The following is a 136100-nucleotide window of genomic DNA, read 5'->3' as shown; positions in this document are numbered from 1 at the left end:
CACTTGGGTATTGATTCAACATGGAAGAAGACACTCTTGTAATTTGTGCTGCCGTGTGATACCTGCGCTGCTGTCGGGTCTGGGTTCACGATATCCTCCGGGGCTGTGAACAGCACAGGGAATATCATCAGCTGGTGCGGGAGCTGCGGCTGGATGGGGAGAGGTTCCAACACTACTACAGGCTGAACATAGCTCAGTTTGACAGCTTGCTGCTTGTTAGTAAGAATGAACATTGTTGGGAATAGAATGATTTTATGTGTTTTACTATAAGTTGTGTTTCACTATATAAGTTTTAGATGTGTAAACAATGAGAATACTGAGATGATTTCAGCTGATCTGAATGTGTTTGCTTTGCAGAAGTGGAGAAGTACAGGAGAGGAAGACACATGAAGTCTGAGGAGCACATACCGCAATGCTTAGATAATTAGTTTCATATATGGTAAAAAGAATAGAAAGTGATGTACAGATAGTAAGGTACAGCACGTGTAGGGAGTTGTGTTGTTCTCTTTTCTTTCAAAACAGGAACCACGCCCCCACCGCCAGCGGGAAGGAGTCAGATTAACACGAGGCAGGGGCGTGGTGTGGTGAAGGACAAAGTGGAACTGCCAATGAGAAGAGGACAACACCTTGCATGCACAATGACACTCTGTTACGCTCAAATGTACTGGGTCAGGGAAAGGACAGGAGGTCAGACTTCGTGAACTGACACATCTTTGTTGTTCGTCAGGGACGTGAAGTTGAGACCCAGAGCTCTGTAATTTTATTCCTTTACTGCTTAATAAACTACATTAACTGAGACCGAATATCTTCTCCTATTGCTTCATTAAAGAACACGCAGGACTGAGCTCACACATAGCACACTGGAGAGTAGGATGAGCCCCTAGTCCATCAACGTGTGGTAGGAACTAAACGTTTCTGAGGATGTTCTCTGGGTTCCACACAAGCGATGGGCATCTACATTCCGATTGGTTGCCGGTCATTTGCAGCTCAAACGTGTCATAGCTAATTTGCATAAAGTTAACCAGTCTTCAACTTCGATTTGCAGCTCAATTCGCCAAACACCGCCGTTCATCACTTTTGCAGCTCAAAACGCCTCTGGTCGCCATGTCCATTGAAAATGACTTAGACCTGACGCCTTTGCAGCTCTGGCAGCTTTTGGTGTGGATGCCTTCGGTATGTTGTTAATGTGATTTGATGGGCAATTTATCAGTTGAGGTCTCCTCCTCTGCAAAGCAAACTGACCCGGTGGCTACAGGTAATAGCGCAGTTTTGAAACCACTGTTTTTCCAAGATGAAGGACTGATTGTTGAGCTGCTGTTAACAGTTAACGTCAGCTCAGTTTGTTTCTGATCTTTGAGACCATTATTCATAGTTTTTGTAGACAGCTGGATAATCCGCACATTTCCTTCTCTCCAAAACAAACAGATCCCGTTATTTAACTGTTTCAACACTAAATTAAGCAGAGTGACGGACCCAAAGCCTTCAATCTGGCTAAAAGACAGCTAAAATGCTAAAAAAAAAAAAAAAAAGAAAAATTACAGTGGTAAAGTTCGGATTAGTTTCTTTAAGTTATGTGTGTCTTTTCTATCTCTTGCAGGCTGCCAAAGTCCCTCAAGGACCACAATGGAAACAAGCCTTCAGGCTTTACTGTGTTTTTATCCTTTTGGTTTTACCAATAAAAATTTCAATCAGTCAATTAAAAGCCAGGAGAAGTGGACTGGCCATCAGATATTGTTCGTGGATATTTGAAAATAAAGTTTCTCAAATTGACTTTTGTCTCTTCATTGTGCTCACTTAAACCCGAAATAGGGTAACAGTTAGCTATTTTTGAATGTTAGCATTGATTTCTCACATTGGATGATGAAATATTTGTAGTTTGAAAGGTCCAACCTAAATGAATAAAGGTCGTAGTTAATGAAGCATATGAATATTAATATAGAAGGAATGCCCACTGAGCGCAGCTTCTTTTATTGATAGTTTGAATGTCGTCTGGTGGTCATTTTCGATTAAAGGCCGGTGTCTCTGCGACATATTGGCAATGAGCAAACGCACTCCTTGCTACGTTTTAACGATCTAAACTTGATACATCGGGCCGACATCGGCCAGATGTATGTGTGCTATCTGGGTAGTGAATAAACAGACAAATCCTAAACATTTCAGTTCATGAATACATTACCCCTCATTCGGTCAAACTCCAAATAACTTTTAAATTCAATTTTTAATTGAAAATTAAAAACACATTTAAATTCACATAAAGAACAAAACCACTGCTGCTCTAATAATAATAATAATCTAACAAAATAGCGCTGCACGCTAATAATGTAAGCAAATGAAATGGAAGAAACAAAGAAACAAAGGAAATGTTTCAGAATGGACAACTCAAACCCAAGGTACCTGCATTAAAAGCAATTAAGACTGCTTCACATACCTCATTTCATTTACCAAGGGTGTTAACCAAGATTTCAGATAGTTTTTCCTCGTCCCGACCCTGGATTCTTCTCCTACAACAACATTAATGAAAGTAATAATATTATCGTTATAGTTCTGGCTACTGTGGTACAATATGTTTAAAGTATATATTAGTATCTGGCAGTATACAGTACAGGCCAAAAGTTTGGACACACCTTCTCATTCAATGCGTTTTCTTTATTTTCATGACTATTTACATTGTAGATTCTCACTGAAGGCATCAAAACTATGAATGAACACATGTGGAGTTATGTACTTAACAAAAAAAGGTGAAATAACTGAAAACATGTTTTATATTCTAGTTTCTTCAAAATAGCCACCCTTTGCTCTGATTACTGCTTTGCACACTCTTGGCATTCTCTCCATGAGCTTCAAGAGGTAGTCACCTGAAATGGTTTCCACTTCACAGGTGTGCCTTATCAGGGTTAATTAGTGGAATTTCTTGCTTTATCAATGGGGTTGGGACCATCAGTTGTGTTGTGCAGAAGTCAGGTTAATACACAGCCGACAGCCCTATTGGACAACTGTTAAAATTCATATTATGGCAAGAACCAATCAGCTAACTAAAGAAAAACGAGTGGCCATCATTACTTTAAGAAATGAAGGTCAGTCAGTCCGGAAAATTGCAAAAACTTTAAATGTGTCCCCAAGTGGAGTCGCAAAAACCATCAAGCGCTACAACGAAACTGGCACACATGAGGACCGACCCAGGAAAGGAAGACCAAGAGTCACCTCTGCTTCTGAGGATAAGTTCATCCGAGTCACCAGCCTCAGAAATTGCAAGTTAACAGCAGCTCAGATCAGAGACCAGATGAATGCCACACAGAGTTCTAGCAGCAGACCCATCTCTAGAACAACTGTTAAGAGGAGACTGCGCCAATCAGGCCTTCATGGTCAAATAGCTGCTAGGAAACCACTGCTAAGGAGAGGCAACAAGCAGAAGAGATTTGTTTGGGCCAAGAAACACAAGGAATGGACATTAGACCAGTGGAAATCTGTGCTTTGGTCTGATGAGTCCAAATTTGAGATCTTTGGTTCCAACCGCCGTGTCTTTGTGAGACGCAGAAAAGGTGAACGGATGGATTCCACATGCCTGGTTCCCACTGTGAAGCATGGAGGAGGAGGTGTGATGGTGTGGGGGTGTTTTGCTGGTGACACTGTTGGGGATTTATTCAAAATTGAAGGCACACTGAACCAGCATGGCTACCACAGCATCCTGCAGCGACATGCCATCCCATCCGGTTTGCGTTTAGTTGGACGATCATTTATTTTTCAACAGGACAATGACCCCAAACACATCTCCAGGCTGTGTAAGGGCTATTTGACCAAGAAGGAGAGTGATGGAGTGCTGAGGCAGATGACCTGGCCTCCACAGTCACCGGACCTGAACCCAATCGAGATGGTTTGGGGTGAGCTGGACCGCAGAGTGAAGGCAAAGGGGCCAACAAGTGCTAAACACCTCTGGGAACTCCTTCAAGACTGTTGGAAAACCATTTCAGGTGACTACCTCTTGAAGCTCATGGAGAGAATGCCAAGAGTGTGCAAAGCAGTAATCAGAGCAAAGGGTGGCTATTTTGAAGAAACTAGAATATAAAACATGTTTTCAGTTATTTCACCTTTTTTTGTTAAGTACATAACTCCACATGTGTTCATTCATAGTTTTGATGCCTTCAGTGAGAATCTACAATGTAAATAGTCATGAAAATAAAGAAAACGCATTGAATGAGAAGGTGTGTCCAAACTTTTGGCCTGTACTGTACATGTGTGATAATCATATGTGTATAATAACAGTAGAAGTATGACTAATGACTAATGATGGCAGCAGCAGCAGCAGGAGGCATCTGGCAGGACCACGGCAGCAGCACAACCACACACGTCACGCTATCCAGGCGCCGCTGCGATATGATTTAACCTGAGAGACAGTGGAGCACAAAGGCTCCGGAGAAGAAGCCCAGTTAGTGACATCCAGAATGGCCGAGTTAGCAAGATGCAGTAATAGGATACGAGAGGGAGAGAGAGAGAGAGAGAGAGAGAGAGAGAGAGAAGGAGAGAGAGAGAGAGAGAGAGAGAGAGAAGGAGAGAAGGTGCCTGGTGTATTATAGGGGGGTCCTCCGGCAGACTAGGCCTAAGTCAGCCTAACTAGGGGCTGGTACAGGGCAAGCCTGAGCCGGCCCTAACTATAAGCTTTATCAAAGAGGAAAGTCTTAAGGCTAGTCTTAAATGTGGAAACGGTGTCTGCCTCCCAGACCGTAACAGGAAGATGATTCCACAGGAGAGGAGCCTGATAGCTGAAGGCTCTGGTTCCTGATCTACTTTTGGAGACTTTAGGGACCACGAGTAACCCTGCGTTCTCAGAGCGCAGTGTTCTGGTGGGATAATAAGGCACTATGAGCTCTCTAAGATATGACAGAGCTTGACCATTTAGAGCTTTATAAGTTAACATTAGGATTTTAAATTCAATTCTGGATTTTACAGGGAGCCAGTGCAGAGAAGCTAAAACAGGAGAAATATGATCTCGTTTCTTAGTTCCTGTTAGTACACGTGCTGCTGCATTCTGAATTAGCTGGAGAGTTTTTAAGGACTTACTAGAGCTACCTGATAATAGAGAGTTACAGTAATCCAGCCTAGAGGTAACAAAAGCGTGGACCAATTTTTCTGCATCTTTTCAGGTCAGGATAGGCCTAGTTTTCGCAATATTACGCAGATGAAAAAATGCAGTCCGTGAGGTTTGTTTTAAATGAGAATTAAAAGACAAATCTTGATCAAATATTACTCCGAGGTTTCTTACGGTAGTGCTAGAGGCCAGAGCAATGCCATCTAGAGAAATTATGTCATCAGATAAAGAGTCTCTGAGTTGTTTGGGGCCAAGAACAATAATTTCAGTTTTGTCTGAATTTAACATCAGGAAATTGGTGCTCATCCAGGTTTTTATGTCTTTAAGGCAGTTTTGGAGTTTAGTTAATTGATTACTTTCTTCTGGCTTCATCGATAAATACAACTGTGTATCATCCGCATAACAATGGAAATTTATAGAGTGATTTCTAATGATGTTGCCTAAAGGAAGCATATATAGAATAAATAGGATTGGTCTGAGCACAGAACCTTGCGGAACTCCAAAACAAACTTTAGTACGTAAGGATGATTCATTATGAACGTGAACAAACTGAAAACAATCAGATAAATAAGATTTAAACCAGCTTAGTGCAGAACCTTTTAGGCCAATTAAATGTTCCAGTCTCTGTAGCAGAATTTGATGGTCAATAGTGTCAAACGCCGCACTAAGATCTAATAAAACAAGTACAGAGACGAGTCCTTTGTCTGAAGCAATCAGAAGGTCATTTGTAATTTTAATTAGTGCTGTCTCAGTGCTATGATGCACTCTAAATCCTGACTGTAATTCCTCAAATAAATTATTATTATGGAGAAAATCACACAGCTGGTCTGCAACTACTTTCTCAAGGATCTTTGACATAAAGGGAAGATTAGATATTGGTCTATAGTTGGCTAACACCTCTGGATCCAAGGTGGGCTTTTTTAGTAGAGGTTTAATTACAGCTGCCTTAAAAGACTGTGGTACATAGCCTGTTAATAAGGATATATTGATCATATCTAATATATGAGTGTAACTTAAGGTAAGACCTCCTTAAGTAGCCTAGTTGGGATGGGGTCTAAGAGACACGTTGATAATTTAGATGAAGAAATCACTGTGGTCAGTTCTTGAAGAGAAATTGGGGAGAAGCAATCTAAATATATATTAGGTCTTACAGCTGTGTTTGAGGTTAGATAGGTAGGCCTACTATCTGAGGACAGGAGGTCATGAGTTTTGCCTCTAATAGTTAGAATTTTGTCATTAAAAAAGCTCATAAAATCATTACTGCTAAGGGCTAAAGGAATACAAGGCTCAATAGAGCTTTGACTCTCAGTCAGCCTGGCTACAGTGCTGAAAAGAAACCTGGGGTTATTTTTGTTTTCTTCTATTAAAGCTGAGTAATAGTTTGCTCTGGCATTGCGGAGGCCCCTCTTATAAGTTTTGAGACTGTCTGCCCAGATTAAACGAGATTCTTCCAGTTTGGTTAATCGCCAATTTCTTTCAAACTTTCACGATATTTGTTTTAACTTACGGGTTTGAGAATTATACCAAGGAGCGAACTTTCTTTGCTTTGTAAACTTCTTTTTAAGAGGAGCTACAGAGTCGAGTGTTGTTCGCAGTGATCCTACAGCGCTATCAACAAAATGATCAATTCGGGAGAGGTTAAAGTCGGTACGGGAAACCTCTGTTGCTGAAGGACTTGGTATTGAATTTAACGACGGAGTAATCATTTCCTTCAATTTTGCGACAGCACTATCTGATAAACATCTAGTATAGTAACTGTTGCTGAGTGGCGTGTAATCGAGTAAAAAGAAATCAAAAGTAATCAAATAATGATCCGATAGCGAGGGATTCTGTGGAAAGACTGTTAGGTTATCAATTTAAATTCCATACGTCAGAACTAGATCGAGGGTATGGTTAAAACTCAGCAAGGGGATTGTCTGCCACCTTGAGGGAAATGCTGGTAACTACGCAGGATGAGATGTCCAATTCAAAACGTAAACATTTAGGCTAACTATCAAATAACAACTACAAATATGGAACTGATAAACAACAAATGTAAATCAAATAGAAATAGGAGGCAACTTTGGACTTACAGACTGTATGAATTAGCGGTCAGTTACAGTAGCCTAAATACGCGTCGCGATGAGGCAGACCTTCTGTGTGTTTGTATACTGACACCTTTTCCCTCAGTGGAAATGAAGCTTGTGTATTTCACAGATAAGAAACAATAAATTGTGAAGACAGTAAAGCTCCCACTAAAATACCATTTTAAGTCTTGTGTGTAATACATCCCTCAGGGATTTATACTTAGGGATTTATCCTGGGTTCATATGAGCAGAGGAACTCTCCACTTGTGGCTAGGCTAATTTATACAATGTAAAATGCCATAGCCATAGGTGAGTCTTGTGAGTTGTGATGGAACCAAATTGTGTACCATTACCTTTGTTAAATGTCGCTGTTGTCCCTGGTTTTATATGAGAGGAGGAAAAGATCGCTAGATGCTAGGTTAATTTAAGCAATATAAAATGCCAAAGGCTTGCGCTAAGTGTTTGTCTGTGAATGCTGCGAGTTATAGTTAAGCTGATTTGTGTACTTGTGTTTGAAATTGTCTCTATTAAGCCATATTTAATGTGTGTTTTGGGTGTGTTTTGACTCAAATAAATCTAACAGCACTTTACAGAAACCTCCACCGCTGACTAGTGTTTTGGAGGTGTAACTGCAGAGTGACACAGACACACTGCACAGCGTAGGCTACGTGCGTAGGGTCTACACACAACCATAAAACTTGCTTTGGACATAACGTTAGTGTCGGTGGATAAGAGACTGTTGACGGGGCATACTGAATATCGCTGTCTACATGTTGATGCTTGCTGAACACCATGTATTGATAAATTACCTTACTCGCTAAGGTTTAATGGCAATTACAGTAATGAGTGTAGCTGCCAGCGGCACGGTGCTATGGTGGTTAGCACTGTCGCCTCACAGCAAAAGGGTTCCTGGTTCGATCCCGGGTGTGGGAGCCCTTCTGTGCAGAGTTTGCATGTTCTCCCCGTGTCAGCGTGGGTTCTCTCTGGGCACTCTGGCTTCCTCCCACAGTCCAGAGACATGCAGATTGGGAATTAGGTTAATTGATAACTCTAAATTGTCCGTAGGTGTGAATGTGAGCGTGAATGGTTGTCTGTCTCTGTGTCAGCCCTGCGATAGTCTGGTGACCTGTCCAGGGTGTACCCTGCCTCTTGCCCAATGTCAGCTGGGATAGGCTCCAGCCCCCCCGCGACCCTCAAGAGGATGAAGCGGTTAGAAGATGGATGGATGGAGTGTAGCTGCCCTCAACTCGAGTAATTTTTGAGTTATCTTCACTTTGTTTTCACCGCGGCTGCTCAGCTGTTTACAGATTACAGTGTCATGTAGGTGTGTGCGTGGATGTGTGTGTATGTTGAGGGGTTCAGCCCTGGCACAGAGCGCAGATTAAAGGCTGCAGGAAGATCATAGATTACATCAAAATGTGTAAAAGTACCGATTAAAGAACATACCGTTAGAGCTTATCAATACTATGCTCTTTCATAATTTATCCCGGGGCTAGTTTAGCATCAGTACGCATCCATAGTCAACATCTAAAACGCATAAGTGTTGTCTCCTCCCTGTAAAATCAGCAGACCACACGTACATATTCAAACACATGTAGAGACAGACACACACACAATGTCCATCATTCATCACACAAATACCTCCTCAGCTGTAACTAACATGTTTAGTAACGATATTGTGAACAGCCTCCATGTAACAGAGCTAATAAAAACGTTGTACATTTTCCATGCAACGTATGATAAAAGCCGATTCACAGTCAAACTCCAATTACAGTCACACATTTTGACAAATAAATGCAGGTCTGATTGCTGCCTGTTGGATTACTGATGAAGCTAGCGGCAGTTAGCTGCTCAGATCGGGCATCACCAATAGACATGTTTAAACTTTTGTCAATATGGACATGCTGCACAATGTTAGCTCTGTTATACTCTCCACAATTCAATCGCTGAATTCATCTTACTGAGACTAGCAGTGTAACTTACTGTGCGCCGCATAGCAAAAGTGTTTCAGAACAATAGCTTTGGTTAGCCAGTTAGCCTAAGGTGACCAGATTTCTGAAATGAAATCCGGGGACATTTCCAGCTCGGAGGTAAAAAAAATTAAACGTTATCATGCTGAAATAAAGAAACTGGGACAATTGCAATTTCATTCATTTTGACAAATATTCTGACAATATTCTGACAAAAGTGCAATAGAATGTGGCTCACATCATTGTTGTTAGCGTTAAATAGTGTAACAATAAATCCATAAATCACTAAATAAAACTTCTGTCTGAAGAGCCATCAGCCACGGTAATCAGTCATTGTAGCCATGGAGGTCTGGTTAGAGTAAGAGCAGAAAAGACCATGGGCAAAACTGAAAGAACACAGACTTAAGTGACTTCTTAGTAGGCTAAAGTGAAATACTGTAAACATAAGAAATGAGACACAATTTGGTAATATAGGAAACTTAAATACCTATTCTTTTCTTTTCATTCGCTCTTCAACTTGCCTGAAGAGCCAGTTAATGGTCCTGGTAGTATAGAGTAAGAGTAGAAGAGAACATGAGCAAAACTGAAAGAACAGTGGTAATCACTGAAATGTACCATTAACGAATTTAACCATGCAACAGCATCAGAAAGGCTAAACAACACAATGCTATTGCAATTGCAGCAGACTCCTCTGCACAGCGCCCCTGGCCTTCAAGCATCTTGATTGTGTCACTGAATATGGTAAGGTTTCCATGGGTAAAGGAAAGCCACAGTTCCGTCAGTGGATCTTCCAACATCCTTCGAAGGCCTGCAGGGCATTTCTCTTCAGAAAGAAAAAAAGATTTCAGTGACGCATACATTTTCAGCACTCTTTCCAGAGCAGGGAGCATGGACAGCCAGCGAACACTGCTGCGTCCTATGATGTTATGGTACTCCTGGCCAACGAACTTACAAAAGCTTTTCAGTCTTTCTACTTTAACAGTGAAAATATGAAAATATCCAAATATCTTTGTGAGCAGGTACTCTACATCAATGGGAATGGTATCCAAAGCTGTTCGGGTTGCATTATGGATGATGTGGGCAGGACAGCCCAAGCCAACCCACTGTAGAGAATCTTTTACTTTGGTGTGGACATTGACCCTCCCTGCCCTATTCAGCCCTCCAAAGTTTGTATTTGTGTTGTCTGCAGAGAATGCCACTACTTTGTTTTCCAGGTTGTTTTTTTTTCTATTACAGCTAGGATCTCAGGTGCAAGTTCCTCTGCTGTTTCTCCTTTGAACTCAACAAAATCAAGCAGTTTTGTTTCTATGGACATGCTGCCATCATATATTTTGCAATAGCTGACTAATATTGGCAGCAGCTTCAGATGCCCATGATTGGATGAATCAGTGGACAGGGACACAAATTCAACCTGGTCTAGGTCCTGTGTTAACATAGTGGTTGCCCATGGTGCAAAAAACGTTCTTCACTATGGCGTCACCTTTGGTCCTAGGACATGAAAACTTTGGCTCATAAAGCTTCCTTGTCAGTTGTGCTGTGCAGTCCATAGAGCGGTAACTATGATTATGTTTCATAGTGTGGTATGCTAAGATTCCCTCCTGCACAGCTAAGTCATACTCTTTTTTCGAAGGCTCTACCTTTTTGAAGAATGTTGTGACAGAGGGCACACCTGCACTGGCAGTCAGAAAGGCTTTGTGTTTCTTAGTTTGCTGATGCTCCACCACAGCAAATCTCCCACCACTGCCAATAGAAAACAATGACTTGCAAACAGAGACAGAAACATAATCTCATTGTAGCCTAATCTTTAGCTACTGTACAATACAACACGTTAGGGGGTGTCATGGTACATGGTTTGATGCCATAATATGTGCGTTTAGCAAGAAACCCATAGGCTAGGAGTGCTAAAACAACACAGTAAGAAAACATGTTACGTTGGAAATTGGCTAATCAAAACTAGCTAATACCGTTAGGATAATGGGTCCTCCTCAAAAGGCAATTCACAATGAAACTGAGGGCTGCCACACATTTTGACAAATAAATGCAGCTCTTAATTCCACCCCAGGTCTAACTGTTGCCTGTCGGCTAATCACTTGAGCTAGCGGCAGTAGCTGCTTAGCTCGGGCATTACACAAAGAAATGTTTCAAAAAGATGAGGGGAAAAGCACTCCAAGTTTATCAAATTTTATTTTGCCACACAGACGTTTCGGGTCTGGCCCTTCTTCAGTGTGCTCTGGCAAACAATAAGGTAAGGTAAGGTAAGGTAACTTTATTTGTACCCGAAGGTAGATTTGGTTCACAGTTTAAGTGATGATTTGGCTTCATCCACACAAAACAGATAAACAGGTCAGACACAGTAACATAGTAACAATAAAAAGGACAGTGCGTCAATTCAAAGTGCAGGATTAAAAAGGGCAACAATACAACAGCACGCACAGGTGCGCTTAATTATAAATCAACCCGACTGACGCAGCTTGTAAATCACAGTAGTGGGAGTCACAGCAGTGGGAGTCACATGACCATACAAAAAAAAAAGTATGGTCATGTGACTTAGTCACCAATTGACTCCCACTGCTGTGACTCCCACTACTGTGATTTACATCCTGCGTCAGTCGGGTTGATTTATAATAAGCACACCTGTGAGTGCTGTTGTATTTTGTTTGCCAGAGCACACTGAAGAAGTCAGACCTGAAACGTCTGTGTGTCAAAATAAAATTTGATAAACTTGGAGTGCTGTTCCTCTCATCTTTTTGAATTTTACACTTCATTTGGAATTCAGCACCCAGTTTTTTGTTTCTGTGAGTTGAGTGCATTGTCTCCTATTTTTTGGCATAGAAATGTTTCAACTTTTGTCAATATGGACATGCTGCACATCTTAGCTCTGTTAGATCCTCCACAATTCAGTCATTAAATTCATCTTACTGACACCACCCAGCTAGCACTTTAATTTGCTGTACGCCGAGTAGCAAAAGCATTTTAAAACAATAGCTTTGGTTAGCCAGTTAGCCGAGGCCTACAGCTAAGCACTGGGTGTACAGCCTAACATTAGCTCCTAGCTAGCGGGACAAAGTTCAAGTCAAGTTTGACCCGGCTAGCGGGACAAACTTGAGGGGATGGGGGTAGACTCCTGGGTCTCGGACTACCTGATGGGCCGACCACAGTTCGTCAGGCTGGAGAACTGTGTGTCTGAGACAGTCCTGACCAGCACTGGGGCTCCTCAGGGGACAGTACTGGCACCTTTCCTATTTACCCTGTACACGTCAGACTTCCAGCACCACTCTGACTCCTGCCATGTCCAGAAGTACTCGGATGACACTGTTGTCATGGCGTGTATGCGGGGTGAAGGGGAAGGCGAATATAGGGAGCTGGTGCGGACCTTCTCTCACTGGAGTGGCATGAACCACCTCGTGATGAACACCTCCAAGACCAAGGAGATGGTCATAGACCTCCGTAGGTCAAAGCCCACTCCGCTCCTGCCAGTCAGCATTGAGGGAGTGGACATTGAGGTGGTTGAGTCATAGAGGTACCTGGGCGTCCACCTTGACAACAGGCTGGACTGGTCGACCAACTCTGATGCCCTCTTCAAGAAAGGTCAGAGTAGGCTTCACTTCCCTCGCAGGCTGCGGTCTGTTTTATAAATCAGTGGTGGAAAGCTCTCTGCTATACGCTGCAGTCTGCTGGGGAGGAAGCCTGACGGACAGAAACAGGAAACGGCTAGATAAGCTCATCTGGAAAGCAGGCTCAGTGCTGGGCAGGAGCCTGGACTCGGTGGAGACCATCACAGAGAGATGCCTGAGGAGCAAGATGCAGGGCATACTAGACTGTGATAATCATCCACTGCACTGCATCTTGGCTGGACAGAAAAGCAGCCGCAGCCATCGTCTCCTGTCACTGCGGTGCAGGACTGAGAGGTTCAGGAGATCCTTCATCCCAACAGCCATCAGACTCTTCAACGCCTCAGTTGGGGGAGGGAGCACATAGCTCATTTCCCCACTACAACTGCACACCCTCCTGCACTTTTGCACTTTGTACCTTCTGATAGTGTATACTGTTTACATGTAGACAATTTCTATTTTATTTTATTTTATTTTTATTCTATTTGTACTTTTATATTTATATTTGTATTTATATTATTTCTTCTTGTATTCTTTTATGTGTCTTATATGTGCCTTGTACTCCTTTATGTGCCTTAGCCACTGGACACAACAATTTCCCTACGGGGATTAATAAAGTACCTGTCTATCTATCTATCTATCTATCTATCTATCTATCTACAGCGATCTACTCCACACTTCAACTCTTGGTAGCAGCTTCCTAGTTTGTTTTTACACAACAAATTCACAACTCAAAAAGCATACTTACAGGTCATGATCCCGAATCTCCAGATTTATCCAACAAAGGGAACTGCCCCATCATTCAGCAGTAACGAAAGTTCCAAATGTAACTACGGTTCTAGGAATCCCGAAGGACCGCCAGAGGCGGTGCTTTAAGCACTGAATATTCCCCTTCGGGCATGCTCGGTTCGAGTATGTATACCAACAATGTCGCCTGTGACCCCTGGATGACCCGAAAGCAGTACTCAAGTTGTAAAAAAAAAAAATCAGGGAGGATGGTGGATTTTATCACATGGGGACATAATTTGTGCTGATGACAGCACAGAGGGTCTGCCATGGCACCACTGCTCTTACATAGTTAGAGTCAAATGCACAGGACAAGTGCAAAATCATTTCTTCTTCTTCAACTTGGGTCAACCGATGATACTAATAATAATCAAAGTCAATTTTGCTTTTAGAATATTGAATTATAGTGTATTTTTCAAAAAAGCAGTTAGTGGTATATGATCAAAACTGGTATCTAAGGGTTAATTTTTAATTGTGGTTAATTAAATCATATAAATTAAACAAGAACCCCTTCATGAAAAAAATGAAAAAGAAATTGGGAAAAATGTTGATCTTTATTGATACAAATACAAATATTGTAGGTTAAAATTCCCAACTTCAGGGCATGGAGTGCAAATTGAAACTTAAAATATAAAAATATATTTAAAATACAAATAATACAAAATACATAGGACCAGTTCTGTGGCTGCCTACCCCATTCTCCCCTATCTCATAAAAGTTTCCAGAGATTTTCATAGTCATGCTTTTTGTTCTCAATATTTCTTGCCCTTTCTTGCTGGCCATAGTTATCCTCTATGTGAAGAAAACAAGCTCATTATGGTTTTGTTAGAATGACTGAGCAGAAATCTTATGCAAGCACATGACATTACTCTTCCAGGCGATTTTTAAGAAAACTACATATTTTCTTGAAAAGTCCCAACATTCAAGTGTGGATTTAAAAAAAAACACTGAAGATAAAATAGTTTTGGGGCTGAAAATAATTTCTCACCTTCCTTTTAATATCACTGTTTAACCCTATGGGCCCTACGCCTTTTGGGGTATTTTTCCTGCCTTTACTTTTAAGCTCATATCACAGTCATTGTAGAGGCTACATAAACAGGCTATATCTTGTTTTTTTCAGGACAATGTGGGCTATCCAGATTGGCAATCATTCCATGTCCTTCTATGTGCCTGTATTTTATATTAATTTTTATATCAATGAAAAAAACAAATCCGTGTTACTAAATTCTTACATTTTTACATGTATCTCACCATAGCAAGTTGGAAGTTGACATATTCTGCCATATATGAAGAGGGGAGACTATCTGGAATCTGGCAATTAAGAACCATGATGGTGGGACATTCTGTCACTTCACAGTTGTCCAAAACATGTGGTTTGTGCCAGGTGGACATGATTGCCAGTATTTTTTCATTATTGCAAGATATTCCATTGACTCATTCACAAGTCAAAAATGTGTTTTATCTGAAAGAAACATGTAATATTTACATCTAAGATAATAGAAAAATAGTAATAATATTATTCCTCACTATATGAAGTGACTGATAACAAGATCTGTATAATGGATTGTAAAAAAAATTGTCAGGTTTTTATTTTGTAGACAATTGATCTGGATTTATAGCATGGTGGGATCAGCACAATGATGTGTGTGGTATCATTGGAAAGCTCTGGTCCTGTGCTTTCATGTGATATGCGTGGCATTTCTGTGCTACCCTGCATTCGTGAGTAATCCATCAAAGAGTAATGTGTGTGCAAAGCTGTATGAAAGCTCTGTTGTACATCATTTTAGTGTAAATTTATCTTTTTTTTTTTCGCTGTGAAAACATTGGACTATCGACAAGTGCTTGGTCTTGTCGGAAAGCTGCGGTTCCGCTGTTTCACGTGATATGAGTGGCTTCTGGGTACAGAGAAAATCCATAGAGAAGAACAATTTGTATGAATTTGGACGCACTATGCGTTGTTCGGGCGCCCTCTATAGGGCACAGGCATAACATCCAGCTCACTGAGATACGATATAAAGATATCTTTGCATGCCTGCCCTCGCCCACAGTATTTTACTCGATATGCGTAAAACCAAAGGTAAAACTCAGTGTTGAAATAGCAGTAATACCACATTCATTCAAAAAATGACACAAGGGATGGAAAGGGGGGATGACAGTTTTAGAAGGGGGATGATTTTGACCGTTTTTATTTCACCCCCTCTCAACTCGAGTACTGCCCAAAAGAGACTATATCTTCCGGTGACATCAGAGGATAATTTCCTACAGAATCTTCTTGCGAGAACACGAGGATTCTGAGTGACAGAGTGCTCTGGTGGTCATTCGGGATTCATAGAACCGTAGTTACATTCGTAACTTTCGTTCTATTTCATCCCTGCTGACTGCCAGAGGCGGTGCTTTAAGCACTGAATGACTCATACCAGTCATGAGGAATCCAGATTACATACCTCAATGAGTAGAATTGGAGGACTCTGGTAACAGGACCACACCCAGTGGATGGGGAGTGGCAACATTCACCCTGTAGAACCTGGAGAAAGTGTCTGGCGATGCCCATGAGGCAGCAGCACAAATGTCCTCCAGGGATACTCCTCTCAGGGCCGCCCAAGATGTGGAGACACTCCTGGTAGAGTGGCACCTCACACCAGATGGCAGGGGATGGTTACTCGCCCCATATGCATTGCGGATGACATCCACTATCCAGTGTGACAGACATTGTTTGGAGAGAGTACAACCCTTGCTAGGGCCACCATAGCAGAGGAAGAGCTGTTCCTACCGTCGAATGCTTGTGGTAGCTGCAATATATGCTCTCAGGGCCCGCACTGGACACAACAGTTCCAACTTGTCACCCCTCTCTCCTGACGGAGGGTCAAACTGTGCAAGCCTTATGGGCTGGTTGAGGTGTGAGCGTGACAGCACCTTAGGAAGGAACGCTGGGTTTGGCCACAGAGTGACCCCTGATCCATCTGAGTTCCACCTCAGACATGAGTCACTGACAGACAGACTGTGCAGCTCACTGACACACTTCGCTGAGGGAATGGCCAGGAAGAATGCAGCCTTATATGACACCCACTTCAGCTCTGCCTGTGCCAGTGGTTCAAAGGGAGGCCTGCATAGTGCATCCAGCACCAGGGGAAGATCCCATGCTGGGGGTCTCGTGGCTCTTGGAGGAAGCACCCTCCGAGTCCCCTTCAAGAAGAGGGACACCAGACTGTGGCTCCCCACTATGCCATTGTCGACCCTAGCATGTCGACATGATATGGCCGCCACATACACTTTCAGAGTAGAAGGAGAGCGGCCATTGTCTAGGAGGGACTGCAAGAATTTAAGGGTTGTAGGCACAGAGCAATGCATTGGGTCTTCACTCCGACCCATACACCAGTTGGAAAATAGCTTCCATCTGTTGTCGTACTGCAAATGAGTGGATGGCGCTCTGGCATGCATTATGGTATGCCTGACGGGGTCCACACAGCTGCTCAGCAGCGGTTCGGGCCAGAAGGGGGCCACCAGCAGAATCCTGTGACTCTCCTGAAGTCCTGGCCGAATCAGAGAAAGCGGTAGGAAGGCATATAGGTTCTGCTCTCTCGGTTGATATGTTGCCTGTAGGCTGATCAAGTGGGGGGCTGCCCAGGTCAGGAGATCCTGAGACACCTGCAGCAGCCGTGCAGACTTGGCCCCACCCTGATGGTTGATATGATATACGGTTGAGGTGTTGTCTGACCGTATGAGGACCTGCTTGCCTCTCAGGTACGGCAGGAAGTGCTTGAGAGCTAGGTGCACCGCTCACAACTCCAGCACATTGATGTGTTCAGCCTGCTCTGCCACACTGCACCCCATCCTGAGGGGCAGGCATCTGTAGCGACAGTCTCCCTGCGAGATGGAATGGAGCCCATAGGGACACACCTTGTCATGTAGGCCCTGTCCCTCCGCAGGGCCAGGGCGAGGAGACACTGCTGCGACACCCTGAGCTTCCTGCGCCTGTGCCGCCTGGCATCCAAGTGGAAGCTGTTCAACTACCTCTGCAGGGGGCGCAGCAATAGCAAGCCCAGCGGAACAAAAGCTAGTTAGTTTGCCCAAAAGCCGAAGAAACGTGACCAAGGGCAACTGGCGTCCCCTTCGGAATAGGGGAAGAAGGTGCAGGATGTCGGCCACACGGTGGGAGGATGGACAAGCTGTCATAGTTACAGTGTTAAATTCTACACCAATGAAAATTGTGGTCTGAGATGGTTCCAGACAACTCTTCTCCATATTTACCTTGAGGCCTAGGTGGGCCACGTGGGACAGGAGACGCTCTGTATCTTGGGACACCTGAGTCCGGGATGGGGCACAGATCAGCCAGTCGTCAAGGTACGGAAGAACCTTCATGCCCTGAGACTGCAGAGGTGCAAGGGCCGCTGCAACAAAACTTTTGAACACCCTTGGGGAGAGGGAGAGCCCAAATGGTAGCACCCTGGACTGCCAGTGGTGGCCTCGATAGGCAAAACGCAGAAACTGCCATGGGCAATGGGAACATAAAAATTAGCGTCCTTCAGGTCTATGGACGTAAACCATTCTCCCTGGGCAACAGTTCACAGAACATCTGCTGTGGTCAACATGTGGAATGGCATGACCTTCATAAACTTGTTCAGTCCTCTCAGATCTAAGACTGGACGAAATCTGCCGGTCTTTTTTGACACGAGGAAGTATGTTGAGTAGAACCCCCTGGGGTGTAACAGGGGGTCTACAGCCTCGATGGCACCCTTGGCCAGGAGGGCGGATAACTCCTGGTCCAATGCTAGGGCTTTTGCCATGGGGGGCTGGCGTCAGAATTGAAGCTTGTACCCGTGGGTTAAGGTGGCAACCACCCACGGGTCTGAAGCATGAGCAGCCCAGTAATTGAGCTGCTGATGGGAGAAATACCCGACAGCCGGCCCCGAGGCCTCAGTTCCTGGCTCCTGGGGGTCCTGGAAGGGGGGCGGACAGGATCCAGGGCTCGAGGTTGCCTGGAGGGCAGGCGGGCAGAGTCCCGAAAGTCACGGGCTGGCCTCTGCACAGGATGCTGAGACTCACAACGGCCACTGGAGTGAGCTGGTGGTGGTAAGCGAGCTCGGGAGACAGCCACGGAGCCCCTGGGGGGAGGCATACGTCGAAGACCTGCAAGCTCCTGCCTGGTCTGCCCAGCCTGGATGATTTGCTCCAGCGCTTCCTGCGCCGCTGGACCAAATATCTCTCCTGGCTCCACAGGGAGACTACGGAGAGTTCTCCTAGACACTTCCGTCAAATTCGATTGTGAATGCCAGACTTGGCGACGAGTTTGAATTACGATGGACATCATCCGTCCGATTTCCCTGGACAGAAGGCCCAATGCCTCTAGTGAAGCCTCACAAAAAGTCATGGCATCCACATTCACATTGCTCCCCTGCAGAGAAGCTGAGAGGGCAAGCATGAGGTGTGATAGGGAGTTGCCTATGGGACCGGCCCGTGCTCCAGCATCATAAGCCCTTGTGAGAAGCGTCGTCTGTGATCCGACACTGGGGTCGAGGGCACCTAGCATCCTGTCGCAGAGCCTCATCAGGGGAAACAATGAGGGATGCGATGGTAGGCTCGATAGCCAGCATGCGATCCAGGCCCACTCTTGCTGCGTCGTGCATAGCTGCCAGGGTTCGACCATCAGCAGAGAGATGGGAGCAAGCTCTAGTGTCCCTCCAACAAGCTTGTAATTCCTTCAGGTAGTCCTCAGAGTAGGATGATATGATATCATGATATCACGCATGGAGCTGTCTTCCTTCTCAGCCAGTGAAATCTGTGCTAAGGAGTGGGAGCCCAGCTCTGAGGCCTGGGAGACCCCATCCCCTGTATCTTCCCCATAATCATGGAAGTGAGTAGCCGAAGCTGCCAGGGAGAGCGCATCATCCTCTGGAACCAGTTCTGGCATTGGAGGAGTGAGCACCTCATCCTCCTTGGAAGAGCAAGCAGGCTTGCGAGCCCTGAGCATGGATCTCATCTGAGCCAACTCAGCAGACAGCTGATCCACCTTTGATGAAAGTCTGCCATGGCCAGACTTTGTCTTTTTTCTGGAGGGCGCAGCTGCAGTGGCCTCAGCCTGATGCTTAGAGTGTCGATGTTGGGATAGAGACAATTGGCCTGATGGGGGGAGGTCACCCTCACCCTTTGGGTGTTCCAGCTCTGCCAGTCTGGCAGCCCTCACTGCCTGGGGCATGTAGCTGCAGTTCATACAAGGATTTTCAGAGAGTGCCTCTGTAGTGTAATGTTTACTGAAGTGTTTATACTGTACCTTTAAGTTGAACTTTAAAGACGTGTTGAAGCAATGTACTCTGTGCACTGAGAAGTCACACACTGGTTTATTATTTTATGCATTCTTATGACACACACACTCACTGAGCATTTAAGTGTTGTGGTGGAGAAGTACCTAGGCATCATTTCTAAAAATAGCATGAGGATGGGCTCAGAAACACTGGTGGAAAGTTAGGGAAATTACAGCTTGTCCTGATATGACCCTGGTAAGAGGAGGCGGTCTTAGATTGTCCAGGAAAACATTACGAGTACAAGTAAAGAGGCGGGGTTTAGGATGAAAGGAGAAAAAGTGAAGACTCAGCAGAAATATGACACCGTTATGATGGTAGGATGAAAGGAAAAAAGTGGAAACTCAGCAGAAATGTGACATCGTTACGATCAGAGCCAAGTGGGAAGGATTAAGAAAGAGACGACTCAGCAGAAAATCTTCACAATAAAAAATGAGTGCGTAAACAAAGAAATTTCAGTCTTGCTCCGGAGCTTGACTCATTGAGTTGTGATGTGTTTGTTGCCTGTGAGCATATTAAACTCAGTTGCATCTGATTCTACGTGTCTCCAGTGGTTTTTTTACCTCTGAGTATTTGAGTTTTTGATATCTAATGGAAAACAAAGAAAGTCCGTTCGAGAAGATGGAAACGAGGTCACGAGCTTTCTGGCCCAGCTCTCGATCCTTTGACTTTTGTTTCGACACCTCCTTCCGGTGCTCCAGTCTAAGGTGCATAGGGCAGAGATCATGGCCATCATCTGGCTGCAGAAGAGCCCCACAGAAAGTGCAGTGATGGGTGAACACTGCCATACCGGCTAATGTGCACCTGTCCAAGCTGCAGATAACCTGAGCGCGAATGCTGCGGTTAGTTGGAGTACTGAAACCGTTAGCTGGAGGGACCGCGTACGCTGCCTATACCAGCAGAGGCGAAATCCCAAGAGAGTGTAGAGAAAAAACACTACAGATAACCTGTGCACGAACACTGCAGTTAGCTGGTAATCTGGAGTACAGAGACCGTATGCTGGAGGGAGGAAGCGCGTACGCTGCCTATACCAGCAGAGGCTTAATACACAATGCAACCACAGAAAATCGGCTGCTGTAAATCGTTATACATATACATACAGATATGAATATAGCTATATTGATATATTCACCGTATGCTGGGAACAAGGACCACTAACTCTACCTTTCACCAGCAAAGCCTTGTCAAAAGGCAAAAGCAATACTTGCAAAAAACAATTCAGTTAACCGGAGCACAGACACTAGTGTTAACTAGTTAAGCAATGCTTCCCTCCAACAGCGTCATCTTATCCACTATAAAGAAAAACAGATAACTAATCAGAGCCCCGACGCTGTAGGTAACAAAATGAGACCATATGCTGGGGGAGGCAGCGCGCACGCAGCCTTCACCAACAATGGTTGATTATAACAAACTCAAAACAAACTTTAGTGCGGATGCTACCACTAAATAAACAACAGGCTATACACGCTGGCAACTGGGGAGCGCTAACACAACCCTCCAACAGAAAAAACCCCAGAAACAGAGAACGTTAACTCAATCAGAGTAAATCAAGTGCCAGGAAGATGTTGCGCGAATGCAACTTTCACGAGCAGGTCTTTATCAAAGTAGGTAATATAACAGTTTGCAAACAACTTAGGAGTTACATACCTTTTCCGGAGAGGGAAGTGAAACACTCCCTTACCGTCAAAAGGACGCACGGCATCCACACTGAATCAAACATAGTTAAACTCCTCTCAAGAGGGAAAGAATGCCGTTGCAGCTCCTGGAGGGCAAATGTCCACTGCTCCGACCGAAAATGGCCACAATACTACTAGCGACGGGATATAAGTTTGAAATGCAGTTGTAATGCTTCCAAAAGTAACCTGCACATGAGAAGATGAAAAGGAAATTATCCTCTGATGTCAGCGAAAGATATAATCTCTTTCGGGTCATCCACGGGTCACAGGTGACATTGTTGGTATACATACTCGAACTGTGCATGCACGAAGGGGAATATTCAGTGTTTAAAGCACTGCCTCTGGTGGTCAGCAAGGAATGAAATAGAACTGCAGTGAAAATCCAGCAGTAAGTTGTTGCCAGTTTGTGAAGCGGTCCTCAGGAAAAAAGAGGGAACACAATAAAATGTCTGGGTTGTATTGTGGAGGAATTGTATTAAAAATAAATTCCAACCACTTCTTCTTTGTTCCTTAGTCCTTTGGCAGTCCAAAAAAGGGTAATTTCTGGTCACAATGAAGAAAGCAGTGTCTCATGGTGTCTCCTCAAAAGCAACGGTTCAAACTCTGCAACCTCTCTGCTTTGCCTCTACTGGGACTGCACTGCACTAAGCATGTGTGTTTGGGGGTGTGGCTCAGTGGCCTGCAGGCAGGCACTGTGTATTTGAAATTGTTACAAATGATATTCGCGGAAATGATGGCGGGAAATTCAAATGAGCTGTTTCAGGCAGGTCAGGTGATGTGCATCTATGGGCAGACAGAACTCCCTTTAGCCTGGACTTTTTTTTTTTTTTTACTTAGCAGACCTTAGAGGCAGAAAATGCTATATAACACACTAAAGACGAGGGAAAACCCCAAAAAGCATAAAAGGTCCACTTTAAGAGGATACCCCTATAGAGTGTGCCAGTAAACCCGGAACTCCGTTAGCGCTTTTAGCACTTCCGGTTCTCTCGTCTAAAAGTCAATACGTTTTTTGAATGGGATTTTGGCTGTCAAATGGCATGCTGGGTAAAGCTCGCTTTAGCTAACTCCAGATCTCCCTGCTCCCTGCTTTCACTGGTACTTTCTCACTTTCTCTTTTTTTTTCCAGTAACTAGTTTTTGTGTGCTGGTTAAATCAGTTTTTTTAATTAAATTGGCTGCAGACTCAATTATCTATCATCTGATATGCTGAATTTTACTACAAATTAACCAATAGCTGTGTGAGAGGACCCCCCCGGACCAGCCTCAGGGATGCGGTGGGGGGCTGTGAGAAACTGTATTAAAAGCATTTTGAAGGTCCCCCAAAAAATAAGATCCACATCTTTTAATTCTATTTATGTTTCCTAAAAAAATCTATGGCACATATGAAAGATGAAAGGACTACTTGTATGCTTTCTATGAAGGTAATTTTAGCTATGGTTATTTCTCAATTAAAGTCCAAGAATGCTTGAAAAAAAAGGATTCAAGAACAGATGAGGTGAGAGAGGCTGTAGAGGTTGCATTGTTGCAAACTCAAACATTTCAAGGATCAGAGATGTAACTTTTGGAATGTATTTATTCCTAGAAATAGCCGTGTCCCTTATAGCTAGCTGTTAGCAAATGATATGTAGAATTGCTTGAGGATGCAATTATGCCATGGCAGGTGTATTGCTCTGGACCCAAGGAAGTGCAATGTCCAACGTTGACCTAATCCAGCAGCTAATTTCCTGTTCTGTGAATAAGCATCTGGGACCTCAGTGTGTGTTTTACTATGCATTATGCCTATGAATGTCAGTGATCAGGGACTTGCACATACAGTCTGTGCAGGTTGTTTTACCCATTCTGCAATGGTTCATACCAGATTTGATGCTGATATTGTTGATACCTACAGCATAGGCTCTGCGTGGGTGCGTGCCCTAGGCCGAAGCCTACACTGTAGCCTGACGTGCACCTCCTGAGAAATGTAACCAAACATTGCAGCGACACAGACCTCCTGATTGTTTTTGTAAGCTGAAAACCATTTCCCTCAGTAGAAATGAAGCTTTTATTTCACAGAAAGAAACTAATTGTGAAAACAATAAAGTCCCCACACAATGGCATTTTAAGAACTGTTTGTGATTTATCTCTACACTCTGCTAGCTGCAAGGTTAATTTGTACAGTGAAAAGGGCCATAGGCTTATGCTAATAATGTTAGCATGTTGCATTTGTGTTTGTTTTGTCAGTGAACCTTGTGAGTTGTAATGGAGCCGAAATTTGTGATGTTACTTTTGATAAATGTTGCTGTTCCAGGCTTCATGTGAGTAGAAGAAAACATTTAATTTATACGATGTAAAATGTCATAGGCTTGTGCTAATAACATTAGCAAGTTTTATATGTGGGGAAATGTGATCAGCAAATGACAAGTGTTTTGTCTGTGAATGTTCTGAGTTTTAATGGAGCCGATCTGTGTACTTGTGTTTGAAACTGCCTTTATTTAGCCCTGTTTTCTGTGTGTTTTAAGTCTGTCTTGAATCAATCAAACTTTAGTGCACTTCACAGAACACCCACCGCAGGCAAGTATAAATGCGGACAATGGTGTAGGTTCTGCATAACGCTGACACATAAGGCACTTTAAGTCTGGCTTAGCAAAATTACTTCCTAATCCTCTGCCTCAGTGAATTATCAAGATGCATGTAATGACAAAAATAAAATGAAATAAAATTAAGTTCTTTTTCAAGGTTCACACTGAATTGTGATACAATTCTATTTCCCCCTTGTAACAATTTCACCTTGTTCATCCGAATACAAAGTGTTCAAAAGACCTGCTGCGAGAAATGAGGGTTTTAAATCAGACAAGGAGTCAGGAAGTGCGTCTGAAGGTGATACAATTCCGTGAATGATCTCCCAGGAGTTTTCAGAGGTATACACAGGAAAGAATTGCTTCCACTAGAGGATAATTTCAGAGTAGGAGAGGATACAGGCAGTGACTGTGAAAGTGATCTATCCTCTTTACCTCCCGATAAAAGCCACTGATAATAGATGTGAGAGACAGGGGTACATGAAACTCAAAACTACCCCAAGGACTTTGAAATGCACTGCCACATACTCAAGAATAGCACTCAATTCTGTGATCTTTATTTCCAAATGGCAATCACTACATTTAATGTAATGGTTGCACAAGATATACTGTAAGCAATGTCCATGTACAGAGCATTAGGTGCTTGTGCGTCAAACACAGGCAGTAATAAAACAAAATGCCATAAGCATCATCCTCTGAAGCATGTGATGGTATACAATCAACACCATATACATTGTAATATAGTTCTGCAATATAGCATGCCTTTTTTGTTCCATGTCTGGGTTTTCTTTTTAAACTTTGACATTTTGTGTATTTTTAGAAGCATTTCTTTAAAACGTGTAGTCCTTGCTTGTTTTTGCTGCATTCACACTAGCTATAGCTTCACTTAGTAATGTGAACGGTAGAATCAGACACATTGTGTGCATACACAGATAGTGAGTATGTTAACATGAGACTTGGAAGTGTATATGAAAAAGACACTGTGAGCATCATATCACGGTAATACAATCTGTGGCACAGTTCACATTTTTTATGTATGTGGTGTCATTTCCCTCAATGGTACATGTGAAGTATGAAAATGTATAGTACTCTGTATGAATGACAGCAGCCACTACCATGGCCGAAAGCTGCAATTGACACAGTCGTGCCGTAAGATGCAGTACCGCTAATGGCCACTATAGCTGGCGGCAAAAAGAGTCTCCAACTGCATAGAATTCCATTCAAAAAGTTCTCTGCAAGAATACAGTTGTTTTTTTTTTTTTTTACATGAATTTTGGTTGCCTGGGTCCAGAGCTTGGAGTTTGAATTTACTGATTTGTCTGGCATCGTGACATCAAACAGTGGTTTCTCTGTTCAAATAAAAGCACCACGGGCAGGACCAACGCCATTGTCAAGCTGTGCGCCGGAATCAAGGAGTAATAACAAAGACAGAGAGTGCTGTAGACAAGACAGACGCTACTATTGAGGCTCTTCTTCAATCAACATGTCTTCTCAATGTTGACAACATCGAAGTTTGTTTTACCTCACTCTGCCCAAGCAAAACAAGTACAGTGGCATGGTTATGCATCAGCGAGGACTTAGAATGATGTTACATTCAGGCAGATGCATTGGTCTCAAGTAATTGGTTATGGAATTGAATCCCGTGCTCCCAGGAAATTGATTAGAGTGGATGTGATGTTAGACTGAAGATAGAAACAGGGTGTAATCAGTTGACATTTCTGTCCAATATCAGGCAAGAAGTTTGGTTCTCTAGAACTAATTTTCTGTCCACTTTGCGTCACTGGTTTGAATTTGAGGATCCATCAAAGAGGTATTAAGGCTTCTAGAGAAGTATGTTTTGGAGCAGCTGTAGTGATTACTGCTTGCTTCTCCTACTCCACTCCATTGCGGCTCTTTACTTTTTTTTTTTTTTGTTTGTTTAATTTTTTAGGTTGGAGACAAAAGACAAATCCAAATACGAGCTTCAGGAACTTACTGGTGTTTTCGACAGTCTGTGGATATGCTTGAGTCAAATATGCCCAAAAGTACACAACACTCTCTCACAGTCAGAGCAGTGCACTTTATACTCTCTGACCCATCCATCATTCATTGGTGTTCCATGTCTAGTATGGAACAGTCCTTCCTCTTGCTTTATGGCTTTATCTTCCAATCTGTTATCATGATATTTCATGGAGCGCAGGTGCATTGTCCCCTCCCAAAGTGTGAATGCAGTACTTGTTAGACAATGTCAACAACAAACATGAGGACAACAAGCCCTGAGATAGTATTCAAAAAGGTCATGGTCTAGGGTGATGATTAGCAGCATTAATTCTACATTGCATTCCAATGAATTATGCAAATACTTGAAGATAATTTATTTATTTATTTATTTTTTTTTGTTAATTGTCTGCTTTTATCAAGCCCCCAATCCCACACCAGTGTGAGTCTGCCCTGGCTCAAAATGAAGGAATACTTTGCACATCTATTTTCAAACAGGTGCATAGGAGAGGGACGAGAAGAATGAAACTTGTAGAAAAGATTCCCCGCACTTTCTAACTTGCAAAAAAATATATTTTAATGCTGCTCAAACGTTTTGGTTACTACACCATCATGCAAACAGTTTTGTGACAAAGAGAAGCCATCTTAAGTAGGAGTGGCTGTGAGTTTGCAATCAGTCACATACCCTCAACAATCCTAAACATACCTAAACATACCCCCTGTTTTTAATTTTGCCTCTTTGGTCCTCTAGTTAACTTACTGATGTTTGGTATTGTCTTCTCACTGCATGTGGGTATTGTGACTGATTGCAAACTCACAGCCACTCCTACTTAAGATGGTTACTCTTTGTTACAAAACTGTTTGCCTGATAAAGGTCTAGTCACCTCAATGTAGCCGCTGCATTAAAATAATTATTTTTGCAACTAAGACAGTGTGCGGTAGTCTTTTCTACAAATCTGTCCTGGCTGATAGTTTGGAAGGTTGAATACATCTTTGATGTGACTGCAACGCTTTCCTTTCCACGTTCAAGGATAATTTCAACTTGGGTCTAGTTGTAATTAATTTAGAAAATTACACAGTTTTGACCATCATTTTCATTAGCGATGATAACATTGTAATCACTAATTTAACAGCTGGAAAAGTATGGCAAGGCAAGAAACAAGAAACCCAAGACCTGTCTTGATCTCAACTAGGGCAATGTCTTCAGTCATACATTAGAGAGGAGGTATTCTGTTACACCAGCATTAGCAGGTCAGCTTTGCTACTTTAATAAATATCCTGGCATCATCTGGAAGGGACATTAGGTTAGCTTCCTACTGCTTCCAAAGTCCGTTCTAGCTCAAGCTTTGGAAAACAATCCAAGTCTTTATTTTCAGTATTACTACATTAACAAGTGGTGTGCCAGTCCACAGAGGATTGCCAGTAGCTCTACAATAAAACACAAAATACACACAGGACACTAAGGTAGCACCAAAAAAAAAAAAAAAAAAAAAAAAACATGTCCACAGATAAGTTTTCTTAAATGCTGTCCAGAAGTGGCTCTGCATTTTGACCAACAGCACAGTGATAACCTGGTTTGTTAACACTGGCAGAGCTTTATAAGTATGTTATGGGCCACATATAGTACAAAATGGATGTGAAGATGGACAAGCATGCAATTCTTTTGGTATAGTTGCTTAAATTAAAACAGACAATGTCTTTCTTGTTAATACCCCTTTTCCAACAAAACTAGTGTGTGCATGCAATTTAAAACAGGTAAACCCGCTAAAAATCGGTGATAGAATCCTCTCGCATTGCCAGTAGACCATAGCCGTGTACACACCATATGAGTTTGCCTGTGTGTTTTTTGTGTGTGTGTGTGTGTGTGTCACATTTAATGTTATGGACAGAGCAGAAAATAGTTTAATAAGCAGCAGGAAGTAGCATGGAGGCCTATGAAAACTTTATTTTGATTTATTCTTTTTATACATCTCTTACTTATTCAGTCTCTCTTTCAAACTTCGTGCAGACTAATATAGCATTGATGTCTGAGCGCTGCTTGGAAGGAGACAGACAATGTGTTGTAGTGGTTCATCATTGCATCTCGCCGATTTAGGGACTAAGATTAGTGTGTTCCCCTGGGTGTTCGGTTTCCATCAATGCCAATCAGATGGAGCTGATAAATACTAGGGATGGGCAGCACAAGCAAAAACACTATTCGAAAATCGTGGCAACTATTCGACAATTTTTCGAATAATCACTCAGATTTTATGACCGTGTGGACTCCGCTCCGCGCACCAGTGACTGCTCGGCATGTATTTTTCACATCGCGGGGATTTTTCACGGACATTTTTACAGGAAACTACAACGCGGAAATGCGCTCGACTATGAAAGCCCGAATGACTGCGGACATTCCTCGCGGAGTAGTAGTCTCTGCATGTTTCTCCTGTTTGTAGAAGAGCATCAAACTAGCTGGTAGCCCATCTCACACCGCTGTAGCAATTCTATACTGCCCTCGTGCGGTTAGGAGCTGAATTACATGTCAAATAAAGGGGGGAAATAAGACGGTGAATAGTAATAGTCGCATTAAAAAATTGATTTTTCAAAAATAAAACGACTATTTGAAATTCGAAAATCGTGACCCATCCCTAATAAATACCCATGACTACTGCAGAGTCATTTGATCTGGGTGTGAATATCGACCGTTACCTTTCCCATTATATTAAAAAATCAGATGTTAGTGGGTTAGTGGTAAGATGTGTGTGCAATGTGCAGAACAGACCCAAAACATTTGAGTGCTTCTGAGCCATGTGCAGTTATATTCATTGTTTCTAGTTGACATGTAGGCTAACATAAAGCAGAAGGCACACTACACATCTGATACTGTTGGGAGTTGGTAACACTGAGTATTGAGTGAGAAAGTACTGAGGAAACAATGTGCTTTTCCGTCATGAAGATTCTGATGTTATTTGACTATAGTGAGGAATGATGGCCAGAACTGCCAAACTAAGACCCATGTTGTTATCCTTTTAGCAACTGCTTTTTTTTTTTTTTGTTTATATGATCATATTTCAGCATAGCAAAATTTTAGAAACCCTACAAGGTCTTGCAATGTGTGTCCATTACATCCACTGGGCACAGTGATTATGTAGACATTACAGTGTATAGCACAAAGGGACATGTGTTGTCCCTACTTAAGCACACACAGGAATAAGGGAGACCTAAGGCACTAATGGTGATATTTAAAATCTGCTTTCGTATCAGGACACGCTGTCTATGGGCCCATTTGAATATGCAGCTCTTTTTCTTCAAGTGTTTTCTCATTCTCTTTCTCTTTGGTCTGCTCCAGAATTAACCCATTATGCGGCTTGCAAGCATCCACAAACAGTGGAAACTCAGACAAGCTAGTGTTGCACTCCTTGTCTTCATTCTCATCCTCTGCTTCATCCTTGCTTTTCCCTTCATCTACTATGGGTGTGCTGCAGTCAAAAGTGGACATGCTGCAGCCGTAAGCCTCACTGTGAGGCCGGCGAGCCTCGTCTGGGATGTTCTTCTTTAAGTCCCGATTCCTGTTGCGCTTGGCCAGCTTGGTGACAGAGCCCAGGCGGTTGAAAATGTTGTCCTCAGAGGTGGTCTGGTGGTTGGAGCTTCGGTCACACTGTTCAGTGCCTCGCAGCCGAAGGTTGTTCAGCTTGGAGTCGATGCTCTCCTGGGAAGAGGTCTTATAGCTGTTGGTGTCCAGGCTGTTGAAGATGGCACGTCGCTCCGGGGAAAGCATGTCCAGGGATACAGCACGCTGGTCCAAGCCTAGCTGTCGTCTCTCCATGCTCCGGATGGTGGCGGCTCGCTGCAGCTTGTCGTGGACCTCGACACTCATACGCCGACGTGTCTCCCGGAATTCTGCTCGCACATTAGCTTTCCATTCTGCAGCATGAGCCTTGATCTCTCCAACCTTGGCCAAAGACAGATATTAATAATAAGTACATCAATTATCAGAGTAGCTGCAGCACAATGATAATGTCCTCTCAAGATACCTAGGAGCACTAAGTGATCCATGACATTTTACCAACCCCAACAGCCTTTATATAATTGAAGAGTTCATTTGCAAAAACAGATAAACGCCATTTTGGAAAAAAATGAGCTGAGGCTTGTAATTTACTCTTTGCATTGCGTTGTTTTCAAAGCCCAGATCCATTTTGGTGCAATACCTGATATCTCCTGTTGGAAACTGGGTCAAAGTTCATGTTTTGTGGCAGAAACCGCTATACGCCACAGCTGTTTCTTACTGAAAGCCAACACATCCATTGAGCAAATCAGCGCAGCGCATTTAGTTCACGTGACAGAAGGATGGCTGCGGCGGCATCTACAACAGCAAAGACCATCTGAATGGGAGTTTTGGGAGTAAAATCCACTGACTTCCGTCAATATAACCATGGATAACTTTGATGAAACGGAAGAGGCTGTTGTCTTATTCCCCTCCTGATGAAAAAAGAGGAGAAAACCCGAAGAGCACGCCCGTAACATGGCGAAAAAGGCGCGGCATACTGGAGGAGCACCAAGTGCTGCTTGTACTCATAACATTGCTAATGTATGTCAGGCGGCGACGTTGTCTTCTGAGGAGATAGCCAACATAAACCGAGTCCTGTATTCTACTACAGATAAGGTAAAACAAGATGCAATGCTTTTGTCTTATATGGACATTATTGCAGTGAAATGTAGGAGAAGTGGAAGTGGAAAATCCTGCACAACAGAAGACAAGGGAGATGACTGTGAAGTACTCCGTCCGAACCGAGACACAGGAGAAAATCACGGTCTGCAAAGCCTCATTTATGAGCCTGTTTTGTGAGTATTTCATTTCACTTAATGCCTATGGTTATTTGTATGATAGTTTCCAGATTTGCTTTTGTACTGTCTGCATTTTTTGCTGGCTCACAGCTAGCTTAAAGTCTATTTTAAAGTATGAAAACCCACTTCTTCTACTCAAGAAAAAAAATGACGAAAACTTAACTGTGATTAAAAAGAAACCTCCCATTGTAAATCATAATTATGACAAGAGTCTAAATGATGATATGGTATATCAAAATCATGATAAAGAGCACCAAAATAATGAGACAGAGTCAAAATATTAGTAACACTTAGTAAGACAGTAAGTCGGAAATATTAGAAAGTAAGCCAAAATTTTGAGATAAAAGTTTACATTTTTTTCTCCTACTTAAAGTAGGACATACTGCCTCATGCTTTCCACTCTTTAATTTCATAGTTATGACTTACTGTCTCACAATTTAGACTTTTTTCTTTCATAATTATGATTTTCCCCTTGATTTTTTTTTCTAAAATTGTGATTAAACTTTCATTTTTTTTTTCTTTGACTGGAAGAAATGTTCTTTCATAAATAACATACTGCCCAGTATTAGGCCAACATTTTTCATTTTTCTTTTGTGCCAAAATTCAGATGACGTTCTGACTACTGGTAAATCAAATACTGGACTTGGGTCATTTTATTTTACTTTATTTCATTTTATTTATTTTTTTAATATAGGAATGTGCTAGTTTTCATCAATACAATGTCACGGTTAGCTATTTTTGCAATGTTTATCTAGTTGCCTCATCTTGATCTGACCAGTTTTGCAGGATGAGGCAATAGTTGATAGAATTTATTTTGTGTTTGCAGGCATCAAGAAAGATCACCTCTGCAACATAGCCAAGTACTGGATGCAGAATGGGGTGCCAATGCCAGAATGTCGTGGTGGTGCTCGGGAATCTGAGAAACGAGCAGCCAAGAGGGAGGCCGTGAGAGACCACATAAAAACATTCACCTGCAGAGCCAGCCATTATGCTCGCCGTGGTGCACCTGGCAGAAAGTACCTTCCTGCAGATTTGAATGTGAAAAAGATGCATGAACTGTTCCGCTGTCAGAATGAGGAGCAGATCTCCTATGCTTTATATTATAGCATATTCATGTATGACTTTAACCTAGGTTTTGGACATCCATCAAAAGATGTGTGCAGCACCTGCGTTAAGTTCCGACTGAGACTGAAAGACCCAGAAATCTCAGATGATGAAAAGCGCAGGGAATCTGCCCTATTTATGTTGCATAGGCACAAAGGACGCAGATTCTATGATCTTCTTAATGCTGTGGGTGAATCTTTCACAATCTCATTTGACATGATGCAGAATATGGTGCTGCCAAAGTCACCCATTGGGCAGACTTACTATTCAAGACAGCTGTACCAGTATGTTTTTGGTGTTGTTTGCTATTGTGGTCATGGTCTGAATCAGAGGAAAGAGGACATTCATCTCTACACATGGTTAGAGAATGAGACCAAGAAAGACAGCAACATGGTGGCGTCAGCTTTGCAACATTATTTAGGTAGTGTTGCTTGCAGTGAACTCCATGAGTATAAAGACCTAAGACTTTTCTCAGATTCTTGCTATGGGCAAAATAAAAATGTTAGTGTGCTGGCAATGCTTTTTGCCCTGAGAAAGCGCAAATTCAAAGAGTTAAGAATGGAGTATACCTTTCCCATTAGTGGCCATAGTTTCATGCCCCCTGACCGCGTCTTTGGTCGTTTGGAGCAAGAGATTAAAAAAACAGGACACTATACTGCTACCATCTGAGTATGTGGAGGTTATGCAGAAACACGGAAATGTCCATGTTTATGGAAAAGACTGGCAATGCTATGACTTTAAAGCTGCAGCAGCTAAACACTGTACCTCTTTTCGCTCATTTAAAATCAGTGATGCCAAGGTATTGGAAATCAGTGGTGACAAGATGGGCTTTAAGCAGCTGTACAGTGGGGACTTCTGTTACCATACTCTTTTGAAACGCGGTCAGAGGTGGGACACCTTCAAACCAGCACTTGCTCCAGTGGTAAACTGTGTAAAGAAGGCAAAAAAGGATGATGTTCTAAAACTGCTAGGAGAGCTTGGGGTTAGTGAAACAGTCCGGGCATTTTATGAGGATGCCTTGGCTAACGCAGGACGTGATGTTGGCAGATAGGACTTAGAGGAAAGCAGTGATGAGGAGGAATAAGGTGATCTGATGAACTAAAAAAAACTCTTGTGCTTGAATGCCTTTTCACCACTATTAGTGGAATACTAAATGGAGTAATACTGACTTATGCTGAACTTACTGAAAATTGCATTGAATACTGAGCAGTACTGAATACTGTGCAATACTGGATTATACTGAAACCAAGTAGTAACAGTGTGTAACACTAAACAAAGAGTAGCACTGAAAACAATGGAGCATTGACTATTGAATGTTGAATACACTGCAAAGAGCTATGCAGTTTAAACCCTGTAGCTTCTTTCTGTGATCTGTAATACAATGGATACTGTATAATACTGAATAGCAGCACTGACAGATGAATGTGAAATACTGCGAAATGGCTATGTTTTGACACCTTAGTGCAGTCCATTTTTACCTGTTTTTCAGGGTTTTTTTCTGTTTACAGTTTAACAGTTTACAAGTTTGCAACATATTGAAGTTTAAAATACCTCAACTGTTTGTTTTATGACAAGCACTGAAAACCATGTAACTCTGAATACTGTGAATATTATTAGCACTGATTATTGAATGTGAAATATTGCAAAAATAGCCACGTTTTGACGGCTTATTGCAGTTTTTGGGTTTTATTTCTGATATCACTTTACTTGAAGTTAGTCTGGACTTTACATGCAGTTTTTTTTAGCACTTTACTTGCTTGTTTGATAATGAATGAATTGACTGTTGCCATTAGAAGAAGCACAGAGTCATTATATGGCCTAATTCAATGGAGTGACATGAATTGTGGAGTTAACTGATTTTGCTAAAAATGAACGTTGGAGTTATCTGCTTTTGCCAAAAAAATGAAATGAAAAAAAGTCTATTTTCAATAAAGCTTCATTTTTTGAGATACCTCTATTTTGTTATGTCATATCTCCTTGGTCAAAGACAGTGAACTTTGGTTTGACTGATATCACCAAAAAAACTAATTTTTTGAAAATTTATAAACATGGAGTTATCTGCTTTTGCAAATGAACTCTTCAATTTATTAACAGTAACAAAACTTAATTTCATCCCAGTCCGGTCTGTGTTGCCCTCCCCTCTCATGAATCTTAGAGGATGAGGAAAGAAATACGTTTCTGCAATACACAATTCTACATTTTTTCAGTTTCCTCTAATCCTGCTTCGATGACTACTAAACAAATTGCTATCAGAATTAAATCAGTGCTGAAAGACAATGAAAAATACACACGACTTTAGGGTTGGAGGTCCACAGGGGATAATACACACACCTTCAGGGTGGGAGGTCCACATGGGATCACACACACAACCTCAGGTTGGGAGGTCCACATGGGATAATACACACAACCTCAGGGTGGGAAGTCAACATGGGACAATGTATAACACCATGTACCCAAATTTAAAGGCAGTATGAGTTGGATTTGTCAGTTGTGGTTTGTAAACACAAAATTCAAAGTTAGCCCTTTTTCCCTGGCTCATTGGCTTCTGTTGAATGAGTGCTTCTGGCAGCTGGTCACTATGTTTTTAGTCCTGCCCTCACCCCTTTTGCACTGGTACTGGTTGATGCCCAAAACATCCTGGGTCTCTGTCAGGGTTTCTGTAGCCTTGTCAGACGTTAGCTCAACATTCTGTTTTGCTCTCTGTATCAGTCTGGACTTACTGCCACACTTTCCAGTTGGGGGCAATCAGGGATCTGCACCGTAGTTGACAATGTAAGCAGCCAACCAGGGACAGCGTTGTAGTTAATGACGTACAAAGCAGGCCAAAGCCTGCAGAACAGTAATGGTGAACTCCCAAAGCAACAAGCACCAACTCTAACGTTAGCAAAGTAAACACAGCAGTAAGTGATGTTATTGCAGAAATAGTCAATAACAACAATTAAACTAGAAAAGGAGTATGAGACAAGAGTTTCTGAGAGCAAAGACGTTTTTGCTGTTCTTCTGACTGGATGTGGCAAAAGCTTGATTTATCAACTTGCTGGCTACGAAAATACCGTATTGTTGTCCAAAGAATCAATATCATATCGTATTGTGATTTAACTGGTGATTTACACCCCTGCTACTTATCAGACTTGCCTGTAGAGACAATATTTCTTATAAGATCCATTACTGGGGGCCACTGGTGAAATAAGTTTGGTGCGTGGTCAAGGCAAAACTTTTCATCACCATCCTAGGATATCAAAACTCATGCAATGGGGGCACCAGAAACAAGTGGAGCAATGTCAACTGTACAAACTCATCTGCCTTGTGTACTTTCACCACACTCATCCTCAGAAGCCTCATCAGAAGCTTGTAAAAAGGCTGTCACTGATAACATTTATATGCAAAGATGTGTGGCCATGATATAATATTACAAGTAGCACCACAGTTTGGATACCTCAGGTGTGAGGTGTGTCAGTTGTGTTAAAATTTGTAAAAAACGGTCTTCAATCTTGACTTTTTTGGGGAAAAAAAAAAAAGATAGCCCTAATCTCAATTCAATTTCAATCAATCAATTTTATTTATAAAGCCCAATATCACAAATCACAATTTGCCTTACAGGGCTTTACAGCATATGACATCCCTCTGTCCTTAGGACCCTCGCAGCGGATAAGGAAATACTCATTATTTCCCAAACACATAACTTTTCTGCACCATGTTGCATATCTGTGTTATAATAATGAACAACCAAAAACAAAATCATCTATTTCACCACCCACTCCATTTACCATGTCATCTGTATCTGTGTACAATGTCTGAATAATACCATCTGATCAGAGACATTGCATTGCATTTTAAATTTTAAAGATTTCAGAATAAAATAGTTCTTAACAGCTGAATGATTTCCTATGTGACAGTATGTTTGAAAAATTCCAGTCTGGTTTCAGGATGCAGCACAGCACAGAAACAGCCCTCGTCAAAGTTTAAATTGACCTTTCCAATGAACATTTGTGAGAGAAAGCTTCAGTGCTGGTCCTGTTAGATCTGAGCACTGGGTTGGTCTCTCTGGGATAGTTCTTAAATGGTTCAGGTCCTGTTTAACTGGCTGGCATTTCAGAGCGGCCATGGATAACCACTCTGATAAAATGAACCTTACATGTGGTGTCCTGCACTGCTCTATTTTAGGCCCACTTCTCTTCAGTCTGTACTTACCACCACTCAGCAATATTAGCAATCACAACATCCATTTCCATTATTACGCAAACGATACCCAGCTTTATATCTCTGTAAATTCAAAAGACTATAGTTCTATCAATAACCAGAACCTTTTACAGTTAAACCAAGAAAAAAACAAGATTCTTGTTATTGGAGCAAAAGCAGAGAAAGAAAAACTACCTACATTTATTTGCACTGAACACCAAGGAACATGTAAAAACCTTGGTGTAGTCAGTGATCCTGACTGAACTTTGAACATGTAATGCTCTTCTGTTTTGTGTGTTTAAGAAAGCCACTGGTAACGTACGGAATGCAGCAGCACAGGTTCTGATGAAAACCAAGCAGAGAGCCCATATTTTTAACTGTAGTCTGTTAATTAGCCCTAAACCTAAACTGGACTATAATTCATTTGAAAGCCTCGTTCTTAGTCTTTTACATCCGACCTGGAAAACCTCGCAGCCACTTTTATTTGTTATAGTGTACCATGCTCCTGGCCCGTATTCTGAATTTGTATCTGAATTCTCAGAGTTTTTATCCAGTTTAGTTCTTAAATCAGATAAAGTTATTATTGTAGACGATTTTAACATTCATGTCAACACTGATAATGACTCCCTGGCTACCGCGTTTATCTCATTATTAGACTCCATTGGCTTCAGTCAGGGTGTACATGAACCCACTCATTGTTTTAACCATACCCTCGATCTAGTTCTGACGTATGGAATTGAAATTGATAACCTAACAGTCTTTCCACAGAATCCCTCGCTATCGGATCATTATCTGATTACTTTTGATTTCTTTTTACTCGATTACACGCCACTCAGCAACAGTTACTATACTAGATGTTTATCAGATAGTGCTGTTGCAAAATTTAAGGAAATGATTACTCCGTCGTTAAATTCAATACCAAGTCCTTCAGTAACAGAGGTTTCCCGTACCGACTTTAACCTCTCCTGAATTGATCATTTTGTCGATAGCACCATAGGCTCGCTGCGAACAACACTCGACTCTGTAGCTCCTCTTAAAAAGAAGTTAACAAAGCAAAGAAAGTTCACTCCTTGGTATAACTCTCAAACCCCTAAGTTAAAACAAATATCGCGAAAATTTGAAAGGAACTGGCGATTAACCAAACTGGAAGAATCTCGTTTAATCTGGGCAGACAGTCTCAAAACTTATAAGAGGGGCCTCCGCAATGCCAGAGCAAACTATTAATCAGCATTAATAGAAGAAAACAAGAATAACCCCAGGTTTCTTTTCAGCACTGTAGCCAGGCTGACTGAGAGTCAAAGCTCTATTGAGTCTTGTATTCCTTTAGCCCTTAGCAGTAATGATTTTATGAGCTTTTTTAATGACAAAATTCTAACTATTAGAGGCAAAATTCATGACCTCCTGCCCTCAGATACTACCTATCTAACCTCAAACACAGCTGTAAGACCTAATATATATTTAAATTGCTTCTCCCCAATTTCTCTTCAAGAATTGGCCGCAGTGATTTCTTCATCTAAATCATTAACATGTCTCTTAGACCCCATCCCAACTAGGCTACTTAAGGAGGTCTTACCTTTATTTAACACTCATATATTAGATATGATCAATATATCCTTATTAACAGGCTATGTACCACAGTCGTTTAAGGCAGCTGTAATTAAACCTCTCCTAAAAAAGCCCACCCTGGATCCAGAGGTGTTAGCCAACTATAGACCAATATCTAATCTTCCCTTTCTGTCAAAGATCCTTGAGAAAGTAGTTGCAGACCAGCTGTGTGATTTTCTCCATGATAATAATTTATTTGAGGAATTTCAGTCAGGATTTAGAGTGCGTCATAGCACTGAGACAACACTAATTAAAATTACAAATGACCTTCTGATTGCTTCAGACAAAGGACTCGTCTCTGTACTTGTTTTATTAGATCTTAGTGCGGTGTTTGACACTAATGACCATCAAATTCTACTGCAGAGACTGGATCACTTGATTGGCCTAAAAGGTTCTGCACTAAGCTGGTTTAAATCTTATTTATCTGATCGTTTTCAGTTTGTTGACGTTCATAATGAATCATCCTTACGTACTACAGTTTGTTTTGGAGTTCCGCAAGGTTCTGTGCTCGGACCAATCCTATTTACTCTATATATGCTTCCTTTAGGCAACATCATTAGAAATCACTCTATAAATTTCCATTGTTATGCGGATGATACACAGTTGTATTTATCGATGAAGCCAGAAGAAAGTAATCAATTATCTAAACTCCATAACTGCCTTAAAGACATAAAAACCTGGATGAGCACCAATTTCCTGATGTTAAATTCAGACAAAACTGAAGTTATTGTTCTTGGCCCCATACAACTCAGAGACTCTTTATCTGATGACATAGTTTCTCTAGATGGCATTGCTCTGGCCTCTAGCACTACCGTAAGAAACCTCGGAGTAACATTTGATCAAGATTTGTCTTTTAATTCTCATTTAAAACAAACCTCATGGACTGCATTTTTTCATCTGCGTAATATTGCGAAAATTAGGCCTATCCTGACCCGAAAAGATGCAGAAAAATTGGTCCACGCTTTTGTTACCTCAAGGCTGGATTACTGTAACTCTCTATTATCAGGTAGCTCTAGTAAGTCCTTAAAAACTCTCCAGCTAATTCAGAATGCAGCAGCATGTGTACTAACAGGAACTAAGAAACGAGATCATATTTCTCCTGTTTAAGCTTCTCTGCACTGGCTCCCTGTAAAATCCAGAATTGAATTTAAAATCCTAATGTTAACTTATAAAGCTCTAAATGGTCAGGCTCCATCATATCTTAGAGAGCTCATAGTGCCTTATTATCCCACCAGAACACTGCATTCTGAGAAAGCAGGGTTACTCATGGTCCCTAAAGTCTCCAAAAGTAGATCAGGAGCCAGAGCCTTCAGCTATCAGGCTCCTCTCCCGTGGAATCATCTTCCTGTTACGGTCCGGGAGGCAGACACTGTCTCCACATTTAAGACTAGACTTAAGACTTAAGACTTTCCTCTTTGATAAAGCTTATAGTTTGGGCTGGCTCAGGCTTGCCCTGTACCAGCCCCTAGTTAGGCTGACTTAGGCCTAGTCTGCCAGAGGACCCCCTATAATACACCGGGCACCTTCTCTCCTTCTCTCTCTCTCTCTCTCTCTCTCTCTCTCTCTTGTATCCTATTACTGCATCTTGCTAACTCGGCCATTCTGGATGTCACTAACTGGGCTTCTTCTCCGGAGCCTTTGTGCTCCACTGTCTCTCAGATTAACTCATATCGCAGCGGAGCCTGGATAGCGTGACGTGTGTGGTTGTGCTGCTGCCGTGGTCCTGCCAGATGCCTCCTGCTGCTGCTGCCATCATTAGTCATCATTAGCCGTTTTTTTGGGGGAATTTTTCCTTATCCGCTGTGAGGGTCCTAAGGACAGAGGGATGTCGTATGCTGTAAAGCCCTGTGAGGCAAATTGTGATTTGTAATATTGGGCTTTATAAATAAAATTGATTCATTGATTGATTGATATTACTGCAATCTTAAAATCATTACACTGTTACCTGTACCACAAAGTTAACTTTATTTTTTTTTTGTTAGTTTTTAAATCACTGAATGGCCTTATCCCATCTTATCTGTCTGACATGGTCAAGATATATGTACCTGCTGGACCCCTAAGATCCTCTGACTCTAGCCTCTTGATTGCTCTGCATATCAGATCTAGAAAACAGGCAGCCTTTGTTAATTATGCCCCTAAACTCTGGAACAGTCTACCTGAGGGTCTTAATGGCCCTATGTATGTTGAAACTTTAAAACAAAATGTTAAGACACACCTTTATACCATTACTTTCTCCCTAAATGTGTTTTTAACTGATGGTTGTTTTATCTTGTCTTAGCCTGCTATTTTAACTGGATTTTACTCAATCTTCTAGTTTTATTTTTTAGCATGCATTTTTATCATATTTTTTACCATAAAGTTTTCTAAAGTTATCATTATCAATATCATTATTACTTACACTTGGCATCAAGCATATTCCACCAACCAAAAATTTGCTCAGAACTGTGATTGGATTGGGAAAGGACACAGTGTCAGAAATTGTGACATTGACAGGCTAAATGATCAATCACTTCATAAACAAAATAATACATTATGTGTAGTAAACATGATTTTTTGTTGTTGCAGTCATATTTGGTAAGTGATGAACCTGAAGATGACAAAGTTTGTCCTACCCTGGTCAAGAATGTAACATGAATATCAGCATCTTCATCATATGAGCGTTAATCATTTCATATGAGAGCATACCTCTTCTTTTGTCTTTTTGGACAGCACTCTCAGCCAGTCACCAATCATATTCAGCACTGCAGCAAAGTAGGCCAGACCACCCAGGATCCAGAACCACACCAGTGGTCTGTACCACTTCCGGTACTGAATCCTTCTGTCTCCCCCTGATAAGAAAACAAGACATGAATGGCTAAAGAAATGTACATCACTTTTCCACTTGAACACGGAATGAAGCCTAATGAGAAATTCACAGATGGGTTGATTTTGTTTTGTTCTGTAGTCAAAGTCAGCGATCTTTAAAGGTGAGGACACTGTCAACCAACACAAGCACTACAAGTCCATTAGTGAATTATGCTTCACACACGCATGGTTGCAAGCAGGCACACACGCACACACACACACACACGCACACCAAACTAGAATTACAGTCTTGCAGTTTTACACCTGCATGATCCAGTTGTTGTTGTTGTGTTGTGATTAAATGGATGCTTCTCACACATCTTCCCCCAACAGCACAGAAGATCTATACAATAAATTTCTGAGATATGACACTGATTATTGGCCCGAAGAGTGGTTTATGCATAATGTTATGATGTCACAGTGAAGTTGACCTTTTGGATATAAAATGTCATCACTCCATAATTTGATTCTATTAGACTGTTGAGTTTTGTAATAATTACCATATGGATTCTTGAGTTATGGGTGAGGTCACACTGACCTTGACCTTTCAGCTTTGATCATAAAATTCTAATCGGTTTATTCTTCAGTCCAAGTTGACATTTGTGTCAAATTTGAAGAAATTTTGTCACAGTGTTCTTGACATAAAGCATTGACCTTGACCTGTGACCACCAAAATCTAATCACTTCATCAATGAGTCCGAGTGAACATTTGTGCCAAATTTGAAGAAATGTACTTGAGGTATTCTTGACATATCATATTCACAAGAATGAGATTGGCAGTCACATAACCTTGACTTTTGATCTATAACCACCAAAATCTAATCAGTTAATTGTGTGTGTTTAAGTGAGTATTTGTGCCAAATTTGAAGAAATTCCCTAAAGCTGTTATTGAGATGTTGCATTCATGATGAGTTTAATGAGTTGGATCCAAAGTCACAGGGACCTTGACCTCTGACCACCAAAATCTAGTCAGTTCATCACTGAGTTCAAGTGAATGTTTGTACCAAATTTTTTAATAAATCCCCTTAAGGCGTTCTTGAAATATTGTGTTCAGAACAATGAGACAGAGAAAGTCACAGTGACCTTGACCTTTGACTTATGACCACCAAAAACTAATCCGTTCATTGTTGAGTTCAAGACCAAGGCAAATTTGAAGAAATTCCCTTGAGGCAAATTTGAAGAAATTCCATTGAGGCATTCTTCAGATATTGTGTTCACAAGGATGGGATGGATGGACAGATGGACAGGTGGACGAACAGACAGAAAGACAGCATAAGGCCTCCAGCCAGGGTTATCACCAGCGGGGAGGAATAAAAATAAACTGCAACTCCAGTCACTACAAATGTCATCTAAGTCTGATTCAACTTTTGACAAGTGTCCTGATGTATTAGTATTTTATAACATGTAGAAAACTAATCAGATCATTCACAACATTTCCTTTAATGACTACTTTGACTATGAATGATAAACTCTCACCTGCGACATAGTCCCCTATTCCAACAGTTGTCAGAGTGATGACAACAAAATATGTTGCATCCAGAGCTGTCCAGCCCTCGATGTGTTTGAAGATCACAGCTGGGATGGTGACAAACAAGATGCAGCCAACCAGGATAAAGAGGAGGGTGGAGGCCACACGGATTTTAGTCTGACTGATCTGGTTGTGTTTATTCTGTGAGAAAAAGTCACACACACACACACACACACACACACACAAATAATGAATTGATATTCTGGTACATTCCCATTGGAAACCATAATACCTGTCTTATTTTCAGCACAGTTTGGATAGTATTTGGACACCTTGGTGGCACTCCACAGGGTCTGTGAGAGGATTATGATGAATCAGTCACAGTGGCTTTATTATCGCGTCAGCACTACTATGCTCAGGAGGAGAATTGACCTGGAAGTTCATTCGTTCAACAGGGGGCAGTCACTCCTGCAGTTTGTTTCCTTTTATTTGTACCATGGTGAAAGTTTACTATATTTTTGCAGGCCATATTTGTGAAGGCCAGTTACCAGTGAACCAAGGTTTTCTCTTTGGACTATTAAGTACACAACTATGTACACAACTGCTATGTTTAAGTGGTTACTAATGTGACATATTGCCACAAGGTTGCAGCCATCTTTGTTTGGGGGAAAGGGGGTATGTATTCTCTGGTCTGTACACATTTGCAATGTAAAGAGCAGAACTTGAGTGAACTTTGGTTTTTCATGCTTCCTGATTAATTTCACAACCTAAAGATATTTTTTGACTGAAGAATAATGAGGCTACCATGGTGTTCCGCTATTTTGAAGCCATTTCTGTTGATTCTAAGACCAAAATATAGGAGAGAACTTGCCCTTACAGACTGGATGCCTTAGATTTTCTGGTTTCATTTTGTGCGTAGTCGAAGAGGTTTTGCTATTGGTTTACCCCTCTGAGGCACACTGCCTTGAGAACAGATCTTGAGTTTTCTGTCACCCTCCGGTGTCACAGTTTTCTCTGCTCTACTCAACTTCTACAAAGACTGACAACAAGCTTTGCCTCACCTGTGCCATGTCCAGGTCTCTTTTGGATGCCCACAAGTTGCACTGACTCTGCCTGGGTTGGCATCACCTGGAGGAGACCAGCTCCTGCACTGCCTGTCTCTCGTTCCCCAGGGAGCAGTGTAAACAGTGGCTGCATTTCATCAAGCCTTACCGCCCTACCCCAGCTCAGACCTAGTAGGCTGGAAAGCTCCATCAAAGTCCTGGCCAGAGTAAGATGAAAAGAATGACCGGCAGGTCTCTTCAAGGAGAAGAAACTGCATGGAGCCCTACCCTACCCACTACCCATGATATGCTCTGCCTTTTTGCTCAGACAAGGGTTTCAACGTGGTCCTGCAGCATGTGGTGTGTCCCACAATGGCACCCTTTTTGTCAGCAGGAGTGGGCAACACCACTAACCGCCAAAACTCTGGCAGCAGTGTATGTCGCCTACTCTACTGTTGAGGGCTAGGAATGAGACAAGGATGAACCGCTGCTTGAGGAGGCAGTCTGGGCTGTGTCATAAACAGTCTTTCCATTTGTTTTAAAACCAGTTGCTGTGGTCTGAGAGAGTAAAGCTAACTGCTTGCCTGTATGACTGTGGCCTCATTTGCAGCAGAGCAGCCTCTGCTGCCCCAGGAAAAGATACAGTGCCGATTGCATGAGCCATACCAAACCTACTGGCAGCCTCTTTCCCACTGGGACTAGGGCCATAAATATTATATGGCCTTTAAGAGCTTCACTTCTAGAACTACACCTTCTGATACAAAGGCTGCTTCAAATGTTAGCACTACTGACCAGGCATGCTATGGGTAACACTTTATGTGAATAGTCCAAGGTGTTACCTAGCTGTTAGTTCTGCTCAGGCAGAGACAAGGTTCCCTTTACCAAGCAGGAGCTTTATTCACAGCACCGCTGACTAAATTGTTTGCATTGTTAGCCATATGATGTGTTTAGCAGGGTTCGCCATGTTAGCAATAGAAAAAAAAATAGAACAGGCTGCAGTGAGAGTCTCTCTCCATGGGATATTTAAAAATAGCGGGTTTGTGCATTTAGCTCTCCTCAGGCAAGCGCAGGGGTTTAGTGTTGCCATAGCCCACAGGAATGACTCTGCAAAGCTTTTTTTCCTCTCCAAGTGAGGATCAGAATATATAGAGTTCACATAATCCGGTTAGAATTAATACATATATTTTTAAACACTTGAAAATCTACTCATTACTCATAATGTATACTCATAATTATTATTATTATTATTATTTTTTATGAGTGATGCGCCAGTTAGAGTGGCAGCAAGTCTAAGTAGCTCCTGTTTTTTAAGTCATTTTTGAGTGTGTCTTTTCTTTTATAATGATTGTTAATTTTTCAAATGTGATGAGTAAAGTTGTGTACACGAGGGATGATCTTCTGGCTCTGAGAGAAATGACTTATGGAGTTAAACACCCGATACCAGCCGAGCTGAGGAAGCCGTTCTGAGGCTGCAGAGCAGGAGCAAAGCTAAAGGCTAGGAGGTGGAAATACAAGCCTTTCCTGCCATTGGTAATAATCGGGAATGTAAACTCACTATCCAACAAGTGTGATAAACTGCTGGCATTGGTGAGGAGCCAACTCTACAGGGAGTGTAGTCTGATCTGCTTCACGCAGACGTGGCTGAATGACAACGTGCCTGACAGCTGTGTGAATCTAATGGGCTTCTCTACTGTGTGTGCAGACAGGGACACGACACACCTGTCCCACCAGGGAGAATAGGACACTGGATTCGTTTTATGGAAATGGCAAGGACGCCTACTGTGCCTCTGCCCTACCATCTCACGGCAGATCAGATCAGATCATAATCCGGTCTTTCTCCAGCCCACATACAAACCCTGTGTATTAGGCTCAGTGAGGTTCAACATGAGCTGAAGGAGAGACTGTGACAGGCAAAGGTGGACTACAAAAGAAAGTTGGAAAGTAAGCTGCAGCAGAACAACATCAGAGAGGTGTGGAAGGGAATGAAGTACATCACAGGCTATTCAAAGAAGAATAGCCAGGTTATGGATGGTGACGTGGACAAAACCAACAACTTCAACCTGTTCTTTAAAGGTGCTGACACATCAAAGAACACACTACAAAGACTACATCCGATGGCCAACTAGCATGTATGTTCTGCGCCTGCGTAGGAGGAAATAACTCAAAAAGGGAAACCAGAAGTCCGAGGAATATATGAGATAAACAAAGTAGCAGAGTGAGAGAGTGGTACATCCTGTCAGCCGAGGGGTTTCCTATCTGTGCAGCCGAGCACCGCAGCACCTCCACGGACTATTACATCCAGACGGTCCCGGTGTTTCCTCCGCAGGCTCCACTTCACTCACCTGCCCGACAAACCCGCTGCTTCTTCCCACTTTAAACTGAATAACAAACCGGGGCTCTGTGCTCCGGTTGGATCCAAATGGAGAGCCGCCGCTAGCTGGGAGGCTAGCGGAGGCTAACTGGCTGTGCTTGCCTCCGGTCATGCTGCGGCTAATGCTCCGCTAGCCTCCCAGCTAGCCCCGGTTTGTTATTCAGGTTAAAGTGGGAAGAAGCAACGGGTCTGTCAGGCAGCTGAGTGAAGTGGAGCCTGAGGAGGAAGCACCGGTTAGCCCCGGTTCAACCTGATCTCACAGAGATACGTGAAATGACCACGACCTCTTAACACTGCATTCCGTGGTGGCAGCATGTAATGGGTTGAAATTACTTGTCGGTACCATGGAAACAATGCCAATGTAAAGTCAATTAGGATCCTTTGTCGTGGTGGACACACGGATTCCCTGATTCAACAATGTCCTGTATACACACAAAAGCACTAAAGTATAACTGTTATAATTTCCCACCAATAATAATAATAATGATAATAATAATAATAATAATAACATGATAGTTCAGCTGTACTAGATATTTGATATATTCAGTAGATCTATCTTTTTACGACCCTATTTTACAACTCTATTTTACAAGCCGCAAAAGCCTAACGTCCCAAAAACGCCGTTTCTAGAGTATTAGCTAAAATATCTGAAATTAGCCAACATCCTTGCTTTTTCTTAACATATTTCATCTAGGTGCAGTGTATTTACTAGTTCGGCTTTACTAGATATTAGATATATTCAGTAGATATATCTTTTTACAACCCTATTTAGAACCCTACTTTGTAAATCAGAAGAAGTACAACTATGTTGTTGATATGTATCAAGCTGCATGGCGCAGTCCTAGGGAATTATAGTTTTCGGTTTTTGTTTTTGTTTTTTTTGCAATTTTCTTTTTATTTTCAGAAGTATTGCATACAATCAAGACATTGCCAATGTTTACAAATAATCCAAGAAAATAAAAACAGTGCAGTCTTGGCAATACAGATACAATTTTAAACCATCATAACCTCAATACTCCTCTTTTCTGTCTTTTCCCCCCTTCTTTTTAATGTTCTCATATGTTTATGAAAAGATATGTAGTATAAACCTAATTTTAAAATGTACGTGTATAAAAAGTTTATATAAAAATAATCCGAGTCCGAATAAATAAATAAATAAATAAACCGCAAAAAACAATAACAAGAAAGTGCAGATGAAATGCTCCTCATACATAGCTACATCCATGTGAGGCTGCTGACGTATTGCAGTAAGCGAGTTGTGTCATTTCCGGTGTTTCTGTGACAGCGTCTCTGTACTGCTCTGGTGAATTCTACTAGCCTGCTTTCTGCTTTCTCACTTCAGTTGCTTTAACATCTACTTCAAGTCTTAACCCACACTAGTTCTGTTTAAGCACTTATAGCTCTCCTCCTTTCTATGACTTTCTTGCTAATCTCTTAGCTGTTGTTTGCACGTTACTAGCCTTGGTAGCTACATTAGCTTTACAGTTAGCGATGGCTTCTCCCTCTGCTTTTTCTTGCTCGGTGTGCCAGATGTTCAGTTATGCCTCTGCCTCCTTTTAATTGTAATAAGTGTAGCTTATTTGCTGCGTTGGAGGCAAGGCTTAGTGAATTAGCAGCACGGCTCCGCACCATGGAAAACCATTCAGTAGCTGCGGTAGTTAGACAGCCCCCTGTAGCCGGTGCGGAGCCACATAGCATAGCCTTAGCCTCTGCTAGCGGTCCTCCGGTAACGCCTGTTCAGCCGGGAGGTTGGGTAACTGTTCGCCAGAGGCACAGCTCCAAGCCGAAGCCCACGGCTCACCACCAACCGCTTTTCCCCACTCAGCGACACACCCGCTGAGGATAAAACTCTGGTTATTGACTCCGTAGTTTTCTCTGGACCCCTCCCAAAGCTGACCACTGATGACATGTTTAACCGCATGTCATCATTTAATCGCTGGCTGTCCAGGTGGTGTCCAGCAAACGATGTGGGTTTCGTTAATAATTGGCAAACTTTCTGGGGAAAACCTAGTCTTATTAGGAGAGACGGCATTCATCCCACTTTGGATGGAGCTGCTCTCATTTCTAGGAACCTGGCAAATTTTATTAGTAATTTAAATCCCTGACAACCCAGAGTTGAGATCAGACTCAGAGTCGCAGTCCTATACGCCTCTCTGAGCTTCTAGTTCAGTTACCCAGCCATAGTTTTCATAGTTTTATACAAACGGTGTCTGTCCCCTGACCACCTAAATTATTTAAATCTAAAATTAAACAAAAAGGAGTTGTGCATAACAACCTCATAAAAATTAAAACCTCTTCTGTGACAGAAAGACAAAACAGGAGAATTAAATGCGGACTGTTAAATATCAGGTCTCTATCGTCTAAAGCAGTGTTAGTAAAACGAATTAATATCAGATAATCATATTGATTTACTCAGTCTCACTGAAAGATGGCTGTGTCAAGATGAATATGTTAGTCTAAATGAGTCCACTCCTCCCAGTCATAATAATACCCACATTCCTCGAGGCAGCGGCCGAGGAGGGGGAGTTGCAGCCATTTTTAACTCTAGCCTGTTAATCAGCCCTAAACCTAAACTAGACTATAATTCATTTGAAAGCCTCATTCTTAGTCTTTTACATTGGACCTGGAAAACCTCGCAGCCACTTTTATTTGTTATAGTGTACCGTGCTCCTGGCCTGTATTCTGAATTTGTATCTGAATTCTCAGAGTTTTTATCCAGTCTAGTTCTTAAATCAGATAAAGTTATTATTGTAGGCGATTTTAACATTCATGTCGACGTCGATCTAGTTCTGACGTATGGAATTGAAATTGATAACCTAACAGTCTTTCCACAGAATCCCTCGCTATCGGATCATTATTTGATTACTTTTGATTTCTTTTTACTCGATTACACGCCACTCAGCAACAGTTACTATACTAGATGTTTATCAGATAGTGCTGTCGCAAAATTTAAGGAAATGATTACTCCGTCGTTAAATTCAATACCAAGTCCTTCAGTAACAGAGGTTTCCCGTACCAACTTTAACCTCTCCCAAATTGATCATTTTGTCGATAGCTCGCTGCGAACACCACTTGACTCTGTAGCTCCTCTTAAAAAGAAGTTAACAAAGCAAAGAAAGTTCGCTCCTTGGTATAACTCTCAAACCCGTAAGTTAAAACAAATATTGCAAAAATTTGAAAGGAACTGGCGATTAACCAAACTGGAAGAATCTCGTTTAATCTGGGCAGACAGTCTCAAAACTTATAAGAGGGGCCTCCGCAATGCCAGAGCAAACTATTACTCAGCATTAATAGAAGAAAACAAGAATAACCCCAGGTTTCTTTTCAGCACTGTAGCCAGGCTGACTGAGAGTCAAAGCTCTATTGAGCCTTGTATTCCTTTAGCCCTTAGCAGTAATGATTTTATGAGCTTTTTTAATGACAAAATTCTAACTATTAGAGGCAAAATTCATGACCTCCTGCCCTCAGATACTACCTATCTAACCTCAAACACAGCTGTAAGACCTAATATATATTTAAATTGCTTCTCCCCAATTTCTCTTCAAGAATTGGCCGCAGTGATTTCTTCATCTAAATCATTAACGTGTCTCTTAGACCCCATCCCAACTAGGCTACTTAAGGAGGTCTTACCTTTAGTTAACACTCATATATTAGATATGATCAATATATCCTTATTAACAGGCTATGTACCACAGTCGTTTAAGGCAGCTGTAATTAAACATCTACTAAAAAAGCCCACCCTGGATCCAGAGGTGTTAGCCAACTATAGACCAATATCTAATCTTCCCTTTCTGTCAAAGATCCTTGAGAAAGTAGTCGCAGACCAGCTGTGTGATTTTCTCCATGATAATAATTTATTTGAGGAATTTCAGTCAGGATTTAGAGTGTATCATAGCACTAAGACAGCACTAGTTAAAATTACAAATGACCTTCTGATTGCTTCAGACAAAGGACTTGTCTCTGTACTTGTTTTATTAGATCTTAGTGCGGTGTTTGACACTATTGACCATCAAATTCTACTGCAGAGACTGGATCACTTAATTGACCTAAAAGGTTCTGCACTAAGCTGGTTTAAATCTTATTTATCTGCTCGTTTTCAGTTTGTTGACGTTTATAATGAATCATCCTTACGTACTAAAGTTTGTTTTGGAGTTCTGCAAGGTTCTGTGCTCAGACCAATCCTATTTACTCTATATATGCTTCCTTTAGGCAACATCATTAGAAATCACTCTATAAATTTCCATTGTTATGCGGATGATACACAGTTGTATTTATCGATGAAGCCAGAAGAAGGTAATCAGTTAACTACAGTGTTGCCAAGTCCACTTATTATAAGCGACTTTGGGCTTGTTTTTCTGTGAAGTCGCTTACAAATATTGGTAGTTGCGGGTCGCAGTTTTTTTGGGCTTGTTTCTAAAGTGTAGTTGCTTATTTGGGCTTGTTCCCAGCTCCATAATAAGTTGTCATGCAGATATTTTCGACATGTTATTTAAACGTAGTGTAAGAAAGTCTACTGTTATCTGTTCTCATTGTTATAAGTGTTTTCAAGCCCCCTCTGTAATTGTGAGTTTTTCTGACTTGCTGTAGTTTGATCCTGGCGCACTTGCCGTAGTTGATGATGTTATACCTCCTTAAGGCTAGACCCATGCGCATTTTCCATGGATGAGCAGCTGTGGATGCCTATTGTGTGCATTCATGCACAAACGTGAGTCTCAAACTCTTTTGCTAATGGTAGACCACTCAGTATTGTTGGTATTATCAGCCCTGTAATCGTTCTTTGAGTGCTTTCTGTTGTTTCTGGGTTTAATGCATCATTTTCTTGGTACATGGTTCAGAGCATGTGGACAGGGTGACATATTTCTTGCTAATATAGCCTATTTGCCTTTATATTTTGATCTTATGAGTGTCATACATGATGAATGTGCCTATGGGGTTTGGTAACTTGTTGATTCTTTGATAACTGTGTACATAAGGACATGTCCTCATTATTTTAGCGGCATTTCGCCATGTGGCCGTTTCTAGTACTGCAGTGACGCCATTTTGCCAATAGAGGGCACTGTTGACCACAGAATCATTCATTATGGCCAGTAATTGAGGTGCAATGTATGTCCAGTTAATTTAGTGTGTAAACCAGGGTGTTTAGATGCAAATTGAACAGTCCATTTTTGGTTAATTATTTAAGAGGAATAATAATATGTTTTTGATTTATATAAAATAACATGTCATTGAAGATTGATACTATATTTTATTTCTTCTGTTTCCTTTAGTACCACACACACACACCCTCACCTGTATCCACAATACCTTGTGCTCATCCCTGACCTGTAATTGCCCACTGTGATCATTAAAGTTTTTGGATTGAACGCTCCCTCCCCTACTCTCTGATCGGAGTCCCTGTCCTTAAAGCAACTATCACGCCAGCATCCCAGAGATCTCTTTCACACGTAGGATAGTTTGTCTTGCCTGTTCCCTCTGTCCCTCCCCTTTCCCCATACACACAGGAGACAGCAGAGTTTTTTCCCCACCTGCATCCTGCTTCTAATTGGCTCTGACCCTGATGGCAACAAGTACTAGCCAATCAGAGGCAGAGCAGGGTAATGTGTTTTTTTTCTGGTTAGGAAAACGTCAGTCCTGTAACTAAAAGAAAAGAGTTAGATGAGTGCATAAAAAGCAATAATAAATAAAGACTTTGTGAATTCAGGATGATATTTATTTGTGTGCAAATTTTAATTACCAGAGGTTTACTGTGTATATAATGTACTTGGTACATCTGTCTATATTTGATATCCCATCTGTTTTCTAATGTTAAATAATGTTAAAAGGTGGTTTAACTCCCTCTTGTGGTCATTGTCCTGAAGCTCAGGGGGGAGAAAAATAAACTGTACCATGGGTACAGTTTTGCAAAACTGTGCACAGTTTGCTTATCTGTCCACATGGATGTAAACTGACAATCTGTACTCACAGTTTAAAATCCGTCCCCATGGACTGTAAAACCGTGCACACAGTTTATTTAATTTTCTCTCCCAGGAACCTAGGGGGGCTCTGTAGAAAAAGTCGCTTGTTTTGGGCTTGTTTTTACAGGTCTGGTTGCTTATTTGTCTCGCGAGATCTGGCAACACTGATTAACTAAACTCCATAACTGCCTTAAAGACATAAAAACCTGGATGAGCACCAATTTCCTGATGTTAAATTCAGACAAAACTGAAGTTATTGTTCTTGGCCCCAAACAACTCAGAGACTCTTTATCTGATGACATAGTTTCTCTAGATGGCATTGCTCTGGCCTCTAGCACTACCGTAAGAAATCTCGGAGTAACATTTGATCAAGATTTGTCTTTTAATTCTCATTTAAAACAAACCTCACGGACTGCATTTTTTCATCTGTGTAATATTGCGAAAATTAGGCCTATTCTGACCCGAAAAGATGCAGAAAAATTGGTCCACACTTTTGTTACCTCAAGGCTGGATTACTGTAACTCTCTATTATCAGATAGCTCTAGTAAGTCCTTAAAAACTCTCCAGCTAATTCAGAATGCAGCAGCACATGTACTAACAGGAACTAAGAAACGAGATCATATTTCTCCAGTTTTAGCTTCTCTGCACTGGCTCCCTGTAAAATCCAGAATTGAATTTAAAATCCTAATGTTAACTTATAAAGCTCTAAATGGTCAGGCTCCATCATATCTTAGAGAGCTCATAGTGCCTTATTATCCCACCAGAACACTGCGCTCTGAGAACGCAGGGTTACTCGTGGTCCCTAAAGTCTCCAAAAGTAGATCAGGAGCCAGAGCCTTCAGCTATCAGGCTCCTCTCCCGTGGAATCATCTTCCTGTTATGGTCCGGGAGGCAGACACCGTCTCCACATTTAAGACTAGACTTAAGACTTTCCTCTTTGATAAAGCTTATAGTTAGGGCTGGCTCAGGCTTGCCCTGTACCAGCCCCTAGTTAGGCTGACTTAGGCCTAGTCTGCCGGAGGACCCCCTATAATACACCAGGCACCTTCTCTCCTTCTCTCCTTCTCTCTCTCTCTCTCTCTCGTATCCTATTACTGCATCTTGCTAACTCGGCCATTCTGGATGTCACTAACTGGGCTTCTTCTCCGGAGCCTTTGTGCTTCACTGTCTCTCAGATTAACTCATATGGCAGCGGTGCCTGGATAGCGTGACGTGTGTGGTTGTGCTGCTGCCGTGGTCCTGCCATCGTTAGTCATTAGTCATACTTCTACTGTTATTATACACATATGATTATTGTCACACATGTATACTGCCAGATATTAATATATTTTTTCAACATATTGTACCACAGTAGCCAGAACTATAATATTATTACTTTCATTAAAGTTGTTGTAAGCTACTGTCATTACCGTCTGTCCTGCATCTCTCTCTCTCTCTCTCTCTCTCTCCTTCTGTCTCATTGTGTCATACGGAGTACTGTTAATTTATTATGCTGATCTTTTCTGTACGACATCTATTGCATGTCTGTCTGTCCTGGAAGAGGGATCCCTCCTCAGTTGCTCTTCCTGAGGTTTCTACCGTTTTTTCCCCCCGTTAAAGGGTTTTTTTGGGGGAGTTTTTCCTTATCCGCTGTGAGGGTCCAAAGGACAGAGGGATGTTGTATGCTGTAAAGCCCTGTGAGGCAAATTGTGATTTGTGATATTGGGCTTTATAAATAAAATTGATTGATTGATTGATTGATTGATGAAATTAGGCTATTATGTATCTTTACATACCCATACTATGCACTCATTTATATTTGTCCACACTTGCTTTCACGTACTTACATACCTGCATACATATTTGTATTGATAATTAAGGATGGGGGGAGGAGATGAATATGTTTACTTTAATTGAACAGTAGAACAGGGATGTATAATAGAAAAACATATGTAGGGTAGAAAATATCAGCACTTTCGTGGGAGGTTAAACTAGCAGTCACATGCTATTTTAGTGTGGTCAGGTAAAGGGATACCACAGGATTTTTCTTGTTCATTAATAAGGGTATCAGCTCATTAATATATTAATATATAATATAATATATTAATATAATTAATGTAAATAGATATTTATCGACGTTTCCAGTAATAAAGTCTGATTTACCTAAGATAAATGTTTAGAAATGGTTGGGTATCATCATATGAAATATTTCTTCCATTGTTTTATGTACCTCTGACCAGAAATGATGTAACCCTGGGCATTGCCAAAATATATGCCAGTGGGTTACATCCCGGTCCCCACATCCTCTTCAGCATATGGGGTCTTCCCCTGTGTAATGAGTTTTCATTTCTGGAGTAGTAAAAAATCTTGTTAAACATTTCCATGCAAATTCCCTCCATGTATGTGAATTGGTGCATTTCCACTGTAGTTCACAGTAGTTATACCATTCTTCTTTTGTTATTTCTAAGTCTCCTTCTTTTTCCCAGTTATTTTTTATATAGTCCATGGAGTACTAGTTTTTTTGTTAGGAAGCCTTTGTACAATCTTGAGATAGCACCTTTAGCTGATTCACACCTTAGGATTTCTTTTAGTATTGCATCTTCCAGATCTATTGGATGTTTTTTATTGCATTTATCAAAATGATTACGTAATTGCAAGTATCTATAAAAGTCCTGTTGTACTAAAGAAAATTCTCTTCTTAGAGTTTGGAAGTCTTTTAATAGTCCCTTATTTGTAAGTGAATAGAACGTTGTAGTCCCTTTGCTTGTCCAGGTTTTAAGTCTAATTGATTGGGTTTGAAGTCTGGGTTGTATGCATAACATCTGATTATCCATAACTTATCCAGTAATTTATATTCTGTTTTGATTGTGTTCCATGTTTTAATGTGTTTCCATGGATTTTTCAATTTGTTTATTATTTGTTCTACTTCCTTAACACCCCCCCCCCCCCCCCCCCCCCCCCCCCCGAAGGTACAGGAAGGGCTGGTCCCGTGGCTGCACCCGGGCGCTGGCTGCGGAACTTGGGTCATCCTCCTCCTCCTCCTCCTGACAAGATGATCTTCAGTTTTACATTCTAAAACCTTTTTTTTACATATACATTTGTACTTGTAGGGCTATAAGTTTACGTTTTTAGTTCACAGAAGCTGGTTATTGTTGTGTTTATGTCTAAATAAAGTTTATCAAACATTTTCACATCTTTGATTTTGTGATTTACATGCCAAAATGATCACAATTCAATTGGGAAAGACAAGTTCATTTTACAGGCTATGCATCATCAGCCCGTGGAGGTCTGCTCGCAATTCAGTATATTGGGACATTGCGAGCTTGGACTTCCCGGATTATGATGATCATTATTACTGCGATTAGATCATTCTGATTAATGACTGACCATTAAGACGTGTTTCTGATTAATATTTTAATGTGCACAATAATAGCCTTTCACATTGTAATCATATTTTTATTTATCTTTTGCATATGTGTGACTGCTCCGTGTGTGCCTGAGCAGAGTGCATGCGCATTGTGCACCCGCCTAGAGACGCATATTACTAACTTGTTTAACAGCAAAATACTTGCTTTTTTGAATTTTTTTCTAACTCATCCGTTTAAATGTTATTAAGGTTTGAAATTGCGTATAATTAAGGGTGTGGTCACATTGAGTGACAAGTCGCACCATCACGGGTGGCTAACTAGCATGCTAACTAGCCGCTGGCTTCGCTGCGCAGAGCTCGGCGGAGCTGAGCTCAGACTCGGCCGTCTGCTCGGCTTCATCTCAGCCAATTCGTGCCCATGTTCAAGGAATTGAACCTGTCCTCTCAGCCATGTTTGTACCTTTTGGATATTTTTTCAGGCAAACATTGGAGTAATATGGCTTGCTGTTGGACTAATTATACCAACAGACTGTCCAAGAAGTCTGTGCTCCAGGTTTTTCAGTAAGTGAAATTCGGAAATTCTAGTATTATTTTATTTATGTTTATATGTTAGCACTAATTAGCGGGTATCGGTGTCTGCGGTCACTATGGTCACCACCTAGTTTGTCAGCAGCGTGTATCGGTGTCTGCGGTCACCACCTAGCTTGTCAGCAGCGTGTATCGGTGTCTGCGGTCACCACTAGCTTGTCAGCTTATTATTATATTATTAAGTTAAGCCTTTATTTAATACATGTAACATCACGTTGATACCGGAGGCCTTATTTTCAAGTGCGACCTGTATCACAGCAGCAACATCCACATCAAGTTACAGAGCCACAGACAATACAATACGATACAATTCAAATAAACACAAGAAGTTTGTGCTCTAATAATAATAAAAAAAAAAAAAAGGGATCAGCGCTCAGTGAATAATCCTCCTAAGCCCTACGATAAGCTATTATGGCAAGGCTTAACTATACAGACCCGTGAGCAGTGATAACTAGCATGTCTTTGGGGTCATCGGGTGGGAACCTCCTTTCACCGGTGTTTCGCCTAGTTAGTCCCACAACACCTCCAGGAGGCTAGACAGTGATCTCTGGCGTCCCAGAGACACTCCCCTAATGCCAGGTCTCACTGCTCCCCACACTAACCGAACAACCTCCTTTACCTTACCTATACTACCACAGAGGAGGTAGACCCAGGGAAGGAAGCCTTGTTAGGTTATCACACTCCCCCGCCGGGTTAGGCTGTACAGTCTACCTCCCCAGGACGAGCCCTCACAACAATGACACCTCCAGGAGGCTGGACAGTGATCTCAGCCCAAACAGCACTGCCAACTTCAACCAAGCCCAGGCTCCGTTTATGCGAGCTCCAGGCAGAAGCAATGCTGATACTACCTTTACTAGCACATTCACCATACTCTATTTCACACGCTACATAGCATAACTACAATGTAAGCTAAAGTTAAAGGAGATAAATGAACTCACAGGATCAGCAAACACACTCACTTTGCAGCATGGTCTCAAACAAAATGGATTCAAATAGGCCACTCCCACACTTAAATAACCTTCCTCTTCCTGGATTTCCTTCTTACTTACACATGGCTTTCTCAGCCCAAACAGCACTGCCATCTTCAACCAAACCCAGGCTCCATACATGCGAGCTCCAGGCAGAAGCAATGCTGATACTAGCTTTCCTGTCACATTCACCATACTCTATTTCACACACTACATAGCATAACTACAATATAAGCTAAAGTTAAAGGAGCTAACTGGACTTACAGGATCAGCAAGCACACTCACCTTGCCGCATGGCCTCAAACAAAATGGATTCCAATAGGCCACTCCCACACTTAAATACTTCCTCTTCCTGGATTTCTCCTGACAGGAAGTGGATCTCTCCACCTGATCTCAAGGAGTTATGTGCCCTGCTTAGTAGTTCCCCCTGCTGGCCCCCAGCTGACATTATTTCTTCTGTAATAGATAAACTGGCTGCATTTAATTGCTTCATCTGACATTTCCCTCACTGTCTTCCTCAAATTCTGTCCCCGCACTCCGAGTTCCCCCAGGAGTGAGACAGTTGATCTTGCTATGAATCCCCTACACCCCACTTCCACTGGACAAATCCTAGTCTTCCATCCTCGCTGCTCAGCTTCGGCTCCTAAGTCTGCATATCTAAGCTTTTTTCTTTCATAGGCTTCTTCCACTGAGTCTTCCCAAGGAACTGTCAGCTCAATGAAATAAACTATCTGTTGACTCACTGACCACAACACTAAGTCAGGCCTCTGCCTGGTACAGACTATTTCCTGAGGAACAACAAGCTTTCCCCCTAAATCTACTTGCATTTCCCAATCACAAGCACCTTCTAGGCGGCCACACCCTTGCCTCCTCACTAACTTATCCCTTCTGTATTTCTCTCCCTCACGGACAAACTGAATTACTAAGCCCCTATCCTTAACACCTTCTGAATTCACCTGTCTTCGTTTCCCTTCGATGCCTGCAGCTAAACATTTCAACACCTGATTATGTCGCCATGTATATCGGCCTTGTGACAAGCCAACTTTACAGCCTGACAAAATATGCTTTAAAGTTGCGGTACGTGAACACAATGGGCATGATGGGTCCTCATTTACCCACAGTTTTAGGTTCTGGGGGGTTGGTAACACATCGTATGTAGCCCCTACCAGGAATCTAATACGATTCTCCTCCATACTCCACAGGTCCCTCCAACTAAGCTTCCTCTTCTCTACACTTTCCCAATTCAACCACTGTCCCTGTTTAGCCTGGGCCACTACCTTTGCACCCCTTACTATCTCTTCCTGTCTGCGTATCTGTTCTACAACCAGCTTTCTTTTATCTTTGAGGCCTGCTGTATTCCATACCGGTTTACCTGAGCCAAGCCCCAGGCCTCCCCGGCCAAACTGAACATTACCTACAATCTCTGCATGTCTAAGAGCTGCCTCTGCCTCCTGAACTGCCGATCTTGGGTTCCACTTCCTCCCCTTGGTTGGATTTGGAACCACACTCCTAACTACCACGTCCTTACTCCCAGATAACAAGAGCTCTGTCCTGACCTTGGTACATTTAAATTCCTCTGTTAAACTAGATACTGGCAGCTGAAGTATCCCTTTTCCATACAATGCAACACTACTTAGGCACCTAGGAGCGCCCAACCACTTCCTAATGTAGGAGCTAACCGACCTTTCCATTCTCTCCACAACAGATATTGGAATTTCATAAACTGACAATGGCCACATTAACCTAGGATATAGCCCAAATTGCAAACACCACAACTTCAACTTTCCTGGAAGTTCTGATTTATCTATTCTATCCAATCCTTCAGCCACATCTTTTCTAAATTTCACCACCTGTTCCTTATCATTCAACTCTACATTGTAGCACCTACCTAAGCTCTTTACTGACTTTTCCCTAATTGTTGGGATGTCCTCATCATCTATGACAAACTTCCTATCACTTAACTTCCCTCTACATATCGAGATGCTTCTAGATTTACTAGGCTTGATTTTCATGCTGGCCCACTTGAGGTTCTTATTTACCTTCTCTAGTAGCCTCTTTGTACATGGCATTGTTGTGGTCACCAGTGTCATGTCATCCATGTAAGCCCTAACTGGTGGAAGATGCAACCCATTCTGCCGTCTCTCCCCACCTACCACCCACTTAGAAGCCCTGATGATTACTTCCATTGCCATAGTAAATACAACACAAGCTTAGCTCATTAACTAGCTAACCAGCCAGCTAACGGTTAGCCTTCGAGCAAGATGCCAGTCCGGGGATGCATCGAAGTCAGAGCCTGACAGAGAAGTGTTAGGATATAGGCATTTAGGGAGAGAATATTTTGAACAAAAGGCTGAGGCTGTGTGAGGTTTGAAAATAAAGGTCCACCACGTTAGTTAGCTAACGTGATGCAATGTTAACGTTGTCATGTGAGCAGTGTAACATTAATGTAACATTAAGGCTATACTTGTGTATGTAAATTAAAAAGTGGCGAACTGTGTAAAATTACAATAAGGTGTGTAACGTAATTAAAAAAAACTAATGTGACATTTGACTGTCACATATAAAATATTAAGAAGATTAGTGTATGATATAGACCTGTAGTTACACAACAATAGATAATGCACAGACAGAATATGAGGACTGTGATGGCCACCACCTTTTTGTTTTGCTAAAATAAATTGATTATGATCTGTTGAACATTGAAGTAATTTAAGTTGTATTGTTTGCATGTAAAAGTGTCTGTGAAGTAGGTAGCTAACACATATATTACTTTTAATATCTATTTGTCTGTGTAAAGTTTTCCTCTAGGTGACCCAGACAGACTGGATCAGTGGACACTCAACACAAGGAGACAGAACTGGACTCCGAACAAGACTTCCCGTCTGTGCAGTGAACACTTTGAGAGTCATCACTTCAGCACTGACTCCAGGATAAAGACACCTTTTTTCATACAGTACCTCACAAAGAGTCAAGAAACTTAGTAGTTTAAAATGATGTATTATTGTCCATAATACATTTAAATGCATTACATAAATTACTAATTGTCATACATTACTAAGTACTCGATTAGGGCACAGCTTGCTCTGTACTATTACTGATAAGGTGAAATTACTGACACACCAGTGCAGTTTAGCGTTCCCCTGATGCAAAAGGCCAAATGAAGATTTTACCAATCAAGGAACATGACATGTATTTACCAGCTTTAACATTTTAGTGCCTTTTATGCAAAGACCCTTTATCAAAGTGAGAATTACTACCTTTTTCCCCCCACACACAGTCTGTGAAGAACCAATGGAATAAAATATTCTCATAATGAGACAGCCGAACATAGCATGATTCCACAGTGGCAGTGAGCTTTGAGAACAGTTCAGTTTCCTTTTGATAGCAACAATTATTTTAATGTGGATGAACTGCATATTGTACATTCACACTCCAGTTGTTTTGAGAGTACAGTTAAATTTAAAATCACATTCAAATATAAAGTTGAATATCTACAGAACTTAAACACAAAACTATTTTATGAATGACAGGCACTTACTCAGCAATAAGATCATTTTGGTGTTGAGTGGGCTTTTGACCAAGACAGGCTGTAGTCAATGTTTTCTACCTGTGTTTTTAACCTGTCATCTTTCTCTCTTGTAGGACACTTGAGGAAAGTTACAACGCCTCGACCAATGTGATAATTACTCCACAATAAAGAGGTTGTTTTGATTTTGCAAATTGTGACACTGGTCCTAATCCATAGGATTTTTAATTACTGTTATAAATCTTTTAATTTATTTCATGTGTACTTTTTGTAACCTTTTAATAGTGATGATTTCATGAATGCAAGCTTTGACTTAATTTTGTTAAACTGTTTGTGTAATGGTTAGAATTTTTGTGATATAAAGTGGATCAGACAAAATTTACTTTAGAGTAAAAGCAAATTTTTTGAAAGCTGTCATTCATCAGTTTCCTGTGATGATTGGAAATATAGTGGTGATTTAAACCATTAACAAAATATAATCGTTATTAATGGCATCTTAATGTTTTCATTTATGTCTTAACATTTACCCAAGTTTGCATTTATCTTAGCAGAATGTAAAAAAAAATGAAAAGCTGATGTTATGTGCTGGTTTTGTTTGAGCATTTCTTTAAGACAAATGAAGAAAACTTCACTGAGAAACTCTTGTTCTTTTGTGAAAAACAAGGAAATATCTGCACACTGAATAGTTTTAAGTCCCGTAGGAGGTATTATTTATTTGTGACGTTGTGACATATGAGAAGGTTCTGTAGGTATTGCTCGGTATTGAGGCTTATATAGTGAGGCTAAAAAAAACCAACACATAATTGGCTGATTATCTTTCTGTTTGCCTCACTATAAAAACATCAGTGGCAACATAGCGAACAAGTGATACCTCCTTGGGGGCTTCAAAACTATTGTGTCCAGCTAATTCTTTGTTTTTCACTTTGAGCCCTTTCATCCAGTCACATTCTTTTGTGTTAAAACTAGACTTCTAACAGAGCAGCAAACAAAGGTTACTCTCCAAAACCTTCTCAGGCTCTGCTGCTGGGTGTAAGGTGCTTAGTTGTCTTAAAGTACAAAGTTAAAATAATCAGGCCCACACAGAAATGGACTGCTTACTTTTTTGTCAGTGACAATGTTGAACATTAATGCTTAATGTTTTATCTGTAATGTATGCTTTGTTTGTCCTTTCAATTGTCAGTCAGATTTGATTGTGAAATACAACATTCAGTCAGTAATAAAGACAAAAGGAGTGCAAATATAAATAGAATTTATTGAAATTTTAAACAAGTTATAGATGAATATAAAAAACTCAACATTGGCCATGACAGCCTGGGCTATGTTCAGGCCTAACAAAATGTGTCCTAAAGGCCAAATTCAAAAGCAGTGACACTGCCAACAGTAAGCAGTTCACTGCGTTTGGAGGTGGTCTTTAAGACAATTAACTAATTTACTTAAAAACATATAATTTCTCCTAGGTGTGAGATGAATGTGTCTGATGTGAGGGTGCTCAATTATGGCACCATTTATACTATGAACAAATGTAGCCATAACACTGTAAACACATTTCCTGGCCTTACCAATCTTTGCTGGATTGCCACCAGCCTCCCACCTTCACCTTTGGGCCAATGAAGAAAATATTATCTTAATGCCAGGATGCTCGAGGTGAAGCTGGTGCAGGTCCTCCTTCATCATGCTGACCAGCTTGACACTGCTGACCTTCCCCATGTCACTGCCGCCACAGTGGACGATGAGGACATCTGGTGCTGCTCTTCCTCGCAGGGAGTGGGAAAAGAAGGAGAGAGGGCCTCCCCACTGCAGTCCACCCCAGCCAAACCAGCAGACACGGATGCCCGGCATGCTGAGGGTGCTTCCCAAGGTCTCTGCAGCTCTCTGGACACTACGCAGGACATAGCTGTCACCAATGATCCACACTGTGCATATGAAAGTAAAATGAGTGTAATAAATAATTAGCGTTATATATTTAAAAAAAGTTGAAGCATTTTTTTTTAAGATAACAGCTGAATCATTGTTTCAATGTTTGTTGTATAACGTTAGTTTCAGCTAAACTCAACTTACCTCAAGTTTCGTGAGGGGGCTGGCACCAAGCGGGAGCAGACAACACCACAGGGCTAGCCAAAGTAGCGTAGCTTCTTAGCCTCGTAGCGTGTTAGCCTAGCTTGTTAGCCTTAGCTAACTTAGCAGCGCCGAGCGAGGTGGGCGTGTTTAGGCAACCAGGCTTCCTTCGTCCCGCCTCTTTGCCCATTTTTGATTGTCCGGGGTGGGCGGAGTCAGGCACTGCCAAGATGGCGACGTCCAGAGCGGAGTATTTTGAGCTTCAAATCCACTCTTCAGAAACGGATGGGTGACGTCACGGTGACTACGTCCATTATTTTATACAGTCTATGGTTCATTTGCAAGTTAGATGACGAGGGCGCAGAGCGTGAAACAGAAACAGGATTCTAGGGAGGATATTCATTTTAATGGTTTCTATTCTTTGTGTTAAACTCATAAATGGGTTGGAATTCCATCTTAATATATCTGCTTTTAATTTATTTAGGAGTGGGTTGTAGTTAATTTTTTTTAGTTGTGGTTATTTCTTTTGGCAGCAGTTTTCCAAGATGTTTTATTACCTCTTGGTCCCAGCTCATGTGGAATCTGTTTTGGAGCTCTATTGGTGGGCTGTAATTTAGTTTTAAAATTTGTGTTTTTTGGATATTTAGTTTATATCCCGCATATTTACTAAATTGTTCTAGTAATTTAAATAATTCAAGGAGAGATTTAGAAGGTTCAGTTAGGTACACCAAAATGTCGTCTGCGTACAGGGCCACCTTGTGTTCATCGTTATGTTAACACTTTTGATGCTGTCTTTCTGTCTGATCCATCGGGCTAGCAGCTCTATTAAGAGTGCAAAAAGAAGCGGTGACATTCCACAGCCTTGTCTTGTGCCACATTCTAATTTGATGGTCTCTGATAAGTGTCCATTTATTTTAACTCAGGCAGTTGGGTTATTATATAGAGAGCTAATTGCATTAATAAAACTATCATGAAAGCCAAATTTCTCAAGGACCCTGTACAAGAACCCTCAGCTCACCAAGTCGAAGGCTTTCTCTGCATCCAAACTGACCAATAAGGCCTGTAATTTTTGTTCTTGAACATGGCTTAGTACATGTAGTGATCATCTTATATAGTCATGTGTTTGTCTCTGTGGTACAAATCCGGTTTGGTCTGTATGGATGAGCTGGGGAAGAACTTCTTCAACTCTTCTTGCAAGAATTGATGTATATAATTTATAATCAATATTGAGAATTGAAATTGGTCTAAACGAGCCACATTCTTTTCCCTCTTTGGGTATGACTGATATAGTGGCTTCCTTCCATGTTGGAGGAATCTTTCCTTCTTTTAAAGCTTTATTGAATATATGAAGGAGGTATGGTTTTAGTTCGGTCCTGAAGGTCTTGTACCATTCAGATGAGAATCCGTCTGGCCCTGGTGACTTGTTGGTTTTTAGCCTGGAAATGGCTTTATTTAATTCTTCCTCTGTTATTTCTGCCATCAATTTATTATTTTGTTCCTCATTTAAGATAGGTAAGTTAAGAGAATTTTAAAAAATTCCAATATTTTGTTCCTCCTCTAATTGTGGTTGAGAATATAGTTCTTTATAATATTTTTGGAAGGCTGTCTGTATTTCCTCTTTTATATACTAGGTTCTTTGTAATTGGGTCCCTGATTTTGTGTATAGTGTTGTCTGCTTTTTGTTTTTGTAGTTTTCTCGCTAACAGTTTTGCAAATTTTGAGCCCGTCTCATAGTATTTTGTTTTGTATAGATCATGTTTATCTCCTTCCTAATTTCCTTTAATTGTACGCAATATTCGGGGTTGTGTCCTTTTCATGTTTTGTCTCAAGCTCTCCCAGTTCTTTAGTTAGTTTTGCTAGTCTCTCTTGTCTTTCTTTCTTTTTGTTTGCACAATATGAGATTATATTCCCCCTTAAAACAGCTTTTAATGTATCCCATACCATTTCTGAGGTAACGTTTATTTTCTTGTAAAAACTGTTCTATTTCTTTCTTTATTTGTGTTTTAAATTGCATATCATTAAGAATACTTATGACTAATACAAGTCAATATTACCATGCTCACACTGATGTACTCTAGGACAATCTCTCTTATAAATAAAAAAATAATTGATTCTCAAGTACACATCATGTGGATAAAAATAATGTGTGTAATCTCGTTCTGATGGATGAACATCTCGCCATAGATCAATCACCCCAAGTTCCGACATGAGAATCTTAATTTTTTTATGAATTGCGGTTTGTGTGAACGTTTTCAAGGAGTCTAGCCTTGGATTAATTTGTATGTTCCAATCCCCTCTGCATATAAGAATGTCTGTTGCTTCAGACATCAAGTCAAATATTTTTCTGTAGAATGCTATATTACTGCCAGGTGGAATATAAACATTCAGTATCGATACTTCAGTACCCTCTATTTTCCGAGACCAGCAAGTATCTTCCTTCTTTATCTTTTATCTCTGAGGTCTTCTCAAAGGGAAATCTTTGAGATATTAGGGTGGCTACGCCTCTTCTATGACAAGATTTGTATGATGAATGGAATATTTCTGAAAGTCCCAGCCTCCCCAATTTTTTATGTTCTATTGAGATGAGGTGCGTTTCCTGTTGTAAAGCAATGTGTGTTTTTTCTTTTTTCAGTTTACTCAGGATTTTGCTTCTTTTTGCTGGGTTAAGGATTCCATTTATATTGTATGAAATAATCTTAAGATTTTGGTTGTCTGTCATTTCTTTTTCATGTTATTTGTGCCTTCTTTCTCCCTGTGTTGTGCTGTATTTTTTAAAACCTTATACATCCCAAAAACACTCATGAACTTAGTAACAAAACTATATACAAATGTAAAAAGAACTTAAATCTAATTGAGTCCTCTTTACCTTCTTTAGTTTCTGTTGCTTCCGATGATGAGGCTCGGTCAGATTGAGCCTTTCTGGTGCTTGTGATGTTAAAGCACTCATAGAGGGAAATTCCTCTCTTCATAGAGAGAGGAGCCCTGGAAGATGGGCGCATATCTTTATTTGACATGCCCTCTGCATTTTCGTGTCCCGACTACATTGTGTAGATAACTGTAGGAGTCCTCAGATTGTTCATTGTTTTTTTTTGTTTTGTTTTTTTCCCCTTAACTCTGGACAGACCAGTCCCTCGCAGTCCTTGTAACTCAACTTATGTAATAATAACCATATCTTCTAAGTATCTTAGTTCCAGGTTAGCTCTTTCAGAGTCCAAAATTAAAATAATTAGAATGATTTTTTCCTTAACTCAAAACAGACTGGTCCCTTGCAGTTCTTGTAATTTAAAGGAGCTATATATAAGAAATCTAAAGCAAATAGTCGTAAAATCCTCCTAATATGTCACAGAGACTAAGGAATAATGTTCATATAACACCCACCACTGTCTACTAGTCACGCAGTCAGTAGAGTCTCAGCATCAGTTAAAGTTACGACTGAGCTACAGCAGCACGGCAAGCAGCATTAGCAGTGTCCCGGTACATAGCATTAGCAGTCTCCTCAGCTGTATCCCGGCAGCAGCATTAGCAGCAGGGAAGCCGGACTTGCTCGAACGGTCCGCTGGAAAACCGAAGATCAAGGACGTGGCGACGCAGCCCTGCCATGGCAGCCGCCCGTGGGCAAACAAATCAGTCTCCAGCGTGCCACTGTCCAGCAACCTCGAATCTGTAGGGGAGGGGGGGCGGACACAACTCGCGGCAGTATTTTGAATTTGAGTGCAGTAACCGTTTTGGCCACATTCTTATATACAGCGCCTTTAAGTTATGTAATAATCACATCTTTTAGATGTCTTAGTTCCAGGTTAGCTCTTTGAGAGTCTTAAATCAAAGTAAATAAAATTATTTTTTTCTTAACTCAAAACAGACTGGTCCCTTATGTTATGTATGTGATAATTAATGGCCAAGTGTTATTCACTATAACGCCAGTAGGCAGTGCTGTAAGCCTGACATTCAAGTCTGTACTCGTTGACGTGCTTCTACAGAGTAAAGCTAAGTTAAGCTGAAGCCAATGTGTCCGTGTGTCGCTCTGAGTTGTGTCAAAATTGTTTGCACATAGACATATAATTTATTTATATTGGGCTTTATAAATAAAATTGATTGATTGAATTGAATTGATTGACATATAAGTAAGCTACATAACAAACTGGCGACGAGTTGTGGAGTCCAGAATCTTATTCTCATTGCTGAGCGTTGAAAGTTGCCACGTGAGTGAAGTTTGGCCAAAGAAATCCACGCTACGAAAATGTTAGCAAGCTAGGCTAAGTGTAGCTAGTGTAGCACTCTTCTCCAGCTACTCGTGGACCAAAGACAACATTATGGCTGGAATAATCGGACATATGGCTCCCTTTGATGACTCCGGGGACCAGTGGACAACGTATATTGAACGTTTTGAACATTATATCCTACCTAATGAGATCAGAGATGAAAAGAAAGTGCCGGTGCTGCTTAGTGTGATGGGGTCGAAAACATATGGATTACTGTGGAGTCTGATAGCTCCTACAAAGCCTGGAGATGTGGATTACAAACGTATTGTGGATGAACTGCAGGGACATTTCGCCCCGAAACCACTTGTGATTGCGGAGAGATACCGTTTCCACAAACGCAACCAGGAGGACGGCGAGTCTGTGGTGCATGTGTAAAATCAAGATGAAAAGCAACCAAGAGAAAGAGTGGAAACAGAGAGAGGGACGACCGGAGCAGAAAGGCAACTTCACCAAGCGCGGTGGGAGACAGAGAAAAAGGAGAGTGCACCGCGTGGAGGCAAGTGATATTGACAGTGACAAAACTGACACAGATAATGAACTGGGACTGAATACATTGTCTCAAAAAGGGAAATATGCACGCATCTCTGTATTTCCTGTAGTTGATGGTCAAAAGATGGAGATGGAGCTGGATACTGGAGCTGCTGTTTCTTTGATCTCATGGGGACAGTATGAAAGCTCTTTGAGTCACATGCCCTTGCAGCCTACTGATGTTGTGCTGAAGACATACACGGGACAGCCTCTCGCACCAGAAGGAATTATTAAAGTGCAAGTAAGTCTCAATAAGCAGAGTGCTAAGTTACCTCTGTATGTGGTGAAGGTGGATGCTCCGCCCCTTTTTGGAAGAGAATGGCTGAGACCCATTAGACTGAACTTGAAGTCTTTAAAGACCCTGTATGCAGAACAGCCAGGTGGAGGAGACAGCCTTGGTAGTGTATTAAAGAGACATTCCGCTGTTTTCTCTGATGATCTTGGCACATTGAAAGGATTTAAAGCTAAAGTGACTCTCAAACCTGACTGTACACCCAAGTTTTGCCCGCCACATAATGTGCCCTATGCTCTTCGACCTAAAGTGGAGGCCGAACTGACACACCTCAGTGAGCTTGGCATGATCTCACCAGTGGACCATTGTGACTGGGTCACACCCGTGGTCCCTGTCAGCAAAAAAGGCGCCACAGTGAGACTTTGTGGTGATTTCAAGGTTACAATCAACCCAGCACTCTGTGTGGACAGATACCCTCTTCCACGCATTGAGGACCTTTTTGCCTCCCTAGCCGGAGGCCAACGTTTCAGTAAGCTGGACTTGTCAAATACTTATCTGCAGATGGAAGCACCTACTGACTATCTCTACACAGAAAGGACTTTTCTGCTACAACCGTTTACCTTTTGGAATAGCATCTGCACCCCACTGTTCCAAAAGGTCATGGGCCAAGTACTCGTCAGGCTCCCCTTCACTCACCGTTACTTGGATGATATCCTCATGAGTGGACCAGATGAGAAAACTCACCTAAAAACTCTGGATGCTGTTCTGGGAAGGCTGGAGGAGAATGGCCTACATGTCAAACAGGGGAAATATCTCTTCTTCCAGGAGTCAGTGAAGTACCTAGGGCACATCATAGATGCTGCTGGGCTCCACAAGTCACCAGAGAAGGAATGCGCTATTGTGGATGCTCCTGCACCCACTAACATCAGCCAACTACGTTCTTTCCTCGGGATGATTAACTATTATGGACGGTTTCTTCCCAACTTAGCCACCATCCTGAACCCACTGAATGCACTGCTGCATAAGGGACAGAAATGACAGTGGACTGCAGTGTGTGAGTCAGCTTTCCAAAAAGATAAGGAGCTCCTGGTATCACAAAAAGTCCTGACCCATTACGATGCTGAGCTGCCCCTCCGTCTTGCCTGTGACGCTTCACCCTAAGGGGTTGGTGCTGTACTCTCGCACGTTATGCCTGACGGCGAGGAAAAACCCATTGCCTATGCTTCGAGAACACTCAGCAAGGCAGAACAGAACTACACCCAGATTGAGAGGGAGGCGCTGGCGATAGTCTTTGGAGTACGCAAGTTCCACCAGTACCTTTATAATAACAAGTTTTCACTGCTCACTGACCATCGCTCGCTCACCTCCATCCTGAGTCCATGGAAAAGTACTCCACCTTTGGCTGCAGCCCGGATGCAGCGTTGGGCACTCCTCCTGTCAGCACATGACTACACCATTGAGTATAGGAAGGCAGCGCTGCACGCTAATGCAGATGGACTTTCTCGACTGCCAATTCCCCACACTCATGAAGAGAAGGAGGACACTGTGGATGTATTCTACACGTCCCAGCTAGACACTCTACCGATCAGTAGTACTGAGATCAGACGCCACACCATGGCGGACCCCACACTGTCTCATGTCCTGGAGATGGTCACTACTGGTCAGTTTCTAGCTACAAAAGACTCTGGTGATGAGCTTTCACCCTTCCTGATGCGTCGACATGAGGTCACTGTGCAGCACGGATGCCTCATGTGGGGCATAAGAGTGATTCTCCCACTCCGAGTTCTGAGAGAGCTGCACACAGCACAATAGTGAGGATGAAAAGCCTGGCTCGGAGCTACGTCTGGTGGCCCGGCTGCGACTCCCAGATAGAGCTCCAAGTGAAATCCTGCCCTTCCTGTCAGTGGGTCCAAAAAGAGCCAGGTCTCACACCTCTACACCCCTGGATGTGGCCCTGTAGTCCGTGGGAACGGATTCATGTGGACTTTGCAGGGCCATTTGAAGGACACATGTACTTTGTGGCTGTGGATGCACACTCCAAATGGCCTGAGGTACATATCATGGACAATACAACAGCAAGCAAGACCATTCAAGTACTGAGGGGCCTTTTCAGCCGTCACGGCATCCCACACATTCTCGTGAGTGACAATGGCCCCCAGTTCTGTTCTGAGGAGTTTGCTGCATTTTTGAATCCCAACAGTGGTAAGCACATCCACTCTGCACCATACCATGCTGCTACCAACAGGCTGGCTGAACGCTTCGAGCAGACTTTCAAACATGCTTTGAAATCTTCCAGAGGCACTGCACCTGTGTAGCATCGACTGGACACATTCCTCTTAACACATCGCAACACCCCTCACGCCACAACCAAGGAATCACCAGCTACGTATGTTGTTCCTGAAGCGCAAGCTGCGCGCTCGGCTGGATCTCCTAAAACCCAGTGTGGCTGGAGCAGTGCACCAGTCACAGGATGCTCAACAGCAACACTGCCAAGAACACTCCAAGGCCAGAGACTTTGTTATTGGACAGCCTGTCCTGGTGCGTGACTACTGAAAGGGGGAGAAATGGAAACAAGGTGTACAGCACAAACTGGACCTGTGTCGTACACACAAGGTGAATGTGGGAGCACATGGAATTTGGAAACGTCACGTGGAGCAGTTGTTTGCACGTTCAGAGCAAGCAGACCAGGCACTTGCAGGTCCTGCTGTGCATCTTCCCAGCAGCCTCCCTGTGTTGCCTCAATCAAGTGCAGGTAACACTTCACCTCACCCTAGAGAGAATGGGAATCCAGTTCCCTTTCCAACCAGGCCACCTGAACCACCCCTCGCAGGAGATACTCAGGTATCAGAGACTGGTAGATGCTATCCCTTGAGGATGACCAAACCATCCGAGTGTTACCAAGCTAAGTGAAAGGACTGAGAAAAAAAAAGAGTGCAGTTGCATGTTCAAGTTAAAATTTATTGTCCCTGAGTGGGCAATTTGTGCTGCAGCATGGTACTGACATAAAAAGAAAGACAAAGAAACAGACACCAGAACAAGCACAACAGCACTACATCGATGACAGGCAGAAAGCTACAGTAAAAAACCACACAAGGAAACACACTCTTGTGCTAGTCACAATGCAAAAACAACAACAGCAACAACAACAACAGTTCTGCCATCTCCATAAATAAAAATTGACAGCTGAATCAAATCTTACAAACAAATAACATTATCCACAGTGTAATACAAAAACAGCAATAAATAAGTAAATAAATATTTGCATGTATGAAGCTATAAGTCACCTCCTTTTCCCTGCATTAAGGAGGGTGATGGCTGAGGGAATGTATGATTGTTTGTATCTGTTAGACTTAACTGAGGGGAATCTGAAACGGGTACCAGAGGGGACGGACTGAAACTCCTGATGAAGAGGGTGAGAATGGTAACATTGCAGTTGCACTAGAGACTGTTCTAGCTTGTTCGTGCTAAGAAATAGGCTTAATGTTCTAACATGCAGATAATTTTCTGAAAGAAAGAAAACTCCCATTACCTTTATTTTGTGTACTGAAACAATAGAAGTATTTTAAATTAATGTTACCATATGCTAAGTTATTATTTTGACTTGAAGCTGACAACATATTTAAGCTGGGAGGAGATGTTATGTATGTGATAATTAATGGCCAAGTGTTATTCACTATAACGCCAGTAGGCGGTGCTGTAAGCCTGAGGTTCAAGTCTGTACTCGTTGACGTGCTTCTGCAGAGTAAAGCTGAGTTAAGCTGAAGCCAACATGTCCACGTGTCGCTCTGAGTTGTGTCAAAATTGTTTGTACATAGACATATAAGTAAACTACATAACACCTTGCAGTCCTTGTAACTTAAGTTATCTAATAATCATATTGTTGGGGTCAACATATATTTACCTCACTCGGCGGCACCATAAATGTTGGGGTCAACACACTAGGTTTCACACAGAGGCACCAAATATGTTGGGATTTAATTGGCTATCGGAAATAATTAATAATTATTATTAATAAGTAATAATTATGTTAAATAATGTGACTTAATTAACATTAAATCACCTCGTGGGGCACCATTCCCGTAAAGGGAAAAATGATGCCAGTTAAAGATATCAGTCTCATAAAATACGCTAAAACTATTAATTTGGAGTTTGATTAATAATTAAATTAATGACAACAACCAAAATTAACAGTAACGCCTGAAGGATTTCGGAGTTCTTGACGCAGCAGAAGTTGACTATTCATTCACCCATGTGCAACATTAAACAGACAGCAGGCATGATTCCAAAGAATTATATTTATTCACAAATTAGCAAAGCAAACCAAAACACACGAATTCTAACTAACTATATACAAGCTTGGTGTGTATATGTGTGTGTGTGTGTGTGTGTGTGTGTGTGTGTGAGAGAGAGAGAGAGAGAGAGAAAGAAGAGAAAGACAAAGGTGGGTGTGGTGATCAAGGAGCCGTTTGGTCTACAAAGCAAAATGGCTGACAACAGAGAACTACCAAAATGGCCGAATCAAGGCTGCTTCAGTTTCGGGGGAGGTGTTTGTCTGACCGTATGGTCAGGACAAAGACAAAGGAAAAGAAGCGGGAACTTTGATATGCCTGTTTGGGGTAGCTCTGTTGAAAGCCTTTGTTAATGAGTCTATGTCAATGTGATATGTGTTGCAAACGGTCTGGATTAGTACAGAGACTGTTTAGTTGTATGCAAGAATCTGCTTGCAAACAGTATTAGCAAACTAAACACTTAGCTTTGGTGAAGCCAACTAATCAATGACCTAACTGCAACCTATCACAACAATACTCAGGAAACAGCATCAAAGCACATACAACAAGTTAACCAGTCTTGCTTAGCCTGTAAAGCTGTGATAAGCTATGCCCAGTTGTTACATTACCAATCCTTGAATGGATGGAGGAAAGAGTCACTTGGTGGTGTACTGCCGTTAGCTGGCAGAAGAAGGCTGGGAAGGTGCAGTTTCAGCTGCAGTCTTTGTTGTGTCCTTTGTTCCAAAGGTTCTAATCTGAGGAAGCCAGTCGCTCGGGGTCCTTGCAGAGTTAGACGCTGGGTGTTAACTCAGTTCCTTATTGCTGGAAAGCTAGTTGCAAACCTTGTGTTTGCAACTCTACCTTTCTGTTTCAGGTCAGAGAGTCTGTGATCAATTGCCCTCCCTTTAGTGGTCTGGGCCTCTGGGCTGTTCCAAGCCCAGCCGGAGAGAGGTATTAGCTGTTCAACAGCTGGAGCAAGGAGAGGAAGTTCTGTGGAAGGGAGAAGATCTTGTACAGACGCCTGTGCAAATCACAGAGTCACATGTCACTGTAAAAGGTCTTGTCCAATCAAGTTTTGGGACTTGAGTCTCACTGAGGTGTGAGGTGAGATCTCCTGTGGAGACGGGTGTCGCATAGCCCTCTTTGTTTGAAAACCAAGAGCATGCAGAGGAAAAAGCCTTTAAATTGTCCCGTGATGATTTTACCAAATGATAAATCATCTGTGGTCCTGTGAATCCCAACATATCTTTTAAATGTCTTAGTTCCAGGTTAGCTCTTTCAGAGTCCAAGATCAAAGTAAATAAAATTATTTCTTCCTTAACTCAAAACAGACTGTTCTCTTGCAGTCCTTGTAACTTAAGTTATGTAATAATCACATCTTTTAAATGTCTTGGTTCCAGGTTAGCTCTTTCGGAGTCCAAAATCAAAGTAATTAAATTAACACAAGTTACTTATCTGGGACCATATGATTTAGATAACCATCAAAATGTTTATTTGGTTGGGTGTGTGTTTCGTTTGAATTCCTGTAGCTTCTCTTTGTAGGATTTGTGTAAGAATTTCCCCTGTCGTTGTGCTTCTGCATCCGTGTCTGATGTTCCCTTCGGGTCTCCGGCCATCTGCCATGACGAAAGGAGTTGCAGCTCTCGGTGGTCTTTGTGGAGTGGGGCCGTAATGACGGTGACTGGGAGTCCCTGTGTCACCATGTCCTCTGTAGCTTCCACTGCGTTCTGGTATGTCTGGATGCCATCGTCGTAGTGGACCCGTAGTGTTGCCGGGTAGGGAGTTTGAAACTTTATTTTTCGCTCCCTTAAAGGGATAGTGCACCCAAAAATGAAAATTCAGCCATTATCTACTCACCCATATGCCAATGGAGACCCTGGTGAAGTTTTAGAGTCCTCACATCCCTTGCAGAAATCGGTGGGCGGAGCGGATAGCACACTGAATGGCAGACGGCGCCCCAGACTAACGTCCAAGAACACAAAATTGAATCCGCAAAGTATCTCCTTACTGCTCATCCATAGTGATTCAAGTGTGCTGCAGCCGCGACATAAAAAAAGTTGTTTCGAAAAACATCATATGAGCTCTGTTTTTAGCATTACATTATGCCTGCAGCTCTGGCTGCTTCTCTGTGCTCCGCGTTCACGTGTTCACAATAATTTGCACTACAGTCTTTTAGCAAAGGACAGCACTGGAAATCTGGTGGTGTAGTTGTTTCAAATGCAAAGCAATGCCAACGGGTGAGGAAAGTCTTTGCTGCTCAGACTGGGAATTGGCGATGCCTGTACCTGAGAATCTGGACATCAGTACTGACGAGACTGTTGCTCTTCAGAGACCGTATATCACCTATCACCCTCTTATCACCATCTTATTTATTTATTTATTTATTAGTGGCGTTTGGATACAGTTATGGCAGACGGACGGCAATTTGAAATGGAATGAAGCCCACAGATGGCAGACACTAGCTACAAAACAGTAGTCGAACAGGCCACATCCGCCCACAGCACAATGCTTTTAAAGCCCTACGCTATCAAAAGGCAAAATAAATTTATTACATATATTTAAATACATTTATTTTATTTTATGGCCTTGACATTAACCTGTCATATTGTTCAGTTGTCAAGGACACTTTTGTGTTTTTGTGTGTATACAGAAACGTTAAAGATATCATTGAGGAAAACTAGGTTGACGCAACGTTGTTAAATCAGGGAATTTGTGTGTCCACCACGACAATGGATCTTAACTGACTGTACATTGGCATTGTTTTTGTGGTACCAGCACGTAATTTTTCACTCATTACGTGCTGCCACCACAGAATGTGGCGTTAAGAGGACGTGATCATTTCATATATTTCTGTGAGATCAGGTTGCCCCGGTTTCACTACAGGCAGATTCACTCGCTACAGGGGCGAGGAAATAAAACCTGAACAGCCAATCAGAGTGATCTCTCTCATCGACAAGCTCCACTGCTGCTGTCCCTGTCCAGATACCTGCCTGGTTTCTCCCTGTTCCTCTTCTATCTGTTGCAATGATATAGATAATAATGTGCAAAGCAAAATTTAGAAATAGAATTAAGAATAGTAGTGGTGACATAGCCGTGGAAATTAATCGCACAGTCAATTTTGTGCTCTAGATATTTTCTCTCAGCCAGTTATAATCTCTCCTCACCTATGAGAACCCTGCATGATCATCCTTGCTGGCCTCTGGTCCACTGTCTCCTCCCTGACCCTGCTCTTTATATTGTGGCAATAAAGATTAAAAAAATATGTGCAAAGCAATAGTGAGCACAAATTCTTATTTAGGGGGAGTGGGTTTTTTCCTAACATGAAAGTAGCTAGCAAACGATTTAAGATAGGTAACAATAACATTAGTATTCTTGTTAAAGCCATAGTTGGTAATCCTGTACAGAAACACTTCTTGTTACACTGGGTGAAATGGTCCTTCCATCCTGAGAGTAGTCAATACATAATGTGTTCAGAAAAAGGAATGAAAAAAATCCGACTTCTGTGGCAGCTGCAGGACTGTAAAAACCAATCCCTGCCATTCGGTGCGAATGGAAAGAACCAATCAGATGCCTTCATCTCTCGTATTGCCTGAGCCCCCCTCCGTTCCTCCCTCCCTCCTCCCTGCGCGCACTCATCACGTGTCACTGTTGCCGGAAATATTCAGCACACTCCTCAGCAGAAATACTGAGTTAGCACGAGTTTGCTGCACAATGGCAGAGAAAATACAGCTAAAAGTACCACTTCCAGCGTTACTTGTAACGGCTCGCCCCACTAAATAGGCTGAGAAGAGAAAGTCAGAGGCAGAAAAGGCTGCAAAGAAAAAGGCTTTGGATAAAGTGAGAGGACAAACCAGACATCAACAGCAGTCCAGCTTTTGAACGGTGGAGACAACTGAGGGAGCTGAAGGGCCTGAAAAGTGATGCAGAGGTTTCTGTCTTTCTGTTGGACAGGTAATTATTTGTTTGCTTTGGGGGGATTTGTTATTTTACTTGGCTCTCCTCTGCTCTGCTGACTGCAGAATGCGCGTTCAGGCATGTCTGGGCTCGTGGCTTTGGACGGAGCACTGACGGGAGGGGGAGCAGGGGGTGGAGTTTAGAGGAGGTGCCACTTTCAAATCTTGCTACCTCTCCAACATTACCAACTATAGCTTTAACTATCTTAACTTGATATATTGGCATCTATTAATTAGTCATCATTTAGCTAACATTATCTACATGCAACAGCATTACTCAAGAAACTGTGCAAGGTTTTTTTCTTTTTGTTGGCTGGTTTGCTGAACATAGTTAACACAGAGGCACTGCCCAGCAGCACACCTCTGGTCTGTGTGCGATTGATTCAGATCACAACATGACAGCATGTGTATGCCGCCTGGTGCCGCCTACTCATGGTGCGTTTAAAGACAGCTCGGAAAAACACGTTACCACATGTTAAAAACGAATTGAATGGTGGTAACAGCAGTAAAAAGTGCGGGGGACAGAGGGCACAGATACGGGAAGTGCGCCCCCTGTCCCCTGTGCCCCCCCCCTTAAATTACGTCCGTGCCTGCACACACAGATTCTAGATTAACAAGGGGGATGCTTTTTGGTCAATTTTCTAACAAAGGGGATGGCATCCCCCCTCAATTCGACCACTGGTTGTGACTCACCCGGAACATCTTCTCCACCTTGGCAATGCTTTTGACAAATATGGTTCCAAGCTGGTCCCCGACACCTGCCAGGAGGAATCCAAACAGCGGTATTCCAAATATTGCATACAGAATGCAGAAGATTTTCCCTCCCTCAGTGCTTGGGGCGATGTTACCATATCCTGAAGAAGAGAAAGGAGACAAAGAGGGGTTTTACAGGACTACATGAAGCAAGCACAATCACTGCATGTTTTTAACCCTTTAAAACCGGCGGGAGCGCCCGCGATCCCATTTGCATATTGATATTTAAATGCCGGTAGAATTGCAACCAAATAAGATAGAGCAACAATTCTTTTTGCATTTAAAACCGGAGGAGTTACTCTAACTTACCATGCATTCATCATGTCCCAGAGTGCTGTTTCCTTGCACTGACAGGTTTGTAGAAAAACAGTAAAAAGTGCTAAGAACAAAAACATTATAATCCTGATCGCGGGTATTCACAGCACTTCCTATGTTGGACTAAACGTCATCATGTTGTGAGCATGAACTGTCACGTTATTTTCTTGCGTGTCTTTCTCGCGACACTACCCGCGGCAACAAGGAGTGACGTCATTTCCCGGGAAATTCCTCTCTTTCTTCCGCGGTAAATATTTCTCTCAGCTTGCAGTCACACACTCACTCTCGTTTAGTATTTTACTCTTTCACAGCAACACTTAGACACACACACACACACACACACACACACACACACCAGACACTCACCATACACTCGCACACATATATTTATGGAACCGCAACAACCTGGACGCGCGAAACGGCTTTTCTCCAGCACGAAGCTTTCAAGCTAATTACAGCGTCGGATGAAGATTCAGTCCACTCATCTGGTCCGGATTCTACCGACAGTGGAGATGACGCCGACCTCATCCAAGGGAGAGATCCTTCCTATGACATGTATGTATATATTCATGAAATATTGTTTGTTTATGAGTTAGAGTAAAGTAAAGAAAATATACATGTAACACAACTGAAAGCATTTTGCACTAAATACGCACCATTATTGTATTACTCTCATGTTGAACACATCTAACACACTGTGTAACATCTGTATGCAGAGTTGACGACGATGATGAGGAGGAGGAAATGGGGGGGTCTCCTCGCCCTGCACCGCAGAGGGGGAGGACGGAGTCGGTCTCCAGCAAACAGAGGCTCCAGGTCAGAGACACTCCCTGGTCATACAGCTGGCTGGAGAACCGAAAAGGAGCCTGACATCTTGCCACATCCCCTATCACATTTTCTGCCCAAAAGGAGGCCAGGTGTGCAGGCACCTCTATCACAGTATGTGGACAATCCCTCTCCATCTGAGCTGTTCAGGATGTACTTTCACCGGGCTGCCATCAAAACACTGTGTGCCAACACCAATAAAAATGCAGCAAAAATATTGCTCATCATGGACAGGAACTGTCACAAGACCTATCACAGCTCCCCTGGTGCTATTGAAAACTAATGTTTGACTTTGAACTTTGGTTGTTCTATTGTAAATAGTTTATTTTGACGTACATGTTGTATTTTTGCTAATTGTGCACAATGTGCATTTAACTTTCGTTTTTGTCACATTTTATAAAAATGAGTGTATCTCAAAAATTAAGTTATGAAAACACTCAAAATAAATTTTCTGTGGTTTGAAAGGATTTTGTGCACCTTTTTTACATTTACAATTTTGAGGGATACAGCCATGATATTTCTGTATTTAGAAAAATATGTGTAAAAACAAAAACGATTTTCATTTTTTAGTGGTTTATTGCACTTTTTAGCAATTTCTTTCATTAGTATGGACATATTATTAAAATTTGGGATTTAAGGGTCGTATTGATGTATAGCATATTAAAATACTCCAAAAAATGGCCCTACAGCAGGTAAAATTGTAAAGATATGCTCTGGCAGACTTGTTCTATGGTAGGTCATAAAGGGTTAATTCACTAGTGCGAACAAAAGCAATTTGTCTGTTGTCCAATCAGATCCCGTCAGCTGCTGTACTGAAAATGTTCTTGAATTATAGGCTCTGATTTTCAAGGCCAGCTTAGCACTATAAATAAAAGTGGAAAACAAGGTTAAGGAACTTAAAAGCCCCTGAAAAACTTCTAAGGCACCCACCAGTTGTTTAACCTTTCATCTTACTGCAGCTAGACAGAAGTGGACTCCAGGACCCACGGACATCACCACTGGGTGTGGTCACAGATTCAACAGAGCACACTTCTGACCATAGTCAACTGCACCCATCACTGATGCTGGGAGTGGTAAAGATGAAACAGGCTTGGAACTTCAACCAGAGAGGGTGGCAAAACTTTTCAGCCTGTTGTTAAGTTACTCTCTAAGCAAGCCATGGCCCGGTATTTCTGCAGCCTATGGTTTACACCACTGGTTCCCAACCTGGGGATCCAAACCCCACTAGGGGTCACCAAAGCATATACAGTGAGCCTATACCTCAGAATTTCATACACTTCTGTGAAGAAAACTAAATGATTATTTTTAAAGTTTAGATTTTTATTCAAAATCTAAACCTAAAAAAATCTTACAGGATAAGGGCTCAATGAAGATCTGATCACAAACTATATTCACAGAGCCTTCACTCTCTGCTAAACAACCTCGTCCTGCACTACAAAGGTACACAGTTTTAACAACCAAAGAGCTAATAGAGCAATGGCCAAGCATCAGGGCAAAGAAAACACTTGATATGTCAAAAAAATAAGCCTTTTAAGTATGTATGTTTGTTACAAATTAAAAATTACATAATACAGATAGATAATCATATAAAAAGTGCCTAAGAACACCAGGAAAATTCATCTTTGATTCAATATTCATTCAAAATAATCTGCTCAATATTCACCTAAAACCCCCATTTTACACAAACTTCCTGCAGTTATGTACAGTTTATCAGTTATTCTGTTACAGTGCATTGAATATAACAGGGTATCCGGTATTCGTTTTATTAAAAAACAAAGATGAACCGGTAACATAAAAAAAAAAAATAGGCTATTATGGGTGCGTTCATAAAATGTCTCTGAGAGCGCCAGAGCGCACTCGGGCGGAAATTCAGAGGCACAAATGACTTTTCGAAAGACCAGAGAGCACCCTGAGTACACTCCGGCACTCTCAGGACATATTATGAACACACCCTTATGTCACATGACGCCCTCAGCGTGAAACAAAAGAGAAGGCTGGAATGGTGAACTTATGGGAAAGTGCAAATTCATGGAGTCCTGGCTGGATGTGCCGGACTTTAAAACATGGCTGCAGCCAGTCGCGGGGAACATCAGGGAATCATATTGTGCAGTATTCAAGAAGAAGATCAGAGTTGCTTTGATGGGAATTAACTCCGTAAAGTCCCACATGCATGGCGCTATCCACAAGGCCGCTGTTAGTGGCCGAGAGTGGCAAATCTCCGTTGCTAGTTTCTGAGCCAATCCTAGCATTGCACCACCACAACCTAGTGCCAACGTTCCGTTACACTGCCACCGGCAGCTGCACCTGAAGCCACAGCTACGACGTGGGCTACTAGGACAGCCACCTCTGCCTCCTCATCCTCTGCCGACATCAGGGTAGCTCTGGGCGGCACAGCAACGCTGCGTGTGGAGGTGATAACACCAGTCACTGAACTCAAATGAAAACATATCTGAAGTTTTCATGGCCATGTTTCCAGATTCGGGGATAGCTAAGTCATTTGCCTATGTTTATTTACTAGCATTTCATTTTCAATTTTTGATACTTATGGACAATAGTGTGGCTAAAGTGTAGATTAATAGATGAAATTTGGGATGTGGCAAGTGACTTGACACAGGTTGATGGGATTGGGGAGTAGGAGATCTTCGATTTTTTAACAAACAGAACTCAGAAAGTGAAAGTGAATGGGCATGTGTCTGACGTTTTAACTTCATCTACTGGTTCACCCCAAGGCTGCGTCCTTTCACCACTACTGTATATACTGTACACCAATGACTGTCGGAGTCAGTACAACGATAGATTCATCCTAAAATTTGCTGATGATTCGGTTATTGTCAGCCTCCTCCACAACAGTGAAAGTAATTAATGGTCCTGTGGTCGATGAATTTGTACAGTGGTGTAATGACTCCTTTCTGCAACTAAATACCTCCAAAACAAAGGACATGTCCATTGACTTCAGGCAGCAGCCTTCATCCTCCTCGACTATTATTAAGGGTCAGGTGGTCGAGTCGGTGGAGAGGTACAAGTACCTGGGGACTTTCATTGATATGAACTTGAATTTTAATGACATGCACTGACATGCAAGAAGGGTCAGCAATATTTGTATTGTCTTAGGATACTGTCTTTTTTTCAAGTGGATAGGACCCTCATGACCCTTTTCTACAAATCTTGTATTGAGTCTGTGCTCACTTTTTCATTATTGTGCTGGTATGGGAACCTCAGTGTCAAGGCAAAGAATTCACTTAACAGGATAGTTAAGTTGAGCAGCAAGATTCTGGGAGTGCAACAGAGTCTGTTGTCTGATCTGTTCACTAGACAGATGGGGAGGAAAACTAGAAGCATCCTGTCTGATGCCACCCACCCCCTGTTCAGCGAATTTCAGTCTTTACCCTCTGGCTGTAGGTTCAGGTTCCCTCCTGTTAAGACAAACAGGTACAAGCACTCGTTTATTCCTTCAGCTATCTCTATCCTTAATTCAGGCCAGAGGGGAGGTAACTAGCCCCTACCTGGCTGTGGAGGAGTTACATGTCGCACTTTATATTCAGTGTATTTATACTCTCATGTTTCTATTTATTGTTCTTGCTTTTTGATCTAGTGCTCACTGTTTTTTTTCTGTTTTTTTTTGGGAATGTGCTATTTATGTGTATATATGTACTGTACCCATTTGTTTTAGTGTTTGCTGCAAAATCAATTGCCCCTTGGGGACATAAATAAAGTTGAAGTTGAAGTTGAGCCATGGATGGTAAAGAGGAGCTCAATTATCACTTTTGTCCACCTGTGGCAGTAATTTGACAGATGATGTGGGCCATGTATTAAAATACTCTCTCGAACCTGAGTTTAATTTGAGAGATTGCTGGTGTTTAAAAACCGTTTCTAAAAAAAAAAAAAAAGACAATTACAATCACTTTTTAGAAATACTTTTTTTACACAGTATGTGAGCTGTCCTACCAGAGAGGAGAGAACACTGGACTTGCTGTATGCTAACGCCAAAGATGCAAACAGCTGCTCCCCCCTCCCCCCTCTGGGTTGGTCAGACCACGACCTGGTGCTCCTCAACCCCTGCTATGTACCACTAGTCAAGAGCCAGCCTGCGACCATGAGGACAGTGAGGAGATGGTCAGAGGAGGCTTATGAGACACTGCAGGGCTGTTTTGGGGTGACAGACTGGCAGGCACTCTGTGAGCCACATGGGGAGGACATCGACGGGCTCACAGAATGCATCACGGACTACATCAGATTCTGTGTGGACTCCACTGTCCCAGCCAGGACTGTCCATTGTTATCCAAATAACAAACCATGGGTAACAAAGGACATCAAAATCATCCTCAACTCACAGAAGAGGGCCTTCAGAGCTGGTAACAGGGAGGAGGTGAGAACAATACAGGGGGAGCTGAAGATGAAGATAAGGGAGGCTAAGGAGAGGTACAGGAGGACGCTGGAGAGGAAACTCCAGCAGAACAACATGAGGGAGGTCTGGAGTGGAATGAGGACCATCACTGGCTTCAGGACCAACAACCACAGAGGAGTTGAAGGCAGCGTGGACAGGGCAAATTAACTGAATCTGTTTTTTAACAGATTTGACACTGCTGGACCTGCCCACCCCCCCCCTGACTGTTCTGCTGTCTGTCTTGGTCGACCATCTCCCACTCCGCCCTCCTCCCCCACTCCTCCCTCTCACACCTCAACACCCTCCTGCTTGACCCCCCCACACCTCCTCCCCCCGTGGCCAGACTGACTGCACTCTCCATCATGAGGACTACACCCCTCTCCCACGTGTCGTCACCTCCACAATGTGCTTCACTGCTGACCATGTGAGAAGACAGCTGATGAGACTCCACTCAAATAAAGCTGCAGGCCCTGATGGTGTCAGCCCCAGGGTGCTCAAAGCCTGTGCCCCCCAGCTATGTGGAGTACTTCAGCATGTCTTCAACATGAGCCTGAGTCTCCAGAGGGTCCCCTTGCTGTGGAATACATCCTGCCTCGTTCCTGTGCCAAAGACGTCGTGTCCCAGTGGCTCCAAGGACTACAGACCCGTGGCATTGACCTCCCACATCATGAAGACCCTGGAGAGACTCGTCTTGGAGCAGCTCCGGCCCATGGTCAAGCCACTTTTGGACCCCCTCCAGTTCGCCTATCAGCCCCGACTTGGAGTTGAGGACGCCATCATCTACCTGCTCAACCATGTCTACGCCTATTTGGATAAGCCGGCGAGCACTGTGAGGGTCATGTTTTTTGACTTCTCTAGTGCGTTCAACACCATACGTCCAGCTCTACTGGGTGACAAGCTGACAGCAATGCAGGTGGATGCCCCCCTGGTGTCCTGGATTGTAGACTACTTGACTGGCAGACCACAGTATGTGCGCTTGCAATGCTGTGTGTCAGACAGAGTGGTCAGCAATACCGGGGCCCCACAGGGGACTGTCCTCTCTCCCTTCCTCTTCACCCTCTACACCACGGACTTCAGCTATTGCACTGAGACCTGCCATCTTCAGAAGTTTTCTGATGACTCTGCTATAGTTGGATGTATCACTAAGGGTGATGAGGATAAGTACAGGGCTGTTGTGGATAACTTTGTCACATGGTGTGAGCAGAACCATCTGCAGCTCAACGTGGCAAAGACAAAGGAACTGGCTGTGAATCTGAGGAGGACCAAGACACCGGTGACCCCTGTTTCCATCCAGGGGGTCAGTGTGGACATTGTGGAGGACTATGAGTACCTGGGGGTACACACTGATAATAAACTGGACTGGGGTAAGAACACCAACGCTCTCTACAGGAAGGGCCAGAGCCATCTCTATTTTCTGAGGCGACTGAGGTCCTTCAACATCTGCCGGACTATGCTCAGGATTTTCTATGAATCTGTGGTGGCCAGTGCCATCCTCTATGCTGTTGTGTGCTGGGGCAGCAAGCTGAGGGTGGCAGATGCCAACAGACTCAACAAACTGATCCGCAAGGCCAGTGACGTTGTGGGAACGGAGTGTGACTCTCTGATGGTGGTGTCAGAGAGGAGGATGCTGTCTAAGCTACGAACTATCTTGGACAATGTCTCACACCCACTCCACCATGTGCTGGTCAGTGGGAGACTCATACCACCAAGATGTACCACTAAGCGCCACAGGAAATCATTCCTGCCTGTGGCCATCAAACTGTACAACTCCTCCCTCTGAGTGGCCCTGAGACTTTTTCACACACACTGCAATAATCCAATGTAACTTATGCAATAACCCCATTTCACCTTGACTGTATATATTCTGTTTGTGTAAATAATCTTGTTCAACTTACAATATATATATATGTGTATATATATATATTTATTTATGTTTATGTTTGTTAATAATTCCTGTTTATTTAACTATATATTTGTAAATACTATTGTTTAACTTTCTTATATTTTCACGTATCTTTCCTCTCTTGCAAGGAGCACCTATAACATAAATAATTTCCCCTTGGGGATCAATAAAGTATTTCTGATTCTGATTCTGATTTGTCTTTAGATTAACATGTCTGAAGATGAAGCCAGCTAATCTGCATATTGCATTTATTTATAGATAGGTGGAGTATGGAGAAAATGATTTTGTACATCCAGCACACAATGCAACATACAATGTACACCCTGTATTGAACTCTATTGTTGTGTTCAGTGTGAGCCATTGAGTCACATTACCTATGGTTGTAATGACAGTCCCAGCAAAGAAGAAGGCACTACCCAGATCCCAGTGGCTGGAGTTGTAGGAGGTATCACCGATCGGATTCACCCCAGCATTCACAGCCTCCACAGAGTGCTGGAAAGAGAAGGAGAGACAGGGGCACATAATAAAAACCTAGTGTGACTCTGGTTGTTGCTGATTCTGTCTACTGTGCTTTAGATTAAGCATCTGGCTAAAATGATCAACTCTCCATACTTGTGTCTGCTGGGTTCTGAGAAGACAGTTTTCCCTGTGTAACGAGTGTGAATGGGACACGAAGGAGGATGACTCAACAAACTGTTTCCTGCATTTATTCGCTCCTGCAGAAGACATAAAAAGATATCCTTTCTTTGGCACTTCTGCACCTAAACATGCAGACATGCACAGTGTTTACACTTGGAAATGCAAGCTGTGTTGCATAGGTTACATGACACAGGGCGGACTGCCCTAGTGCAAATCGTGCCCCCCAAAAAAAGTGAAACTAAAAATGTCTATAAAACTTATATTAATGGGTAAAACAACACAAAACAGCTTGGTAACATAATAATATGCAACAGTGAACAATATGCACTGAAGATATCAATATAAATGGCTCAAATTCCGAAGAAAATAAAACAAAATCACAGCAGCATTTTCTCATACTCTGCCTTACTCTGCCTCCGATTGACTTCTTCTTCTTCATTCTTACACAAACCCTAACCAATCTCATTCCTCATGCCTAAACCTAACCAATCCAGCCAAAAAAGGCAATGACTACTAGCCAATCAGGCTACGGAGCCCAGGAGGTACGGAAAAGTCAGAATGCAGGAAAATCGTTTCCACAAGAAAAATTTATAAAATTGTAGTAAATAAAAATAACTCAATGAGATAAAATTCACAAAAACAAATTGGAAATAATAATTAATAAGGTGCATTTTTAACTCAGTTACACCTGCTGATGTTGTGAAGTACAAGAAGACTATGTAAAAGAAGATATTCTTTATTCATTTTTTTTTCACTCTGTTGTCATATACAGTACAGGCCAAAAGTTTGGACACACCTTCTCATTCAATACGTTTTCTTTATTTTCATGACTATTTACATTGTAGATTCTCACTGAAGGCATCAAAACTATGAATGAACACATGTGGAGTTATGTACTTAACAAAAAAAGGTGAAATAACTGAAAACATGTTTTATATTCTAGTTTCTTCAAAATAGCCACCCTTTGCTCTGATTACTGCTTTGCACACTCTTGGCATTCTCTCGATGAGCTTCAAGAGGTAGTCACCTGAAATGGTTTCCACTTCAAGGTGTGCCTTATCAGAGTTAATTAGTGGAATTTCTTGCTTTATCAATGGGGTTGGGACCATCAATTGTGTTGTGCAGAAGTCAGGTTAATACACAGCCGACAGCCCTATTGGACAACTGTTAAAATTCATATTATGGCAAGAACCAATCAGCTAACTAAAGAAAAACGAGTGGCCATCATTACTTTAAGAAATGAAGGTCAGTCAGTCCGGAAAATTGCAAAAACTTTAAATGTGTCCCCAAGTGGAGTCGCAAAAACCATCAAGCGCTACAACGAAACTGGCACACATGAGGACCGACCCAGGAAAGGAAGACCAAGAGTCACCTCTGCTTCTGAGGATAAGTTCATCCGAGTCACCAGCCTCAGAAATCGCAAGTTAACAGCAGCTCAGATCAGAGACCAGATGAATGCCACACAGAGTTCTAGCAGCAGATCCATCTCTAGAACAACTGTTAAGAGGAGACTGCGCCAATCAGGCCTTCATGGTCAAATAGCTGCTAGGAAACCACTGCTAAGGAGAGGCAACAAGCAGAAGAGATTTGTTTGGGCCAAGAAACACAAGGAATGGACATTAGACCAGTGGAAATCTGTGCTTTGGTCTGATGAGTCCAAATTTGAGATCTTTGGTTCCAACCGCCGTGTCTTTGTGAGACGCAGAAAAGGTGAACGGATGGATTCCACATGCCTGGTTCCCACTGTGAAGCATGGAGGAGGAGGTGTGATGGTGTGGGGGTGTTTTGCTGGTGACACTGTTGGGGATTTATTCAAAATTGAAGGCACACTGAACCAGCATGGCTACCACAGCATCCTGCAGCGACATGCCATCCCATCCGGTTTGCGTTTAGTTGGACGATCATTTATTTTTCAACAGGACAATGACCCCAAACACACCTCCAGGCTGTGTAAGGGCTATTTGACCAAGAAGGAGAGTGATGGAGTGCTGCGGCAGATGACCTGGCCTCCACAGTCACCGGACCTGAACCCAATCGAGATGGTTTTGGGTGAGCTGGACCGCAGAGTGAAGGCAAAGGGGCCAACAAGTGCTAAACACCTCTGGGAACTCCTTCAAGACTGTTGGAAAACCATTTCAGGTGACTACCTCTTGAAGCTCATGGAGAGAATGCCAAGAGTGTGCAAAGCAGTAATCAGAGCAAAGGGTGGCTATTTTGAAGAAACTAGAATATAAAACATGTTTTCAGTTATTTCACCTTTTTTTGTTAAGTACATAACTCCACATGTGTTCATTCATAGTTTTGATACCTTCAGTGAGAATCTACAATGTAAATAGTCATGAAAATAAAGAAAACGCATTGAATGAGAAGGTGTGTCCAAACTTTTGGCCTGTACTGTACACACAGGCCCAAAATGCACTCAAATGCACAAACAGCACCTACACATGCATTAAATGGAGAGATTGTTGGGGGTTCAGTGTCTTGCTCAAGGGCACCTTGGCAGTGCGTACGGGGGCCAGGTCCCTATGGACTGAACTACTGAGTTGATAGTTGATTGTATGATCCAAAATATTTCAATCATAGTTAACACAAACAAATCAGAAAACAACAGGAGCACCAGTCTATACAGTATGATGCAGCTGTGCAGAAAGTCCTTCTATTGTCCAGCTTATAATGATCCCTTTTTTCAGTGTGCACTCTGGCCTTTTAGCCTTCGTTGAGACCGCTGAAAAACCGAGACAAGCCAGTTTAGATTCATTTCCTGTATCTGTATCATGTGGGTTTCGCCACTGTCCAGACAATTTAGGAGACTAGCGGCAGTCCATTCATTCCAAAGGTAGAAGTGAACAATCTTATTAGATCATATAATTTAGTGGACATATGGAGGCTTCTTCACCCCACAAGCAAAGATTTTCCCTATTTTCTGCAGTGCACACATCCTACTCAAGGATTGCTTACTGCTGTGGGCAACCTGATCTCACAGAAATACGTAAAATGACCACGACCTATTAACACCGCATTCTGTGGTGGCAGCACGTAATGGGTTGAAATTACGTGCTGCCACCACGAAAACAATGCCAATGTAAAGTCAATTAGGATCCTCTTCCGTGGTGGACACACGGATTCCCTGATTCAATCACGTCACGTCAACCTCGTTTTCCTCAATGATATCTTTAACATTCCTGTATACACACAAAAACGCGGAAGTGTCCTTGATAACTCAACAATATGACAGGTTAATGTCAAGGCCATAAAATAAAATAAATGTATTTTGCCAGCTTTTGATAGCATAGGGCTTTAAGAGCATTGTGCTGTGGGCAGATGGGGCGCGTTCCACTACTGTTTTGTAGCTGCTGTCCTCCGTCTGTGGGCTTCATTCCATTTCAGATTGCCATCCGTCTGCCGTAACTGAATCCAAACGCCAGTAATAAATAAATAAATAAGAAGATAAAAATAAGGCTGAGCACGGAAGAACCAGAGAGGAAACACCATCACATGGAGCCGTCTGCCCCTGGCAACCCGGCCACCCTCCACTCCACCAGGGGAGAGTGGACCCCAAGCCAGCGCCACAGAACGGCTGCCCCGCTGGTTATACCTCCGACCGTGGCAGCTGTCACACAAACCGCTGCTGAACATTATACATTTTGATACAGGTAGGCTATATACATATTGCAAAACTCTGTAAAAGTACACCAAAGCATATTTTCGTTTCCAAATATTTATTTGAAAACGAAACCATTCATACGGTCAATATAAAACATTTTGTTAGTAATAAAAAACAAATGTAATCTCAATGTGAGCCAGCCGGCGGGACTGCGGCTGAACCACTTCCAATGTTCATTCATTCATTCATTCATTCATTCAATCGCGTGTTCAATGTGTGTGTGTGTGTGTGTGTGTGTGTGTGTGTCAGAGAGGAGTATCAATAAAAAAAAGTAATTATTTCGGTGTTTATTTCTTTTATTCTTCCGTTTTTTTTAATTAAAATCCGTAATATAGCCAACAATATTATAGACCAAATGTTATTTTAGAATGTATTTAGCAAATCACCACTCTCAACTGGAGTCAGCAGCAAAAAAAAAAAAAAAAAAAAAGGCATTATAAAAAGCCGACAAATCGTGTTAATTAATTGACGTGAGACATTGAAGAGGTTGTCTCCTACAGTCTGTAATTTTGAATTTTTTTATCATAACTTCTCAGAAATTACTCAAAAGTAGAACATGCTAAAAGTAAATACAATAATAGGCTAAATAGTATCTAAGCAATAATAAAGTGTCTAAACAATAATAAATATTATCTAAGTTATCTATTAGGCTACCATTTGTTAAATAGATTTTAACATTTCAATATGATTTTAATATTATTTTTGCTTATTTCATTATTGTTATTATTGGTTTTACTTTTTAGTAGTATTGTATTGTCTGAGGATGACTCATTTTACTAACTATCTACAGTAAAAAGAGAAAAAAACAAGCAAAGAAACAAACAAAACTCATTTTATACACAGGGCCTTCAAAATGCTCTCTGAAACTATACCTGGCATGGCTTGTGTCCAAAAAATGAAAAAATCTAAACTTTGTCGTAGAGCTAAACCAAATACATCATTGGAAAGGTCTCAACCTGGAGGGTGACATATGTCAGTATGAAGATTCTACATGGCTCCTCCTTTCAGCCATTGACCTTTGAACCTTGACCTCAATGCATGTTTGAGGGCTTATAACTCAGCAATGAAAGGGGGTACAGAGATGGGACCAACTGTTATAGAGAGCTCTTGACCTCAGCTATCATGTGAGTGTAGTCAACAACTGTGGGTGCTGTCAGATATGGATAAAATATGGATAAAATTAATTTTCACCCATTTAGAAATTAGATATTTAAAATCTGATTTCACAAATGTGTTTTCCATCCCCTTAAAGTCCACAGTGTACTCTCAATTCAATATTTACAACTTCCAAATCTGGGAAAAACACTTAGATTTTTAAAAAACTACAATTCCCTGGGACCGCGCCATGCAGTTTGATATATATCAGCAACATAGTTGTAGTTCTTCTGATTTGCAAAGTAGGGCTCTAAATAGGGTTGTAAAAAGATATATCTACTGAATATATCTAATATCAAGTAAAGCCGAACAAGTTATTACACTCCACCTAGATGAACTATGGTAAGAAAAAGTAAAGATGTCGGCTAATTTTCGATATTTTAGCTAATACACTAGAAACGGCGTTCTTGGGACAGTAGGTTCATTTGCGGCATGTAAAATCTAGTAAAGCCGAAGTAGTTATTACACTGCACCTAGATGGACTATGTTAAGAAAAAAAGCAAGGATATTGGCTAATCATAGTTATTTTAGATAGTACTCTAAAAACGGCGTTTTTGGGACGGTAGGTTTTTTGCGGCTTGTTGTAAAACAGGGTCGTAAAAAGATACATCTACTGAGTATATCAAATGTCTAGTAAAGCTGAACTAGTAATGACACTGCACCTAGATGAAATATGTTAAGAAAAAGTAGGCATGATGGTTCATTTCAGATATTTTAGCAAGATCTCTAGAAACGGCGTTTTTGTGATTGAATATTTGAATAGGCTATAACAAATATCTAGAACAGCCGAACTATCACGTTATTATCATTATTATTATTATTGGTGGGAAATTATAACAGGGGAATGTATTTGCCGTTTTAATATCAAGAACACTTCCGCGTTTTTGTGTGTATACAAGAATGTTAAAGATATCATTGAGGAAAACGAGGTTGACGTGACGTGATTGAATCAGGGAATCCATGTGTCCACCACGGGAGAGGACCCTAATTGACTTTACATTGGCATTGTTTTCGTGGTGGCAGCATGTAATTTCAACCCATTACGTGCTGCCACCACGGAATGCGGTGTTAAGAGGTCGTGGTCATTTCACGTATTTCTGTGAGATCAGGTTGGCTGTGGGTGTGTGCTCTGTGGTAAGGTTTGCTGCTGTTAGCTGCTGAACGAGGGGCTATAGCCACAGAGCAGCTCTTGGTCCTTGGTTTGGGGTGGTTTGTACTGTGCAACTATGTATGTGCTACTGACTTGACTGCTAAAGAGAAACTGGCTGTGAGGGTCGCGTATGTTACTGTGCTACTGTGTTAGCTGCTAAGCAGAGTCTGTAGCTGTGTGGTGGCTCGTTCTGTGGCTCGATGCATTTTTATCCGCCACTCTCTCTCTCCATCATCCTCTTAATTCACAATGAAACCAAAGTGGCTCCAAACACCAGACCTGTAGGTTATGTGAGGATCTTGTATTTCTGGTCTGGTAAAGATGTTACTAACCATCTTGCAATGAGCTAATTGAGGGGCAGACAGCATGTTTCCTATTCCATCCTGTGGGCTGCCTTGTTGAGCGCAGTGGCACTGAGATAGATAGATGACAAATTTAAGACCAAAGAACAACATAAACTGTCTTAGTAAGATGTTGGGCCATGTGCTGCCAGAACAGCTGCTGTGCATCTTGGCACTGAGTCTACAAATCTGTAAAACTCTACTGGGGAGATGGAACACTCCCCAGTAGAGTGCATCTTCCAAAAGATATTCCCACATTTTGTGTTTTGATGATGGTGATGGAGACAGCTGTTTGTATAATAGGATAGTTAAACATATTGTTCAGTTTGTGACCAAAAGCCTCATACCAAGGGTTCAGTATGAACAAGTGTATTGTTACGCCCCTAGTGGAAGTTGGTGAGGAAGGGGGTGCAATAGGTAAACTTAAATAAACTAATAAAGTACATACAGGTTTGAAGAGGAGGGGAAAAGAGGGTAAAGATGAAAGCTGAAAAGATTTGATTACTCTGAAATATTACCATTGTATTTTTTAACCTTGATCAGCCTATTGGAATTTCCAGCTCAAGCTGGTAGCTGATAACCAGCTTGGCCAGTTTGAGCTAGGTTTTTGACAGTTGGTAGCTGGCTTACCTGTACTACTGGTCACACCAGCTACCAGCTCCTATTCTTAGATTGTTACCACTTAATCATCTCAGATTCTCACCAGTTACCAGCTCAATGTCCAGCCAATACCACCAGGCCCAGCTAATGCCAGTGTTGTGTTGAAGGCTATTTTCCCGTTGAAATATGTTTTCCCCCTTTCTAAACCTGGACCAAACCTTTAGCCCTAGCGCTAAACACTGAACGGGGCCATCGCATTAATAGGGGGGAAACACTTTGATTTGATCTGTCTCATTGTGTCATGCGGATTACTGTTAATTTATTATGCTGATCTGTTCTGTACGACATCTATTGCACGTCTGTCCGTCCTGGAAGAGGGATCCCTCCTCAGTTGCTCTTCCTAAGGTTTCTACCGTTTTTTTTCCCCGTTAAAGGGTTTTTTTTGGGGAGTTTTTCCTTATCCGCTGCGAGGGTCATAAGGACAGAGGGATGTCGTATGCTGTAAAGCCCTGTGAGGCAAATTGTGATTTGTGATATTGGGCTTTATAAATAAAATTGAATTGAATTGAATGAGGAAACACATTTCGATACACCAAATGACTTTTCAAGCAATTTCACTGATGCAGATAAATTTGCTAAAAAGTGCTATTAGTCACAGCATCTAAGTGACAAAGAAAACAATGATTAAAATATAAAAAATAAAACAAAAGGTTGTCCATGTGCCAAGTACAGAAATCATAATGTCATAAGACACAGCCCTTAGGATAAACAGAAATATTTAAACAAAATTATAATTAGCCCCACTATGTTGTTTTAGTTATGTCATTTAGAGCTGGAGACCGCACTGGAGTCAGCACAAACTGCACGGTATCTGGGAAAAGCAACTCTTCTTTGGGTGACTGAGATTGTCAATGCAGGACGTGATCAGACTGTGTCAGCAATAACAGTCAGACGACAATTACATAGAGAGGGATATTATATTAGGATCGCAGTGCATAAACCCCTTATTACAAAGATGAACGCACAATTGAGAGTTTGGTGCAAAGACCAGTAACGATACCTGATATGGGCCGAATGGGTGTTTGCCCAGGGTGGCACCTAGTCATGATGTGTGGGGGGGCTGCAGGAGCGGCAAGTGCTGGAATTTGTAATTTACGTGACAACGCGTGAACGCAACACAGGCTCCGCTCCAATTGACTGTGTGTACAGTGCTGTGCTGCGCTGCTGTGTGAGCTGCGTGTTACACACTGTCCATAACAATAACTACGTCAGGTAACAAACTGTGCCGGACTCGGGTTGTTTTTGGTCGGTGTGTGTGTGTGTGTGCGCATTGGGGTGGAACTCCACCGTGCGCGATACAGAGAGCAGAGGAGAATTGTAAATACGCGACCATGTAGAGACAGAAATGACATGCCTTCATGTAAATAAGATAAATAACATAAGGCTATTTAGTTTGTTTATTACAAGGACAAGGTATAGACCTGTTCTATAGGAAAGGTAACCTTAAATTACTTCTGTTGTGATCTGGCGCAACATAGAAAATAAAATTAAATAAAATTAACTTGACCTTCAAGGGGGGGGGCTACTATTATATTAGGGGGCGCCACACTGCTTGTGATTCTCAGTTCAGAGGCCAAATAATTAAAAAAAGGGGGTGTCGCCCAGGGCGCCATTTAGGCTAGAACCGCCACTGGCAAAGACCATAGGCACTGGTCTACAGAGATGTGGGAAGAAGTTATTTGCTCAGATGAGTCTTCCATCACTATATCATTGACATGTGTGGCTAACACCAAGAGAACAATACATGTCTAAATGCTTGATCTCACAGTGAGGGGATCCACTGGGTCTGTTATGCTGGGGGGGTCATTTTGCTGGCAGGGTCTGGGTCAACTTGTCATCTTAGAGAAAAGGGTCTCTGCAAAACAGTACAGAGTTGTTGTGAGTAATCACCTTTATCCTATGATAAAACAATTTCTTACCTAAAAAATACACCAGCCAATTCCCCAGCCACCACACAGCTAGAACAGTAACATACAGAATACAAATACACATAGTATACAATAACATAATACAGCACTGCATGTTAATTCAATACAATATACAACAATATACAAAAAAAAATGGTCACTTCATTTTAGTTGTGCTGAGTGCCACAATGCAAACGTGATATCCACAGAAAAATTCTTTGCTCAACAAACCAGTGTATCTTTGTTAAAGCACATTTGTTGATGCTGTTTGTTTTTCACGTAATGATAAAGGAACCTGTGTTTCCTCTGTTCTGATGCAGTTTCTCCAGCTAACGCTGTTTACTGCAGCCTCTGTGTCTCAGACACCAGACAGCATACACCTGTATGAGTCTGTCTTTCATCATGGCTTCCCTGCTTTCATCTCATCCCACACTGTCCTTAAATCGTGGCTGAAGTGCAGACAGACATCAGGAGGAGGCATCACACTTAGTGCTAGTCTGCCCTGTGAGTGGCCGTCCTGCCAGATGGAGTCTCAGTGTAATGAGCCACACTCTGGCATGACAGAAAACTGTGCGGCCAGCTGAAGGGCAATCAGACAAGGACACAACTGATCCACCTTACCCACAGAAAGTCAAACTCTGACACAAAAAAGTTCCACTTTGTCCCAAACTTGTAGGTTTTCCACAGATATCAAGCCTTAGTTTGGACTTTATCTTATTACATATCAATAAATTAGGAATAATAGTAGCACATGAGAGGGAGTGCTGTTGTACAGAATATCAGCCGGGCTGTGATTCAGTCAACCAAGCACCATTTCCTTATTAACAGTAATAACTGACAGCAGGTTATCATATAACTTATTTTATGTGTTTTTAATTTTTCTCTGTCTTTATCTTCGTTTCTTTGTTTAGGTCTACACATTACTGCAGCCTGCCTGCTTTATGGGCATTTATCTGTATGTTTATATTTATTGTGCAAGCAGTAAAATAACCTGGCCCCAGATAAGCAGATGGATGGATGGATGGATATTAACAGTTTAGAGCATCTGTAAAGTGGATTGATACATGTATAGTTAAAAGTGTTGTTTTACTCCATATTGGCACTCATGGAATACCACTTCAAATTTGTTCAAAACTAAGCATTTTATAATGGAAAATGTCTGTGATTCTGTGGCACTCGGATAAATAAACACACTTTCGGTTTGTGACATAAAGCAACAATGTAAGGTACTGAGATGTAATATACTGTAATATGTGATTAACTAAGGATGGAGTCATTTAATATAGAAAGAGAAAGAAACATCGTAAGGGGCTACTTTCTACGGCCCTTCAAAAATTGTAGATGATCTTGTTCCAGGAATGGTTATACCCGATTAAAGGTAATGCTATGTAACTGTGTAATTTTGAGGTAATAATGTTTTTTCCTCAAGCACTAAGCTTGCTCCTAACAGACAAACAAACTGAACCAACACTAGAGCTAGAAAACTACATTTTCCACAATGGCGTCCTTTCACATTGTTGGCTGCTGCTTAATATTTGTCCATGTTTCTGGATGGTTCTGGTAATCCATGTTTTCTGGTTGTGGAATGATTTAACTTTCTACACATCCTGACCTCAACAGGTCGGCTGCATGGTCACTACCCACAAACATGTGCAGTGTTGCACTGCAGCCGCCTCTGAATGTTTCAGTGAACCATAGCAGTTCCAGTTTATTTCCAATGTCTATACAATGGTTAGCAGGATGCTAGTTGAACTGGTGTCCATTCTTCTCCATCTTCCTTGGTGTTTACTGATGTTTACATCTGAAACATACTGCAAGCTAGCAGCTAGCTAGAAGTTGGCAAGTGGAGAGTTTACAGACTGGTAAGTTGATTTCCTCAAACTGAAGAAGATCTGCAACCACATGCCGCCATCACACAAAAAGCACCGCCAAGAGATTCTCAAACTGACAGACAGGCAGGTAGACGTGCTTGCGCCTAACTCGTAGTTCCTTCCTTTCAACCAAAAAAAAAGCACCTTTACCTTTGTCCTATACAGTGTATGCCAGCTGAACATCTCAAAAATGATCAGACAGCCTTGTTCACCAGCTCTCACAATACCTGTAGCTGCTCAAAAATGTTATCTGCCTTGTTTCTCCACAATGCCAGAGATGCCTATTACTCATCATTAGTAGAGGAAAAATAAAAACAACTGCAGGTTTCTTTGCAGCACTGTAGCCAGGCTGACACTTAGGCCTCTAGTTTCGCAGACTGGGCGAGGCGGAGACACAGTGCACCAGCGCTTCGCCAACTGGGTGTGGCCAGGCGGATTTTGCAAGTTTGGCACACCGTGCGAGCTGGCGCAGCTACTCCTCTTTCCCACCTCCGTCCCTCCTACCTGCGCAAGTTGGAAAGAGGGAGGAGAGAAGGCGTGGAGTGGGTTTTACACACATCACACCAATCAAATGAGCCCCTGATCTCGCCCTTAAATGCGCCGCGCAAAGGCGTAATGAGAGTTTACTCAGTTGGCCATGGCAGAAGAGAGCAGCAGCGTCAGACGGACAAATTTCTCCCAGGAGGAAACTGATGTTTTGGTCCGGGAGGTCTGCTCGCAGTGTCCAAATATACGGAACTGCGAGCAGACCTCCACGGGCTGATGATGCAAAGGTAGCCTGGGAGGAGGTCACCACAATTGTAAATCAATGTTGCATTTCTCTCGTGTGAGCGCGCGCACTCTCTCGTTCTCTCTCACAGTCTCACTCTGTTCCTTTTCTTTTGACTTTTCTAAGATGACAGATGCTGAATATATACTCCCTACCTGATGCTGTGGCTGTTTGTGGTTGGCTGAGAGGGATGTGAACTCATTAGTTTTGTTAATCAAATCAGGTTGGGTTTCCATTACGCGTGCCAAACGTGCCGAACGGTGCCAATCCCCTTTGATCCGACATCAGATGTGACGGAACAGTCGATATCGAGATACATTTATGTGCTGATTGCAGATAGTTGCATTGAATAGTGTTTCTTTGGGTATTTAATGTGCCTGACATTCTGGAAACCTGTCTGTGAGGTTTTGGTGACGTGTGCGCACTGTCCGCTGGTCAGCCAAACTTCGGCTTACACCGGCTGTGCTCCCCCTGCGCTGACAGTAGACATGGTTTCAGCTGGTGAGCTTTTAGCGCACCTTCGGTGAAGCCTTTTGGCACGAAACTGTCACTGCGCCAAGCTGGATCTGTCGACACCTCCCCCTGCTGTGCTGCCACACCCATCTTAGCGCACCAAAGCGTTGAATATATTTTGATTAAGATCTAACTAAAATATTATTTTGGGAATAATAATATATTTTGTGTATTATTGTAGTCTATATTTCTAGACTCTACCGTTTTTTTCCCCCCCGTTAAAGGGTTTTTTTGGGGAGTTTTTCCTTATCCGCTGTGAGGGTCCTAAGGACAGAGGGATGTCGTATGCTGTAAAGCCCTGTGAGGCAAATTGTGATTTGTGATATTGGGCTTTATAAATAAAACTGAATTGAATTGAATTGACTATGCAAGTCTACGAGTGCCTAGACCTAGGCCATTTCATTTCATTTTTGACATTTACAAAGCTCTCCAAATGCCTTTTGACATAGCTGTGGAAATTAATTGCAAAGTGACTTTTACGCTATAGATATTTTTTCTCAGCCAGTTATATTCTCTTCTCACCTGTGAAGGGGGCCCACCCGCTGTGCCGATGGGCCACTGTGCCGATGGTCCGTTGTGCCGACGGGCCACGGTGCAGATGGTCCGTTGTGCCGATGGCCCGCTCTAAATAAAAATACTCCCTCCCTGCACTGTCCGCAGTCCTGAATCAGTGGACGGAGGTTGTCAATTCTTAGTGTGAGACTGACACAAAATGAACAATTCAATTTTAAAATGATACTGAGATTAATTAGTCAGTATTAAAATAATACAGAGATTAATTAGTCTCAAAGTACACTGTTGTTTTTGACAAGAGGGCGCACACAGAGACGCCAAATTTTATACTTTTTTTTTTTGCTTCATTTCACCATTTTCGTCCAAATTTTATGACAAAATTTATGTACAAAATTTTGCCTTTTTTCCTGGAAATTTTATGACTTTTTTTTTCTAGAAATGTGATCACTTTTTTACTAAAATTTTCTCTTAACATTTTTTCAATTCAGCATCTCACACACAATTCGAACTCAAACTGGGACTCGGGTCTGTGATTTGTTTAAAAAACATTGTTAAGTGGCACAGGACATCCAAAAGGTTGCTGACCCCTGGTATGGCTGAAGCACCATGGACAGCGCCAATGCATCTATCACTGTAGCTCAGAGGCTCTGATGCCTGAGTCAGAGCATGTGAGCAGAGTTGGAGCTGGAGCTGCCTGCAGCGAGGAGCAGGAGGATTTTCTATGTAGGGTGACGTCAGGTAATATGGGACATCAGTTAATATGGGACATATAAGGTCTGAGGTATTTTGCAATTCAAATATTAGCAGCCAATCACAAAAAACGATTTTGAGTTGTTGCTATAACACCTCCTGATAGAAAACAATCAATTTGATTGGTCACTGGTAATGGGCGGCATGGTGGTTAGCACTGTCGCCTCACAGCAAGAAGGTTGCCGGTTCGATCCCAGGTGTGGGAGCCCTTCTGTGCAGAGTTTGCAAGTTCTCCCCATGTCAGTGTGGGTTCTCTCCGGGCACTCCAGCTTCCTCCCACAGTCCAAAGACATGCAGATTGGGGACTAGGTTAATTGATAACTCTAAATTGTCCATAGGTGTGAATGTGAGCATCTCTATGTGTCAGCCCTGTGATAGTCTGGCGACCTGTCCAGGGTGTACCCTGCCTCTCGCACAATGTCAGCTGGGATAGGCTCCAGCACCCCCGTGACCCTCAAGAGGATGAAGTGGTTCGAAAGATGAATGAATGAATGAATGAATGGTCACTGGTAACCAGGAAGTTGTTGATGAAACTTTGAAGGAGATCGAAGGAGTAAGTGCAGCGACATGTGGGATTTCACTTTTGCAAAGTAAGGCTTCTAAACAAAAAACAAACTATTTAAGTATCTGAAAAATTGTATTTTCATGAAGTGTTTTATGAAGACTTACAATTTTCATGAATACATTTACCAAATACACTGATGATTTCATCAGTGCAGGAGGGAATACAGAAGCAGCGAGGAAAGCCCCTAGGTTAAAGGCACCTATGACACAGTTTGAAGTTCACCTGGGCTAGAAGATTTGTCTCTAGCTGTTCTCTGCTGTGGAAGAGGTGGCGCACATCTTTCAAACAAAGGACATATCCGCAGAGACTGTCCAGTCCAGTGTGAACATGCTCAGCGCGCACTATCGAGGACTGCGGTCAGAAGTGTCCTTCCACTGTCTGTATGCACATATTGCCAAAAGGTGTTTGGTAATATGGGACAAAAATTTCAGCTATATCGGGACACTTTATAAACTGTTAATAGTTGCAGTTAAATCATGATTTAAGCAGTTATGCTGAAAAGCTTTGCTGTTACAGGTAGTTTTTGAATAATTTTCAACTGTGGACACATTTAGCCTCACACAGTTACATTAATCTGTAGGCTAATAGGCCTATAGGCTAGCAAATGTTAACACTGTGAGTCTAGGGATTAGGTTGCTCTATTACCTCTGTGTGTGTGTGTGTGTGTGTGTGTGTGTGTGTGGTATAAATAAATAAATAACATTTTTTAAATTGATAGTTTAATCTACAGACATGGCACCAAGGAGAGAGAGAGAGAAGAGAGGAGAGAGGGAGAGAAGAGAGAGGGACAGAAGAGAGGGAAAGAATATAAAAAAGAATCAGTGGACTGAGGAGAGGATGGAGGGTGCCATCAAAGAAGGCTGAGGTTCCAGTGTTCATGTATTCAACAAATGTTCTTTTAATTATAATGAATTGATTGATGAATTCCTTGGTGTACTGTTTGTTAACTATGTTATTAATTTCTATGTTCAAAAACTGACCTTAGCCACTAATATGTTCAAATAAAGAAGAGAAAATTAGACTGAAAATGAATGTCCCATATTACCATAACACCTGTCCCATTTTACCTGAACATGCAGAATGGGGAGAGAAGGGGGTCTCAATGAGTTTATAGGTCTGTAGTTTCTAAATAAATATACATTACAACATAATTTCACAACAGAAATATTGTAGAGATCTATGATAACTGATAAAAACATCATTAGAGTGAGTAACCACTTTTTTGGTGTTTGGTGTCTGGTAATTCTACCAAAAAGTGTCCCATATTACCTGATTTCACCCTAGGTATGTACCAAAATAGGTAAAAAAAAAATCATAATTTCTTAGTCTTTTGTGTAATTTATATAAAACTATTTTAAATGTAAATACAGAGAAAAGTTAGGTAGGCTACTAGCAGCACTGTATTTTTTTTTTACTGAACAAAGTTACAGTACTAATCATAAACAGTCTGTAAGCTACACAGTCACTCACTTGTTGACAGCAGCCATCAGGGCATTTTCCATGTGAGACAGGAGATGCAGAGTGGGCTGGTCGAATCTCCTATAGCCAGTTCAGCTGTTAAGAGGTCAAGCACTTCAAAGAATTTACATCTGTACATCTCCTCAGGATTTCGCCACTCACGTTGCGCAGCACCATCATCAAGGCGGCGCGGTGGTCGACACACTGGAGGCAGGACAGGTGCTTGGATGAGTGCGTTGTTCTGTGCGTCAGCATACAGACAGTGGAAGGACACTTCTGACCGCAGTCCTCGATAGTGCGCGCTGAGCATGTTCACACTGGACTGGACAGTCTCTGCGGATATGTCCTTTGTTTGAAAGATGTGCGCCACCTCTTCCACAGCAGAGAACAGCTAGAGACAAATCTTCTAGCCCAGGTGAACTTCAAACTGTGTCATAGGTGCCTTTAACCTAGGGGCTTTCCTCGCTGCTTCTGTATTCCCTCCTGCACTGATGAAATCATCAGTGATTTCGTGCTACCAGCCTGGGCAATTGCGCATCCATGTCAAAGAGCAGGGCCTCGCAGAGAATTGTTTCGTAAAGTTGTAAAAACTGATCTTTATACATTTTTTCGTTGAGTAAAAATACTTTGAATTATGGAACTGATTAGAATCGTTTCTTGTCAATAAATATGTTCGTTTGGACTTTTCACCTTATGTAGGCTAAGCGTAATTGTGTTTCTCTCTCTCTCTCTCCGCTTACCCGCGGCTGCTGAGCAAGGAAAACCCAGACGTCCTTATATATTAATTTATATAATTATTCATATCATATATAATTATATTATCTTATATACTATTAGCATATATATTTCGTCTCTCTCTCTCTCTCTCTCTCTCTCTCTCTCTCTCTCTCTCTCACACACACACACACACGTTGCATGAGTGCACTGTAGTCATTGAGGGCTGTCGGCATTGAGGGCTGTTGGCACTGCGGGCCGTCGACATATTGACGCGGCACCCCTGTGAAGACCCTGCATGATCGTCCTTGCTGGTCTCTGGTCCACTTTCTCCTCCCTGACCCTGCTCTTTCTATTGTGGCAATAAATATTAAAAAAATATGTGGAAAGCAAAATTTTGAAATAGAATTAGCAATAGTAGTAGTGAAATTGCTGTGGAAATTAACCTCAAAGTCACTTTTATGCTATAGATATTTTCTCTCAGCCAGTTATAATCTCTCCTCACCTGTGAAGACCCTGCATTACTCAACTTACACAGTCTGTTTGGAAGAAACTGTGCAAGGCTTTTTGCTTCTTGCTGGCTGGTTTGCTGAACACAGTAAACATGCAGCAGCACTACCCAGCAGCACACGTCTCGTCTGTGTGATTGATTCAGATCACAACACGACAGCATAGTCGGCTGACTGTGAGACTAGAGTATGGGCTGAAATATGTGCCACCAGAAACTGAATTTGAATCATTTATATTTGAATTTGAATTTCACCAGCGATCGGTGCACAATGCATGCCGGTTAGTTTTGTGTCCGACTTCATCCTGACTTGCTCTGACGTATGACAAAAGTGGATGGCGATAAAACTGCGAGAGCGAGGCGGCCACAGTTTTTAGAGCCAGGCGCTGCAGCTGCTCTCCACCGACTGCACCGCCTGGCTCTCACCTGATCTAACAGCTGATTGGTTTAGATGTCGACTCAACAATATGACGTTTTAGATAAACTACTCATTTTTGTTGAATTTTAGAGATTAAGATTGTATTTGTCTGATCTGAAGGTTCATTCTGTGAACAGAAAACATGTTGTCTGACTGATGGTGAAGTTTAGTTGTCAGAGACTGAATACATTCATCATAAACTATACAGAGTCTACTGTACTATATTAATATTGGACGGCTTAATTATTGAAGTATTTAGCAACACAGAGACTTGTGGTCAGTGGGATGTGAGGATTCTTAAACTAACATGTGTACAGATGTGAAGCCCTGACTGTGTCTGACTGATCTTTAATGAAAGCTATTTGTCTTGTATTTTTTTTCCTCTGAAAATATTAACCTTATAGTCAAACGCAGTTTATTCAGCCTGTGTAGTTGAGGGGACAGGTCAAACTGATATGATGCTGATTTACAGGAGAAGTCATATCAAATGGAGGATAAACCATGAACATAAACTACAGATCACCTGTAAAGCATTTTAATGAATTAATCTATCATAATTAAAACAACTGGAGACTGAAAACAAACTGATATATGGGTCTGATCACTTTTTTAATGAATTGACATCATTCCAGACAGGATGTAAGTGTGTCTGTGACTTCCTGGACGGACTGAAGGCTGCTGGAAACTGTCAGGAAACTGTCCGACTTCACCGCAGCTTTTTGTCACCACCCCCCGCTGCGGCCGCCTGCTCTCGTCTACTTTTCAGGCGAGGCGCAGTTCATCTTGAACGAGCATACTGTCTATGGTCTATGGATCAAGGCGAGCGCTTCTTTCTACGTGCACAAAAACGTAGGTGCTGATTGGCCGAAGAGGAGTCCTGTGTATCTGCACTTGATTGCTCTTCCTTCATCCTTAAACTACCCGGATGTCTGTCACAGTAAACTGAAATTGAATTGTGAGAACCTAATGTGAAGATATATATAAATAAATTCAATTTCAGATTATACTATTCAGATTCAGTTTTTCAATGCAATGATTCAAATTAACAATACAATTTCAAATTATGTGATTCAAATTCAGTTTTTCAATTCAATTATTCAAGTTTAGAAATTCAAATATAAATGATTCAATTTCAAATTATGTGATTCAAATTCAGTTTTTCAATGCAATTATTGAAGTTTAGAAATTCAAATTCAAATATAAATGATTCAAATTCAGTTTCTGGTGGCACATATTTCAGCCCATACTAGAGCTGCCCAATCAAAGCGCAAATATGGATTGCGCACCAATCAGAGAGTAGTTTTCCACAGAAACATTTGTCTGCACTCAATTTCACTCAACCGGTAGGCCGGTCAGGTGGAGTCTGCCCCTCTCCTGTCCTCTCCTCTCCTCTCCCCTCTCTGAAGTCGGGCTGCAAACTTCAACTCTGCCCACCCGGCGCGCCGGCTCTGAAATTAATTTAAAATACTCAGCTATCAGCCTTTTTTCCAGCGTTTGTCACTGGCGTGAGAACTGGTTGGGTAGAGTGAGACTGTGAGATGGAAGGTGAATGCATGTGTCACATGCCAGATGCGTGAGAGTTGGCAACCCTTCTACGATATTTGTAAGTACCACGAGTTGACACACGTATCACAAGATATGAGCCTATTCATCAGAGATTCCTCCTGGTGTTGCTGCTCAGTCATGTAGTTTAACACCACAATGACTTCAAGACTCCCAATTACAAGAAAAGTTGGGTAGTGTAAAAAGTAGCCTACTTTGGAAGTCATGTAGTGTGAACTGAGCTTAAACCAACTCTGGCAAACCATACAGTCAGCAACAGAGAATGCACTCAGTGTAGATAATGCTTTTGCCTTTTCTGGACCTACAGTATCCCAGAAAGGTTGGATCTGCAGAGCACCTGATGCCATCAGAATTGCACTGTTTGCCATTGCCAAAAGCAGGACATCTGTCAGAGGAGGAGAAAGTAAGTTGAACATCTGCAGATTTTTGTTTTGCTGTTAATACAGTAGAGCAAATCATTAAGGTGTCAACTTTCTCATTGTTGTTTTTGCTGAAGCTTTCAACATTGTTGTTGCTCTTTGTGTTACCAGATGTTGAGGTGATGTAACCAACTTAGAGAAATTTGGCTGTATTCCAGTGTTAATTTAGCTAAAGAGTTAACATAAATCAATCATTTATTAATCACATGAAAGGGTACAAGGTATGACTCCAGTGAAATATGATCTATCAGCTCCTTTAGCATATGCATTGAAAGTTAGTAATTTCCTCTTTCATTGTACGCTGCTATTTTTATTGTCCATGTTTACAGACTGGCTGCAGTGTGTGTGTTTATGGCATCCTGGATAGTTCTGTTAATCCATGGTCTCTGGTTGTGGAGTGATTTAACTGTAGTTTTGGGTGCAGTTGCTTCTGTTGTTTCACAAATGAAATTCACCAGTCTCAGTGAATTCATTGATGACATCGATGGAGGTGTCCTGGAACGTGCTCTATCCTCTGATTGGCTCCATCTCTCTCACTTCACTGGGGGATGCGTTGAAGTATGTTTACATATCTCAACCTCAACAACACAGCCGCATGGTCACTCCTCCTGTACACAGGGAGTGCTGCTCTGTAACCACCTCTGAATGGCGTATGGCAGTGATCCAGGGTGTTTATTCTCCTTGTGGCGCAGAGCGAGCAGGAACAGGACAGCACCTAACATTCTTATTGTCACACCAGTCCTTATTTACCATCAAGCACACACCTCTTCCCTTTCTCGCATCTTCTGCGCTGTCAGATCAATAGAAACAGTCACCTGGCTGAATGACACTGTCCATCTGTGCTTATGTCGTAGCTGTCAAGCAAGTTCTCAACTGACGACTGCTAAATAACTTAAACATTAGATTGGTATGTCAACCAGTGGTTAACACTAGCTACTCAGGTAATCTTTGCTGTTGTTCTACTAAAGCCAGCTGCTAATGCTACCTAGCTAGTTGTCAAGTGTAGTAATAAGAGGTACAATAACAAGAGATACAGCAATTATTTGACTAATACAACACACATTATAGGCAGACACAGCATCAGATTCAATTCTTAATGTATTGGAAATGGTCCTATTTGTTTCTTTGGCTTGAAAAATATGTAATTAACTTATAAACTCAGGGCCCATTTGATTTATCATTAGGGAGACAGCTTAAAACAGGTTATGGGTGGTCGCCATTTTGAAAGTCCAAGATGGCTGCCACAGAGACTTTGAAAAAACTGAATCATTAGTTTAGGGGTTTGTCAGACCCTGACCTTTCAAAAAATGTATATTTTATAAATTTCCCAAAGATTTTGAACAAAGGTTGAAATCAGGAAATAGTGAACCTGACTAATTGTATAATTTGTTGACAACAAAATGGCGTAACAACGATCAATGGAAACCAAAATCATCAACCCACTGAGGGCTGCATTCAAAATCACACTGAAAATCAAAGTACAAAATTGAAATCACAGGCTGATCCAACTCGTGTGAATTTTATCACAGCAACTCATAATGTGACTCAGTAGTGTGTTTTGCCCCTGCATGCCTGTATGCACTCCTGACAACATCTGGGCATGCTCCTGATGAGTTGTTGGATGGTGTCCTAGGGGATCTCCTCTGAGACCAGAGGGTTATTCCATCAAGGCGGAAGAAAAAGCCTGGCTTATTTTAATAATTCTGGCTAGGTTAAGTGGGAGATCAGTTCGATTACCGTGGCATATATGAACCTCTGCTCAGAAACCATGGTAACTTATACTGCTGAACTAGCCTGCTCTGTGGCAGGCTAACTAGACCCTTCTGTGTAGTACATTTATGCGTAGGCAGCACTTTTATTTCGTGTGTCAGACATTTCCCAGCAAGCATTTTTTGTCTAAAACTTATAGCCGTCTACATGAAGACCTGACGTCTAGGCTAAATCATGGCTGAATTTGGGCTGTCAGTGAAAATTTGGTAGACGTCTAACCATAGCCAAAGTGTAGACGTCATCAATTATACGGCTATGTAGAGACCATGTCCAAAAAATGGAGATACACATATTTTAATTACTGTTGACTCTCCATACGTGATTGAATATCATACCGCACGCCATCTGCAATGGCAAAAATTACATTTAAAGGCATTGTATGTAAGAATGTGACCAAAACAGTTACTGCACTCAAATTCAAAATACTGCCGCGAGTCGTGTCCGCCCCCCCCTCCCCTACAGATTCAAGGTTGCTGGACAGCGGCACGCTAGAGACTGATTTGTTTGCCCACGGGCGGCTGCCGTGGTAGGGCCGCGTCCTTGATCTTCCGTTTTCCAGCGGACCGTTCGAGCAAGTCCGGCTTCTCTGCTGCTAACGTTGCTGCCAGGATACAGCTGAGGAGACTGCTAATGCTATGTACTGGGACACTGCTAATACTGCTTGCCGTGCTGCTGTAGCTCAGTCGTAACTTGCTGATGCTGATGCTGAGACTCTACTGACTGTGTGACTGGTAGACGGCAGTGGGTGGCGCAACAGGCCAAAACACAAATTCAAAACATAAACATGATTTGCGGACTGTAAAAATTTTTTTTAAATGCGAATATTCTGGCTGTACTATTGTTGTCGGTGAGATCAGTATGTTATATGAACATTATTCCTTAGTCTCTGTGACATATTAAGATGATTTTACGACTATTTGCTTTAGATTTCTTACACATAGCTCCTTTAATCAATTTCAAAATTAAATCGATTTGTGAATAGATTTGGGTTACATGTAGCTAGACTAAATCGGAACTAAATATAGCCAATACGTTTAAATCACGACTATAGCTTGCAGGGTTTTCTCACAATGTGGCCAAGCATTAATTTAGTGTTTAATTTACTTCCAAAGAAAATAATAAGAATAAAGTTTTAAAAATTGTCTGATCACTTTTACTGTGTAAAAAAAAGCAAAATGGTCATTTGACACAGGCTGACCTATTTCAGATAATACACATTTTATTCATGATCACCCTTGTTTTAGTTTAGAGTTTTTAGACTGCATAATGTAGTGACGCCCACATTTACCATCATACCCAGTGCTGGACTGAGTAGTTAGTAGTTTGCAGTTAAGTTTGCTGTTTTATGTTCCAAAAAGCAAATGTCACTTTTTATAAGTGATTATCATGTGTCTATTCAGAACATGGCAATTTATGGTGGTTATTGTCATTTTTGTGTCAGTTTATAGTTTACACCATTAGTGAATTGGCTGTTACACTGTTGGCTGTTGTCATTCATTTGTATTTCCAATTTAATACTTTCCAAGTCACGTATCCTGCATTGTAATAAAATGTGTGACATTACGTGAAACTGCATTCTGTCTCCCTCCCATTTCATTTGAAATCTTTGTTTAAGGGAAATTCAGCATCATACATTCTATAATGTATCTTCTATGACTTCTATGACTGTATCTTATTGCACATCAGCATGATTAATTTTCACTATGTTTTACTATTCTGAATCTATGTTAGCTCTAGCAACATGAACCTTCAGCCATAGCGTCTCTCAGTAGTGGTGGCATCGGCCTCTCTTGTTTTTGGTGGCTAAAATTGTATATTTACATCTTAACTACTATTTCAAAAGATATATTGCACATTGTATCACAGGCTACTTATCACTCTGGAAAATGTTTTTGTACTTAATTGTCACTTGTTGCTACATTCTTCCCTGGCTTTTGAGATGGCTCCTGTTGTAATGAATGTTGTAACAGAAGAATGAATATAAGTCAAGGGTCAGTCAGGCTTCACACACCTCAACATATTAGGCTGATTACAGTTCATTCATTGTAGTTATGTCAGTTCTCCTAAGTTAGCCTGCACTATAATTTTAAACACACATCTGATATGATCTGGCCAACTGACAATATAGCCACAGTCTTACTGTAGCCTGTCTGACTGTTCATTTATCATCAAATACAAGTAAAAAAAAAAAGAAGTTGGCTATAACTTATACATATAGCCTGTCAGAACTTGTTTTGCAAGACCATCTCCCTGGCCTTGTTGATTAATGCCCCTTTTAGTGGTTACTGCTTTATATTCCTCATAGAGTTCCATCAGCATGGTTTGTTCCACTGGAGAGAAGAACACAGCTAATTTTCCCTTCCTTTTGCAACATAATATCCTCTTTTCCACAATCAACTGTTCTGGGCTGCTTCTATACTCCGTGTGTGCGCTCAATTGATGCCAATTCCAGCCTGCCTAAAGTTAACGCTGATTAGACAAGGCTGAATTGTGTTCATAGAACAGTTTAAGCCTCAAGTGAAAGTTGACATTAAGTCAAACGGGGCTTTTTCAATTAAGTGTAGATTTCTGGATCAGGGCATCAGTAAGCTCCTGGACAGTCTGGCAGTACCTGGCATTGTTGGATTTACCGATACATACCACCCCAAAGGCATCATGGGTCCCACTAGAGGACGTCGGGCCCTCATGCTACCTTCATGGATTGTGTTTCTGAAAGTTTGGTCAGAAACATACACACCAGTAGCCTGTTAGAGGTCATTTTGTAGGGCTCTGGCAGTGCTCCTCCTGTTCCTCCTTGCACAAAGGAGCAGATACCGCTCCTGCTGCTGGGTTGATGCCCTTCTAAGGCGCTGTCCAGCTCTCCTGGTGTAATGGCCAGTCTCCTTGTATTTCCTCCATGCTTTTGAGACTGTGCTGGGAGACACAGCAAAGGCACAGCTGGAGGAGCTGGACTATCTTTGCAACCTGACTGGGCTGCAGGTAACGCTTCATAATGACTACTAGCAGGACACAGAACTAAAGAAGAATCAGGCAGGAGAGATAAGAAGAGAGCATTTGCCCTGAAGCAGGTGAGACTGATTCACAGTCACTTGTGCTTCCTAAATGGACAGATTGGTATCCCTAAAGTTAAAATGACTTTATGTTATACTGTGACCATTAAGTATCCCCTTAATATTTTGAGCAGTGTAGTTTCTATGGCATTGTCCAGACCTCCAGCAACACTGTAAAGGCCCTGATACATGAAGCTGACGGTTAGCCATTGGTGAGCATCTGTCACCCTAGTCTTTGTGGTGTGTCTCGCACCAATGGCCAATGGTGTAGCAGACAGCTGCTTCTGAACATGTTTGATGTTACAGTAACTGTTATGTTCATATATGCTGAAAATGTATTCAAAAATTAAACAAAAAAATCCCAAACCCACACTCACACACTGATGTTGCTCAAGGATACTTCGACATATGGACTGGAGGAGCCGCTGTTCTTAGTGGACTATCTGCTCTACCTTCGAGCCACAGCCGATGTCACATCTTGAGTTGAGTAGAGAAAGCACCAAAGTTATCTGCCCAGGATCAATCATGTAAATCAAATATGAAATTAATGAATTTGATTGAATATGAATATGAATATGAATATAAATATTAAATTTAATACCATGTCCTTCTGTAACAGAGGCTTCCCACATAGATTTTGAACTCTCCCGAATCAATCATCTTGTTGATAGCTCCGCAAGCTCGCTGCGAACAACACTCGACTCTGTAGCACCTCTTAAAAAAAATTAACAAAGCAAAGAAAGTTCACTCCTTGGTACAACTCTCAAACCCGAAAATTAAAACAAATAAAGCAAAAATTTGAAAGGAATTGGCGATTAACCAAACTGGAAGAATCTCGTTTAGTCTGGGAAGACAGTCTCAAAATGTATAAGAGGACCCTCCGCAATGCCAGAGCAAACTATTACTCAGCATTAATAGAAGAAAATAAGAACAACTCTTTTTTTTTAGCACTGTAGCCAGGCTGACTGAGAGTCAAAGCTCTATTGAGCCTTGTATTCCTTTAGCTCTTGGCAGTGATGATTTTATGAGCTTGTTTAATGACAACATTTTAACTATTAGAGGCAAAATTCATGACCTCCTGCCCTCAAATGGAACCAATCTGCCCTCAAACACAGTTGTAAGACCTAATATATATCTAGATAGCTTCTACCCGATTTCTCTTCAACAGCTGACCTCAATGATTTCTTTATCTAAATCATCAACGTGTCTCTTAGACCCCATCCCAACTAGGCTACTTCAGGAAGTCTTACCTTTAGTTAACACTCACATATTAAACATGATCAATATATCTTTATTAACAGGCTATGTACCACAATCATTTAAGGTAGGTAATTAAACCTTTTCTAAAAAAGCCCACCCTGGATCCAGAGGTGTTAGCCAACTGTAGACCGATTTCTAATATTCCGTTTCTTTCAAAGATCCTTGAGAAAGTAGTCGCAGACCAGCTCCACATTTAAGACTAGATTTAAGACTTTCCTTTTTAATAAAGCTTATAGCTAGGGCTGGCTCAGGCTTGCCTTGGACCAGCCCCTAGTTAGGCTGACATAGGCTTAGTCTGCCGGGGGACCTCCTATAATACACCTCCTATAATACACAGAGCACCTCCTCTCCTTCTCTCTTTCTCTCTACTTTGCTAACGCTCATGTCCTGTTACTGCATCTCGCTAACTCATAGGTTAACGTATATCCCAGCAGTGCCTGGATGGTGTGATGTGTAGGGATGTAACGATACCAGAAACTCACGATACGATATTATCACGATAAAGAGTCCATGATACGATATATATCACGATATTTATACAAGGGGATACAGGTTATGCATTGCCATGCATGTTTCCTCCTCCTGCAGCTAGCACGGTGTTGGCCTTTTCTGTAATGTTGCTTTTCTCCTCCTCATATTTTAGTAGAATTAATCTCTGATCCTCACGAGAAATACTTTTTTTCTCCTCACATACGGCGCTCTGTCAGGACACTCTGTGAGGACGCTCTGTGAGGACGTTCAGTGACGCTACACTTCTCTCATGATTGTGATTGGTCCGCTGCATGTGCATTCACAGCTCTTGATAAAGCAACCCTGGGTTGAGTTACCAAGTTGATATCCAGCGTCGTGATACAGATTATCCTGATTGCCATTGTTAGGGTTAGTCAACCCAGGATAGGTCTGGGTAACCCAGGAAAAGTTGATCTCGCTTCGTGATACAGGCCCCTGGTCGCTCAGGGACCTTGCAGAGTTAGACGTTGGGGTGCTAACTCAACTTGGTTCTCCTTGTTGCTGGAAAGTCAGTTGCAAATCTTGTGTTTGCACATAACTTCTCTGGTTTCAGTTTATGCTCCTGCCATGAACGAGGGCAAGTCGTGGTCCAGGAAAAAGAAAGTCCCCCCCGTTCGATCCTTCAGTGGTTCGAGGGCCAGGAGCAAGGGTCTGAATTGGGCTGCAGCCCCACAGAAAGAGAGGCCTGTCTGGGCCCAGGAGGAAAGGGAGCCTGTCTGGGCTGCTCAAGGTCCACAGCACAAGAGAGAGACTGTGTGAAGGAAGCAGAACTTCTACAGTTGCCTGGTGACATCACAGAATCACATGACACCGTTAAAGTACCATCCAATCAGGTTTTCGACTTGTGTCTCACTGAGGTGTGAGGTGGGGCATCCTGTGGAGATGGGTGTCAAATAACTGTCCTCTGTTGAAGAACAAAGAACACCAGTTCAGATGGCAAGAGGAGAAGCCTTCACATGTCCAGCTTAGAGTTTAACAAATGACAAATCATCTGTTTCCAGTGAATTAGTTTTATCATCAAATCGTTACCCTCTGAATTGTAATCGAATCGAATAGTGAGGTGCCTAGAGATTCCCACCCCTAGTGGGCAAACAGTCCAATAGTTTAAGAACAATATCTCTCAATGCACAATTGCAAAGAATTTAGTGATTTCATGATCTACAATCCATAATATCATCAAAAGATTCAGAGAATCTGGAAAAATCTCTGCATGAAAGGGGCAAGGCTGAAAACCAACAATGAAAGCCCGTGACCTTTGACCCCTCAGACTGCACTGCATTAAAATCTCACAAGTTAATATAAAGGATATTACTTTATTACTACATAGATTGTGGGCATATTATTATATGCAGACGACATAGTTTTGCATGCAGAACAGGAAAATGATCTGCAGATTATGTTAAATATAGTTGCTGATTGGTGCTGGAAATGGAGACTAGTGGTAAATCAAGACAAAATTCAAATAGTACATTTCAGACAAAAATTAGTGGAGAGAAGCCCAGTTGGTTTCACTCTTGGTTCGGTAGTGCTGACATATACCAACCAATATAAATATCTTGGCTTGACATTGAATGAGCATATGACATTTAAAGAAGCAGTCAGTGTTTTGGCTCAGTCTGCGGGTAGAGCATTGGGATCTGTAATAAACAAAGTAAAGCACTGTGGTAGTTTGGGATTTCATACTTACACACAGTTTTACAATTCATGTGTGTGTCCTCTGTCAGATTATGCTAATGGTGTTTGGGGGTTCCTTGAATATAAAAGTTGTAACACTGTGCATTATAAAGCTATTCGATCCTTTCTTGGAGTTCATAAACTTACCTCAGTTTTAGCTAGTAGTGGAGATATGGGATGGGAACCTCCAAACATCAGGCATAGATGTGAAATGATTCGGCTTTGGAATAGACTTGTGAAGATGTCTGATCAAAGGTTCACTAAAATTGGGGTATCTCACATGGTCATCCTTGGGTTAAAGAGCTGAAATCCTTATTTTACTTGAATAATATGTCATTTATTTTTCAGAATAGGTTATCTTGTGATAGTCAGGAAATTAGGAGTAAAATGTTCCTTACTTATAAAGAGAAATGGTCTGCTGATATTTGGTATAAACTAAAGTTGCGAACTTACTGTCTTATAAAGAACAGCTACAGCACAGAACCCTTTGTGAGGTATAATTTTAACAAAAGACAAAGATCTCTTTGTGCACAGCTACGTTCAGGAACGTTACCTCTAGCTCTAGAGACTGGTAGGTTTAGTAACTGTCCAGAAGAGGACAGACTTTGTTTATTGTGTGAATTAGGAGAAACTGAAAACGAAGTTCATTTTCATCAGATTTTGTTTGCAAGGACTGGGAGAGAAGACAGAATATTTTGTTCAAGAATGAGGTGTTATAGTATATTTTTTTTTATTTTTTGTTATTTTAAAATGAACTGAATTGCTATGAATTATCTGTGAACGCTGCAACTATCTGTTTTGGTGTCTTATAAACCCATGAGGGTTGGGGATTTTTTGGTGCATGGCACGGGAATAAAAGAAACTAACTAACTAACTAACTAACTAACTAACTAACTAACATGGGCTCAGGAACACTTTGGAAAGTACTCATACTCGTCCGTACTCGTCGTCCTCTGCTTATCTAGGTCCGGCTCACGGGGGCAGCAGCCTCAGCAGAGAAGCCCGGACAGTCCTCTCCCCAGCCACTTCCGTCAGCTCTTCCGAGGGACCCCCGAGGCGTTCCCAGGCCAGCCGGGCGAGGTAATCCCTCCAGCGTGTCCTGGGGCAGCCCCGAGGTCTCCTCCCAGTTGGACATGCCCGGAATACCTCCCAAGGGAGGCGTCCGGAAGGCATCCTTACCAGATGCCCGAACCACCTCAACTGGCTCCTCTCGATGTGGAGGAGCAGAGGCTCTACTCCGAGTCCCTCCCGGATGTCCGAGCTCCTCACCCTATCTCTAAGGCTGAGCCCAGCCACCCTACGGACGAAACTCATTTCGGCCGCTTGTACGCACAATCTCGTTCTTTCGGTCACTACCCAGAGCTCATGACCATAGGTGAGGGTTGGAACGTAGATTGACCGGTAAATCGAGAGCCTAGCTTTCTGGCTAAGCTCCCTTTTCACCACAACGGACCGGTTAAGCGCCTGCATCACGGCTGACACCGCCCCAATCCGCCTGTCAATCTCCCGCTCCATCCTACCCTCACTCATGAACAAGATCCCGAGATACTTAAACTCCTCCACCTGAGGCAGGACCTCCCCCCCAACCTGGAGAGGGCAATCCACCCTTTTCTGGCTGAGGACCATGGCCTCAGACTTGGAGGTGCTGATTCTCATCCCAGCCGCTTCACACTCGGCTGTGAACCGTCCCAGCAAGAGTTGGAGGTCACTGTTCGATGGAGCTAGGAGGACCACGTCATCCGCAAAATGCAGGGACGAGATCCTCCCGTCACTGAACCTGACACCCTCTACCACTCGGCTGTGCCTAGAAATTCTGTCCATAAAAGTTATGAACAGAACCGGTGACAAAGGGCAGCCCTGGTGGAGTCCAACTCTCACCGGGAACAGGTCTGACTTACCCCTAGCAAGGGGCCACCAACCCCATACTCCCGGAGCACCCCCCACAGGATGCCCCTGGGGACACGGTTGTAAGCCTTCTCCAAATCCACAAAACACACGTGGACTGGTTGGGCGAGCTCCCATGCCCCCTCCAGCACCCTGGCGAGGGTAAAGAGCTGGTCCATGGTTCCATACATTGGTAAATGGAGCTGCATTTGTATAGCGCCTTTCTAGTCATCTAGTGACCACTCAAAGTGCTTTTTACACTACAAGTCAGGTTCACCCATGACACACACACACATTCATACACTGGTGGCCTGAGGCTACCATACAAGGTGCCACCTGCTACTCAGTTTTAACACACTCACACACCAATGGAACAGCCATCGGGAGCAATTTGGGGTTCAGTATCTTGCTTAAGTATCTTTGACATGCAGCCTGGAGGAGCCCGGGATCGAACTGCTGATCTTTGGATTGGTGGACGACCTGCTCTACTGCTGAGCCACTGAGCCTCCTCAGTCTGAGGTTCAACTATCGGCCGGACCCTCTTCTCCAGCACCCTGGTCTACTCCACTTTGGAAAGTTTATTAATTAAATGTCAGTGTATTGAACCCAAATTAAAATCAGATATGGTGGTTATATATATACTGCAATATGAAATCTCTCACACAAAATACCCATCAAGTCAAGAGAACTGAAATTTAAATTCAGAGTCCTTATATGAAAATCTAACCCTATCTAAAGACATAACTCAAATGAAGACGACAGATAACCAGGGATCCAGGGATCAACACACCTCCAGCAACACCATGTTGTCCAGTAAGTTACGAAATCCAGCTGGTTCTGGGATCAACTGCTGTTCTGACTACTTTTATATACATTACTGTTCTCTTGTAGTGAAAAGACACCCAGAAACTGATTTGAACTCCACATAATCTCCTCCTTTTGTCACTCTCACTCCTCTCTGTTGTCCTTCCGGCTGCCTTTGTAAGTTGAGTTTGTTTTTTATTTTCAACCCAGCTGCCAGCAATTATCACCCTCTCTTCTGCCTGCCACACCCACTCCCTCACAGCCATCCTCTGCTGTGCAGTAAAGGAGCAGTCAGCTCTTTTTTGGCTGGCTGCTCCACTCTCCCCTCCTTGATGGAAAAAAACCTGTTATGTTTCTTTGTTTTTCACATCTTCAGAAAAGTTCTGATGGATGTCCACAACCCTCTTCAAATCCTCACTACTGGGAAAAAAAGAGTTTGCAGACATTCACTGTTCAAACATCCTTGCCAGTTTTCTTACAATACAATCTGGTAATTTATGGGTTCCAGCTGAGCAGGCTGTTCTCATAAACTGTTTTACATTTTCCAAAAAAAGTAATGCACCCCAATTCATACATATTCCATGTATGTTGAAATCACGCGACCAGTGCGCAGATGGGAATAAACAAGGAAGCAGTCCCGAGTGGTCTTGTAAGGAGGCTTTCCCCCCTGACTTTTCCCTGGAGACATGTATTTGGAACCGTGTGAACTTTGAGTGAACTTTGAGTTATATTAACATACATCCTCACTACTTCGCAGTCAACTTGGCCATGAGTTTGTCCTTTGCCCTGCACTGTGGAAAGTGTCTGACCAACACTCTATCCTTAGATCTGAAACTGACATCTCACCTTGCTTTAATGTAGTTCCATAACTGTCATTTTCATGCCTTCTCCCCACTTTCTTTTGCCTTGCAAAGAATTTAGTGATTTCACCATCTACAATAAAAAGCAAACTCTTTTATATGCATATAGGGCCCAGGGGTATAATGAGATTACTGTTCAATGTGATATTGCCACAATAATTTTCCTCACCTGTCCACAATAACAGACAGATATAAAATAAATATAATAAATAAATAAATAATTTCCCCTCGGGGATCAATAAAGTATTTCTGATTTCTGATCAGAAAACTGTGTGCCAGTTATAAATTTTGCACTATATTTAATCTCATTCTTTTTTTCTTGCTTGCTCCATACTTCATCACATTGAAACTTAGCTTATCAAATAAGGAACAACAAGCTAGCATATTTTTGAAGCTGTATGTAATGACCCATGTAGCCGTAACTCCAGCAGGAAATATGTCAGCTCTCATTACTAAAAAGAATGCAGATGCACCTATTTGGCAAATCTTTGGTTTTAAACCAGACCAAAAAGGAGAGCTAGGGAAGTTGGAGGTTTGGTGCCTTGCTCAGGGAACCTTGCTGGTGCACAGGAGGTGGACTGGCACCTCTCGAGCAACTTGTGCTGCAACCCTTCAGTTCTCAACCCATGTCCCTATGGAGTGAGCTACTGCCACCCCAAGTGAATGACATTGATCATCTCATTACAATGCAATGTTCAGATGGGAAGTCCTGGCATTCATGTAAATGCCGCTTCATGTGCTCCAACAACCCAAACAATGTTGCAGACCAAGTACACCCTGGCAAGGCAACAGCACTCTCTGATGGCAGTGGACCCCCCAGCAGGAAAATGCACCATGCCACACCGTACCAACCGGAGATATTCTGTTTCTCAAGTAATTGTGAAGTTAAGGCCTTCAAAGCATACAAAAACATCTCAGTGCAATATCATTTTTAGATTCACATAACCTCAAGGAGTTTGGAAAGAAAGGGAGCCATTAAGCCTACACTTTTGTGTGTACTAGACAGCTTAGTGTGGTTTGTACCTGATTCAAGGTCAGCTGGCAGAGTTTGGAGTGTGTGTGGAGCTTGAATGGAGTCGAATCGATATGAAGCTCAGGTTTCAGTAGACCCGAGTCCTCACTGGGGACCACATCCAGGGATGAGGAAAAAGCTGCAGGTATCGACCAATGGCTGCTCTTACCTTGATGAGAGCCTCCAGCTCGTCTGGGGACACACATGGGTGTTTCTGCAGGAAGGCAGCCTTCTCTGCTGTGATGGTGATCTTCTGGTTGTTTTCAAAGGGTTGCTCCAGCGCTCGAAACACCAAGCCCCCCGCCACCAGGTAGGCCACCACCACTACAAATACCGCCAGCACCGTCTTCAGCTTCATCATGGTGAAGGAGGCTGAGCCATCGGCCACCGCCTCCATGCTGGTCACCATGCTGGGGGGACGGGCAGACACAGAAAGCCGTGGCAAAGAGCAGCCCATCGGGTTCTGCATGGTGGCCACGCTGGCGTGCACCAAGCTGGACTGAAGCATGCCTGGCTGCACCTTCTTGGGGGGGACCAGGTTGGTATGGACTTCCACTGAAACAAAAGACAAAAAAACAACAGAGTGATGTGTGCTGTAACATCTGTACAATATAGTGATGTTTCCTGCTGATGAACACTCTAATAAGCAACAAGTGAACAGCATGGATGAAGTTTCAGATGAGCACTAACAAGGAGAGTTTGATTTTAAAATGTCTGCTGTTCATTAAGGGGAAAAAGAGTTGGAGGGAAAAAGAAAGAGAAAAGGAAAGAAAGTTCTTGTCATTCCATTGATCTCAGGAGGCCATCATTCCATGATTCATATTTGCCTGTTTGATAGAAATGAGGGATGTCTGCATCAGGGCAGACATGTAGAAGAGAGGGGACTCTAATGTGTTTTCACAACAGCTATTAAGCCAAGCTATAGAGTATGTGATAGTAGAGTGTTCCACATGGCTGCTGCATCAACCTCTGCTTGCAAACACTGCTGGAAAAACAACAGGAGGAAACCACTGAGAACAAATGAACAAACATGACTTACAAACAAAAGAGAAACCCTCCTGTCTAAATGCATAAACATCCTATAACTATTCCATATGTATTTACATACAGATTGATTATATTTAAAGTAGAACTCTACATATTTTACATGTGAAAGACAATTTAGTAGTCATGGTTAAATACAAAACGTGCGTGCTACGAACTGGGAGTACGGAGGGAGATGAATGTCAAAACACCACAACCCAGTGTCTTTTTTGTAAGCTTACACAGAGGCTGTTTCTTGACTTGTGTCATTGTGGGTGAACACTCATCAGAAAAGAATTTTTTTTTTAAAATAGATTTTCTCCACAGACCAGCATATTACAGCTACTGTATCCTGGCCATTTCTTCTGTTTGCATGAGGTAGCTGATGTATGCTATGGGTATCAACTGAAGTGTGTCAAATGATGTACCGCCTCTGCTGCATTAATTTTGACAACATCAAAATTCTGGGAGCAGACTATCACATGGCTGACACGCCAGTTTAGGATCACCAGTTGACCTAACCTGCATGTCTTTGGACTGTGGGTGGAAGCCAGAAAACCCGGAGAAAATCCACAGAGACATGGGAGGAACATGCAAGTAGAACTTTACTTAACTTTACTTTATGTTGTTTTTGTCATCAATGGGGCAATTCATTTGTGTGACATGACATATAACATATAACGTGACATATAAAACAACAAAACACAGAGGCAAGGCACAGATATACACAAATAATTTAGGCACACTAGGCATGATACTACAGCCATACAGTAACATAAGAGCATCATAAAATCATTATTAAGATCAAAATCATTAAAAATCATTAAAATCGTTAAAAGGCCGGTAAAAACAAAACAAAAAAAAACAGTGCAAAGTGGAAATCACTGCTACAAGTTACCTCTTCCTTCTGGAGTTAAGAAGGGAGATCGCAAAAGGAATAAAGGAATGTTTATATCTGTTGGTTTTGATTGGTGGCAGTCTGAAAAGGGAACCTGATGGGTGGAGCTCCAGATATTGATAAAGGGAATGGGAGCTGTCAGACAGAATGGAGTTCACTTTATTGTACACCCTTTTGTCGTACATTTCCTGCAGAGGTTCCTGGTTCATGCCAATTATTTTGCCCAACACTTTAACCACTCTTGATAAAGAGTTTTTGTTTTTAATGTTTAAGGATTGGAACCAACAGCTAAAGGAAAAAGTGATTACAGACTCACTAAAGGAACGGTAAAACAAGCACATCAGGGTCTCATCCACCTGGAACCTAGCCAATTTTCTAAGGCAATACAAGCGCTGCTGACACTTCTTATAAACAGAGTCAGTGTTACACTCAAAAGTCAGCTTATTGTCAAATATGGTGCCCAAATATTTTTATGACTCCACAACTTCAATTTCCTGCCCATTGATATCAGTGCTGACAGGTAAAGGTTTGGAGCGTCTAAAATCAATCAGCATTTCTTTTGTCTTTGTCACGTTTAATGACAAAAAATGCTTCTTGACACCAGGTGGTAAAATAATGAATAACTGGGCCATGGGCATTCTCATCTTTGTTACGCAGGCTCACTATCACCGTATCATCAGCAAACTTCACAATATGTCTGGCGCTCGTTCTCTTTTTACGCTGTTTGAATACGTTTGTGACAGTGTGGACATTAAAAGAAATACCTACATCACTGGAATCAGCTAAAGATTTCCTTAAAAAACCTACTTCATTGCTGAAATCATGCACATAAAATCTACAATAAAAGTTATTTAGCTTGTTTGCTAGAATTTGATCTAGTGCCACTTTATTTTTTTGTTATTGGCTTGCCCGGTCATAATCTTAAGGCTGTCCCACACAGAACTCAAACTATTGTTACTTAATTTATATTCAATTTTCTGTTTATATTGTAACTTAGCCTTCTTTATCTCTTGTTTAATTTCTTTTTGGACAGCCTCAAGCTCTGAGAGATTTCCCTTTTTAAAAATTGACTTTTTCTTATTTAGTAGCATTTTCAAGTGCTTGCTCACCCAAGGTTTACAATTAGGGAATATTTTAACCGTCTTTACAGGGATGACAATATCCTCACAATAGGAAATCCAAGAGCTGACCACATCAGTCAGTTCATCAATGTCAGTGGAAGATTCCTGAAACACCTCCCATACGGTACTCTCCAGACAGTTCTGAAGTGATGATATACAGTATCTCACATAAGTGAGTACACCCCTCCCATTTTTGCAAATATTTCATTGTATCTTGTCATGGGGCAACACTATAGAAATGACACTTTGATATAACTTAAAGTAGTCAGTGTACAGCTTGTATAGTAGCATAGATTTACCTTCCTCTGAAAATTACTCAAAACACAGCCATCAACATCTAAACAGCTGGCAACATAACTGAGTACACCCCACAGTGAACATGTCCAAATTGTGCCTTAAGTGTCAATATTTTGTGTGCCAACCATTATTATCTAGCACTGCCTTAACCCTTTTGGGCATGGAATTCACCAGAGCTCACAGGTTGCTTCAGGAATCCTCTCCCACTCCTCCATGATGACATCATGGAGCAGATGGATGTGAAGACACCTTGCGCTACCCCACCTTCAGCTTGAGGATGCCCCACAGGTGCACAGGTGAGTTTAGGGCTGGATACATACTTGGCCAGTCCATCACCTTCACCTTCAGCTTCCTCAGCAAAGCAGTTGTCATTTACTAGGTGTGTTTTGGGTCATTATCATGTTGGAAAACTGCATTGCAGCTTAGTTTCTGAAGAGGAGCGATCATGCACTGCTTGGAATTCATGTTTCCCTAAATGAACCGAGCTCCCCAGAGCCGGCAGCACTCATGCAGCCCCAAACCATGATGCTGCCACCACTATACTTGACTGTAGGCATGGGACAGTTGTCTTGGTGCTCTTCACCAAGGTGCCACACATGCTGAAAGAGCACCAAGACAACTGTCCCATGCCTACAGTCAAGTATAGTGGTGGCAGCATCATGGTTTGGGGCTGCATGAGTGTTGCTGCCACCACTATACTTGACTGTGGGCAAGGGACAGTTGTCTTGGTGCTCTTTCAGCATGTGTGGCACCTTGGTGAAGAGCACCAAGACAACTGTCCCTTGCTTACAGTCAGTGCTATACAGTATTCCCACACAATCTGTGGGAATTCCCGCGGCAAGTAAGACTGGCACATGGACACAGAAAGCATCTCAATGTCTTTGGTGCAGATATGCTCTCTGGCAAGCACATTCTTGCACCAACATTCATTGATATAAAGACACACACCACCTCTACACAGCTTGCCGGTGATCCTCGTGTCATGGTCCATGCGCAGCGGTACTCCAAAGCCGTCAATAGCCACGCTGCTGTCAAAGTCAGACTCCCCGAGCCAAGTTTCAGTGATTGCCACGATGATTGCGGACGAGGGCCTGGAATTGAGGGAAGCAGGATACGAGACAAGGGCTGACTTTACAGTTACTCCCGTACCCCTCCCCTCGCCCCTCTTCCTTGGTTTGCGTTGGAAAACTCCTAAGGAGCTAGCTTTCCCACTGCCATGGCGAAGTTTCTTGGCTTACAGCACCCACTTAAGATATACTGGAGCAAGAAGTCCCTGGAATAAATGATCCTGTCTACTCCCGGGACAGAACGCAGCCCTTCTGTCAATTGACAGGTGGATGCCAACACCACCAACACAAAAAGCACAGTCCAGTCCATGTTACTGATCGGAAGAACTCATACTTTCCGAAGAACAGAGGCAGGAAATGTAATCACTTAATAACTTTTAAGTAAATTTTAGTAGACAAACAAACAAAAAAACAGACAGAGACTACACTGCTGCTGGTCGCTGCTTGCACATGTGCCCCCCTAAACAGTATGGTTGTCAAAGGCCCCAGCCTGCCAGAAAGTTTGAAGCAGGAACCCTCTTATTGAAAGGTAACAGTGCTGAGAAAAAAAAAAAAAAAAGTAAGCAAAAAAAATATATTGGAAAAACAAAACAAATCTGGAAATACACAAACGGGTTACACAAAAAATCTGAGAAAACTTTACATTAACTTAAAAATAAATGAAAAGCATTTGTGTAAAACTTTCAAACTGATATTTGTAAACACATTTTTTATTTGTGAATCTCAATCCTACACTTGCAGGTTTGTGTTATATGCACACTGAGGCAAATTTGGAATTTTTGGAATTTATTTAAGTATTTGCTGATGCGTTTTACATTTGCAAAATATTTTTGTGAGTGTTTCAAATTTTGTATCAGTGGTAGGTGTTTTTTATATTTATAGATAACACATTTACACATGTATTGCTTATCTGTTCACATGAATTATATTGAGACAAATCTATTTACATACATGACAATCTTCATCAACAGCTGCAGCTTGCTGATCACCTGTCAGCATTTATAATTCAGCATTTATAACTGGAAATAATATATTTTATTTCACCTGTGAAATGGTGACTTACAGAAACAATTACTCTTTGCAACCCTACCTTAACTGTGCAACACTGCAATAATTGGTGCAATTATTCAACTGTGCAATACCCTTCAGTACACTAATTTAATCTCACAAACACCTCTTGAATGTACATATTTAACATATAATACACATACCGTACATATTTCTTATTTTTATTCTATTGATGTATATATTGTATTGAACATTGTAGGATGATACATATTTTAATATTTCTAAATCTTAACATTGTAATTAGGGATGCACGATAATATTGGCATGTCACTGGTATCAGCCAATATTGGCTTTAAAGTCAGAGTCAGCCAACATGCTTTTTCTTATTTTGCACAATGAATGAATATTACATATATTGAAAAGCATTATATTTCATGTCTCCATCTGCTGGTGGGCCAACATGATAAGAGTAGGAGGCTATGCATGCATAATATGATGTTAATTCCATTACAGAAGAGACTTGATGATCACTAAAATTAAGTGGGGAAAAAAGTGGAAATATAGGTAGCGCTATTGGTTATCGGTCAAGTGAGTTGTTACAAATTGGCATATCTGCAAAGAAATCCAATATCATGCATCCCTAATTGTAATGTAGCACAATGCACATTTTTAGATTTTTACACACTTTACAGACACAGCACATTACACACATTTATATTCTTAACATTTTACACATTAGTGTTAAACATTGTAGCATAATGCACATTTTTCTGTTTATTTTACTTTGTATTTAATCATTTTATATTTACATGCTCTTATTTTTACTTTCTTATAATCCTCTCTTCTTTACTTCAGAGAAACTGGAACAAATCCGTGTCACCCTGGGAATCAATAAAGTATTTCTGATCCTAATTCTGATTCTAATCCTGATCCTGATTCTAATCCTGATTCTAAATTCGATCTTGATCCTCATTCTGATTCTGATCCTGATCCTGATTTTGATCTTGTTTGTGATTCTGATTCTGATCCTGATTTTGATTCTGATTTTGATTCTAATTCTGGTTCTGATTCTGATGCACTGGGTGAAGTCTGGAGTGACAAAAGCTGAGGACGACTGTGAGATGTGACTGAAAGATCTTGAAAAAGCCAGAAAGCAGACCTTGACTTTATATAATGCAAATGGCTTTACCTTGTGTACTTCATTTTAAATGCCACACCTTCACCTGCTCTGCTGCCAATTATCTCTTGGAACCAACGCAGGCTGTTGACTGTAGTTGGACTCCAGTGTGAATGTTGATTAGCTCCCAATGTGACTGACAGCCACTAAAACAAATGATTGGACTTGTACACATCATTATCCATTCACTAAATAATGTTATGTAACACTGGGTTCTGGAATCGTGACCACAATTCCACATCTCACTGACACTGTGCATGCTCCTGAACACCAATAGACAGCTTTGTTTTATCTAACCAATCAACCCATGTGTAGAGAAAATTCTTTATGTGTTTTGCAGGTGCCATAAAAGAAATCACTGAACTAATGGGAGTGGGAGCAACGCACCACCTGTACAGGCTGTAAAAGCTGGGTAAACGTGCTGGTGCTGACGCTGTATGAGGACGTGAGACACATGCAGGATTTGGGGATATCTTGCCAGTGGTGGATGAGGTAATGTTTCAACCAGAGTCCGTAAACATCTCGACAATGCATTGCACTGAGGCTTTTGTTGACTGACAGCACCTTAGACTTCCATGCAAAGACTCTTTGTGGGCATAATTAACTCGTATTTTGCCTTTCCTCCCACTGCATCATTGCTCAGGTACCAACACATCAACACATGCCCCCCTCTGTTTTGAGCAGTGGGGACGCCACAGTGAGGATGTGGCTGCAGCAGCCTTCTCTCCCTCAGTAAAGTTCAGCATGCAGCATCAGCCTCTACTCTACCATACTCCTCTGGAAAGTCCATTTCTGGGCAGCATTAATCTTTCATTGACTGCCTGGCACAAACAATCAGAATGGGTAAAGGAACAGTTTCACACACATCTGAAAACACACAGTAGCCTACCAATAGATGATGAGATGAACTTTGACAGAATTCAGTAAAAAATCTAATGGGAAAATGCAGATGAGACAACAATGTTTTGTTAAAAGACTGCAGTCAAATAATGAAAAGATGAAAGACTGATTAACAGTCTAACCTGGTGGAGGGTTCATGTTCCCTGGCTTTCTGGGATTTTCGGTCGGAAATTTCATCTTGATTCTCCTTGATCTTGGTGCTGCTTCTGGGGGAAAGAAATGTTCTTAATGTAGCAGAATCCTTTCGGTCGATTCCGTCGACTTTAACCGAGAGAGGATGGAGAAGGGGAAGGGATAAAAACACATCATCCGCGGATTGTGGTACTGCTGATATAATGTCTGAGAGGCTCCTCTTCTGTCTTCACCCACGGCGGTGTTTAGGAGCGCACACTCACTGCTCGCCGCATCACCGTCCGCATTGTGTGCTAGGTAGTTAACACCATGGGCGCCAGTAGCGGGAGGCCAACCCCGTTGATGAATCTAACGTTTACATTGTGATGGTGTTTTTTCTCCTATGTATTTACGTAAGGGTGTAGCGGAGCAGCGACTCTGCACTGCCAGTCAAAAGGATGCACCTCTCCCTCTCTCTCTGTCTCTGGACGCAAGACTGCTTCTGGTGGGCTTCGTTTAGCTCAACACGCCAAGGCGGCTGCGTAGGACTACAAGACACGACGTCAGTTTACAGAGATATATCAGTTGGCCTGGAGGAGAAGAGGGGGTAAAGTAGGGAGAATGGAAAGCAATGTAATGGCAGGGGCGTAGCACCAAATTCTGGGCCCCATGCATCAGCAGTCTCTGTAGTTCCCTATCCTCTCCTGATCCATGTCTCTCTCATGCACCTTTTGCTTTTTTTTTTTCACAAAGTCAGTTTTCTTTCATTCCCTTTTCTTTCTTTTTATTTTGGAACTCCAGTTACCCTCTCTTTGGGGATGACATGATTGTGTGTGTTGGTGGCCCAGCAGCATAAGCAGCCGCTCACTCGGCTCTAGCTGCATTTAGAGACAAATCATTGTGTAGGGACCGGCTTGTTCTCATTCCAAAGTCATCAGATACCACCACTTTGTTAGTGATTTCAGACTTCATCAATCCAAAAGCCACTTCTTGCAGTGGATGATAAGCCATGGGGCAGCATCAGTTTATAACGTGGCCAGACATAACCTTTCGTGGTGGTAAGATATGTTGCTAATCAGCCAGACTGCTCCTTTCATGGCACTATGATGTATGGATGGTGGCGTTAGTCTGTAAGGACTTTCTCCTGGAATTAGCTACCTGTCTAAATGTAGAGCCAAACTATGATGTTTTTTCTAACCAAACCAGATTCTTTTCTCGACATCCCAGCGTTGGTTGCGGTGTCCTTGAACATTAACAGCAGACACAGGAGGATACCTAGTCTGTAATATGTAGACGTAAGAGGCCACTCACAAAGTGGCGATATGTGATGACTTGGGATGAGAACGTGTTCAGCATGCAGGATCAGCGTCCAAGGGGGGACTTAACATTTTTGCACCTAAAGGGACTGTTTCTTTATTTATCAGAGGAAGAGGGTGGCTGGAGTGTGACTTTTCATTTTTCGACCCTCTCTGAAGCTACAAATATTTTTCCTTGAGCCTCCCTGAGTGACGGTCAGACAGTGTTGGGAACGTTACTTTAAAAAAGTAATTAGTTATAGTTACTCATTACTTTCCACAAGTTTTTATAAAATGCTCAAATATGTCAAATTGCTTGGACACCCCCCCCCCCCCCCCCTTAATGGAACTGTATGTAATGAAACTCAACTGTATGTAATGAAACTCAACAATGAATATGTTAAATGAATGAAATTGACACTTGATAGAATAAATCATTATTATAAAACATTGTACACTTATCCACACTACACTGCATTGTTGTGTGGGACAACGTAGCAGACACAGACAAATTCAGTCTTAGAACCTCCATTAATCGCGTGATTTAAATGTGAAACGTCTCACTGACTGACTGTCACCTGTGTGTATGTGGAGAAGGAGAGGGACGGAGGGAGCAGAGCTGTGGAAACATCCTGCAGTCCGACTATCATGCATTTTAATAACTTATTAGACGGATAGAGAAAGGCGATGTTTAGAGAGCAAGCCAAAATAAGCAACTCCACTTTAGGAACAAGCCCAAAAAAACACAGCCCGCGACTACCAATATTTGTAAGTGACTTTACAAAAAAAACAAGCCCAAAGTCGCAGCTAATAAGCGGACTTGACAACCCTGCATGTATGCTTGTGAATACCCGCCCTACTCTGCCTCTGATTGGTTTATGATGAAATTTTACTCTCCCTAAGCCAATCATCATCACTTATGCTGTTGTCTCTCCCTCCCTTCCCCCTCACCTGACCTCACCAAAGAAAAAAAAAACAAGCAAGCTCCTTCTCAGCTGAGCCTGCTTGGGTGAAGGCCGCTTCAGTGAACTCAAGTAAAGCCAAGTAACGGCGCATTTTATTGTGAGTAATGGTAACAGCATTATAACAGGGGAGACAGTAACTGTATTGATTACTTGTTACTGAAAAAAGTAGCGCCGTTAGTAACGCCATTTATTTATAACGCCGTTATTCCCATCACTGCTGGCAGGAGATGCACCACCCTCCCTCCACCATAAATTAGTAGATTTTTAAAATATACCCTTTGATGTTTGAAATTTAAAAGTTGTAGCCGAAATGCAGCTAAAAAAACCCTCAGTTTTTCACTCCATTCATGCATGCTGGTTAGTTGGTGCTAATGGTTTATTCTTGGCCAAATTTGAAATGAGACATAGAATAAAGTGATTTTGATGACATACAACTATTTTGAGCTCAAATATGGGTATGTTTTTTTCTTCTCACAGAAGCATTTGTCACATATGAACTATCCAAGGACTGTTGAGTATTTGAAAATCCAATGATGATTTCTGTTTTTACAGTTTCTGGCGGACAGGTTTGGAAGGCATGTTTTCGTTTCTCCCCTCTGCACTGGCTGCCTATACTGCTTGAGCGCCAACACGCACCAATGTTTCTTTCCCTAGTGAAGGGAAATTGGGGTTCCAATAAAGAAAAGGAAGCACAAAAGGAGGAAAAGAAAGCAAAGTCACGTTGTAAAAAAAAAAAAAAAAAAAAAATTCAAAAGGTGCGTGAGAGAGACATGGGTCAAGAGAAGATAGGGGGCCCTCTGCTGACCTATTGGGCCCTGAATTTGGTGCCATGCCCCTTTCTATACAATGATGGGGGATTTGTGGGAGTCGTTCAAGTGGGAGAGTCATTCAATTTATTTTGAAAGAAAAACAGATTTTTCTCTGTTAAATTGAAAATGTTAAGTTAGACCCTTAGGGGCAAGAAGCCCCCATTAGAAAGGAGGTGAAAACCCCAAGGGGCATCCTGCTTTGACATATTATTTAGTTAGATATAGGATGTAACTTTTTTTTTTAAAGATTTTTTTGTGGGCTTTTTGCCAACAGGACAGAGAGTGAAATGCATGGGGAGATAGAGAGAGAGTGGGGACTGACATGCAACAAAGGGCCGCGAGTTGGATTCGAGCCCGCAGCCACTGCAGCGAGGCAATGCCTCTGTACATGGGGTGCCGGCACTATCCACTACACTACCAACGCCTCCAGGATGTGACTTTATATAGTCCATATCTTCACATAACAGTGGTATAGTATTGTAGTTTCTACAGTTAAGCCCCCTTTCCACCAACATTTCCAGGAACTTTTATTACCAGGAATTTGTTTACCTCGGTAAAAGAATTCCTGGTAATCTGTGTGGTTTGCGTTTCCACCACACCTCAAAGTGTAGAGAGTTGGGGCTGTTTGTTTCAGCCAGAAGCTAAGTTTAAAAGTATTTAAGTGTCAGACTATGTTAATCTACATACAGACAGCTGTCATTTGAGCTTATTAGTAACAATTTGCTATCAGCTGAACTAGTTTGCTGTCCTTGTGTAAGACATAATGTTAGTGTCGGTGGATGAGAGACTGTGGACGGAGCATATTGAATATTGCTGTCTACATATTTACATGTTCTGAACACATGTATTGATAAAGTATGTGCTTACTTACTTACTTACTTGCTAAGGGTTAATGTTACTTACAGTAATGAGTGTAGCTGCCGTCAACTCGAGTCATTTTCGAGTTATCTTCACTTTGTTTCCACTGCGGCCGCTCGGCTGTTCACCAGTTACAGTGTCACGTTGGTGTGTGTGTGTGTGTGGGTGTGTGTGTGTGGAGGAGCTCAGCGCCGGCATAGAGCGCAGAGGAGAACTGATACCATTTTAGCGCTTATCATTACTATGGTCTTTGACAATGTAGCCCTGGAGCTAATTTAGTACCGGATTTCAGTACAAATCCTTAATCAAAACACAAACGAAGTGAAGCTTGTAGAAATGAAATAAAGTAAGCAGCAGCAGACACACTGACACGGAAGTGCTGAACGCTGCGTGTGTGTTCCACCGATCAGCGTTCTTCAGCAAACAGCCCCGCCCCTCAAGAATTCCGGGTAATTTGAAAAGTCCTACCCCCCTACTAGGTGCTATTTTCAGGGAAATTTTGGGGGTGAGGTTAAGTTATTTACCCGAGTAATTTTGGTGGAAATGCGCCAAGGTTTTTCGGTACCAGCTGAGCTCAACACTGACAAAAAAAATAAATAAATAAGAGAGGATATTTTAATGTAGTTTATCTATTTAATTTTACCACTGTTGACAGCTTTGTGCCTCAAGGTTAAACAGTGTTGTGTGTGTGTGTCTAAACGAAATCTTCATTTCATCTCTATCATGGTCCTGGGTAAAGAAACAGAATACAATATCTAACACAGAATACAAGGCATAAGCAATGTTATAGGTTATTCATGTAAACATATCCATACACGAGTTCTATCTTATCTAGCATGTTCTCATTCTGAACTTGCCAAATACTCCTGCTTGGTCAGTGATTTCAGCATCAGACACTGAGGCCAAAAGCCACCTTTAGCAGTGGTGTGATATCCAGGCAGGCAGTTCATAATGTGGTCAGATGGAACCTGTTAGGGCGGCATGATACACCGCTGGACGACGTCAGTGTGAAATGCTGATGCTAAGTCCCTGTGGGGAGTTGGACAGGAGGGGGAGTGAATGGGTCCAACACGCCCTGGACTTTCACCCAAAAGGCTAGTGTTCACTTACTGTCTGAATGTTAAGCTAAAGCAAGATGTTTTTTCTAAACCTAACCACGTGCTTTTGTTGCACAAGAAAATAAACATAAAATCAAGATGTTTTACCAATGTTGTATGTTTATTTTGAAAAAGTCTGTAAGCATCTAATGAGCAGAAAGTGTACATTCCCTGTGAAAACAGAAGTGCATTTTGTAAAAGACATAATGCATTTAACAGGTGTAAATTGACACTTGATTGAGTGTCAACAACAGAGGCAGGAGAATAACCTAGCATGTTATATGCAGACATGATGTAGGTGAAACAGCACTGACCAAGCAGCGAGATTTGAGGAGCTGGGATGAGAACATGTTGCAATATCCTCATTTAAGTCTTACCAAGTAAAAAACAAAACAAAATGTATTCATTATTTGCATTGTTTAGTTCACAAAATAAAGGGATGAGATGTCCGTCAATTATAAAAGTGGCACCATTTGTTGGGACCGGACCTTGTTGTGACAGGCCTTCAAATAAAGTATCAAAATGCAATTGGAAATAAGTAATAATTACTGACAATTATTACAAATTATGTCAAATAATGTGACTTAATTTGCATTAAATCACCTCGTGGGGCACCATTCCCAAAACGGGAAAAATGACAGCCAGTTAGTGATATCAGCCTCATAAGACACACTAAACTATCAATTTGGAATTTTGATTAATAACTAAATAATGCCAATAACCAAAATAACCATTTTAACAGTAAAGGCTGAAGGATTTCAGAATTCTTGACATAACAGAGGTTGACTGTTCATTCACTCTAATGCAAAATTAAACAGACAGCAGGTATGATGCCAAACACACAAATTCTAAGTAACTATACAAGCATGGGTGTGTATATGTGTGTGTGCTGGTGTGTGTGTATGCAAGAGAGAGAGAGAGAGAGAGAGAGATGAAAGGCGTGTGTATGAAACGAAGGGCCGTCTGGCCTACAAAACAAAATGACTGACGATGGAGAACTACAAGATGGCCGAATCAAAGATGGCTTCAGAATGGGGGATGTTTTGCCCAATAATGTGGCCGGTAAGGACAAAGACAAAGGAGATGAAGCAACAACTTTGAGTCTCCTCTTTGGGTGTAGCTATGTTGAAAGCCAATTTGTAAGTGAGTCTATTTGTATGTAATATGTATTGCAAAGGTTCTCGGCCAGTACAGAGGATGTTATGTTGCATGCAAGACTCTGTCTGTGAAAAGCATTAGCAAACTAACATCACTTAGCTTTGGCCAAGCCAACTAACCAATAACCTATCTGCAAACCATCACATCAAAAACTCAGGGAACAGCATTAAATCAGAATTGACAGAGTTAAACAATCTTGCTTAGCCTGTACAACTGCAATAATGCTATGCCCAGTTGTTACATTACCAATCCTTGAAAGGATGGAGGGAAGAGTTGCTTTGTGGCATGCTGCATTTGTTAGCCAGAAGTGGAAGGCTGGAAAGAGCTGTGGTTCCAGAAGTTCTGAAGGTGCAGATCCGAGAAAGCTGGTCGCTCAACTTCCTTGCAGAGTTAGACTTTGGGGTGCTATCTCTAATTGGTCATCCTTGTTGAAGTAGTTGCAAACCTTGTGTTGGCACACTAACTTGTCTGATATTCAGGTTCTGTGTCTGCTGGAAGCAGGCCACATTCAGTAAGTTTACATGACACTTGAAAAAAAAACAAATTATTGCCTTAATCTGACTATAACTGGACAACTGAAGTGCATGTAAACGCGTTACTCTGACTAATATCGGAGTTCTCCAACTCCAATTAAGACACCCAGATAATGCGATTGGAATTCGATTTTCTCCGGCATGTATATGCCTTACTCTGAGTTAAACTAGACAATGCATGTGCACGTGCTCCACACCCCCACGCTGGCGTATGACCCCGGAACAAGAAAGCCAGTCGCAGAAGAAGAAAACAATAACAGGAGAAGAACCACCAGAGCAGCAACATAGCAGAGGCTCCGAGGAAAGTTCATTTTTGGAAAGACGACGAGTCTGCGCTCATGCTAACCCTGCTGAAGGAGTTGAACATTTTAAAATACATGGACGGGAGAAAAACCAGAAATGGAGACCTCTTCAAAAAGGTTGCTGAACAAATGAAAGAAGGTGGCTTCATGCAGACCCCAGAGCAAATCCGCATTCAGTGGAAACACTTGAAAAAAACTTACTACCAGGCCAGGAAAAACAACAGTACAAGTGGCCACATCAGGTCGCTTGTCCGTTTGGCGATGCGCTTAAGGAGCTGCTCGGACCCAGGCCTTTGTCTCAAGTCCACCATCATGGTGTGGACATTGGTTTTGAGAGTCCCTTAGGTGAGTTGAAAACAATTAGCCTACGTTAGCCTATCTTAGCATGTATCAATTCAAGCTATGTGTAGCAACGAGGGTCCTGTGGTGTAAATAAGCAGCCTGCCCAGAAGTTTATGTGAGTTGTAAACATGTTGCTGTGCTCTTTGTAGACACTTCTGTGCAAGAGGCAGGGGGCTTGGATGAAATGGAGGAGATGGCGACGGAGGCAGCCGACGGGTCCGAAGAAACAGAGACTGATACTGCCAGCAGACCTCAAACTCTGCATTTACCGAGTAAGTTACGGTAGCAAAAAAACAATAAGCAACCGTGCATGCACATTTTGGTTTTCGCATATAGATTGCCTAGGCCCTGAAAATGTAATTAACCACAACTTATGTGTGAAATCATTTTGCAGGATCATCAGGAAGGAGACGCCATGTTGCCAACATCGACACGGTGCTGGAAAGGATGGAGCGGATTCAGGCAACCTGGATGCAGTAAATGCAGCAGAGCCAAGAAAGAGAAGAACGCCTGGTCAACAGCATAATGGACAGTAATTCCAGGATGGTCGCTGCAGTCATGGAGGGCATCCACAGGTTTCAGCATTAAATGGCACCTCCAAGCAGACACACAGGGTATGGGTACCAAGGACAAGAGAACTGTACACCTACCTATCACCACATGTGAAAACAGATCTGATTCCAGCACATTCCAGCTCAGATTCCAGCACACTATTGTAATATAGTTCACTGTTTGATGTTCAAGTGCAATGTTTGATGTTCAAGTGCAATTGAAGTGTTCATGTTTACATATTTTAAGTTTGTATTTTCTTATATATTTTTTTATATATATATTTCTATTTACTTATTTCTATTTTCTTAAGTCAAGATTCTATAGTTTGTAAATGAATAATACACACCAAAGCAATGTTTGTTTGTTTTTGCTCTTTTAATTACAGTAAATTACTTAAAACTGTACAAAATAGACAAAGATGTCCTCAAAATCAGACACGCAAATGTACATAGATTGGCTAAAACAATGCCCTGCGCAGAGGAAAATTTGCTCCCATATACTCTGTTAAAGCACGTCTTGTTTCCTGACCACCAGAACATTCAGTTTTGTTGTAGCTACGGAGACCTGGCTGTGGTAGGTCACGTTCAAGACCTGCTGCTTTCTCTGACCAGGCGGGATTGACAGTCTCTTTCTCCCCCTCACAAAAATTGTGCAGTGCACAACATGTGGCAATAACATGTGGTGTGAAGGTGAAATGGAAGTCACTTCTTTTGAGTAGCACTCTCCAGCGTGACTTGAGTCTTCCGAATGCTATTTCCATTGTGGTCCTCGCAGAGCTCAGATAGACATTAAATGACTCTTGTTCTGCGGTCAGGCGTGGGGAACAGGTATAGCCTTTGATGAGCCAGTCCATGAGAGGGTAGGCTGGATCTCCAAGAAGAAAAAGCCTGACGGAGGTGCCATTTATGTCCTGTGGCTCCTAAAAGTAGGAAGAGAGAAGGCATTAACTACTGCTATGATGATAAATACAGAAACATATATGGGGCATTCTACCGATTGTGTGCAAAGTACTGTCCCTTAACAAAAAAACAACAAAAATAATAAAATTGAGTATTCAGACATACAGTACAGGCCAAAAGTTTGGACACACCTTCTCATTCAATGCGTTTTCTTTATTTTCATGACTATTTACATTGTAGATTCTCACTGAAGGCATCAAAACTATGAATGAACACATGTGGAGTTATGTACTTAACAAAAAAAGGTGAAATAACTGAAAACATGTTTTATATTCTAGGTTCTTCAAAATAGCCACCCTTTGCTCTGATTACTGCTTTGCACACTCTTGGCATTCTCTCCATGAGCTTCAAGAGATAGTCACCTGAAATGGTTTCCACTTCACAGGTGTGCTTTATCAGGGTTAATTAGTGGAATTTCTTGTTTATCAATGGGGTTGGGACCATCAGTTGTGTTGTGCAGAAGTCAGGTTAATACACAGCCGACAGCCCTATTGGACAACTGTTATAATTCATATTATGGCAAGAATCCATCAGCTAACTAAAGAAAAACGAGTGGCCATCATTACTTTAAGAAATGAAGGTCAGTCTGTCCGGAAAATTGCAAAAACTTTAAATGTGTCCCCAAGTGGAGTCGCAAAAACCATCAAGCGCTACAATGAAACTGGCACACATGAGGACCGACCCAGGAAAGGAAGACCAAGAGTCACCTCTGCTTCTGAGGATAAGTTCATCCGAGTCACCAGCCTCAGAAATCGCAAGTTAACAGCAGCTCAGATCAGAGACCAGATGAATGCCACACAGAGTTCTAGCAGCAGACCCATCTCTAGAACAACTGTTAAGAGGAGACTGCGCGAATCAGGCCTTCATGGTCAAATAGCTGCTAGGAAACCACTGCTAAGGAGAGGCAACAAGCAGAAGAGATTTGTTTGGGCCAAGAAACACAAGGAATGGACATTAGACCAGTGGAAATCTGTGCTTTGGTCTGATGAGTCCAAATTTGAGATCTTTGGTTCCAACCGCCGTGTCTTTGTGAGACGCAGAAAAGGTGAACGGATGGATTCCACATGCCTGGTTCCCACTGTGAAGCATGGAGGAGGAGGTGTGATGGTGTGGGGGTGTTTTGCTGGTGACACTGTTGGGGATTTATTCAAAATTGAAGGCACACTGAACCAGCATGGCTACCACAGCATCCTGCAGCGACATGCCATCCCATCCAGTTTGCGTTTAGTTGGACGATCATTTATTTTTCAACAGGACAATGACCCCAAACACACCTCCAGGCTGTGTAAGGGCTATTTGACCAAGAAGGAGAGTGATGGAGTGCTGCGGCAGATAACCTGGCCTCCACAGTCACCGGACCTGAACCCAATTGAGATGGTTTTGGGTGAGCTGGACCGCAGAGTGAAGGCAAAGGGGCCAACAAGTGCTAAACACCTCTGGGAACTCCTTCAAGACTGTTGGAAAACCATTTCAGGTGACTACCTCTTGAAGCTCATGGAGAGAATGCCAAGAGTGTGCAAAGCAGTAATCAGAGCAAAGGGTGGCTATTTTGAAGAAACTAGAATATAAAACATGTTTTCAGTTATTTCACCTTTTTTTGTTAAGTACATAACTCCACATGTGTTCATTCATAGTTTTGATGCCTTCAGTGAGAATCTACAATGTAAATAGTCATGAAAATAAAGAAAACGCATTGAATGAGAAGGTGTGTCCAAACTTTTGGCCTGTACTGTAGATATTTACAAAGATTATGTTATGACCTATTTAAACCCAGGACATTAAATGAAAAAGTGATGAGCTAAGCTAAGTGTAATTTAAAACATATTTGTGATTGTTGAAAGATTTAGATTTATTGTGGGATTCATTTTTAAATAAGGAAACTATGCTAAAGAAATAGTGTCCCTTGTTTTCATGTCACTACCAAAACACAAGAGTTGTAAAAAATAAAGTATATTGAGTTATAGTTTTGTGTAATATAATACTATATGTTTCCAAAACAGTCTGGAAATACATTCCAAAACAGTCTGGAAATACAATCTAAAAATGTACAGTCATTTTACTAGATATATGACCTTTACATATGGTACAATATATAGAGGGACAAAGTTTTGGAAATAAAACATACAAAATTTCAAAATATTTCCTGCCTAACTTTGCACACATTCAGTAGAATGCCCCATATATAACATGTAATAATAATATGCAGATAAAACTGTTAAAATGACAATATATAGGCAAATATTTAGATGCTATTTGCCATGCAACACTATTTAATGTACTGAAATGCACTGTACAGCAACCAGAAGTCGGAATGGAAAAAAAAAACAACAACCACATCACAAACGTTATTAGGACATTACACTAACCTTTGGCAGTAGATGTGCCTGGCTAAATAACGTTGAGTGTCTGAGGACATTCACGTCGTGTGCACATCCAGGCATGTTGCAGTTGATGTTCCAGAACCTAAAAATTGATGAATGCAAACAATGCAAACAATGTAAACACACAAGCTACACACAGCACTAACACACAGAAGCTAATGGTATTTTGGCTAACTCACCGGTATACATCGTCCACCCGGGCTTGAAGAACAAAGGAAGGCCAGCCTTTGTGATTGACGAAGTCTTTGTAGCCATCACTTGGTGGTAAAACAGGGATATGTGTTCTGTTGAGTGCACCCCATGATCTGTGGCATGCCGAACTTCTGCTGGAACCAGCGTGCAGTGGCACAAGCTTCTTCCATGGTTGGCTCTTTTATGAGTTTGTGTATAACTGAGGACACCATTCCTTTGCAGAAGCAGTACACAAACTTTTTCACCATTGATTTGTGCATTCCAAACTGGTTTTTAACGACACGGTACACAACTGGCCAGTTTATACAGAACAATGGCGGTTCTCATCTGGAGTGGAATTGGTGCACATACAGTCACTTCCTGGGGGCTCAAAACACCTTCCATCAGTCCACAAAGTTTTTCAAATAATCTGCGTACGAAGCTGTACGATTATCCATCTTGCCGTTGTTCGAAAATGCCAGTCTGCCGCCTGACTCCAGTTGTTTATTATTAAGTGACGTAATAGGTCAACCGGAAAAGGGGCCGTATTAACCCGCTGAAATGATGCATATTGCCACCTAGTGTTGGGGAAGACACGTTCCAGTCAGTAATTCGATTTTCTCAGTTGCATGTGTACTGGGACGAGGACAGAAGTCCGATTAGACGCCAAAATCGAATTTTGAGCATAGCTCGATTAAGCTGTGTATGTAAACGTACTGACTGAGAGCAAGACTGCAGCTCCTGCTGTGAGCATGCGGAGGTGAGAAAATGGGGAAAGGGTGTAGCAGGGCAGGTAAAGAAAGGCTCGCACACTGCAGGGCTCCTCTTCAGTGCAATTTATTCAGAGCTACCGCTCTTCATCAGGTCATAAAGAACAATGGGAGATGCCATCTTTAAATAGGTAAGTGGTCACATGATCAAAAACAGCTGATGCCACTTCCACATTAATTATACAAAGTATAGAAAACAGCAATAATATAGCGATATACACACTCGACTATATACCAACACATACACCTAGTGAGTGTAGAGACATAAATACCACGAAGATGCAACATGGTACACAATTGTAAAAATATAAACACACTTGAAGCAGTCTGAGTACAAAAACATCAGGTAAGACCGTCATACAGCATCAAACATGCTAAAAGAGGCGCCTCTTACAATAAATGGAAATAAATGCACATCAATGAGCAGCCAGGGCACAGCAGTATAAGTAGTGTAAGTATACAGCAATAACAGAAATACATGCAGACCAGCAGAGTTAGAACAGTTTAGAGAAAGGGTCTAATGTCACATTCTTCATTAAGGCCTTTGGGTGACATAGTGTTCAGAGTGTATATCCAAAACAGTTCACGTTT

The 136100-nt window shown here is 41.9% G+C and overlaps 1 protein-coding gene across 1 annotated transcript; it reads right to left on the bottom strand.

Moving 5' to 3' along the window:
• Positions 1–27995: 27995 nt before the first annotated feature.
• kcnk10a (potassium channel, subfamily K, member 10a) lies at positions 27996–123840 on the bottom strand. The gene is made up of 7 exons (XM_078174112.1): positions 123329–123840; positions 115885–116270; positions 83689–83806; positions 75828–75988; positions 42052–42244; positions 40417–40559; positions 27996–29950 (listed from the first exon to the last, which is right to left on the bottom strand). Exons 1-7 carry the CDS (start codon positions 123381–123383, stop codon positions 29273–29275), a joined length of 1734 nt encoding a protein of 577 aa, XP_078030238.1. The 5' UTR covers positions 123384–123840; the 3' UTR covers positions 27996–29272.
• Between the last annotated feature and the right edge of the window lie 12260 nt (positions 123841–136100).

This window comes from Epinephelus lanceolatus, chromosome 13 (genome assembly GCF_041903045.1).
Source record: "Epinephelus lanceolatus isolate andai-2023 chromosome 13, ASM4190304v1, whole genome shotgun sequence".
NCBI classification, from domain to species: domain Eukaryota; kingdom Metazoa; phylum Chordata; class Actinopteri; order Perciformes; family Serranidae; genus Epinephelus; species Epinephelus lanceolatus.
This window is presented reverse-complemented; position numbering and strand designations above follow the sequence as displayed.

Excerpts from the sequence above, each read along its gene's own strand:
- kcnk10a (XM_078174112.1), bottom strand. The coding sequence starts at position 123,383 with ATGAAATTTCCGACCGAAAATCCCAGAAAGCCAGGGAACATGAACCCT. Across the intron at positions 40,560-42,051 it reads AATAGGGGACTATGTCGCAG|GGGGAGACAGAAGGATTCAG; the intron begins GTGAGAGTTTAT and ends TTTTCTTATCAG. Across the intron at positions 29,951-40,416 it reads CCAAAAAGACAAAAGAAGAG|GTTGGAGAGATCAAGGCTCA; the intron begins GTATGCTCTCAT and ends TCTTTGGCCAAG.